Consider the following 128,502-nt stretch of genomic DNA (forward strand, 5'->3'; position numbering starts at 1 on the left):
AGTATAAAAAACTTAATTCAAATAGTTTAGGGGTGGGGGGATAAAAGTTGCTGCAAGTTTTGTTAATTTGACATGGATTTTACATATATCCATATTGGTCAATCAATTTTTCCAAAATTAAGTTTAGAGGGGGAAAGGGGGTGTCATCCAACAAACTATGTGAATTAAGTTTTTTTTTTATCCTGCATTGAACTTTTGATGTCGTCCCTTATCTTTTATGCCCACCTATCAGTCGGAAGGGGAGGTGTTTAGCTTTGGTCATACTTGTGTATTAATACATGTAGAAAATGTAGTGACTTTTTCAGACAAAAACGATGTTATTTGGGGCTTTGTCTGCGGGGACAACAACATATTTATCATGGAGGTCGGATAAGTGTTTAGCAACATTTGAGTCTTTAAAGATTGACGTAGCATGGGCATTGATGGACCCATTCAGTTTCTTAATTCTGATTTGTATTAACGACCTCACTGCCTTAATCCATTCGGATAGAGTGTCTACGTCTTCCTTTTAATAAGTTAGATTTAACAACGTAAGTGACTGGTTTCTGAATATACATGGTGGTTTTTTAACAAATATTGTTAAAGACATTTTTTGGATCAGACATTTTTTATAGGATATTAGACTAGTTGTCAGAATACTCAGTTGTCGTATTAAGCCAGTTGCACTGTAAAAGTCAATATAAACAACTATTTTAGCGTTCATGATGAAGGCAAATCCAGAAAGCGCTTCGGACGCATACCATTTATAAAGTGTTGTTTTTAATCTTTTATATCACGTGCGTCCAAACTTCCTAAAATTGAATGACAAAAATAATAAAAACAAAAGCACTGAGTCAGTGATTTATTTAAAAAAAACCCAGATCAAATGAAGTAGGCAGCATATGCGTTTCTGATTTGTTGATATTAAACTATTGTACCATCAAGTAACACTAGTTCTTAATTTGGCTCCAATGATGAAAAGATACTGACAATAGCCTAAAAAACAAACATATATCAACACTTTCAATAAAAGGATAATCATAATTCGTTTTTTTCCTTCAAGAAATTTAATATTTGTAAATACAAAACATCTAGCATGTCGAGTCGTTCGTTACATTTCGATTTTTCGAATTTGTAAGTAAAGTTTTTGTTTTTATGTTATCATTTTTCTGTTGGTGATGCCATTTTGTCTTTTGTCGATATGTTAAGCTTTCTGACTGAACCATTCAACATTGAATTTGTATTTAAATTCTACTGTTTCAAATATAAAATTTCTAACTGATATGTTTGTTTTTTTTATTTTGACCATTGGATCTACAATTAAGGTCGCTAAAACATATTTCTACGTACCTCAATGCCTACAATGGCTAACAATACCCAAATCGCATCCACAAAAGCATTCACAGAGTCTACAAAACATAACCAAATAAAATTTGAAATTCCTTTAGAGATAATGAACACTGAACTTGAACTAAAGCAAAAAAAAAAAAAACAATGAATGAGAAGACACATTGACAGCAAACTTTTCTGTATTTCGAAAGGTGATTCCAGACTTTTTTGACCATCCGAAATATTTGCCTATTTTCCATACAACAAGGACAACAAGTTCCATAACTGCAAAAATGAATTTTGTCAATTTGTTATCAGTAGCAGAACGTTACAATTTAGGAGCATTTATTAAATGGCTCATATTTAACTGCACGGGATCGACAGTAGGTACAATTTTGTCTATATCGAAATCGACCATCAATGTGTCAAAGCTATCAACATAATAAAATTTAAATATCATTGGTTAAATCGTTGATAAGTTATTGCAATGAAACTGTTGGTAGCCGAAGTCGAGCTTCTGAACGCCCGACGCCACCCTATTGTACGTCTACAATTAAATAACTGGAGATTTTCATTTTGAAATTACATTTAAAAAGTATTGTATGATATCTAATGGCTGTCCTTCCGAGTCACATTAATGTAGATGTAAGTAACTATAGGTCTCTGTACGACTCTCAATAATTGACCACAACTCATATCGTTTAGCCAGCAATATAAGACCCGCACAATGACAATTTTAGAAACAAAAAGTGTTGATTGTAACAATGTTGAATTTTTGATTAAAAAAAATACAAAAAATTCGTCAATGAACTCCGTCAATACAAAACATGCAAAATGGAAAATAAGAATATTAGAAAAAAAAAATACGATTGCTTCTTGGCTTCAATCGTTTCGAAAATTAGAACAAGTACGTACGTTTAGAGGGCGAAATCAGTTGGATATTTTTTATCCAGAGTAATTATATGTCAGTATTTACCCCACTAAGAAATCAACCAATCCCTGTCCTTAATTAGCACCACGTGAATACCATGTATTCCTTATACCCGATTAATGTTTTAGCAATACCCTGACAAAGACCATGTATTTTTTATACCCGGTCACTGTTTTAGCAATTATACCTTGTCAACGATAGAATTATCGTTCTTTGCTCTGAACAGAAAATTTCAAAATGGCGACGAAACGGTTCGCGTCTCTAACAGTAGACGAGATTGAAAAAATGAAAATGCTGATTAATTCTAAAGAAACAATCAAAATTAACCAAAAAGAAGCAAGACTACTTAAAGCATATTTAAAAGCAACATATAAGGACGAAAAGTTTGAGGAATTTGACGGAGGAAAACTAAACGAAGTGTTGGGACACTTTTACATGAACGCACGTAAACAAGCCGGTGAACACTACAAAGCTACATCGTTTGAAAACATCAGACATTCTCTAAACAGACATCTTCATGGGGTTTCTTACAGCCGCAAGATGGATATAATAAAGGACACATAATTTTCTGATGCTAATGAGTGTTTTAAGGCCGCGCTTGCCGAGTTAAAACGGATAGGGAAAGGCAGTGTTGGCCATCATCCAGTTATAAATGAATTAGATCGTAAGAAATTAATTGAATCAATTATAATGATTTCTGACGCGCCAGAAGCTTTCCTGAACAAAGTGCAGTTTGATATCTTTTGCTTTATATTGTTGTAGAAGATCACAGGAAAATATGCATTGAATGACAAAATCTGCATTTGAAGTTTTGAATGATCCAAAGACTTGACTTAAATATGTCGCAAAGTGTGAAAAGGTAATGACAGAGAATCCACATCAGATGTTATGCCCGAGTTCCCTGGATCACCCTATTGTCCTGTCAAATCTTATGAAAAATATATCAGCAAACTTCATCCTTTATGCACTAGTTTATGGCATAGGCCGAAGAAATCATTCAATGATAACGATAGAATTTGGTATTCTAACTCTCGATTTGAGAAAAAAACATTTGCAAAATTCATGACGAAGTTGAGTGAGGGGGCTAAACTTTCACAAATTTACACAAACCATTCCATTCGTGCGACTGGAGCAACAATATTGAAAAAAAGTATGTTTAATCAATCTCAAATAATGGCAGTGACAGGACATAAATCGGTTCAGTCTCTCACTGTTTATCAGAGAATTGACACTGAAGAGAAAATTGAAATGGTTCATGCAATTGGAAAAAGTCTAGCCATCCAAAATTCTGCTGTTCTAGCATTGCTGGCACCTGAAACAGTAAATGAAAGTACAAGTATTGTGCCGATTATAGAAGAATGTGGGGATGGACCTTCAGCTTGTCGTTCAGTCGCCATTTCAGAGTTGCAGGGTTGAAATATTTCTGATCTCTTAGCTGACTTTCAATCAAGTTCATTACAAACTGAGACAATTGCAAATATCTTAAATGTTCAGAATAGATCTTGCCCGCATTTTCCGGATGTACAATTGAACAATTAACTTCAACTTTTTATGACATTTATGATCTTTTTTCTTAACATTCAATGACATGATTTGTCAAAATTTACTGACACTGTGATATTAGTTTTTCATTTTATTGTTATTGTTGAATTGAATTTTTGTTTACACTTATATTTGTAGTATTTAACAAAGACAAAGCCATTCGTCTCTTACATACGCATCATTTGGTGTTTGTCGCCTCAAACTTGCGCATCACTTGGCATTTGTTGTCACAAACATGTGCATCATTTGTTGTTTGTCGTCTTAAACATGTCTATTTATGATTTTTAGGCATTTGTTGTCTCAAACATGTACATCATTTAATGTCATTTCAAACATGTGCATCACTTGGCATGTGTTGTCATAAACATGTGCATTATTTGTTGTTTGTTGTCTATTTCAAGGCATTTGTCGTCTCAACCATGTGCATTACTTGGCAAGTTGTCTCAAACTTGTACATCATTAGGCATTTGGTCTCATTAGGTTTTTGTCCTTTCAAACATGTGGATCGATGGGGTAAAATCGTTACATAGTCATTTACTGACCGGGTACGGAATTTACCGTGGTCAGTAGGTTTGATACCTGGTGAGGCGAAGTCTAATAATACTATCTTCGGTCAACTGAAAGTCATGCAGAATATTTTTATCCGTGAAATTCAATGATTTTGTTTCTATTATCAAAAGAGGGACGAAAGATACCAAAGGGGCAGTCAAACTCATAAATCGAAAATAAACTGACAACGCCATGGCTAAAAAGAAAAGACAAACAGACAAACAATAGTACACATGACACAACATAGAAAACTAAAGAATAAACAACACGAACCCCACCAAAAACTAGGGGTGATCTCAGGTGCTCCGGAAGGGTAAGCAAATCCTGCTCCACATGTGGCACCCGTCATGTTGCTTATGTGATAAAAAATCCGGTATATAGTCTAATTCAGTAGGTCACATTCATGAAAGGGAAGGGGATTGTAGTTACGACGTAAGGAACTTATCCGATATCATTTGTGAAACGGTTATTCCATAACGGTCAACCAAATCGTGATGGCGTCCGTTAAATTTACGAAGGGATGATTTCAACTTCACCATTTGGAACTCTTGGTTTAATAGCTTCCCTGTGAGCAGCAACCCTCTATCAGGAAAATCATAATAGGAAATGCAAGCACGGGAATATCGTATCAATTGGGAGATATATACCCCGTATGCAGGTGCTGCTGGAATGTTGCTACTAATTAGAAATGAAAAGTTCACAATTGGAAAGCTGTAATCATCTCTTTTGTCGTAATGTTTTGTTTTCAACCAACCCTTATTGTCAATTTCTAGATGTAAGTCAAGATATAAGGCCGACTTAACTGTATCTGTAGTATCCTTTATCTCTAGTTCGATTGGATAGATGCGTTCCACATAGTCACCAAATTTTGAATTATTTAGTGAAAGAACATCATCTATATAGCGGAAAGTAGAGTTAAAGGATATCGCTAACTTCTTATCTTTTTCCTGTATGAAGTCAGCCTCATAATAATAAAGAAACAAGTCGGCAAGTAGAGGGGCACAATTTGTTTCCATTGGAATGCCGACAGTCTGTTGAAAAACACGTCCTCCGAACGTAACAAATATGTTGTCAATCAAGAATTCAAGCCAGTGGCGTAGCTTGCATGTATGCTCAGATGCTCAAGCATCCACATCATTTTGACCCAAAAAAATAAATAAAAAAATAGATAAATGTATAATTGCATGTGTTCGTAGCAGAAACACACAGATGTACTATAGTATCTAAACGTAACAATAGTGAGGATATGAGAATAGCGTTCAACTTTTTCCGAAGCGTGGTCTTTCCTTTAGGCTCATGTAGTTTATGGATAAATCACTGAAAAGTGCTCTCGACTTTTTCGTAAAAAGTCTACATCGTAGCGCATCGTCGGCTACGGCAAGCGCAGAAGATGATGATACGCAGATCTGCCAACATGTTTGGTCTGAAATTGAGCCAAGCAGAGCGATGACATAACAACTAATCAATCATATCCTGATATCGTTTCCTGGGACATGAAACACGACTAGTATTTGATAACGGAGTTTGATAATTCCTGGACTTATACATTCCCTTTTCCATCTAGGTACAAATATTAATTATCCGCATTGTTCATATTTTATCTATCAAAGATACAAGTGAAATAACAAAAAACGAACTTTTTTTCTTGATAGAAATAAAAGCTTCAGGCCAAATGAGTGGGATTTCCGTTATAATTTATATTTCAAAGGTATTAATTGGTTAAAAATAATCGATCAGGACTTATTATCGCAAGAGTCAAAAATATTGCTGATGATATAAATATCACAAAAATATGGCAAGAATTGTACGTCCGATATTTCCATGTCCCCTGCAACGCGTTAAGAAAAGTAATCAAAAACCTCATTTGGAGGCTCAAATTCCAACAAAAGGGAGTCAATTCGGATCCTTCGAGAAACATATTTATTGGTGGGTATTTTGAAATTAAACAAAAATCTACCCAGTGTCGGATTGTAGGGGCGTACACATGCATACAGGGAAAATGTAAAAAAAAATATCATTTTCTGCATAAAATGGTCCCAAAATTTGTTCGCCTCCCTCCGCTCGGCGACAGTTTCGCATCCCTCCGCTCGGCGACAGTTTCGCATCCACATCATAAAAACCCTGGCTACGCCACTGCAAGCATCTTGATAATATCAGTTTCAGAGAATTTTTTGTTAGAATCAGAGTGATCCTTTACAAGGAAGATTTATCCCTCCCTAAGGCAAGATATACTTATATCTACGTTGGCCATTCTTTTTTATGAAGCAAATTAAAGCAATACCGATTCTTTCAATTTGTCTTTTATTTTGGAATAAAGAATACTTGTGTAAAGAGTAGAAAGGTCAAATGTTTTAATACTGTTACAAGATGAAAGAGAGTTAGATTGTATGTAGCTAAAAGATCTTTGGAATTTTTAGGTATCCACATCTGATTCACGCCACCTCTAGAATAGGCAGTTTCACAATAACTTTAGAAGCCCGTCTTTGATTGTTGATAGAATAGATGTTAATAATTTAGAAAGAGGTTTCGTGGAGCACTTGGAAGACCCAGCAATATACCGTTGTTTGTAAGGGCACTTATGTAGTTTAGGTATCCAATACAGTGATGGAAGATCCAGTTCTTCATCTTTGGTTGAAATTCCAAAGGAACATGGCACAGACCTATGATTATCCAGGATTTCCTCTTTGGTAAGTGTCGTGCGAGTATATGTTGAGTTTCCAAGTGAATTGCCAATACCTAATTCGTTTATCAAGCAGTTAGTGTGATGAGTTTTACACACAAAAACGATGTTGTTTGGGGCTTTATCTGCGGGGACAACAACATATTTCTTATCGAGGTAGGATAAGTGTTTTGCGACATTTTGGGTCTTTAAAGATTGACGTAGCATGGGCATTGATAGACCCATTCAGTTTCTTAATTTTGATTTGTATCAACGACCTCACTGCCTTAATCCATTCGGAAAGAGTGTCTACGTCTTCCTACTTGCGCTTAGCCCATTGCCTGGAATAATCCTCGACTGAATCCATCAGAATTCTAAAGTTGTATTTCCAATTGATGGATTTAGACTCACGATATTTCGGACCTTTCGATAACTCATTTCGTTATTAACAATGTTGAGGTCACCGATAATAACTTGGCCAGCCAGATTATATGTGAATTGGGAACTAGTACAAGTGCAATCAGGAGGTTTAGACTTGAAGTCGTCAATATCGAGATCCTGCAAAACGTGTTTGTAATTGAAAATTTTGGTTGCAATAGGTTTGGTATAGGTATAAGAAATGATTGGTACAGAAAAAAGTAAAATCACAAAAAAACTTAACTCAGAAGAAAATCTAATCGGAATGCCCATAATCACATGGCAAAATCAAATGACAAAACACATAAGAAACGAATGGACAAGAACTGTCATATTCCTGACTTGGTACAGGCATACTGGTCTTTGAAATAAGAAGATATTTTCGATTAAACTAATTTTATTATCAAGTTTTTCACGTTTTGTTGGTTTGTTTTGTCTGTATAATATTTACAAACGGTATTCGTTTTTGTAAACAAACAAAGTAACGACTCTCCTCCCTCTGTGTGTATACTTTTACAACTTGAATGTACACTTAAACGATAACACGTTCTGCACTGTATTGCAATAAAAGTATGTTTTCTTTAGTTATATAGCGCTTTTAATCGGTGCTCAATTTGGTTGACGTTTCCACATTTGTCTACAAATATAATATATATTACTGCGACAACCTTACTTCCGATGGCATATTTATGTCTGCATTGAAAACTAAAGTATTGGCAATTCGAAGTATACAGAAAACAATACGGACGATCTCAGGTTAAAGGTAAGCAGATTCTGCTGTACTTGTACCATCAATCATATTGTTCATGGTAAGTACACATCGATAATGGTATGGGCTTTGTTCATTTTTGAAGGTCGTACTGTGACCTATTGTTGTTTATTTCTGTGTCATTGGGTCTCTTGTAAAAAGTTGTCTCATTGCAAATCATACCACATATTCTTTTTTACAGGGAAGAAAAACATAAACATAAAGTTGTAATGCTTAAATACTAGTAGTAAAAAAATTCAGTACATAAACTAATACACAATCTTAGTCATGCTAATGTTATAATGCAGATAATAATATTATCAGACATCGTTAGCTTTACACTAAATCCAATGGATGTTGGATTTGTACTGATTGAAATTTTAGCCTTTACTGCATGATTTGTTTCACTAGTTGTCATTGGTTTAGAATTAGCTGTAAGTTACTGCAAGAATGGTTACCTAGTATTATTTGGAATCATCTGTATATAATGTAATGTTTGTTATATAAGAAAATTAGACTTGGTTTCTGTTGTGTAATATGTAACAGGATGTTGATGGCGGTTCCTACAATTCTGTATTTTTTTTAATTTGTCAGGCCATTTGTCTTTATTCTTTATACTTTTTACACATTATTCTCTGTTCTGTAAACTCCAATTCTTTATATCTTAGGACCTCACATTCTCTATTCTTTATGTTTTGCCCTTTATTATTTTTTCTGTAAACTCCAATTCACTCCCTCGTGTTATATCAACAAATAACTCTAGACTAGAGAACTAGTTTTATAAAAATGTTAGTTAAAAGATGATACCAGTGGTCACAAACTATGAGTGGTAAATGACAGAACTTGTAAATAGAAAATTCCAGATCATGTACGGTAAAAAGTTTTTTTTTTAATATAGATTCATTAAAAATATAATTATATTAATCTGATCTGTAATTCTATGTTTCAATTTGACAGAGTGCAGATTCGCATGCCGAGTGATTCATTTATAGAAGGAAACGGTTATCCTGTTGACGATTCCTGTCTAAATTATTTTGGAGTATTCAGATCTCACAAAACAGGTTTACCCTCGCAGCATGTTTGCGCCTGTCCCAAGTCAGAAGCGTCTGGCCCTTGTTAGTCTTGTATGTTTTTCAATTCTGGTTTATTTGAATGTTTAGGATTTAAGTATAACGTAAGTTTTCACTGAACTAGTAAACATTTTAATTTGAGGGTCATCTGAGGTCTTCTCCGGATGTTGGGTATTTCTGCTGCATGTGTAGAAGACATATTAAGTTTAAATTTATTGTAAGTGACCAAGAATGATTTGAAAAATGGCTGTCGTTGATGTATTATTACATAGAGACGACAAATTAGCCAGAGCGGTAAAGCTAGGAAGAAAATTTAAATTTATTAATCGGCTGATATCGAAATGTATATAAATTCAAGTTTCTGATAAATATTTGACAATAGTAGATTCTTCCAAAATCTTTCGTACAAAGAAAGAGACCAAATTAAATATGATATTCTATAACGGTCAACTGCCTTGTGATGTCGTCCGTAAATTCTACCAAGGGATGATTTCAACTTCACCATTTTGGAACTCTTGGTTTAATGGCTTCCTTGTGAGCCACAACCATCTATCTAGAAAATCTTGATTGATAATACAAGCTTGGAAATATCGTATCAATTGGAATATTATAAGTTACATGATGTGTAAGTGACCTATTACGATATATACGGGGTCAATAAACTTCATTATTGGAGAGAGAGAACTCCCCATATGGAATTTACTGACCCCATATATATCGTATTAGGTCAGTAGCCACCGTGTAACGAATTTATCTTACTGACTGTCTTCCCATGTTGTATTTAGACGATTGGCTTATCAATACATTGTTTTAACATGTTTAAGAAACTACTTCCATTTGTCTATACAAAAAGCAAATACCATCAATAACAACTTGTAAGCTTTAAATTTGATTATGAATGTATTTCAATTGTTGATTATGAGTTTCTTCGTCTATTTAAACCGTTCAGATTTCTTTTTTTTAAAGGGAAGTAACCCTTTAATAACCTCAAATGGTTGCTTACCCTATATGGTAACTAACCATGTGTTTTTAGACACCCTTTACCAAATATATAAAGTCACAACGTGTAGTCCGTTCACCGATCATATTCCAATAAATCTATAGGAGGTAAGATAAGTATCAACATATACTCCGTATCTAGGCACTGCTGGAATATTGTTACCTATAAATGGAAATTTTACAATTGGGAAGCTGATATCATTTCTTTTGTAATAAGGATTTGTTTTCAACCAACCCTCAATGTCAATTTCTAGATGTAAGTAAAGATATGAGGTAGATTAACTGTATCTGTTGAATCCATTATCTTTAGTTTGATCGGGTAGATGCGTTCATCTTAGTCACCAATTTTGAATTATTTAGTGAGAGAACATCATCTATATAGCGGAAAGGGAAGTTAAAGGATATTGTTATCTTTTTATCTTTCTTCTTATTCTTTAGAAATTTCTGTATGGAGTCAGCTCCATAATAATAAAAGAACGGGTCGGTAAGAAGAAGGGCACACTTACATGTAGTTCATATGGGAATGTCGACAGTCTGGTGAAAAAAACTTTCTCAAAACATGACAAATGTTGTGTCAATCAAGAAATCAAGCATCTTGATAATGTCAGTTCCAGAGAATTTTTTGTTTGAATCTGAGTGATTCTTTACAAACTAGGATTTATCCCTACTCAAGACAAGATACTTGATTAAACGTTGGCCATTCTTTTTTATGAAACAAAGCAATACCAACTGTTTTGATTTGTCTTTTAGTTTGGAATGGGGAATACGTGCGTAGAGAGTAAAATAGTCAAATGTGTAAATATTATTGCAAGATGAAAGAGTCTTAGAATTATGTACGCTAAAAGATCTTTGGAATTTTAAAGTATCCACATCTGATTGACGCCACCTCTAGAATAGACAGTTACACAATACCTTTGAAGCCCGGCTTTTATTCCTGATAGAATATATGTTAATAATTCAGAAAGAGGTTTAGTAGAGGAATTGGAAGAACCAGCAATATACCGCTGTTTGTAAGGACATTTATGAAGTTTAGGTATCCAATGCAGTAATGAATTCATTTCTTTATCTTTCGTTGAAATTCCACGATTTTCTCTTTGGTAAGTGTCGTGAGAGTATGTTAAGTGTCCAATTGAATTGTCAATACCTTATTCCTTTACCAAGCAGTTTATTAAACTTTTCAGACATGGTGACTTGGATGAAAAGTCTCATTAGCACTCATACCACATCTTACTTATTTGAAATATACCATCGTCTGTCCATATTTTCACAAGCGAAGTACTACCAACTCAACCCAAAATAAAACCTTTATAGGTTGCGCTTCGTAAATACAGCTGATTCTCAAACCTCAACTCTTTTGGGGAGGATATATACTATTCATAGATAACTATTTTTTAACGTACTGGTTCCCAGTTATGATCTCCTTGTTGTATGTCGTAGAGACATGACTTGGTAATGCTACCAGTAAATATGCAGATGCTGTCAGTTAAATCAAAATCTGTGGAAATCCTAAAATTAAGGTAGGGGTAGTCAAACTTTTAATGTACGTTTAAACTCTTAGACGTTCGGGACATATAAACGTTGAAAATATGCCGTACAGCACTCTATTTTATTTTTGAAAAGAAATAGTAGTGCATATGAACTTACTATTCTAGGATATAATTTTTTCAAAACTTAATAGTAAAAGGGGTTCTATTCTAGCCGTTAAAGGATTTCCTATGTGCAATTGCATTGTGGATATATATAAAAATGCAACCTTTACCTTAAGTCTGGTTTATCTCAGTGATTTTATTTTTAAATTAACTCAAATATGAAGTTTTATAAAGCTTTCACAAAGATTGAGAAAATCCTGAACAATAACAATGATGACTCAGCATAAATTCACATTTTACAGTATGCTTAGCTTTTATTAAAGCCCTGAATGCAAAATTAATTCATAATGTATGCATATTTGTAAGTTAAATTGTTACGAAGTGCCTATATTAACTCTTCCCAGTCATTGAAACTCATAGATCCTGCCAGAATATTATTGGTTGAATGTTTTTTCTGTCAAAAACCTAAAAGATAGCCGTAACCCCCAAATGTGCTTTTGGCATGGCATACAGAAAAAATCAAGCTAGAAATACAAAAAAGAAATATCTAAAAAAAAAACTAACAATAGTATTGTACATGTATATTCTAAATATTTATTCAATATTTTATATTGCTAGAAACAGCAAAATAAATAAGAAAATTGAGGCCCAAGGGGTAATATAAAACAGAAAATAATGCCTACCCCTAGGTCATAAAACAAATAATTAAACTTGTAAATGTTATGATTTTTTCATCATTAAAGGTCTTTTGTATAATAAATAATAGCTGTGCTTGGAAGTTATGCAAAAATCAAATGTTGGCAGTCATTTCTATAAAACTTTTAATGCATTCACACATCAGATTTTCATAAATACAACTTTTGCAAATATGGCTTTGTTTAAACACTTATTATTCATAAATAAGCTAATTTATGTTAGATATATGATCAGCGATAATATAGTTGTGACACGATTTCTAACTGACCATTTGAGGCATAAATTGTAAATTTTCATTGAGAAATAGGTATACAGTAAGATGTGGACTGGAGACAGAGACAGGATTGAATACTTTATTCTTGAATGTTGGAATAATTATCTGCTACACATTACATTTATAGTATTCGGACATGCTTTCAATTTGTAATCAGAATAATTTCAAACAGGTTCTAAATATTTCATGTCAGAAAATATGCACAGCTAGCAATAATTAAAGTCTTGCTTTCAAATTCTTTGAAAAATTGTAACAGGGGTTGGGGTACAAAATGTACTGTAGAAGAACAATAAGAGTATATGCAGTGAATTCTTTAAGGCTACAATTCTGATAAATGAGTATTGTTTTGAGATAAAAAGGTGTTTTCGAGATTTTTCTATTTGAATAAATGTGAGTATATGAGCGTGAAAAAGGAGTCGTGCTCAATTTATTATAAAAATCAGGTCAAAAAGATTTATGCCATTCTTAATTGAAAACGGTATAAAATGTTAATGTAAATAAACACATGTGGACATCAACGGATGTAAACACTGGCACGTGCATCTTCGGACATCTGCGCATGGTTGGTAAACAAACATCACGTGATCTCATCTGTCGTCTGCTTCGGTGGTCACACACGCACACTGGTACCCTAATTCGACTGTGCCATAAATCCATTTAACCACGTTGTGCGCCGTTTTGTATACATTAAATAGGTAATATGTTGTGTCCACAATAGAAGAAAACAATAATATACAGGTAATGTAAATTCGGGACACAAAATATCATACGTCTGCAATTTTCTAGTTCCCGTGCAAATCTCCCTGGCCAATACAAAATATACATTGACCGCGAAATCACAATGACCAATCAAATACGTAAAAAGTAAAAACACAAAAATACTGAACTCCGAGGAAAATTCAAAAAGGAAAGTCCAAAATCAAAAGGCAAAATCAAAAGTCAAAACACATCAAACGAATGGATAACAACTGTCATATTCCTGACTTGGTACAGGCATTTTCTAATGTGTATATTGCTGACTTTCCTTTACACCCTTTTAATGACTAGAACTTGCTAAACATTCATATATTGTATATTCAAATATTCTTTATCTAATTCCCCTTCACCTTCTACGGAGTCAACTCCGACTTCTTCGTAATCCTTCTCAAGAGCAGCAAGATCTTCACGGACTTCTGAAAAATATATTTTTATTTTTGTTTATTGTCTTGCGATCAATCACGCCATACGATTTACCACTTCGTCACGATAATGCTTTGAATGCATTTGTACGTTTGGCACAATTTGTGGGCAATATTTATTTACGAAATACTTGTTCTGTAATATTTATATAATTACTTATTAGGGCATGATACAATATATGAACGTTTAGCAAGTTCTAGCCATTAAAAGGGTGTAAAGGAAAGTCAGCAATATACACTTTCGTGTGTAAGTGTTTTGTAAATGCAGCAACTGAAAATATAAACATATTTGTTCATGGTTATGCGTATCCATATACATTTCTAAATATGTTATTCTTGTACGTTTTATGGATTTCAGTTGTCATCAAACCCAAATTGAGAATGAATATGATGTATTGTATATATACATACTGGCAACGCATGCGCCATTGGAAGCCTTGTAATGGGTCGTCTTACATAGACATTTATTAGTACTGTCAGTATCTTGTTTACATTCAGTACTAGCGACTAGACAGTTGTCAGTAGGTCCAGGAGTACAGGTACCTTCTAAGGCAATCTCTGAAATGCAAACAGTTAAAGAAGTGAATAAAAATGACAAAATGCATGTAGCATATTGCATCTCCTCTTCATTGCAGATGTTTCGTCTTTTTTTAATTTTGAAATTACATTGCATTGACCTAGAGCTGTACATTAAGTTCCAAATGGTTATTTTAAAAAGAAGGTTACATACAGGAATTGCCATTTGATTATATAAAAAAGAAGATGTTGTATGATTGCCAATGAGACAATTCTCTGCAAAAGACATTTCAAAATTTTCCAGAATGAACGGTTTGAGTTTAACAGAAACTCTTCAACATAAAATCTTTTTTTTTTAATTGACCTAGTAATATTCAAAAATATAATTGTACAGAAGAAATACTTGTTAGACTTGAATCGACATACAATCAGTGTCCAATATTTGTACCTTCTAATCGACATTCGATGTGACGTGATGTGTTATCAAACCGATATCCGGTTGATCATTCTTCTCTCATTTATTTTTAGTTTATTTTGTTTAAATTAAAAATATCTTTTGGGACTAGCATCAAAGAAAACTAAGAAAAACATACCGTCATTACACTTCATTCCAAAACTTCGCAATACTCCGTATAAATGATACATAGCTGGATAATCAAGATGTTCGACTCAAGTGCTGACTACGATTCTTTCTACGGTACAAGATGCCCTTCAGAAATATTGTTATGATATATATTCAACCAGTGGTGTAAATTGGATGTGAATTCTCACAACTTCTAGAGATTTCTTCTAAATCGTAGATCACAATCTATGAATTTTGAAACTACATTTAGACCTTTGATTTTTACACTACTATTTCTCATGCTCAATTGAAAGATCGAATTCATCATTAGGCTGAACAGAAACCTTACTATAAAAAAGGAGTCGTGGATATAAATGTCTTGTTTTTGGTAACTAACATTCTTATTTTTTTAATAACTACGTCGATTTCCGAGAAAAGTCACTGAAGAGGATATTATGAAAATGCTGGCCTTTTTAAAATATACAATATATTTGCTAGGTTTAGAAGATAAATATTTTGACAGACAGTCGGCATTCCAATAAGTACTAAATAAACTCATCATAGATACCAGTATTAAATTTGTATTTACACCAGACTCGCGTTTCGTCTACAAAAGACTCATCAGTGAAGCTCGAATCCAAAACTGTTAAAAAGCCAAAATGTTCTGACTCCCGATCTACACGACTTCTTTTTACTTGTATTTCTGACACGTATTGTTATCTATGTTATTATTTTAGCCATATTATGTTTACATTGCCATACTTGCGCGTGGTTTGAGTGGCTAAAAAACAAGTTTAAGCCCATCATTTCTGTCTCAGAACGTCTTGTACCAAGTCAGGAAAATGGCAGTTGTTATCAAATAGTTGATTTCAATATATATCGGCGTTAGTTTTTTTGTTGAACTTCAGTGTTTCTGTCCTCTGAAAGGTGACGTGTTTCCCTCAGTTTCAGTTTGTAACCCGTATTTGTTTTCTCTCAATCGATTAATGACTGTTGAACAGTTTAATATACCTTACTGCTGTTTGTATTTGCCTATGTCTAAAACTGCTATAAAAGGGATCTTATGGTTTTCTTATTATCTTTTTAAAAATAAAAAGGACAAATATCAGAAAACGACAGTATAACAAAGTGAAAAGAAATCATTCTATGATCTACATGTACGTTGTCGTGTCCCTTCATATTCATAAATATAAATTAAATGGAGATATACAACAATTAAACAACAAACAAACGACAAAGATAAACAGCAACATACGTCAGCTAATGAACTAGCGGTTCCAACTTTTATTTCGTGCATTTCTTTGTTTTATTAATCACCGAGTGCTAGTGAAAAAGTGTGACGGATGCAAGAATTCCCGTAGCTTTAATATTAAACTCTATTTTAATTAGTTTGAATATTTTTATATCACCGTTCTTGTAATATAATTGAAATAACTTGAAATTGCATTATACAATAAATGAAAGTTTATGGTTTTTTTTTTGTTGGTTTTTTTTTTGGGGGGGGGGGGGGTTTAAATCTTTTCCTTACTAGAGAACTACATAATTTATGCCGGAAATTTTGATTCAAATGAAATATAATATATGGTATTTACATGTATGATTTTCAAAAATGAAACACAAAACTTAACATCGTTATAAAACCCCTGAACGTATTAATACATTGTGCTTTATTTGTTTAACAAAGCCCTAACGCTGAAATTGTACATTTTTTTAATTTTCATTTCATCAACATAAACATTGGATCCTTGGCTTTGATTCCTAGTGTGTGTTGATCAATCAAAAGAAATGATTAACACATTTTTTTACAACAGATTGAACCCATGTTACTATTCAGATACGATTACGTTCTTTTCTGATAAAGTTTTTCTGATATAGTTTATACATACTGGCAGCACATGCGTCGTTGCTGTCTTTGTAATGAGTTGTTTTACACAGACATTTATTAGCATTGTTAGTATCTGCTTTACATTCAGCGCTAGCGTCTAGACATTGGTCAGTTATTCCAGGTGTACAGGTAGCTTGTAATGCAATCTCTGAAATGAAACAAATTAAAACGATGAATAAGAAATGGCAAAAAGAAGATATTACTAAAGACAGCTCGTCTATCTTGAAGATTCCTTGTTTAAGTTTAGCTTATGTTTTATACAGATAATTCCCTAGACCCGATTGTACTATATTTCTTTAAATTGAATAAATATAATTTTTAACTAAGCAAACAAATTCTCTGACAGGGAGCATACATGCAGTGTAAGTGGCTATTTCTTGATTCATAATAAACATAAGTGTTTTTATTTGTTGTTCTTTTTACATATATGGCCATATTCTCAAAACAACAGTTGATTATTCAATAATTCATGAAAATACACATAAAATACTTTGATATCATTGTTTTTTTTGTAGATAATCAAGTTTCTTTTATTTCTATCAACATACTCTTATTCCAATATATAAAAGAAAAAATATAGCTTACTTGCTTTACAAAGATTATCAGTAGTATCAAAGAACTGGCTAACAGGTGTTGTGCACTGACATGTATCTGATGTACATTTCAGGGAATATAAGCAGGTACTGTCACCGATAGCTGTTACGCATACTCCTCCAAATCCGCTCTCTTAAAGTTAAGTTTCATTTCTTTGATTATGAAAAAAATTTAGTTCTGACATTATCGTATAATAATCTTAGTTGCAAATATATCTTTACTTTTCCATCAAATATATCATTAAGTTAGAGCAATGCTTATGAAGCATTAGTTTTCACTTGTTTTTTTTGTTTTTTTTTTTTTTTCATGCGGTTGCTTTGCGTGTCATTTTAAAAGAGACAAATATTGAATAAAAAAAAACGTTTCCGCTACGTTTATTTCACATTCTAAATTCTTACTTTACGTTTAACCAACTGACTGGCATAATTCTCGAGTAAATTCATTGGTATTTTGAAGTTGTAGGTCAAATTGATAGATTTAGGCTCACGTAACTGGCATTTGAATAACATTACGCATACATGTGTTATTTACAATGTTAAGGTCGCCAGTTATAACGTGGCCAGTCGAATTATATTTCTTTTGGGGAACTAGCACATGTGTAATCAGGAAGTTATAAAGACTGCAAGTCGTCAATATTGAGATCCTGAAAGACGTATATGCCAATGACAATTAAAGAATTGATTTGGTATAGGTATGCTAGATACTGTCTGATCCTAAAACATAGAGAAATATCTTCGTGTGAACTTATTTGTGATGAAGGATATTGCCAAAGTTATTCGGTTATTCTGTTTTTTCCTCCTATAATTGATGTGTTTTAATATAAACAAAATTAAATCAAAATTTTCATGGTTATTCAAAGTCAACGACCTTTCCATGGGTTTCATTTTAATCGAACGCATTGGACCCTCGCCTTTTATAGGCGTGGCGTTAATCAGATGTGGATACTTAAAAATGCCAAAGATCTTTTAAAGTACATACAATCTAACTCTCTTTCATCTTGTTATAGTATTAAAACATTTGACTTTTCTACTCTTTACACAAGTATTCCACATTCCAAACTAAAAGACAACTGATATGTTGCAGTTTGACTTTGTGACATATAAGACTTTACGTTAGCAACATTGTTAACTATCCTGTAACTGTGTCGTTTGCCCTTAATGTGACCTTCTAGGTCGTATAGATTGAAACGTAAAGAATGTATGAAGGATTTTTTTTAGTTTCAATATTACACAGTTCAATTTGTTGTACTGAGGTTTCTGCCGGTGTTTATTCCTTTCATTTGTCTCGAATTTGTGTTCAGATAAAGTTGACAAATTGAGTGTACTTATATTTTCTTCTTTCTTCTATGGTTTACTATAAAGGTATATATATGTCATCCCAGACGATAAGCTAACGCCTAGGCATTAAGTATTGCCTGACATGTTCAGGAATTAATCTTATTTCCTGAAATCTGATGATGATTATTCAACCAATTGCAATAAGTTAACTTTGTGTTTTGTGTTTATCTTCCAAATACATGTACATTCAGTGAAATATTCTGATGAATAATTCATTGTATAAATCATATGCCAAATAATAATACTGATATAAGAGATCTTTATATTTTAGTATGTTTTTGTATTCAAAACTCGTATTTCTTTTTAGTTTTTTTTTCTTCAACGATCAAGCCTGATTAGGATATTCGAAGATATAAAATGTTGCCAGTCATATCATCTTTTCATTGGTTTTTTATGTGTTTGCAAATTCTCGTCTTTTCACTTCTTAATCGAGATTATCATCATTAATGCATAAACAAGTTTTTCAAAATCTTTGCTGAATATAAATTTTAATCAGGGGAAAATAAGATCATATACCCAAAATTAAAGTACAATCATGGTAATTGGGTAAATATCAGACTTTCAAAATAAGAAAATATAAGGCAGCTATAGACTATTGAAATCTAAAATGGAATACTATTTTTTTACCATCGGAGGTCCGAAATAAAATTGAGAAAGGAAATGGTGAATATGTCAAAGCGACAACCACCCGACCATAGAGCAAACAACAGCCGAAGGCAACCAATGGGTCTTCAATGTAGCGAGAATTCCCGCACCCGTAGGTGTCCTTCAGCTGGCCCCTAAAATATGCATAATAGTACAGTGATAATGGACGTCATACTAAACTCCGAATTATACACAAGAAACTAAAATTTAAAATCATACAAGACTAACAAAGGCCAGAGGCTCCTGACTTGGGACAGGCGCAAAATTGCGGCGGGGTTAAACATGTTTATGAGATCTCAACCCTCCCCCTATACCTCTAGCCAATGTAGAAAAGTAAAAGAATAACAATACGCACATTAAAATTCAGTTCAAGAGAAGTCCGAGTCTGATGTCAAAAGATGTAACAAAAGAAAATAAATAAAATGACAATAATACATAAATAACAACAGACTACTAGCAGTTAACTGACATGCCAGCTCCAGACCTCAATTAAACTGATTGAAAGATTATGTCTTCATCATATGAATATCAGGTACAATCCCTCCCGTTAGGGGTTTAGTATCATACTATCATAAAATATATGAGAAGAACATAACCCGTGTCATGCCAACAACTGTTTTTTTAGAAATAAATGTGTTTAGTTCCGATGCAAAGACCCTATCAGTGAATCAATGTTAAAGCCAAAATATGCAATCTTTAATGACCTGACCACAGTATCGTAACTATATCCCCTTTTAATAAGTCTATTTAAAGGTTTTGTTAGTTTCTGAGACTAAAGTATAAGAGAATGATGAGGGAAATTTCAATTTTTTTGATATTATAGAGGACTTGTATGGTATGGGTGGGTGGGGATGGTGTAACACGAATAAGGAAATATGAGAAAAGCGGCAAGTTGTCATTTTAGACCGCAGAATTTAACAACATAAAACTGGCTTTGCAAATATCTTCCATGACTCTATTGCACTATTTCTTCCAGATTGTGAAGTTGATTTAATCGTTTTCCAATCAAAGTAAGATGGAAACTATATTTTTATAATCTTTGTTATTTTTTTAATATTTTCAAATTTTAAACTTGTCAATGATAAAAATATGAAAAGTCAAGAGAAAACATTTTCCCGCCAAACTTAAAATGGTTAATATCTCGAAAACAAGCACACGGGCCTTAATATTTTGTTCGCTCCTTTGGTTCCTTTATTAATCACTGATCTATATATAATAATGTTATAAAAAGCTTTTAATGTTGATACTAAGTAGCAAACTTTCTGAAATTCTTTTTATTTACTCTCATTTTCTTTTATGGCATTAATATTATTGCTGAAAGTTATTTGCAGGATTAAAGTTTAAATCCTAGGATTTAAGAGTAATGCCGAACCTTATTTAGGCAATAGACATACTGCATCGGTGTTAGCTTTTTTGGTAGGATTTAAGCTTAATTACTAATGTCACTTATTGTCGCTTTCATATACATTGTATACAAGTAAATATGCAAAAACAAAAGAAACCAGAAAACTATCATTATATAGTTCTATATCATAATTGACATCAGTTATCATTTAATAAGTACTTTAATTTTCTTATATAGAATAATATGATATTTTGTATACATACTGACAGCACAAGCTCCATTGGTGTCTTTGTAATGAGTTGTTTTACACAGACATTTATTAGCATTGTCAGTGTCTGCTTTACATTCAGCGTTAAAGTCTACACATTGATCAGTTGGTCCAGGTGTACATGCAGCTTCTAATACAATCTCTATAATGCGAACAGTCAACACGATAACTTAGGCATGATAAAACTACATATAATAGTTAAACATCTGGCTTTGCGGTCATAAAACTTTCGAGCACGATTTTTGTACTCAGACTCGAGAATCAACCAATCAAAATGCTAGATTTCATGTTTCGAGCATGATTTTTGTGCTCCGAGCACTGAGCAAAGTTTTATGACTTCAACCCCTGGTCTATGTTTAAGATGTGTGTTTTTTTTTTTATATTTTTTCAATGTTTGCATACACTGCAGAATTCTTGGAGCTGTATACGGGCAGTTCTAATCGTTTTTTTTTCTTCAGAAAATACAATAGTGTACCATATGAGAATGATCTCCCTGCCCTTCCAGAGCACCTTAGATCACCCCTAGTTTTTGGTGGGATTCTAGTAGCTTAGGTTTAATTTTCTATGTTTTTATGTGTTTTGAAAATTATTGTTTGTCTGTTTGTCCTTTTTCATTTTTAGCCATTGCGTTGTCAGTGTTTTATATATGAATTTGAATGTCCCTCTGGTATCTTTAGCCCCTCTTTTCTACCTATGTCCGATGCATGCATTTTCAAGACAATTGAAATACAAAACAAAAGTACTACAGATAGTCACATGATGAAAGGGGATATTATCCACGTTTAACGTCGTATGGTCTTATGTGTAAATTATTATGAAATGTTTGAAGTTTCATTGGTTTTCATAAATAATTGTCGTTCAAAGTTTGGTAAGTTTTTTTTTCGGGGAATATGGAATTAAATAATAACTGCCTTTTGATTCTGTAAATAGGAGGTTACACTTAATCAAACAAAAACCGATATTCACTCCGGCCGTTCAAAAGGTTCAGTAGTTAGTTTGTAGCAGTAAACCTCTTAAAGATAATTTCACGTGACTTCGTACTGATTTAAGTATTATATGAGGATGTTTACACGTGACTTCGTTACTGATTTAAGTATCATTAGAGGATGTTTACTTACTCGTTGTGCATACAGTTGCACTAGATTTGTAATAAGTTCCAACACATTTACATGTACCACTGACACATTCTGAGTTGGTCGACGCGCAATCTGTATCTCCGGTAGGACAAGCTTCATCGACATTTGCAGCTAGAATAAATTAATAGCTAATTACGATTTAAGGAATCGTGATTTAGTTTGCTGTCGAATAACTGTTTGTTTCGCTGACGTAAACAGGTTTTACATAAAATAACATAGCGCCAACGAATACATTAACATGCCGCAAGACAGTTGCCACATCTAATAAAAAAAATGTCTCATTTACAATTTACAAAAGCGTGATTCAATTTCGATACTCATTTATTGAATAAAAGAAAGAGTAATGGAAATATTCTAAGTACTCTTATGTTAGTGATTTACAAAATATATAAAAAAAAATGTTAAAGAAGGATATTTTGTTTTTCTATCACTTTTAAGATTAATTTAAACGAAAAGGTTCGACCACTGCTATTATAGTAAAAAATTGTAAGATATGTCATTCTTTAAACATTTAGCAACTTACACTGATACATGTTAACAAAAAAATGTATAGTCATATATGTATTTGTGATGTTACGGTGCAGTTATTATATGCAAATAAACCTTACTATAACTTAGAAATAATTGCAAGAAACTGCATTATCCGAAAAGATATTCTATTCTCCAATTGAACCTTTTTTGCAGTTTTTGCAGTGATTTCTCAATTAAAAGAAGTATAAAAGAGGGACGAAAGATACCAAAGGGACAGTCAAACTCATAAATCTAAAACAAACTGACAACGCCATGGCTAAAAATGAAAAAGACAAACAGAAAAACAATAGTAAACATGACACAACATAGAAAGCTAAAGAATAAACAACACGAACCCCATCAAAAACTAAGGGTGATCTCAGGTGCTCCGGAAGGGTAAGCGGATCCTGCTCCACATGTGGCACCCGTCGTGTTGCTTATGTGATTACAAAATTTTAATTCGGTATATAGTCTAATTCGGTAGGTCACATTCATGAAAGGGAAGGGAAGTGTAGTTACGACGTAAGGAACATATCCGATATCATTTGTGAAACGGTTATTCCATAACGGTCAACCAACTCGTGATGGCGTCCGTAAAATTTACGAAGGGATGATTTCAACTTCACCATTTGAAACTCTTGGTTTAATAGCTTTTTTGTGAGCAGCAACCCTCTATCACGAAAATCATGATAGGAAATGCAAGCACGGGAATATCGTATCAATTGGGAGATATATACCCCGTATGCAGGTGCTGCTGGAATGTTGCTACTTAGAAATGGAAAGTTCACAATTGGAAAGCTGAAATCATCTCTTTTGTCGTAAAGTTTTGTTTCAACCGACCCTCATTGTCAATTTCTAGATGTAAGTCAAGATATGAAGCCGACTTAATTGTACATGTATCTGTAGTATCCTGTATCTCTAGTTCGATGGGATAGATGCGTTCCACATAGTCACCAAATTTTGAATTGTTTAGTGAAAGAACATCATCTATATAGCGGAAAGTAGAGTTAAAGGATATTGCTAACTTCTTATCTTTCTTCCTAAGAAGTTCCTGCATGAAGTCAGCCTCATAATAATAAAGAAACAAGTTGGCAAGTAGAGGGGCACAGTTTGTTCCCATTGGAATGCCGACAGTCTGTTGAAAAACACGTCCTCCGAACGTAACAAATATGTTGTCAATCAAGAAAGGTCAAAGCAAATATATAAAACCATGGCCAACTAAAATGATTCCAATTACGAATATTTGACAGATTTGTATCTTATGCACATCTAAAGTATGTTATTTTGATAGATTGGTGATAGTTTTTGACCTCCATGTTTTAATTGGCCGAAATAAAGCTGTGTCTTGTCATATATTCTTTAATGAACTTTGATTGAAATTTGACATATGATAAAACAATGAACACCAGCACCATACCTGAACATAACTCGACAGTTAAAAGGCTTAGTAGACAAATAACCAACTGTACTGACTTCTTGACCTGAAATTTTAAGACAAAAATCTCAATACGAATAAGCATTTGCAAAGATAATGGTTTCGTGCATGTCAAAAACGGGCACTGTATCATAGTTTTGATTGCGTAATTTGTATTACATCATCTAGTTTCTATAAATATATATATACTGTTATGATGAAGATTAATTTAATTGTTATTCATCTTTTCTTGTATATTTTAATGAAAAGTTGATCTAAGCTTAGGTTATAGTATGGAATTAACATTGTTATCTAAACAACTGTCCTGTAACTTTAGTTCTTAAAAAATGTCAGATTCAAACCTCGTTCATTCTTAAATGATGTATGAAAAATTGAAATTTTTAAAATTTGGAGATGTGTGTTTGAAGTTGTTTTTTTTTAGGGAAATACAGTTTTGTTGGAAACAGATATATAATTGGTTGTATTCCCGATAATTTTTTTTCTAGTTCTTTGTAACGTTTATTGTCTTGAACATCCAAATTTGCTTGTCAGATCTTGATCGTTTGTATTATTCATACTTAATATATAACTATGCCTTTGAAGTTCTTTTTAGTAATTCGTCGGGGTCCACTTAGCCATTTGAATTTCTAATGTTTACTTGAATTTGAACGTATATAACTGTGATGCCTTTTTCAAGACATAACTGTAAAGTTAACACCACATTGTTTTTTTTCCATTGTTCTATATGGAAATTTATGTCTTTGTACATATAGTCATAAGAATGAGAATTAACAGTTATGATTGACAATGTACAGATTCTACATGGCATGGTACATGTAGTTGTAGTTTTGAACCGGGCAACCCTGCATTTTTGAAGAAATTAAGTGAGAAAAAAAACACTTTCTGAACGGTAACAATGAGAATTAACATTTGCATAACCAATTGCACAAAGATAACTCTTATCTTCTGTTATATAACTTTTTTCCAAAGATAACAATATTAATATTATATATAATGCAGATGTTACAGTAATTAATACGAGTAATCCTAACAGAAAAAAATTGCGAAATATCTTCTTTCTTTTTCATTGTTCTGCTTATCTTAATATATTCATGCTCAATGTTATCAGAAAGTTCTAAATATTTGTTGAAATTGTCATATTTTAGCAAATATAAAAATATTAGCCAAATCAAACATTATCTACCTTTCCAACAGTCAGCAGGATTGAAGAACATCAGTTGTTTGACCTATTAGTCAAATGCGTTTTGTTTAAATATACTTTTTCACTTTTTTTGGTCTTTTGGAAAATGCTGTTTGTGCTGTATTTAGACCCTTCTACAACGAAATTTGTTTTACATGCACACGTATAAAAATTGCGGTTTTTATCCAACGCAATCATAGGTTTGAACGAAGTTTTCAATTTAGACTTGTTTATATTTTTTCGTTTGGGCTTGTATCATATTTTCCCTCCGGTTTATATGATCCGTTCATCCTATATTGACTCTTCAAATTCAAGAGTCTATCTAAAATTGAGATTAAATTATATGGCCTTCCAAATACCGTTTAGATCCCTAACATCACTGAAGAGACATGTATTGTCGAAATCCGGATCTGATGTAAAAAAGAGATATTGACACCTTATGTTTGTGGCATAACATCTTGGCCACAAGTTTATATTTTTCTGTTTATTATTAAATTTAAATTGAAATCCATTTTGTTACATCTTGTGATTAATTTTATTTGACAATCGACAATGGCAGTCAGCAGGGTTAAAGAACATCAGTTGTTCGACCTGTTAGTCAAATGCGTTTTGTTTAAATATACTTTTTCACTTTTTTGGTCTTTTGGAAAATGCTGTTTGTGCTGTATTTAGACCCTTCTACAACGAAATTTGTTTTACATGCACACGTATAAAAATTGAAGTTTTTATCCAACGCAATCATAGGTTTGAACGTAGTTTTCAATTTAGACTTGTTTGTATTTTCTCGTTTGGGCTTGTATCATATTTTCCCTCCGGTTTATATGATCCGTTCATCCTATATTGACTCTTCAAATTCAAGAGTCTATCTAAAATTGAGATTAAATTATATGGCCTTCCAAATACCGTTTAGATCCCTAACATCACTGAAGAGACATTTATTGTCGAAATCTGGATCTGGTGTACAAAAGAGATATTGACACCTTATGTTTGTGGCATAACATCTTGGGCACAAGTTTATATTTTTCTGTTTATTATTAAATTTAAATTGAAATCCATTTTGTTACATCTTGTGATCACTTTTATTTGACAATCGCCAATGGCAGTCAGCAGGGTTAAAGAACATCAGTTGTTCGACATGTTAGTCAAATGCGTTTTGTTTAAATATACTTTTTCACTTTTTTGGTCTTTTGGAAAATGTTGTTTGTGCTGTATTTAGACCCTTCTACAACGAAATTTGTTTTACATGCATACGTATAAAAATTGCGGTTTTTATCGAACGCAATCATAGGTTTGAGCGTAGTTTTCAATTTAGACTTGTTTATGTATATATATATATATATATATCAAACGTCTGAATAATAGTCAACGATTTTTCCCATGTGGGAGCTGGATCGTTACAAGTAACGATACATGTACACAATAAAATAAATTATATAAACGCCTAACACGTGTGCATAACAACACCAATGATATAAAAAAGAACTATAAATGTAATTATTTATAAATATTTCGGATAACAGATATCCTTCGTCAGTCAGATTCTGATGTTAAATGAATCATCTTTGAGTCTTCTTAGATTAAACTTTTACTAAATCTTGAAATTTATACAATAAAAAAGGCAAACCGAACATCAGTTAAGACGCTTGCACCATTCTAAAATTTTGTTGAATATGACATAGGTTATATGACTAATTACATCAGAGAGTTCAAATATATGCTTTAAATAAAAATAAAAATGTGCAATGTGAACTAGCACAATTTTAAAGCTTTAACGGTGTCGATATTATGATGTTACAAGAAAGATTGCGTCAATAAGAATTCCAAATAAACAGCAATGAACAGACTAAATTTCTAAATATTTCAGGTTTGACAACTGTAGTGTAGTTACATTAGAGTCTGCGATGTTTAAAACAAACGGCCGTTAAAATATAATTACAAATTTTGACTAAAGTAAAATAGTTGGACGTGGCTTGGTACTTATACATCCCTCAAAAAATTAAGCAATTTAAATTGTTATATTCAACAGATTTATTTTAGAGATGAGTAAGGTAAAGAAATAGAAACGGAGACTGTAATAATAAGTAATATAACCCAGATGTGAAGCACTGCATGGGGTCGAACTACATCTTCTCATTTATCCCATTTGGTGCCAAAGTTGTTAATTTTCTTATCCAAAATCTTTCCAGAGTAAGTCTATCCTCTCTAGACCAAGCAGAGTTGTGGTCAATGATAGTAATGGTCAGTCGATTGAGATCTGCCTTAGTGTGGCCAGGGGATCTCAAATGTCGACTAAGAGGGAGGTCTGGCTTGCATTGGTAGTCGCTATGATGACCGTTCATTCGTTTGTGAAACGGCTGATCTGACTCGCCTACATACTGTTTACCACATTTACACTGTAGGAGATACACAACATTTGAAGTCTTGCAATTAACATTGCAAAATATGGTGTATTCTGTACCAGTGGAGTGACTTTAAAAGTCTGGGTATCCAGTATTTGTTTGCAAGGCAGACATCGTTTGTTTCCACAACCCTTACAAGAGCCCACTGACGAAGAGCCTGCTTGAGAGGATAACTCAGCTTTCACCAGCAAGTCTTTAAGGCTTTTGGGCCTGCGGAAAGCCAGTACAGGTGGCTCGGGAAAGATCTTGGATAGTTGAGGATGTTTTTCGATATCTTTCCAACTTTCGCGGATAAGGTGAGACAAGTTGTCAAATTTTGGATGGTAAGTCAACACAAAAGGCACCCTCCTGTTGACCTTTTTGACTTTATATTGTAAAAGTTCATTTCGGCTGATGTTGCTAGCACGAGAAAAACCTTTATCAATGTCTTTCCTTTTGTAGCTTCGATATTTTAGGTGACCGCGAAGTTCTTGTAGTCGTTTTTTGGCAACATCGTTGGTGGAACAAATCCTTTGTATTCGTATGGCCTGGCTGTAGGGAATGCTCTTGGTGCAATGTTTAGGGTGACAACTTGAAGGAGACAGATATTGATGTTTGTCTGTGGGCTTGCAATACAGATCTGTAAATATGTTTCCATCCCTCACTTGCGTTGTAGTGTCAAGAAATGTGATCTTAGAGTCAGAGATTTCATATGTGAATTTTATTGAAAGATGGGCACCGTTGGCATGTTGAATAAACAAATCTAGTTCTTGTTCAGTATTATCCCACTTCATGTCAATATCGTCAATAAATCGGAACCAAGAGAGGGGTTGATAAAGAAAAGAATTCAGAATTCTCTGTTCTAATTTCCCCATAAAAATATTGGCATAAGGCGGGGCCATCTTTGTTCCCATTGCTGTTCCATTAACTTGGAGAAAGTGTTCACCATTGAATGTGAAGTTATTGCATTTTTATACCAAAGTTAGAAGCTGGATGAGACATTCAGTTGGTGGATGTAAGGTGTTACGAGAGTTTCAGACTTCCCTACAGGCTTCAATACCATCGTCATGGGGGATATTAGTATAGAGGGAGGTAACATCAAGCGAGACAAGGATCGTTTCAGGTGGGAGAGGGTTCAAAGATTCCATTTTTTTAAGATAATGTGTTGTGTCTTGTATATATGATGGTAAATTTTCTACGTGTGGTCGGAGATGAAAGTCAATAAATTCTGATATTTTCTCTGTAGGGTGGTCATTGGCGGAAACAATTGGTCTACCTGGATTATTGACTTTATGTATTTTGGGAAGAAGATAGAAACGCCCCGGCTTTGATTTTTCCGGTTTTAGATATTTAAATGTGGTTTCATCAATATGTCCCTGTTCACACATATTTTTCAGGTTTGTGGTGATCTCTTTGCTAAATTGAGGGGTGGGGTCAGAGTCTAATTTCTTATAGAATCTCTCATCAGAGAGTGGACGTTCCGCCTCTTGAATGTAGTCACATCTGTCCATGACGACAACAGCGCTACCTTTATCTGCTTGTTTAATTATAATGTCGTCTCTGTTTTTAAGTAACCGCACAGCTTCGTTTTCTTCAGAAGATAAATTGTTGCATGTTTGGGAAGTAGCAGTGGACAGATGTGTTACGTCGGATTTAATTTTGTCAATAATGTGTTCTAAAGTAGCACATTTACTGGGTTTAGGAATTCATGAACTTTTTTTCCTGAATCTGGGAATATCGACATCTTCTTGGTCGTCATCTGAGTCGAGATCACTTGTGTCACTATCAGTGTGACTTTTTGTGGTGTCCTTAGAAAAATATTCCTTGATTCTGAGGGATATTGCTAACTTGTCTAGGTCATCTTCCAAAAGTATAGAATCTATTTTGCCCGGCGTGGGACAAAAAATCAGACCTTTTGACAGTACCTTAGTTTCGGTCTCCGACAAAGCTACTGCAGACAAATTGACTACAGTGTTTGTAGAGTTCATACAGCCTTGTTTTTTTCTCCTGAATCGGCGATTCCGGGATTTTTTTCCGGTTATGATGGTACGATTGAGAGTTAAGGTGGTCTGCTCTCTAACAACAGTGTCTAAAAGTACACCGTCTCGTTTAAATTTATTAACTTGTTTTTTGTGTAATTTCCGGGATTCAATGCGCCAGATGTCATGGAGGCGCTCGTTGATGTTGAGCAATTCAGGACCGGAAAGATTTTGGCATGATTTATTGTAAAGATGGTTATAACTAGTTTGTAAATTTAAATGTTTATGAGACGCCTCAGTGTGTAATAGATCCATCAATTTCACGGAACGACTGTGGAGAATATTATTCCATCTATCCATAAATCTGATAGATTTTTCACCGGTGGTAAGGGGTGAGGCTTTCAAAATAAGCCCAATCGGAACGATACCCTGAGATAGATAAGTTTTTAAATTTGATACTTGATGTTCGGTTTTAACTATTTTAAGACTCAAAGCTCTAAGCTTTTAAAAAAAGACATAATTTGCCTGATGGTAATAGTCAACGATTATATATATATATATATATACAACTCGTCTAAACATCAAGCCAACAATGTCAGATCTGTAAATTTGCTTTCGATTAAACTGAAATCGTTTCTGTATCTGTTGTATACCACATGTAGCATATGTCGTCTGTACACTAAATCAATGGTTTTATGTTTTATAAAACTTGAATAACGACAAAATATACAAAAGAGATTTTAACTGATATACATGTATCTATAATTGCATGAGTAATGATGTCATTAGATAAATTAGGTTTTAAATTTGTATAATAGATATAATGTATGGTGCAGTGAATTTTCGTAGTACAAAGTTTTCAAACGAACATAAAGTATAAATTGCTTATGATTATTTTTATTTTTCATAAAAGAAGAGTTTTTTTTTCAATTTATAATCACCGAAAAAAATGTATTAAAAAATGTTTTTATAAATTTTATCAAAATTATAACAAATTAAAATCAAATATGCATCCGACATTGAATAACTTGTAGCCTTGTTACGGTTCGTTTCGTCATATTTTATCTTTGTTTCATTTCTGGGGCACTTTACAGGAACCACAAAGTAAATTTTGTTACTTTTGAGTATAGCTGATAAAGCTTTATTGTCGCTATGAAATCTGAAGCTTTGCAATATATATTTAGAAACATGAATATGAGTTTACTCCAGAAACATTAATGGTCGGGTTGTTGTCTTTTCGACATATTCCTTATTTCAATTTTAAATGACGTACCAATATGATATCATGTTTGTTTTGTACTCCAGTATATTGTATTATTGTATTTCAATGTGTAAACGATTAAAACACATTGTCAACGTGGTGCACCCGACAAGTTTAAAGACGAGCACAATGACACATTGTTTTAAAAGGTTATATGTGCTCGGGAAACACATATTTTTTTTATGGGCTCCATATATAAAGATATTTTGGTGCAAAATTTAGACGAAATTATATAGAAATATATAAAAAGACTGGTCGCATGTCATTGTTATAAAAATAAGGAGTAGTGGTATGATTAAATAAGGAGTAGTGGTATGATTCCCAAAGAGATAACTATCCAACAAAGTTCCAATGAAATGGATACAATCAATTCCTGGAAACTGTACAACCTTCAACAATGAGAAAACCCAAACTAAAACAATCAATGGACATAGCAAAAAATAAACCCAACAAACAAATAACACAGACTAGATGGGTTGAAATTATTTTAGCCACTCTCGAGATCCAAAACGGCAGCACCATTATTATATGTTTTTCTCAATATTACATGGATCTTTTTCTCATATTCATCGAGCTTTAATACATTGTTTTAATAAGTTCAGTTATATGTTTTGAACAATGTCTGTTGTTGTGTAAGTTGTTGTGTGAAACTCTTGTTAGTATGTTTCTATCCTTTTCAATCATGCCATTGGAATTCTCATTTGCTTATGGTTTGTCTTTGGGTTGGACCTCGTAACGACTCTAATACCATCAAACCCTACTTGTGAAAAATATTAATTTCTTGACGGTTTATGTTTACATGTAATGGTTGCAAAGAAACCGGTCTAAATATTCACAATTTCTATCATTAATTGTCAATGAAATATAATACTGAACCTCATCGGTTTAAATTTTATGCGCAGTTTTGTAAGGTGTTGTATATAATTGATCATAGCAAATAAATTTAAAAACAAAATATATTGGTATGAGGAATGATTGGTTGTTTGACAGATACTACAGCATTCAGTGGCAAAAATTACATGCATATTCAGATCGATCAGAATGAAATTGAGAATGGAAATGGGGAATATATGATATAATTAAATACCCAAATTACGTGCTTCTCGAAAAACCATCACCAAGTTCGCTGTAAAGGAGGGGCGAAAGATACCAAAGGGACAATCAAACGCATAGATAGAAAATAAACTGACGTCATGGCTGAAAAAGAAAAAGACAAACAAACAAAAACTGGGGATGATTTCAGGTGCTCTGGAAGGGTAAGCAGAGCCTGCTCCACATGTGGCACCCGTCGTCTTGCTTATGTGATTTTAAATTCGGTAAATATTGTAATTCGGTAGGTCCCATTCGTGAAAGGGAAGGGGATTGTAGTTACGACATCAGGAACATATCAGATATCATCTGTGACACGGTTATTCCATAATATTCAACTAACTCGTGATGGCGTCCGTAAAAGTTACAAAAGGATGATTTCAACTTCACCATTTGGAACTCTTGGTTTAATAGTTTCCTGGTGAGCAGCAACCCTCCATTAAGGAAATCATGATAGAAAAAATACAAGCCCGGGAATATTGTATCAATTGAGAGATATATTCTCGGTTTGCAGGCACTATTGGAATGTTCCTACATAGAAACGGAAAGTTCATAATTGGGAAGTTGAAATCATCTCTTTTATCGTAAAGCGTTGTTTTCAACCGACCCTTATTTTAAGTTTAAAAGAGTAAACTAATGTTACATTAATATTCCATGCTTGACACTGTCGTCATTTGAAAAAGGCGAAAACAAGACATATAAAATTCTCCTACCTAGACAATATTTTTTACAACAATGTGACTATACGTGGCTCTTCAAGATTTAAATATGACACTTAAATTGTGAATGTATGTGCAATCCGCAATCACAAAGGTAATAGATATTTGGTGTTTTAAAATCTACAGGGAACTCTTAAAATTCAGTGAAAACAATGAGACAATATGTATCAGAGCAATCATAGGTCATCGTACGGCCTTTAGCAATGAGGAAAAACACACCCGATACAATCAGCTACATTGTATGTGAAAGGATTTGACTCGAAAATGTGAAACATCTCAAACAAGAAAACGGCCTGCATTGTAATTTAAAACAATCAAATTTACAAAAACGCAAATAAGATAAAACTACGACAACCCCTGAATTGCAGGCTCCGGACTTGTCACAGGTGTATAAAGAATGTTGCGATGTGTGCAAACAACTCTTCCTTTTTTTCTTTTTTGCTGCTGTTATTATTGACATTGTTGTTGTTGTTTAATAGTTGTTGATGAAGTAAACAATTATAGTTTATAATTATTCTAAAACAAAACTGGAAAAAAATGAACTATTGCATTAGTCACAAGCCCCACCCTGAGTCTCGTCGATTATTCTGAAACCGCCATAAAATATTATCCAACATTTTTTCTTAAATTCAAACTCACCATCATGTCAATTTTTAGTAAATAATCCGAATCCTTATAATAACAAACTTAAGTTTACTATTAAAAAAGATACCACAACTAGTATGTCATCAGCGTGTTAATTGTGTGTTAAATGACACATCTTCGTCGAGCAAATCATTGAGACAAAGAGAAGAAAGCTGTTACCCGCTGTTTACAGTTCAAAAAAATCTGTAATGTAATTTCAATCAATTATATTATATCTAGTAAACCAATATCCTTGTAATAGTATTCAAGGATGGTGTATGAATTACGCGAATCTTGCTAATGGGATTTATGCTGAGAATAATTTTTTTAGTGTCACTACCTTTGAAGGAAAAAATAACATGGTGCCCAAGATTTTAGATTCGAACAGAAAACTTAAAAATAAAAGAGTAATAATGTGCAAAGGTATGTCGTTACATTCGTTTAAAAGTGGGTTTGCCCAGTCAGTCGAACTTTTTAGTGACAATAAAAAATATTCTTTTCTTCACTGCAAACTATCATTGAAATTGTTTGACAAATATATTATTTTTCTGCTTGTTTTCCAGCCTGTTAATAAACAACATGGGTTTTTTTCACAGATTTTGAAGATGGATTGTATTTTGTTACAGTCACGATCCGAAACCAGATTTTCCTTTTCTGGGTTTTTTTTCAACATTTAATATTTTATTTCACTACTGGTTGTGAACAATGTCCCTGAGCACTACAACAATGACGCTAAGGTTCCTCCCTGTGTTGTTAATTGTCAATGAAACCAGGAGATTTGATTAAAATATATCTTATGTTTATATCTTGTGTTAGTTGCATTTTACCTAGTATTCATACCAGCACACAATACATATAATGCAATATCATATATTATTCAGTGATCCTATATATAAACAATCGTATAAGATTTTACAGGATGCGATGACAATGTTTCACCGCGGCTATAAATTTTTTTATGATATTTTTTCGATAAACCAATTGAAAAGCTCTGACAAATATATTATCAATATTGAAACTAAATGATTCATTCAACGTTTATTCATTTGTTCAATACTAAATTAAATGTGGACACATTCTTATCATCCATTATACTTATATTTTAAACAGTACAGTAGATTTGGTTGACGTAGATACGGAAACATTTAAATCTTACAGGACAAGGGATTCGACAGTTATACAATTATTTTTCTCTACTCCTATAATCAACATATATTTAAACTTATTACATATATATAATTCGTCTTTAGATTGCTTTATTTGCAATTGATAATTGAAAAAAATTTAAAAACATTGGGATATCAGTTACTTTCATACACATATATTTAAAAGTCAGAATCTATTACAGATAACACGACCATGGGAACACTAAAAAGTATATAATGGTCTGGTGTAAGCACGAATTTATATGTAATTTATAATAAACATTATAGAAGTGTCAAGTAATGATACCTATGGGAAAGCATCAATAATGAACGCCCTATGAATGCTCTTTTATTTATTTACTATAAGGCCATGGGACGAGTACTATAGGTGATTGCTTAAAGGTTTGAATTTCAATAGACGATGGTCATTATGGCTGTCCTTTGCTTTTAGTACTGCGGGAAATTTGCATTGCATATATAAATAGTATACTCGTTCTCCATTTGGTTTGAAAATCGGCTACATATTATTTGGTTTTTGAAGTGATTGGAAGTACCCAACACATAATGGTGAGTTAAGGTCTTTGCGAAGAATATGTTTTTTGTGTGCATGTTGGAATTGAACACTAAATAGTAATGTATCATTCCTGATATTTCATAAATTTGCTTTATGTTTTATTCATTAGACACAAGAAAATTATTTGGTCAATTCTACATTTATTATTAAATAGATAAAGATAATTAAAACATATTAAAGTAAATTTTATTAAGGCATTGAAGTTGGCCTTTGTTTTCCGTTGATTTTTTTTTATATAAATGAGGCCGTTAGTTTTCTCGTTTGAATTGTTTTACATTGTCATACCGGGGCTTTTTATAGCTGACTATGCGGTATGGGCTTTGCTCACTGTTGAGGGCCGTAAGGTGGCCTATACTTGTTAATGTCTGTGTCATTTTGGTCTCTTGTGGACAGTTGTCTCATTGGCAATCATACCACATATTATTTTGTTTAGTATGTTTTATTTATTTGAAAATTCGCCACTACATTTGCAACCTAAAGATACACACACAAATATAGAATTATATCATTCACAAATATTTCAACTAATTAAAAGCGATTTTCTGTCATTTAAACTGAAGTTTACTATGAAATATGAACAATAGATGGTGTATTGCTATTATTTCGTTGATATATATACCACTTATATCATTTGATTCGTATTTATTCTTGTTTATTTTAGACCTAAAGGTATGAAAGGGGAAAAACAGTTCCATCACATATTTTATCTGAGTGAATTCTCAAAATGAAGATAACACTTTATAAATTCCGTGCGTACAAAGAGCTTGCATGAGTCAAGTTAACATTCACCAAGAACGCTCGGACCAAACATTTAAAGGCCAAGATTGCACAAAAACAAATAATCTTTAGAAGCTATACGACAACACAAAGAATAATCAAACTGCATCTAAGGTCAAAGTTGCTTGAGGAAGTTAGAACCTTAGTTTCTTAATTATTTTTTAATCTATAGCTATCAATAGGAAATAATTATTTAAATCCATAACTAAGTGAAAAAGCATTATATACTTAAGTAATAGATAATAAAATGTTAATACATTAAATATTTCAGAAACGACTGTCAGTACTTTCGATTTTCTGTTTTATGAGCTTCGTAGACCTCATTTTTAGTACAAGTACAGGTAAGAAAGACAAGTGTCTGTCATTGTCTTTATTGTGCACTTCATGTGACTAACAAAACAGTAGCATAAAGAAACTGCCAACTTGCAAGTAAATAATACACTGTTACTTTTGCATAGGGACTGTTTCTGTACTAAAATTCTGTATTACTGGAAATTTACTTTTAATATTCAGTACCATTTTGTTACATGTACTTTAGAATTATTGTAATATTTATGTACCTGTATTTTACAGCACTCGATTTGTACTTGAAATTTAAGTACTACAGATTTTTTGTTACACCGTTACATTTTCAGCATTTTGAAAGTTTGATTTTCAAACATGGAATATTGCAATTCTATGCCAAAATTTTTAAGTAAAAATCAAGTACTGTAAAAATACAGGTACCTTATAAATGTTATAACAATTGTTAAGGTAAGAAATAGAACTAAGTATTAAAGGTAAATTTCCAATACCACAGATTTTGAGTACAAAATAGTACCTATGCAAATGTAGCAGTGAAGGAGAGATTCAAATGGTTTGAAAAAGAAAACCCCAAGGGATAACAGAACAACACAAAATGGCATGTATCTTCAAATATTCAAATATTCATATACATGTTGTAACTTACATAAACTGAGCTTTTGTTCCTGTATGCTATTACAATGCGCTTTGTCGTCGACTTATGTGTATGTGCTTGGATATCAATTCGGTATCTTTCGCCTTCCGTTAAAAACACATCTTCTAATTTCCGATGTCTCACAATGAATTTCAATATTGAAAAATACAGGCCATTACAAAAGTTTCTGTCCTGACAAGAACGTATTATTGCTATAGCATGTGACTTGATAATACAAACCATAGGTGCTCTATAGCTGAGTGGCAAGTTGATAGTAAACCTGTCCTTTCAGAGTAAAAATATGGCATAATAGCATTCATATGGTGTAAAAATAACTGATATGAATTATAAAAGCGGGGATGTTATAGTAACGAAGCGGAGAGACATTGGGTGGCTGGAACATGATCTTGTCATCAAGCACCTATACTACGTTTTTCTTTTATAAGTGCTAAATAAAAATTTATCAGTACTGAGTTATCTGTAATTACTTCAATAGATACTACACCTGAACTTCATGAATTATATGTTTAAACATAACAAGGTTAGGTCGTCTCTTGTGAAGCTTAATTAAGACACAATTATTAACATATATTGTATCTAGAAAGAGGTTAGCTCGCCCCTTAAAAGCTAACATGTATCATGAATAAATTAACATACAATTTATCTAAAACAAGGTGAGCTCGTCCTTTGTGAGGCTCCACTCATATGAATTAACAGACATTTAATACAGAACAAGATTCAGATTAGCCCGTTCATTGTGAAGCTTATAACATATTTAGTAACATACGTTTATCTAGAACAAGTTTATATCGTCTCTTGTAAAGCTTATCACATGTTAAATTTTAATTCAAAACAATGGTAGCTGGTCCAATCTTCCTCTTCTTCTAAATATGTTTTTTCCAATTATGGAACACCTCCTCAAAGGATATTATCCAAGTGGGGAGTTAATTTAATCTTAATTTTCCACAAATATCTACAAACATTTAGATTCACTGTACGCAGATAAAATCTAAATAAAAATAAGGACTGACTCTTAATTATTATATATTTATTAACAAAAAACAAGGTGTTGTCCTTTGTGAAGCTTTCCATATATTTCTCATCATAGAAAAAAGGTAAGCTCGTCCCTTGTGAGACTTAAGACATTTAAATGTCTGTGAATATGAATTAACAGACATTTAAACTTATTTTACACACAATTGATCAATAACAAATTCATCACGTCCCTTAGATAGCCGGCCGCATATCTATTAACAAATATTTAATCTTTAACAAGTTCATTTCGTCCCTGATAATCATGATAATATTATTCTTTTTTATTTGATAAAATTGAGAATGGAAATTGGGAGTGTGTCAAAGACACAAAAACCCGACCAAATAGCAGAAACCAGCCGAAGACCGCCAATGGGTCTTCAATGTAATGAAAAAATCACGCACCCGGAGGCGTGCTCATTTCAGCTGGCTCCTAAACAAAAATGTATACTAGTTAAGGGATAATGGACGTCATACTAAACTCCGATATACATATAAAAGAGGCTAAACTTTGTAATCATATAAAACTAACAAAAGCCAGAGGCTCCTGACTTGGGACAGACGCAAAAATGCGGCGGGGTTAAACAGTTTTTTTGAGATCTGAAACATATACGTGATCTAGAACAATTAAGGACAGGCCGTCCCTTATAATGTTAAGCATACATCTGTTACAGAACCAGAATATTTCGGCCCTTGCAAAGAAGACCGTCCTTGTTATCTTGAGAATACAGAATGCATTCAAGAACATTGTCAATGTTTACAAACACATTATCAAGAAGGTGATAACAAGTGCATTCCAAGTAAGTTTTGTTAAATCTCTTAAGTTGCCAGTGAATGATTTTTATCAAATTTGGTGAAATCATTATGCATAAATAATTATCTAAAAGTATAAATAATACTCCCATATTTATTTAAAGCAAAAAGAGGGAGGGTTAGGGGGGGAGAGGGGGTTACGGTCTTCAACTAAAACAACAAGCATTTGCAATACTGCCAAAAAAAAGAATTGCTTAAAAATAGTAAACGAATACATCTTTCAGATTTGCAAAAATTACTTATGATTTTTAATAGCGAAAATGTTTTGCATTTTTGCAAATCAAATTTGTAACTATGTAAATTGCTTTGATAACAAAGTAAATTAAATAACATTGGCAATGTTATTAAAATATAAATGATAACGAAATCAGCGTTCTTTATTTTGATTAGATTGTAAAATTAGATAACTACTCATTGAACTGTTTTCTCGCCAATCGGTCTGGGACATCAATGCATTACCTCTAAACTGGAATGTCATAATATCTCAATAACTTTAATTGAATTCTAGAATAATGACAATTACTTATTATCGAGACTATTATTTTTTTGTAGATTTATTTACATGACTTTTTGTGATATCGCATGTAAACGTTCAGTTTTTCTACTTTCTTTGGCTGAAAGTATTTCGTTCGTGGCAATATTCCGTTTCAAGAAGTTGTGTCAGCGATAACGTATTACGTATTTTTTGGATACCTGTATAGACGTAAAGATGCGATTACGCATTTAGAAAACTATTATATTTCATATTAAGTATTTGTTTCAATTTTCCTAAATATAAAGTTAAATGAAATAGAATACCCTGCATTTATTATGCTATGCAAAATATATGATCAAAATGCAGAAAGACCCCTTACTAAATTATTGAAAATTATCATATTTTGTATCGACAATAATATCTTGGTGTAAATCAGATACTCATCATTCCCGTATTGAAATCTCCAACGGATACCCCTGCTCTGAGACAACATAATGCAGTGACATACATGCGCACTGTACGGATATTGAATGTTAATTAACTCATCATAGATATCAGGACTAAATTTTTCTATATACGCTAGACGCGCGTTTCGTCTACAAATGACCCATCAGTGAAGCTCGAATCCCAAGAAGTTAAAAAGTAAATGTAAGCCTGGATTTTTTTAAGATACCCACAATGAAAATTTATATATTGCAGGTAAGTTTATGCTGACTTTTAAATCTTTAAAAAAACATCAATATATATTGAAAAATTTCAATAATCATTGATGAAAGACTTAAGCAACAAAAAATGCAGGTGAGCGATTCAGGCTCTTGAATGCCTCTTGTTTACATCAAATCCTGTCGAATACATTTGTTTTATTTTTTAAAGAAAAAGCAAATGGTGCCGAGTGTACGGAATCTTATCAATGTACCGACACTCAAGCTGAATGTGTTAATCATTTATGTACATGTAAAGATGGCTTATTTGAGGACACCAACAACGCAAATACATGTAAAGAGAGTATGTATAACTTGCATTTAAATTAAGATCTTAGTATTGTATATGTCTGTCTTATTCCATCAAACAGTTAACCGATTCTGATTCATCGAAATTAATGACTTTCAACTTCGAAAACGGTCTGTCCTAAGTGATAGGGTGCCCTGAGTTAAATTGTCTACATCCGGGTGTTCAATTTAAAGTCTTTTGCATCATTGACAAATAAACGTATATATCGATATTTGTCTTTTCGACTCTTTATTTTCTTTACATTGTGTTTTCTGTTCGTGTTTGTTTGATAATTTTGATTTGTTACTTAGCATTTTCTATATTTTATTATAATAATTTTGTAAAGAAATTTTCGGCTCATTCTATTCAAACGTAGAAATCTAAAAACCATGCTCTAAAATCATTGTTTTTAGTTTAACTTAACTCTATCAGTATTATGCGACTAGTGTCGTGTATAGTTTACTGCTACGACTTAACTTTGTATTCTAAACAGGAGAGATGACCGTTCGGTTTGTTCTTAACCATTCCAGGAATAACACAGAGACTATCTGTTGTATAGAGCACCGCCACTTCCCCACTACTACCACAACGATAACTACTACTTCAACTGCTTTAAATACTATTTGTACTGTAATCATGAACATATCATTGAATAAAAATTAATACTTATTTCTATATTATTTGTAGAATACGAATTAGGGAGTACCTGTTCCAGAGAAATTTTAGACCAATGCGCTGATGCTAATGCTGAGTGCAGGGTAAACGCATTTGATACCTACACATGCCTCTGTAAAACAACACACTACAATAAAGGGAATAAATGTGTGCCAAGTAAGTATAATGCAAATAAAGAGTAGGTACTAGTATAGGGGTTACGTCCTCGTATCATCAGGTTAGTACTATGACATTGATTCAAGTACCTGCGATCGGGTATTCTTTGACACATCTTTTGCTCTTTGTGGGGGACATTCTTGTAATATATTACACCTATATACTGATATATGTAATTTCAATGGATGATTACTACAGTCTCAAATTTACTCACCTGTTTTCAAAAATAATATATGATATACTTACTGCATTGCAAACTATAAGACATACCCTCTCTTTAACATGGGAATATAAAGCTTAAAACACTCGTGGAAATCTCATTGATGTCTGTCCTATCATTTACTTCATTAACTACGTAATTTTCCGATCTCTTATTATTACGTGATCATTGTTATGTTTATTAAAGGAATAGTGGAGAATGGAGAATGCGAACATGGAGGTAATGAAAAGCAGTGTTTAGACAAAATGGTTTGTAAAAAGGTGGATGGAGTATACAAATGCCAGTATGCCAATGGTAATGATTTTAATTAGTAAATTATAAATTTATCAATAAAATATGTATGAATTATCATAAACAAATGTAGTAAAAGCTGATTTACAAACATTGGTATTATATTGATCATTTTTTTTTTATAAGATTCTGATATCGGGGAACCTTAATTTGTAACGAACATCAAAGGAAGTATATTAAGATACACTGATTGGCGGGGGTTTATTCTACATGCAGTTGACACTTGAATGTTGAACAGTTAGTCTTAATCAAATAAAAAGTTTAAACATTTAAATGACCAAGCAATTTAGAACTCTATACTTAATCTGGCTAAGATTGAGCACGCAAGAGGAAGAAAACACATACTGTTTTGAAAAAGTGCCATTTTTAACCACTTTGTTTTACAGAATTTAATTTTAAGTTTTTTTAATACATATTTACTAGGCAACAAGCACAAACTTATGGAAAATAATTACGCAGCTCACTATGTAAACTTAGTTTATTTTAATCATTAACTGTAAAAGTTCGCCCCTTCACAAATACACACACACAAACAAATACATATACATGTACATGATTTTCTGGTAAACAACCAGTTTTGATCTGAAACGATTATGTTGATCTAAAAAGTTTAAAATAATAAAATAAACACTCACTTATCAAATCATGACACTTTACGATTGATTTTAAGACTTATCTCCTGATATTAATTCAGTACTGTTTAGGTAATTCCCTTACAGTAAATTCAGATTGTTCGGAGTGTTTTTGGTTTTGTTTCATCTTTACATAATGACAACATACTCATGATAAATGAATTATTTGAACAGGTGCGAAACAGTAATATATTCTTTTAAAGACGAAACGCGTGTCTTTTAAATTTCAGTTCTGGTATATATATATATGATTTGTTTATACAACCACGGGATCGATCCAACTGCTGGTGGAGTTTTCATTCCCCGAGGGTATCACAAGCCCATTAGTCAGAACTTCTGTACAGCTTTTGTTTCATGTAACCATGTATTCTTTTTAAAATTAAATTGACAAATTGGTGCTACAAAAAATGCATTTTACATATTTTTAAACGATTCTTGACAATTATCATGGCATTGTTTGGAATTTTCAGAGAGTGCATTAGGAAGTAGTTGTACTGCAAGTACCATAAGCGATGGGTCGATTGACCAATGTATGGTTCATGACGCTGAATGTAGAGAAGATATTGACGGTATCATTAAATGTCTATGTAAAACAACGTACTATCAGAGCTCAAATGACGATTGTATTCCCAGTATGTAACTTTTTGTAAATGGTATAATATAATCAAGTACAGTTTTGTGTAACAAGTGTTTACATTTCTTATTGACTTGCTCAAATGTGATCGTGGCATCTGTCTTCCTTATACAATCGTAAACAAAATACTCAATACAAAAAATCCAAATTCACATGAACACATTTTGTTGATACAGTATCAGGTGTAGTTAAATTGAAGAGTAAGACGTTCTACTTTATTCACTTAATATATTACTCATGACAATGTTTAACATGGAAATGAGAACAAGATTCCTCATACAACATATGGAACTTATCAACTGTGAAAATTAATTGATAAAAAGGATACACAAAATTCATACAAAACATATTGGTACCTTTTTAAAGCGAATGCCATAGGTGGGTGGCCCAGACTACTTTATTTTTTAGAATATACGCGAAACGATCTTTAATTTTAATTTTCACTTTTATTAATTTTTTAACAGTGCGCATGGCTTATTTTAGACAACTTTGAACGCAACCATCCCTCGAGTAAACACAGTCAAAAGATAAATTTGTCTCAATACAACAGTAACTGTTAACTAGAGTTTAAACAAAACGATGTTGTGTATATTATTTTGTAGGAAAAGGTATAAATGAAATATGCATACAAAATGGTAGTAACCTTCAATGTGTGGAGGGTACATATTGTAAAATGGTGGACAACGTGTATAAATGCCAGGAAGAAATTGGTAAATATATATTCAGTTGAATGTTAAAATAGAATCATTATATATGGATAAACTTTTGTAAACAAATGTGTTATATTTGAATCCGGAATATATTAAGATATATCAATGAAAGATATTATTTTCAGCTTATAGATATAGGAAGAGACAATACCATGAAATGTATTATTCCGCGGAATTTAAAGTCAAAACTATATTTAAATTATGAATTTAAAAGATTAAACAACGATTATAAACAAAAAATATGAAAGTTCAGCAACCAACTCAAGTACACTATTAAATAATATTCATTCTATTCTTTTAAAATTTTCTTTTAAAGTCATATGAAACGAGTTTCTGGTTATCAAAATTTTATGTAAAAAAATTGAAGCAATGCATGCATGTATACTTAGTAACGATGTTTTGTAGTTAATGGTTGGTTTCCATACCATTTGGTTGATGAATTTCCATTTTGAATATCCTCGGTGTTCGATATGTTTTTGGTATTTTACTTTTTACACTACGTTTTTATTATGTAAAGCTGTAATTCAAGACGGAGATACTGTAATTATAAACGGAGAAAGTGTGTATTCACATAATTATGTTTCGTTTTTATCATTACATTTAAGTATGTCAGAGGTAGAAAACTCTTACTGATTTGAAAAAGTGACATTTTATAATCACTATGTTTAACAGAATTTAATTTTTTTTTTTCAATACATATATATTAGGCAACAAGCACAAACTTATGGAAAATAGTTAACCAGCTCAATATGTAAATTTAGTTAATTTTGATTATCAACTGTCTAAGTGGGCATCCTACACAAATACACACACACAAACAAACACATATACGTGATTCACTAGTAAACCACCAGTTTTGATCCGAAACGGTCATTTTGATCTGAACAGCTTTTCAACACTTAAACACTCAATTATCAAAACCTCCTCCTTTAAGACTGATTTTTAAACGTATCGACTGTTATTGATTCAGTACTGTTTAGAAAATTCGCTTGCAGTCACTTCAGATTGTTCATAGTGTTTTTGGTTTTATTTCATCTTTACACAATAACAAAATGCTCATAGAACAGAATTATTTGACGAGATGCAAAACAGTACTAAATTGACTGTAAAAGAAATGTCTTGGTTGTTATAAAGTATATCTAAGACGTACAACTAACTAAAGATGAGCCGATATATCGGTTTGGTTAATCATAACGCTACGTTTTTTAATTATATACAGCTGTAACAGAAGATGGACATAATGAAATAACAACCGTATAAACTTTTTTCTTCTTCACATAATCATGTTTGCAATTTATTATTACATCAACAAATTTATGCTTCACAAAGTGCATTTTTAATGTTTTCAAACGCTTCTTGACAGTCCTCATGACCATGTTTATTATTTCAAGAGAATGCATTAGGAAGTAGTTGTACAGCAAATACCACAAACGATGGGTTTAATGATCAATGTACGGTTCCTGACGCTGAATGTAGAGAAGATGTTGACGATATCACTAAATGTCTATGCAAAAAAACGCATTACCAGAGCTCAAATGGCGATTGTATTCCCAGTATGTAACTTTTTGAAAATGGTATACTAGTAATATAATCAAATACATTTTTGTGTAACAAGAGTTAACATTTCTAATTGACTTGCTCACAGGTGGTCGGGACATCTTTCACTCTAATACTACCGTAAAAATAATACTCAATCAAAAAGTGAATTCAAATCCACATGAATACATTTTGATATCAGGTGTATTTGAAGGGTAAGAAGTTCTACTTCATTCACGTAATGTATTACTCATGACAATGTTGAACATGGAAATGAGAACAAGATTCTTCATACAACATATGGAACTTATCAACTGTGAAAATAAATTGATAATAAGAATCCAGAATTATACAAAAAATATCAGTTCCTTTTTTAAACGAATGCCATAAGTAGTCCTGACACTGAATACCCTTTTTTTAGAATATACGCGAAACGATCTCCAAGTTAAATAACATTTTCCTGGAATAAATAGTTTGCTTATATGTTAGTTGCATTCGACTTATTGGACTTTAACTAATGGTTTTGAAAATAAACATCAAGAAACTCAGTTTTTATAATTTTTATTTTCATTCCTTTTTGAACAAAGATATATTTGCCTCAATACAACAGTTTCTTGTTATTTTAACTAGAGTTGAAAAAAAATGATGTATTGTATATTTGTTTTAGGAAAAGGTATAAATGAACTATGCATAAAAAATGGTAGTAACCTGCAATGTTCGGAGGGAACCTATTGTAAAATGGTGGACAACGTGTATAAATGCCTGGGAGAAATGGGTAAATATTTGTACAGTTGAATGGTTAAAATAGAATCATTATATGAGTATACTTTAGTATACTTTAGTACACAAATGAATTGAATCTGAATCTGAAGTATATTAATGAAAAGTATCATCGACTTATGAACACAGGGAAATACAATACCCTAACATTTATTAATTCGCAAGATTAATTTATGATATTGAAAATAGAAATGGTAAATGTGTCAAAGGGACAACAACTTTACCCAAATCAAAAACAACAGCCGAAGGCCACCAATGGATTTTAAATGCAGCGAAAAACTCACGCACCCGGAGTCGTGCTTCAGATGGCCCCTTAACAAAAATGAATGCTAGTTCAGTGATAATGACTGTTATTCATTAACAAGACTATAAACAAAAAAGATGGACATTCAACAACCAACGCACATACGCTATTAAAAAAAAAATGCATTATATATTTTTTTAGGAAACATTTACTGGTTTCTTTTCACGTCATATGAAACAAATTTCTGGTAATTAAATTGTTAAGTTAAAAAAATCGTAATTTATGCTTGTATACTTATTTAGCGATAAAAGGTCACCGTGGTCCGAATTTTTAGCCTAGTTAAATGTAGGCTTACACGCCAATTGGTTAGTGACTTTCCGGTTTGAATATGCCCGGAGATTTGATTTTTTCGATTTTCGCTTAAAAAAAAGTCCAATATTTCAAGCAGAAGGATCTAATGATTATTAAAGCCCAATATGAATAATACTCATAAACTTCTTTGATAAAGGGCATATCGTATTGCATAGGGTGATTCGGTGTTTTAATTTGTTAATATCATTTTTAGATATTGTCTCAATAGAGAGACAAAAAGTGACTCACAAGTGACGTTGTATTATTCGTGTTAACGTTTAAAAAGTAAAATCTTATGGAATTGAAACATTTCTAAAGCATGGTATAATGTATATACTAAAAATCATAATATTTAAAATAATATATTGTCCTAATTTTATATCATACATTGTGATACAGAAACTTACACTGGAAATACGTTTACAAGCACAACGGAATTCAGTGATCCAAATACTAACTGCATCGAAAACATTTGTCAATGTAAACCTGGCTTCTTTAAAGACACAGACACAAGCATATGTCAACCTAGTAAGTGCAATTTGTCTTTATCTAAACTTACAACAACGTGCAAAAATTCGTCGTTCTAAAATGACAATCAATACCCTTTGCAGATTGTTTTGAATGAATGTGTATCGAAAAAAAGGAAACATATTTTTCAAAATGTCGGACTAGTGTAGTTACTTGTATCGTCCCTATACATTTGGTACATCCTACCTTCTCTCGCATTTGGTACATGTTATCTTCCCTCGACGTTGGGTACATGTTATCTTCCCTTGACGTTTGGCACATTTTAACTTCTCTCGAAGTTAGTTACATTTCATTTTCCCATGACGTTTGGTACATTTAATATCCTCTCCAAGTTAGTTACATTTTGTCTTCGCTTTACCTTTGTTGCTTTTCGTCTTCTATGGACGTCTGGTACATTTAATCTTCCCTCGACGTTTGGTGCATTTCGTCATCTCTGGACGTTTCGTACATGTTATCTTCCCTCGAAGTTTGATACATTTCTTGTTCTCTTGACATTTGGTACATTTTATCTTCCCTTGCTATTTGTTGCATTTCGTCTTCTCTGGACGTTTCGTACATTTTATCTTCCATCGACGTTTGGTACATTTTATCTTTTCTAGATGCTAGGTACATTTCAACTTCTCTAGACATTTTGTACATTTTATCTTCTCTCTCTAGACGGTTGGTACATTTGATCTTCTTTAGACGTTAACGGTTAGGCAGATTTTATTTTCTCTAGATGTTTGGTACTTTTCATCTTTTAATGACGTTTGGTACATTGTATCTTCTCTAGAAGTTTGGTGCATTTCATCTTCTCTTGATTGTTTGAACTTTTTAAATTCTCCCTTGCCGTGGTCATCTTAATCTTACATATTTCTTTATTAAATTCCTTACTCTAAATAAGACAAAACTGTAATACAGTTTGGTTGCTGTCTTGAAAACAATGTTAGTTAACATAATAATCTAAGTTTTTGTTACAATATTAATACTGACATTTTCAACAAATTGCCGAACACATCTATATATATGTAAACGAACATAAACTGTATAATATGTTAATATATAATCTATATTCATATTATTGTCAGCATCTTCGATGAACTGACAGCTCAACTATTCTTTGCATAGTACAAAGGAATTTCACCCCGTAAACCACCAAAGGATTTCACGTGAATACATTTATATATTAACCACATAAATTAAAACCAAAATAACACTTCTAAAATCTGCTCTATCAAGTTTTAAAAAATATAAATAATATATAGTCTATTTTAAACACATAGGAAATTCCTTACTCAAAGGAACGAAAATATATTAATATTCCCTGGACTTTCGGTACACTTTACTCCAAACATCCAACTCCTACGGCTTATTGTATTCTTTTTTTATTTCCTAAATATCTAATTTAGATATTTGTATTTTAACGTTACAAAAATATGTTAAATTTTACACCTGTTTCATATAAAACATTGGATACTCACCACGTTAAGGCATCCTAATGAATGAACAATTATTTAGTAATCCGTCCATTTTAACCGTTAAAAATACTGAAAGTTGACACAAGTTGTATTCAAAATTAAATTCAAATAAGCAATTACGATGATGTTTTCCTAATTAACCGACCGTGCGATGGCTGAAAAGCCTGTCAAGGTCACTAAAGACTTCCAGTAGTAGATGTATCCCTTATTCTAGAAATTGGACTAGAGACTAGCTGTCCTCCAAAATCTACTGACCAATGTGCTGACGATAACGCAGAATGTGACAAGGATGATTCAGGTGTTTTCAAATGTGGATGCAAAATAACACATTATAACAGCAACAACCAATGCTTACCCAGTATGTATAGTAATAGGATATACACTGGAATTTTAAAGTTTAATTATAATGTTATACTAGTGTTTTCGTCTTGGTAGACTTTTATTTTGCAATTTTTAGTTTAACTTGCTCTTCAACTGATTGTGTAAAATTGGTCAACGTTAAATATTCACACAACTTGTAATACATCTTCTTCATATGCTTACTCAAAGTGAAAAATCTAATCAGGGGTTACTAAAATGTATCTCAGGCTCGTAAAACGTAAAAAAAACTGTTGTGAGGAATATGATATTCATGTCACACTTTTTGTTTTTCTATGGTATATATTCACAGTATTCGTAGGATGAAGTCGGTTATACATTGTCATTTGTATACTGATATTTGTTGTTCGTTGCTTAACAACAGAGTCGAAAGATACCAGGGAGACAATTAAACTCATAAGTCGAAAACAAAATGACAACACAATTGTTAACAAAAGATAATCCGACAAACAACAGTACACACACAAAACCAAACATCAAAAACTAAACTCTGAGCAACACGAACCCCAAACAAAGTATGAGGGTGATAAAATATCAAAGACAGTTTTAAAAATATATGCAGCCTCCAAAGTGTACTTAACGAAGAAATTGTTTATTTTATAATTCTATAATTACAATGCTATCTGGTATTAAATATTAAAGCAGTATAAATGTTTCAAACTTGTTCAGGGAAGACCGAAAACGAAGAGTGTGATAAAAGTGGACATGAACTTCAATGCTTCGATAATGCATCATGTGATCTTGTCAACAATGTATACAAATGTATGTGTGATGATGGTGTAGACTTTAACGGCGAATGTAAGATTATTTTCATTTAATTTTAAAGTTCACAAACATAAGCCCGAACGATAAAAACAATACTACACATTAGACGTAATGCTTAAGAAACTTTCAGAATCAATGTATTGCTATTTTGGAAAAATTCAAGTGAATGAAATCAGATTATATTTACTAGAATGTCATGCTCGTGTTTTATTTCATTATTACATCTTGAACGTCAATTTTGAGTACAATACACCTTTAGCCTATATATATACATATATAAATATGTAGTAGTAGAAAAATGTGGAATAAATGTTTTCACATCGAATAGGATTCTAAAGTAAATAGTTCTTCGACTCTGAAGAGACAAATGCTCTATACATCATTGGTTTCAGTACAAACAGAGTTTTTTTGAAATTTGAATGCAGAGAAACAGAGACCAATTAATAGTTTAAATTGTTTACAAATGACAATATTTTTTTTCCTTTCCAGGTAATGGAGCAAACGAAATGTTACCAAGCCTTCTGTGTATGATCCTAACTATACTCGTCCTGTTACGTTGCAAAGTTATGATGTAGATGTATATGGACTTGAATAACAGTGTTTTTTTCTTTGAACTCTGTCTTTCTGAATTTTCTCAAATTTTTTTTTATTATGATTGTATGTATCACACGCTCAGCCATTGTCACTTTAATGTGTTTACAAGAATATCCAACTGAGGCAAACTTTATCAGTAAGTGACGAAACGTACTTGTATTCGCTTGAGTGTATCAAGTAAATATAATTTCAGAAATAAAGTGCATTGCGCGCTTAGATTTGTATCATTTTTTTATACATGTACAATACTATTCAACTGTTTTAATACAATATCGGTTTCATTATAATTAACTTTTTATAGTGATTGAGATTTTAACACAATGTTGGTTGCTGTATCGCTTTTTTGACATTTTTACTTATTGTGTCTGTCTGTTTGTTTTGTTCATGCATCGTTTTCAATGTAATGGAATTTGATGCGACGGTCATACATGTGAGTTGTTTTGCTAGCTATAAAATCAGCTGAGGTTTAATTTAAAATATTCTACATAAGAAAATGTCTGTACCAATTCAGGAATATGAAATTGCTATCAATTCGTATGATGTATTCGAGCTTTTGATTTTGCCACTTGATTAGTGACTTTTCGTTTCAAATTTGACTCGGGGTTTAGTATTTTTGTGATTTAATTTTTTTTAAATTTTTCGTCTATGTCCAAGACAAGTAAAGTCAAAAGTTTCTCACAGTTTGATCGGCTGCGTTTGTTTTTATGTGCCTTCATATGAAAGTTCCCCCTTTGACCTCAGGGTTAAAATAATTGACTTTTTAACATGTTTGAATCAGTATTATTTGTAAAGTTGCCATTACCTATTTATCTACAAAACTGTTATTATTTATTTGCTTATACGATGCCGGAGTAGCAGCTGTAAGCTCTTGAATATTGTATGTGTTGGATAATGTTTACTCCATTAATGGGTGTAGTTTGGTGTTGTTAGGTTTAACAAAATTAACGGTACCAATTTTCTTGCACCAGATGCGCATTTCGTCTCTTCAGTGATGCTCGTGGCCAAAATATTTGAAATCTAAAGCTTATATAAAAGATGAAGAGCTATAATCTAAAAGGTCCAAAAAGTATAGCCAAATCCGTGAAAGGAATCAGAGCTTTGCATGAGGGAGATACATTCCTTAATTTATAATAATTTCTATCATTTTGTAACAGCAAATTTAATAACACAAAAAAATCCGTATTTTCATGCCAGTGCCGAATTTTAAAATTGAAATCGTCTCTTTTGTCACACTACTTTAGTACGTATAACACCGCTATAGTTTGATCCATGTAATCAGTAATCAAAGCCTGACTTTTACAAAGTCATTGTAAAACTACAGATTCGAGATGTGGCGTGAATCAGATGTGGATACTAAAAAAATCCAAAAAATCTATTACAGTGAATACATTCTAAGACTCTTTCATCTTGCAATAGTATTAAACATTTGACTTTTCTACACTTGACACAAGTATTCCCTATTTCCCTATTTCAAACTAAAGGACAAATTTTGAAAGATTTTGTCCTGCTTTATTTCATCAATAGAAGTGGCCACTTAGAGAAAAGTATCTTGTCTTAAAGGGGGATAAATCCTACTTGTTAAAATCACTCTGATTCCAACAAAACGTTCTCTTGAAATGGACATTATGAAGATACTTGATTTCGGTATTTTTATCATTTGAAAGACGTGTTTAAACAAACATTTGGTACTTCCAGAGGAACAAACTGTGCCCCTCGTCTTGTAGACTTGTTCCTTAATTCATATGAGACTGGACTCCTACAGGAACTTCATAAAAAGAAAGAAAAAAGTAAAATCACAAAAATACTTAACTCCGAGGAAAATTCAAAACGGAAAGTCCTCTAATCAAAAAGAAAAATTAAATCTCAAACACAACAAAGGTATGGATAACAAAGGCGGAACGAAAGATACCAGAGGGACTGTCAAACTCATAAATAGAAAACAAACTGACAACGCCATGGCTAAAAATGAAAAAAGACAAACAGACAAACAAAAACTAGGGGTGCTCTCAGATGCTCCGGAAGGTTAAGCAGATAGTGCGCCACATGTGGCTACCCTCGTGTTAACGTTGCTCATGTTATTACACATCCGGTAAAGATTCTAATTTGATAGGTCACTTTCATGAAACTGTTATATTCCTGACTTGGTACAGGCATGTTCTTATATAGAAAATAGTAGGTACGACCTGGTTTTAAAAAAGTTGAATAGACGTTATCATTTTTTGTTAACTTTACTTTCTACTTTATACATATAAATACTGTCAAATAATTCAAATTCAGTGACTACTAATATGTTGAAAGCATCTATCCAATCAAACTTGAGATACATGATACAATAGATATAGGTCAGGTCTGCCTCATATCTTGATTTACTTGTAGATAATGACAGCTTGGGTCCGTTGGAAAAAAATATTTACGACAAAAATGATAATTGCAGTTTCTTTCCCAGTTGATATCTTTTCATTTCTATGTATTCTAACATTCAAGCATTGCCAACATACGGAGTATATTTTTCCTAGTTGAAACGATTCTCTATGGCTTCTATTTCCTATCATGATTTCCTAAATAAAGGTGTGATGCTCACAAGGAAGCTATTTAGCCAAGAGTTCCAAGTGGTAAAGTTAAATTCATCCCTTTGTAAGTTTTAAGGTCGCCATCATGAGTTGGTTAAACGTTATGGAATATCCGTTTCACAGCTTAAAACGGATACATACTATTTTTTTCAATGTAATCCCCATCCTTTTCCTGAATGTGACCTACCAAATAAGACTTACAACCAGATGTGTACTAAAATGATAAGCACGGTGGTTATCACATGTGCAGCAGGATCTGCCGATCATTCTTGTGCACCTGAGATTACCCCAAGATTTTGTTGGGGTTCCTATTGCACAGTGTTTAGTTTTCTTAGTTGTTTTTGTGAACTATTAATTGCCTGTCTGTTTTTCCCCTTTTTAACAATTGCGTTGTCAGTTTATTTTCGACATCAATGTTTTAATAAAATTATCTAACTCCTCTCATTTGCATTTTTTTTTTTTAATATTCCACTGAAGAGGTTTCCTGTCCAAATGGAATGATTTTTTTTTTATTAAAAGCGTCTGCAGTTTTTTCTGATTTCTTTTTGTTATCATATATATATGATTATAATTTCTATAGAAATCGCTATTAAAGGACAGATATAATTCCCAGCACAAAACAAAACATGGTTATAAGAGAAACAAAAAGGATTTCTCAGTAATGACATGTTATAAAAATATTTCATGATAACCATAAAATAATGACATGTCATAAAAATATTTCATAATAACCATAAAACAAAAATGAATACGTTTGTGAGTATATCATTGAAAATATCATCATAATCAGACAGAATTAGCTTTTGACAATATTTTTAACAAACGTTTACATGTATTTGTAAGAAATAATAATACAGGAAATTTTGATATTCGAAACTATTTTGAACTTAGACTTGTTTTGCTCGGTTCATACATGTAACAAGCCCTACATCTCATCTTGTTGAATTCATACAGAATGATACCAGCCCTCTAACAGTATGAGTTTCTCGTGCCCTGTATGGGACTTCGCGTAACGTCAAATTCAATAAGTAACCAATAAGTACATAAACAAGACCTTAGTAAAAAAAAATTATTATAGTGTGTGATAACATTGTGTGAGGGAATTCGACGTTTGATGTACCACTGTTCACTCCAGTGCAATTTATGACAATACCACTGCATCAATCAGAATTATTTTTTTTGCAGTGTTTTAAGAAATGATTTTGCTTTGTTGTCGCGTATTATTTGTGAAACATTCAATGTTTTAAAAAGGCGAATTTTCTTTATAAAGTCAATGATTATGTTGACTTTTGAAGGCCAAACTTTCTACAGCCTTAAATACGCTAATGAAAGATCCAAAAACTATACCAATACATAACGACATGTTTATGAAATTATAACAAATCTATTGGTTAACAAATTTTTACTCGTTATTGCAAAATAATGAACTTAATATATCTGACATTTTCTCCCTACCCAGTTTACCCCTATACATTTTTATGATGTGGACTGGTCATTGTTATTGAATCGTAGGCAATTTGATTGGATTAAGTTGTTATTTGTTTACCTTCAAACTTGTTTATGCTTTTCATACATGACAATTGATTAATTAGAACGTGCATGAATGTGTACGGTAACTAAAATGACCTTCAAACTGGACACTGGACGAGTCAATATTATGTTTTATCAATGAAAGTTAAGGTATGAAAGGTAAGAATTGCCACTTATTCGATTTTCACAAAATTTTCGTAATATACAGTTGAAAGGTTAGTTTTAAAAGCCTATTGTGAAGAGTAAAGAGAAAGTTTACAAATAATACGTTTTGTTCCATTAAACAAGTCATTTTCGTAAGAGAAATACCGAAATATATTTTACGCACGACTACGGCAGGTAAAATTATTATTTATCATAATAAAAAAAAGCATTTTTCAGTCTCATTGGAATATGTTGATTACAATTAATCCCAAACTTAAGAAGTAAGTAACTAAAGTCAAAATATGTCCGATCTGCCTATTTCTGCACATCAAAAGTCAATACGATCGTCTTAAAGTCAATTTCGTCTACCTCACAAAATCTTGTTAGGCACTATAGTATGAGCCTGATAAAAAAACAAACAAGAATGTTTTACTTACCTCCCTTTGCATACTAATTTATCTTATGATCAGTATTACTTAGGAATAAAAAGTTGTTACTATGGATTATAATATTTTTTAACGAGTCTAACGGAATCCATCAATGAAGCATGAAGTCTACCTACCTACCTGCCTAAGTCTAAATAAGTGTTTCCAAACGCTGGAGATAAGTTTGCTCCTCTGTATTTTGTTCTGTTTCATCACCACTACATGTAACTACACGTGTGCTTTTACCGGTGTTATAGGTGTATTCAGTGTCAAAGTTATATATCATTGGGTGTTCTTTCCAATGCTTGTCAAGACGATTTCCCAAACTCTTTACATCACTGCAGTCACTATGATATCTGGTAAGCTGTTCTACACTGCCACTATTCTGTTAGTAAAGTAGTATTTACTTTTGTCTAGAATGCTTCTGTTTTTTTATCAATTTCATCGAATTACCTCTTGTTGTCGAGCTTTTGTTACGAGTGAATTGACCTTCGGTTGCTTTCGAGTCATATATCCCTGTTGTTATCTTGTATGTTGCTATACTTAAAACATGTATTTTACACGATGTGACTACGTGCCTTATTAACAGTAAATATGAGAAAAAAAATGTGGTATGATTGCTAATGAGACAACTCTCCACAAGAAACCAAATAACACAGAAAACAGCTTTAGGTCTCCGGACGGTCTTTAAAAATGAACAAAGCCAGTATCGCATAGTCAGTTATCAATGGCCCTGAAATCACAAATGTAAAACAATTCAAACGATAAAACAAGCGACCTAATTGATGTACAAAAATATGAACGAAAAACAAATATGTAACACAGCAACAACCACTGAAATACAGGCGGCTGACTTTCAGGTACATGCATAACGAATGTGATGGGGTAAACCATGTTAGAGGCATCTCAACCCTCCTCTTACCTGGGACAGTGGTGTAACAGTACAACATTGTCGCCTATTTGTTATTTTGATAATGCAAATGTTGAAATTAAAATGCAAATGCTTTAACATGTTAATTATGCAAATATTAAACATGTTACCTGTTTGTTACATGTATGCAAATATTAAAAGTAAATGAACCATGATGTACAAGGTTAAACAATTTCCATGGAAATGAGATGTGCCAATGCTGATTTAACTGCATACCAAATACATGTAACATTGCCTTTTGATAAACAAACATAAACACAAACTTAAACTTTTAAACTATTTAAAGTTTTAAAAACAATGAACTATGATGACGGGATGGGGTTATCTAATGGGAATGGGAATGAATCTTGCAAATGCCAAAACAGTTGCATACCAAATATCATTGGTTTATTTTGATTTGACATAATGACAAACTATTACACGCTAACTAGGCAAAAGTTGCAAAGTTAGTCTATGACTGAGGGGATGAGGCCAAACATTTTCCATGGAAAAGATATTCTATTGCTTACACAACTGCACACCAAAAACAAGTAAAATCATAAAAATACTGAATTGTTATCGACCTACCACGAACTTTTCCCCTTAAACTAATACATGAAAACTAAGAAAAAAGTCAATTGACTATCATGTCTGAGGGGCGGGGCAAAACAATCTTCAAGAAATAGAGATATGCCAACTCTCATTCAAATGCATATAAACTATCATTGACTTACCACTAGTGGTTCTCTATAAACAGACTGTACTGATTGTCAAGAGGGACGAAAGATACTAGAGGGACAGTCAAGCTCATAAATCGAAATAAAGTGACAACGCCATGGCTAAAAATGAAAAAAGATAAACAGAAAAACAATAGTACATATGACACAACATATAAAACTAAAGAATAAGCAACACGAACCCCAACAAAAACAAGGGGTGATCTCAGGTGCTCCGGAAGGGTAAGCAGATCCTGATTCACATGTGGCACCCGTCGTGTTGCTTATGTGATAACAAATCCGGTAAATAGTCTAATTCGGTAGGTCACATTCATGAAAGGGAAGGGGATTGTACTTACGATGAAACGGTTATTCCATAACGGTCAACCCACTCGTGATGGCGTCCGTAAAATTTCGAAGAGATAATTTTAACTTCACCATTTGGAACTCTTGGTTTAATAGCTTCCTTATTAGCAGCAACCCTCTATCAAGAAAATCATAATAGGAAAAGCAAGCACAGGAATATCGTATCAATTGGGAGACATATACCCGGTATGCAGGTGCTGCTGGAATGTTGTTACTTAGAAATGGAAAGTTCACAATTGGAAAGCTGAACTCATCTCTTTTGTCGTAAAGTTTTGTTTTCAACCGACCCTCATTGTCAATTTCTAGATGTAAGTCAAAAAAAGAGGGACGAAAGATACCAAAGGGACAGTCAAACTCGTAAATCTAAAACAAACTGACAACACCATGGCTAAAAATGAAAAAGACAAACAAACCACAGCACACATGACACAACATAGAAAACTAAAGAATAAACAACACGAACCCCACCAAAAAAACTAGGGGTGATCGCAGGTGCTCAGGAAGGGTAAGCAGATCCTGCTCCACATGCGGCACCCGTCATGTTGTTTATGTGATAACAAATCCGGTAAATAGTCTAATTCCGTAGGTCACATTCATGAAGGGGAAGGGGATTGTAGTTACGACGTAAGGAACATGTCCTATTTCACTTGTGAAACGGTAATTCCATAACGGTCAACCAACTCGTGATGACGTCCGTAAAAAATTTACGAAGGGATGATTTCAACTTCACCATTTAGAACGTTTGGTTTAATAGCTTCCTTGTGAGCAGCAATCCTCTATCAAGAAAATCATGATAGGAAATGAAAGCATGGGAATATCGTATCAATTGGGAGATATATACCCCGTATGCAGGTGCTGCTGGAATGTTGCTACTTAGAAATGGAAAGTTCACAATTGGAAAGCTGAAATCATTTCTTTTGTCGTAAAAGTTTTGTTTTCAACCGACCCTCATTGTCAATTTCTAGATGTAAGTCAAGATATGAGGCCGACTTAACTGTATCTGTAGTATCCTTTATCTCTAGCTTGATTGGATGGATGCGTTCCACAAAGTCACCAAATTGTGAATTATTTAGTGAAAGAACATCATCTATATAGCGAAAAGTAGAGTTAAAGGATATTGCTAACTTCTTATCTTTCTTCCTAAGAAGTTCCTGCATGAAGTCAGCCTCATAATAATAAAGAAACAAGTCGGTAAGTAGAGGGGCACAGTTTGTTCCCATTGGAATGCCGACACTCTGTTGAAAAACACGTCCTCCGAACGTAACAAATATGTTTTCAATCAAGCATCTTGAGAATATCAGTTTCAGAAAAAAATTTGTTCGAATCAGAGTGATCCTTTACAAAGAAGGATTTATCTCTCCCTAAGACAAGATACTTGTATCTACGTTGGCCATTCTTTTTTACGAAGCAAAGCAATATCGACTCTTTCAATTTTTCTTTTAGTTTTGAATGTGAAATACTAGTGTAAAGAGTAGAAAAGTCAAATGTTTTAATACTGTTACAACATGAAAGAGAGTTAGATTGTATGTACTCTAAAAGATCTTTGGAATTTTCAAGTATCCACATCTGATTCACGCCCCCTCTAGAATAGGCAGTTTCACAATAACTTTGAAGCCCGTCTTTGATTGCTGACAAAATAGATGTTAATAATTACGAAAGAGGTTTCTTGGAGCACTTAGAAGACCCAGCAATATACCGTTGTTTGTAAGGACACTTATGTAGTTTAGGTATCCAATACAGTGATGGCAAATCCAGTTCTTCGTCTTTGATTGAAATTCCAAAGGAACACAGAACAGACCTATGATTATCCAGGATTTCCTCTTTGGTAAGTGTCGTGAGGGTATATGTTGAGTTTCCAAGTGAATTGCCAATACCTGAGGCAGACTTAACTGTATCTGTGGTATCCTTTATCTTTAGTTCGATGGGATATATAGATGCGTTCCACATAGTCACCAAATTTTGATTTATTTAGTGAAAGAACATCATCTATATAGCGGAAAGTAGAGTTGAAGGATATCACTAACTTCTTATCTTTCTTCTTAAGAAGTTCTTGTATGAAGTCAGCCTCATAATAATAAAGAAACAAGTCGTCAAGTAGAGGGGCACAATTTAGTCATAGATGCATGATTTTTTTCAATAGTTGTTATAGGCATCGAACTAACAGTTTATTTCTGTGTTATTTTGGTCTCTTGTGGAGAGTTTTCTCATTGGCAATCATACCACATCTTCTATTGTATAGTTATTACCATCTAATGCATGTAAACTCAGCCAAGCTTAGAAGTCAATAGATCATGACTGAAAGGGGATGGCCTATGATTCTCAATGGTAACGAGCAGTGTCAATGATAACACAACTAAATATATACATGTGTATACTTACTATCTAGCTATAGATTAGACCGTTGGTTTTCTCGTTTGAATGGGTTTACACTAGTAATGTTGGGGCCCTTTATAGCTTGTTGTTCGGTGTGAGCCAAGGCTCCGTGTTGAAGGCCGTACATTGACCTATAATGGTTTATTTTTTTTAAATTGTTATTTGGATGGAGAGTTATCTCATTGGCACTCACACCACATCTTCCTATATCTAATTAATATCAATGAGGTACATGTACCACTAATATATTGTTGACACTGCCACCGACGACGGAAACAGCATACCCATGTCTCCCTTTTGACATCATCAAGGTGAGACAAAATAAAATTAATTATTTCTACATGTCATCGAACAAAATTGGTAGGTTAAATCTAGCAATCGGTTGTTTAAATCTAGCATGGTAATTTAAAACATAAATTGTCTAGTCTTAAACTTGATCGAATGTTAAAGTCGACCGCTAAGATGACAAGAACATTAATGCGGGGTTCACACATTGCCGATTATTTCTCCCGTTTGAGATCAGACAGCGATACGACATGAAAAGTGAAAAAGTCGGATTAGTATCCTCAATTATCTGAAATGTCCTATTATTGTCTGAACGCAGTCGTTTTAGTTCGTTACAGATTCCTACTGGTCGGGAAGGGTCTGAATAGTTCGGCAAAGCACCCCGACAGTTAGGTGCGTCCCGTAACATTCGGGGAAACTCAGCCGATTTTGTCTAGTCGGATTACAATCGTGCCTATGTCGTGACAGATTCTGCTGTATCGGATCGAATTCCTAACAATGTTCTGTGTATTCGGGACGGTGTCCTGTGGAACGGGAATGATCTGGAGAAGTCCCGACAATAACAGAATACAATACGTCTGAGACTAGACAAAGCCGTTTGCAATGCGATAGAGCAGACCGTGATAGGATTACGTTCCGACAGTACCTGATCATCCCGATTATGCCGACAGTTTTCGAACGGATAACTTCCGTCAGCGTCGGTTCACTGTCTTGTCACTATCTGATCTCTGTCGGATTACATTCGGTAGAATCGGGACACAGTCGTGACAGACTCGGTCGAATTTTACCTGGCGAAAGATACAAATCGAATTTCCATCCACGATTCACAGGATCTTGATCAGACTTTTGACAAATTTTAATCGGGAATGGTCCTGTCAAGGACGGCAGTAAAAATCGTGAATGTGTGACCCCAGCTTAACAGAGTAAAACTGTTCTCGTCCATTTTTCTAGGACTGTTTTGTGAACAAACCATATAAACTGGGTACAAAAGAAAAAATATTTAGACCGATTAGGTGCACATGTCTGCCACACATATATGGAGCAGCAATTGATATAGCATCATTTCAAGATAAAAAATCAATATTATAAAGTTTCCCTCTACTACAAATAATTGATTTTCACCAATATATTTTCTTTTTTTATATACAAATGTGATAAAATTGAAATATTACGACTCTTAAAAATTAATTATTAACCAAGCTTTGACAAATTACAGTCATAAATAAGCTGCAATTTATGTTGTATATCACGGAAACATGGAGAAAATCCCGTGAAATCTTAATTTCTCAGGCGACTCATCAATATTGTCTCATTAAGATTCAGTTACGTAATATGCAAAACGACAGGATAATAAAGTTACGTAAAATAAATTGTATCTCATACGACTTGAAATTCTCTTTGCAACATTATAATTACTTTTTCTTTAATTTAGATAAAACGAGAACGAGGTTAATTCCGATGAGTAATGAAGAAATTCACCATAAGTTAGTTGTATGCAAATGTATATTTTACTACAACGACATTACATTTACTTGATTGTTTTCTTTTGTCTTCATCACCCATGTGGTCACTGATACATATACTGTCATCAACAAAATGAAAGCAAAAGCCAGACGTTTGAACATATAACATTAGCTGAAATGAACTTCAACATGCTTTGGCCGACTTATCAATACGCTCGTATTTTGAATCACCAAGAAGGTTTCTGACATATCACGATTCAAAAAGTGTTATCAATTACAGTCTGATATGAGTTGAATTCAGTAAACTGTCAACCCTTTCGGACAACTGAAGGAATACATATAAACGAACAAGTTTAAGAGCAGGGCGTTTGTATTCATTCCACTCATGCGCAAATGTATGCAGCCAATTTAAACAACCATGAATTCGAATTAGACGAATAACTATTCATTTTTTTCTAAGAAACTAGCCACAGTATTAGACATATATGAATTCGAACTTCTTGACAAGAACACATTCGAAAAAAAGTCAACTTTGACAAACAAACAATTTTAATGTGCGTATTGTTATGCGTTTACTTTTCTACATTGGCTAGAGGTATAGGGGGAGGGATCTCATAAACATGTTTAACCCGGCCGCCGCAATTTTGCGCCTGTCCCAAGTCCCAAGTCAGGAGCCTCTGGCTTTGATAGTCTAGTCTTGTATTATTTTTAATTTCAGTTTCTTGTGTATAATTCGGAGTTGAGTATGACGTCCATTATCACTGAACTAGTAAACATATTTTTTTAAGGGACCAGCTGAAGGACGCCTCCGGGTGCGGGAGTTTCTCGCTACATTGAAGACCCATTGGTGGCCTTCGGCTGTTGTCTGCTCTATGGTCGGGTTGTTGTCGCTTTGACAGATTCCCATTTCCTTTCTCAATTTTATTTTAATCATAGATGCCCATGCACGAGGATTTCTGTAATCAACCGAATACAAATAGGAGTATTTGAGAAATTTGGGGAATCGACCAGAGAAATGACAGCTATAAAACTTCTGAATTGTTAGAAAAAACTTATCAATTGAGCGACGATCAATATCTAACAATTGCAAACGACTTCAGGTAATCACCCAGAGGGACGATATTTGTGGTTATCATACGGGCAATACAACTATTGTCACCTTTGGTGTTAGAATTCGTTGGATTGGAAAATTTACAATTGTCCAGGTCTTTCGGTCGTCATTCAGAAACATGCTTCTGCAAAAATGTCGAACGATTATCTGTATGAATAAACGACTTGATTATCTTGAAAATGATTCATTGTTGTTTCCTGAACGTCCAGTGACAAATACTTCATGCATATCCAGAACGAGAACAAATTGATACAAACCAAAACAGGAAGGCGAGTCATCCAAAATGAAGCATTGGTTATTTGGACTACTATAAATCAGGGAATGTTTGAAATGGGAACCAATTTTTCTTTTGAAAATTAAGTTTGGACAATATATAATTATTGAAGGATTGATCATGTGATTGAATATAATATGTATTGAGATATATAAACAATATTTTTATCACATTGTTGTGGAAGTTTGTGAATATGTTCTTGTCTATAACTTAGACATAAAGTAACAGGTTCAATGGACCGGTAAGCAGTTCATGTAGAAAACATATCAAATACCAAAAAGGCGCTAAATGAATGAAAATACTAACATATTAAATGACGAAGATAAAATACCAGGGCTAAAATTATATAAAGGACAACCGATATTATATTCAGTTTAAATTAAATAATAAAAAACGAGGTAAAGTACATTCACTGAGCTAAATTTATAGCCTTGTAACATAATAACAACATACCGGAAGTGCGTATGTTTGCGTGGCTATATATTTGTTCCGTCCAACAAAATGCTCATAGCTGTTTGAAAATCTATTATTTCTAAGATGATCTATCAGTTATGTTATTCAATTTATGGATAACTCAGTTTGTGGACCATTAAATTATCTGAAACAAGTGTCATTCACACCGTTGTAACGAATGTTATGAGTTATGAGATGGAAATTAATATGAGAGATATCGTGTTTGTTCATACTTTTCATATCTATTTTACTTTTTAATAATACTATAATTAGAGTCAACATCTATTTGTCAATTATTTATGCGAGTTATCAATTCTCATACACATGTATCCAATTTTGAAACAAAGTAATAATTTTTTTACATTGAATATTTTGTGTGGAAATTCTGTCTATTTTTTACCATTCCAATGTGCTTTCTGTGGGGTTTTTCCTATATAAATTATGTTTTATTTTTGACGATTCCCATATCTTATATGGTTTAGTTTGTATGGAAAGTTCTAATTCTGTATATCTTTGGCATTGCACGAGATCGCAGTGGCGTAGCTAGGTAATTTTTACGTGTACGCCCGAACCTTGTTGAGGGGCCTGAAGGCCCAAGCGTATCCAGGCCAAAGAACCTGTTGGTAGTAGATTAGCGGGGGAGAAGCCTCCGGAAGTTTATGCGTTATCGAGAATGACATATTACCATACCTGTCAATGAAAACTCATCAATAACAACATTCTTTAGATTAAAAATTGTTTCTTTTTGATGTTTTATCTATTTATTGTGTTTATTTAGAGTTTAATGACGGCCATTGGCTTATACCAGTTACTTTCAAATATGATGAAAGCCTTAGGGGGACGTGGGGTAAAGCACTCAATCAACGAAAACACATTTTCATGTGCAAATGTCGTAAATGAGTTGTTCAGGTGAAATATTAAAATTTGTAAAGGGTTCTCTATGGAACCCTGGTTCTCGCCTGGGATTTCTCCAAGCGAAAAATAATTTATCAGTCCATTACAGGATTCAAACAAATCAAATATTTTCATTAGATATTTTGTCTTGGTCAGGAATATTAATTTCTGCACAAGTTTCATGACAAACTACGGAGGTTTATAAATTTATCATTTTAATCTCAGACTGTAAATGCAAAATGAAATTCCTTTTATCTATAAATTACGGGAAAACTCATCATATATAATTTCGTCATTATACTCTGGATACTCTATTGACAATCAACAGTTTTTGTCCAGCTACCGTAAAATTTTACGAAGGTTTGACAATTAAAGTTATTAATATCTTAAAACTTTAACAACATACTGAACCTAAATGTACATAGTTATAATATTGGCACCGCTGGCGAAATTTAGGATCGAAATGTCTCGCTTTTGCGACATAAATGGCAATGGCTCGACAAAAAATGAAAACCGCTTATCGAATCTTAGCACATAATGAATTGCTTTAAAAAAAGAAAAGGAAAGTGAGTATAGAATTCACGGTATATTAAGACTTTGACAGAAAATGAACAAAAATATCATATGATAAAAATGTTTGTCTCTTTTATTCGCAATTACAAGCCATTGAAGAAAGACATAGAAGGTTGATGTACTATTATCTAATTCTTTTAATTTTATTGAGATGATTTTGTTTTTTGCCAAATTCAAGTGTACGCCCGGGCGTTTTGACGTAAACGTAGCTACGCACATGGATCGAATGTCTTTTTATCTTTACTCATTGCGTGTAATACAAAATACCAGGTAGGATTTATAACCAGAAGGAAAAAACACGACGTAAAGTCAAACAACGAAAAGACAAAAGTTCACAAAAGGTAGAGACCACGGTGTTTAATCAGCAAACGGTAGAGACCATGGTGTTTAATCAGCAAACGGTAGAGACCATGGTGTTTAATCAGCAAACGGTAGAGACAACGGTGTTTAATCAGCAAACGGTAGAGACAACGGTGTTTAATCAGCAAACGGTAGAGACCACGGTGTTTAATCAGCACACGGTAGAGACCACGGTGTTAAATCAGCACACTTCCGTTAAGTATATCATGTATAGCCTCTACTGGAATGATTTTGTGTATGGTAAAATTTGTTCAAAAACTAGTATCAATGGTAACTATCCTTTATGTCAGGTTCAATAAAATAACTGCTATCAATAACAGGCACCAAACTTATTTAGTGAAATTAAGGACAAGTTATCATTTGTATAACGATTCTAAAGGATATTCTTAACGTTAAGGCTCATTCGCATTTTTGTTGTGAAAAACGTTTGATTTATATACGATCTCATATTAATAAATATACAAGTCGGGAAGACAAAGTGCACATTTCTTGCACATCGGAATTCAGACTGTATTTTGAAACGTCAACCAAACTTAACAAATCTGTTGTCAAGATTGCCTGAGGTTTTCATTGAACGAACAGCAGCAGATATTTGACAAGAAAGACCAAATAGATAGGTTCGATGCATTAGAATAAAATACTTTGGCGTATATTTCCTTTGCCAAACCGTTCTTGGATACGGTATTTAGTGTTGTTTTTCTCGAGGAAACCTGTTTAAGTATTTAAGAAACAAAATTAAAGTACATGTATAACCAGTTTCGGGTTCAAACTCTGTCGAAACAAGCTTAAAAGATGAAATAGATGTTTATCAAACAAATACGCCCTTAGTATTTGTATTTTTAGGATATTTTGACGGTCGTTTTTGATATTCATTCATTCAATTCTTATTTTGGGATGATTTAAATGAAATTAACAATCTATTGATATGTAGCTATATACATATGTATAATACTAGTACTGCATTGTGTTGTTACATGGACATGTCGGTATTTGTCTTAGTGACGTACTTTCTACATCTGTTATTATCCATATTTACAATAAACATATTGTTATAAACAAATAAGGGATTTTTTTCTCCATTTCCTGTGGTAATATTGTTTATGTTCGTGTTGTATATAAATTGATGGTGATTTTTATGTACGTTATGGATGTAAGCGGCAATAAAAGATCGATTCATGGTGATTCAGATTGTATGCATCAACTTGACTACAGTTTATAAGAACATCAGCGATATTTGAATAATGATAAAGATAGACTATTAGACTAAATCTGTCATTTAAAAACATATTTATCCCGACTGACGTGTTTGCAGATTGCTTTTGCAAGTCTTAAGAAACCAATCTAGTGCACTTAATAATTCTTATAAATCGAATGTTTTCTGAATGTTGTAAACATTGAATGCGTCTTACGTTTTGAGTGATAGCTGTTATTTAATTATTTATCAACTCAAACTCAAAACTAATCGCAGCTTTGCTAAAATTAACTTATTAACTTAAATTCTTCGAGTTTACTTCAGTTTTCACGGCGTATGAATGAAATGATGCTTATTGATTGATTGTTAATTGCTTAACGTCCAGTGACATATATTTCATGCATGTTCAGGACGAGAAATGATGTTTAAATTCTTTTCTTAAATATAATTTCCTAATGCAGACAGAATAAAGAATCGTCTTGAATAACAAGTCTTGTGAAATACATACAACTTTGAATCTGATGATATTTTCCTAAAATTACTAGATGAAAGCATAACAAAATATTACCGACATAAATCCAATATAATCAACTTACCATGGTGTTAAATACTTTGACCCTGCACGTACATATACAAATGAAGAAAAACATTTGTCTTGTCAGAAATCGTATATAAGATAAAACGATGGAAGAAAAATTCTATATATAGATATAAGAAGATGTGGTATGAGTGCCAACTGAGACAACTTTTCGTTAAAGTCACTTTTTGTAAAAGTAAATCATGAAACATGTCAAAATCAGTCTTCAACACGGAGCCTTGACTCCCACCGAACAGCAAGCTACATGAATAAAGGGTCCTACAAAGGACTAGTGTAAACCCATTCAAACGGAATGATTGTTAAGACATATCAACAAATCTTACCTATAAAACGTTCTATTTCAAGTTTTTTTTTATTATAAAATGTAAAATAGGCATTTAGCACTGAAGCCTTCATTGATAAAAAAAATATGATGCAATGTTAAATGGAGAAATTGGAAGGAAAAGTTTTACTGTATTAAAGCTAGCAAACACACTACACATCATTTCTCATTTTCGAATTTTACTTTATCGGTCCAGAAACGACGCTGAAGACCTTGATAATAACACATTTGGTATACCGTAACATGCTCTGAATCAAAAATAAAGGAACCCCAAATTTAAAAAAAATAGAAACTTAATGCTGTCAGACGTCTGCCAGGAATGAATTCAATTCGCATACAATAACATTTGAGGTGAAACATATGTAGTTATTATGATGACATAAAACTGTTTATCCTGACATGTTCCATAGTTGTTACCCTCTTTTAAAATGTTACGTAATATTGAACGAACAATATGACATGCTCCAGAAGTTATTGTTTGCATCAATTTGTTAAGAAAAACAATAAGTATATGTATCAGATAAATTGTCTCCAAACGGCAATCTGAAAGCGACCAAAACACCACGTTCAGCAATAAAGATATCTATATATCATATTGCGGTAATGAACTAGAGGCTATAAAATATGACAATCTTTCAATTATTCCAAAGTGTATCCGTTATTAATCAATTCGTTCAGACGACGAAATATCTGCAAAAACATTTTCTTCTAGATACAAAAACAATGACATAAAGATGCAAAGATCATCGCTGAAGGTTAAAGCCATCTATACGACATGGACTTTGATTATTGTCGAAGGCCCGTACACTGACCTATAGGTGTTAATGTTCGTGTCATTTGGTTGCTTGTGGAGAGTTGTCTCATTGGCAAACATACCACATCTTCTTATTTAAATAATCATGCATTGTTTCTATCAATGTATATTCGTCCTTGAGTTTGCATGGAAGACGTTCATAAAATTTAATTCCCTTTTTTATGATTTTAACTGTCGAATTTTATACATAATCTTTGAGGTTATCCGAATATTCTACCTTTTTGGCGATATTGATTTTTTTTAACGTTATATAGTAAAACTGTCAAGGTATGTGTTATTTTTGTAGGGTTTATAAACCTTGATTCCTGATGGGGCCGAATCTTCAATAGGGGGAACGTAAGCAAAAGAACAAAAGACGGCACTTGCAATTAAAATGTATGTTTTACTATTCTGCAAGAGAGTCAAGTGTCTAGTGCCAAATAACAAGTCATTTGGAACAAGTCATTACGGTAATCTAGGCATTCAGATAACTTCGGGTGCTCAATGAAATTGTGAATCACGTACAACCTTTTGTGAATATAATTGTTTTTCATCAAAGCTTTTTTTAGTTATTCTTAAAGGAAAAAATACATGGTGGAACTGCTTTTGTCAGAATTCAGTTTTTAGCTTATTGTAAAGAAAATCATGTTTCAAATAAATATATTTATTTACATTTAAACATTTTTAACAGTAACAATTTGTTTTTACAATTTTGATTAAACAATAACAACTATGATTTTAGTGTACCTGTTATCACATGATCATGATGGTCACGTGATATCGCCGTTTCCAAACTATCGATAGGACTATCCTCACTAGATCTGAATCTAATAGTTAACAAAGCGTTCGAACCTCTTTTTGTGAGTTGTCGTTTACAACAAAGCTTTAGGAATGCCTTTCTAAACCCGGTACTCATAAAACAGTAGCACACCGGGTTCACAACAGAGTTCGACAAACCAAGGACTTGAAGCACCGGGTAAATATACGTTGTTACAAAGCCTGTGGAACTCATGTCGCTTAGATTGGTGTCAATCCAAATATTCACAATGTAATATGGCAACCAGCAAATACAAAATATACTAACTACAGCAATCAACATCTTAACTGTCCGACGTCTTTGACGTAGAATCCGTTCTGCTTGATAGCTATGTCCCCGTGATGTTTCTATAAAAACTTTCCCTTCATCTCCCCATAATGTCATTCCTATTCTTGTATAGGCTAACACCATAACAAAAAGTGGAATACAAAACAACAAAACAAATATAAATACATTGTAGAATTGTTTATATTGTAATCGTATCCATCCTTCGGAACACGAACGCTTCTTAAAAGATAAAAAATCTGTAACCTGTACATGGTTCACCACTAGTAAAGGAACAAAAGCCGAAAATGAAAGTACCCACACTGATACTAACATTAAGTAGATTTTTCTCTTTGAAAATATTATTTTTGCTTTGAGTGGACGATGAATAGCAAAGTATCTGTTTATACCAATGAATAAAAGGCTTAGAGCACTTACTGCCACCGCGGACCCTTGCAGGAAAGGTGCAAGTTTACACATAACAGTGCCGAAGATATACTCTTTATAAACATATTCTCCAAGAGTAATAGGAATGCATATTAGAGCTACAAGTAAATCTCCTACGGTTAAATTCACAAGGAAAACATTGGTTAAAGTCCGCATATGTTTGTACTGTGCAACAACAGCAATTACAAAAATATTTCCTGTTATTCCGAGTATAAAAGCAATTGAATAAAGCACTGCCAAGGATATTGTCATGGGACTCCATGTTCCAGTGTCTTTTCCTTTATTTCCAAAAAGTTCGGGAAACTCTTTTAAAATATCCTCGTAATCAAAATCTGCAGAAAATTGAAATTCTGAAATATTTGATCCTATATAGTCAAATAATTGTTGCGTTATATTTTTGACCGGAAGCATCGATACGTTCATCGTGTCCGCTGTCTTCACTATTATAGTTGTGAAATCTTCACTTCAATCGATAGTCATTCCTCTGCTGTTGGTGATTGCTCTGAAAAATATATTCATTGCAGAGGTTGATAACGACAAGCTATAATCCTTAAATTAAACCACGTAATTGAAAGTGTCTTCGTCATTATGATTTTTTTCTTTGATTTGAAAAAAATATATACTTTTGATTACATTTTATGATTCATAACAACTAAGACTTTCAAGAAATCAGTGCAAATCATACCTAATTGAGACAAAAATGACAAGTATAACACGCCCGCATTTAGAAGATGAGAAAACATATGATTACACAATTTCTTTTCGATAAAATGTTACATATCTGGTCAGGTACATGCTCTTATAAACTTGAAACAAGTCAACTTATGAACACAACGTGCATTTGTCCGCATGTTAACCCTTGAACTATACACCTTTGATGTTAACTCAATTTTATCTTGTTAACCACAATCTATAAATACAGTCTTACTTTGAAGAAGTATGTATTATTCATTGTTAATTAATTAGCGACTAATTCAATGTATTTATTGGGTAGAATTTGATTATCCGAACATTCGATTTATATTTGATTGATGTATAGAAGCTGACATTTTAAAAGCAAATGAAATGCGCGGCAATATAGTCTTAGGTATACTCCACCATTTCATTTACAATTTAAAAGCATATAATTACTTTTAACGTTTTGTCTGCGTCATTATTGTTTTTCAAATATTATTATAAAAGACTATGTTTCAGTATCAATCGTACATGTGAATATTGTTTCTTTACTTTCCTATTTATGTGATTTTGATGAACCAAACTCGAAGTTTTATCGCATATGCCCAACAAAAACCATGAAGACATTACACCACTAAACACTTGGTCTATACCTCTTTGTTTTGACCACTTGGTTTATACCTCTTTGTTTTGACCACTTGGTTTATACCTCTTTGTTTTGACCACTTGGTTTATACCTCTTTGTTTTGACCACTTGGTTTATACCTCTTTGTTTTGGCCACTTGGTTTATACCTCTTTGTTTTGACCACTTGGTTTATATCTCTTTGTTTTGACCACTTGGTTTATACCTCTTTGTTTTGACCACTTGGTTTATACCTCTTTGTTTTGACCACTTGGTTTATACCTCTTTGTTTTGGCCACTTGGTTTATACATCTTTGTTTTGACTACTTGGTTTATAACTCTTTGTTTTGACCACTTGGTTTATACCTCTTTGTTTTGGCCACTTGGTTTATACATCTTTGTTTTGACTACTTGGTTTATACATCTTTGTTTTGAACACGTGGTTTATACCTCTTTGTTTTGACCACTTGGTTTATACCTCTTTGTTTTGACCACTTGGTTTATACCTCTTTGTTTTGACCACTTGGTTTATACCTCTTTGTTTTGACCACTTGGTTTATACCTCTTTGTTTTGAACACGTGGTTTATATCTCTTTGTTTTGACCACTTGGTGTATACCTCTTTGTTTTGACCACTTGGTTTATACCTCTTTGTTTTGACCACTTGGTTTATACCTCTTTGTTTTGAACACGTGGTTTATACCTCTTTGTTTTGACCACTTGGTTTATACCTCTTTGTTTTGAACACGTGGTTTATATCTCTTTGTTTTGACCACTTGGTTTATACCTCTTTGTTTTGACCACTTGGTTTATACCTCTTTGTTTTGACCACTTGGTTTATACCTCTTTGTTTTGGCCACTTGGTTTATACCTCTTAGTTTTGACCACTTGGTTTATATCTCTTTGTTTTGACCACTTGGTTTATACCTCTTTGTTTTGACCACTTGGTTTATACCTCTTTGTTTTGGCCACTTGGTTTATACCTCTTTGTTTTGACCACTTGGTTTATACCTCTTTGTTTTAACCACTTGGTTTATACCTCTTTGTTTTGGCCACTTGGTTTATACCTCTTTGTTTTGACTACTTGGTTTATACATCTTTGTTTTGAACACGTGGTTTATATCTCTTTGTTTTGACCACTTGGTTTATACCTCTTTGTTTTGGCCACTTGGTTTATACATCTTTGTTTTGACTACTTGGTTTATATCTTTTTGTTTTGACCACTTGGTTTTGACTTCTATGTTTTGACCACTTGGTTTATACCTCTTTGTTTTGACCAGTTGGTTTATTCCTCTTTGTTTTGACCACTTGGTTTATACCTCTTTGTTTTGACCATTTGGTGTATACCTCTTTGTTTTGACCACTTGGTTTATACCTCTTTGTTTTGACCACTTGGTTTATACATCTTTGTTTTGAACACTTGGTTTATACCTCTTAGTTTTGACCACTTGGTTTATACATCTTTGTTTTGACCACTTGGTTTATACCTCTTTGTTTTGACCATTTGGTTTATACCTCTTTGTTTTGACCACTTGGTTTATACATCTTTGTTTTGACCACTTGGTTTATACCTCTTTGTTTTGACCACTTGGTTTATACATCTTTGTTTTGATCAATTGGTTTATGCCTCTTTGTTTTGACCACTTGGTTTAAAACCTCTTTGTTTTGATCAATTGGTTTATACCTCTTTGTTTTGACCACTTGGTTTATACATCTTTGTTTTGACCACTTGGTTTATACCTCTTTGTTTTGACCACTTGGTTTATACATCTTTGTTTTGATCAATTGGTTTATGCCTCTTTGTTTTGACCACTTGGTTTAAAACCTCTTTGTTTTGATCAATTGGTTTATACCTCCTTGTTTTAATCAATTGGTTTATACCTCTTTTTTTTCCACTTGTTTTATGCACCTTTGTTTTGACCACTTGGTTTATACCTTTTTTTTCCACTTGTTTTATGCACCTTTGTTTTGACCACTTGGTTTATACCTTTTTTTTACCAGTTGGTTTATACCTCTTTGTTTTGACCACTTGGTTTATACATCTTTGTTGGTTTATACATCTTGTCCAATCGTTTTTTATGTGCTTTGTCATTTGATTTTGCCGTGTGATTAGGGACATTCCGATTTGATTTTCCTCTGAGTTAAGTAGTTTTGTGATTTTACTTTTTTTTATATACCTTTTTCTTTTGACCACTAAGTCTATACCTCTTGGTTTAAAAGTATGGAATCAATGCGCATATTTGTTTATACGTCAACTACTGTCGCTATACATTGTAATCACATCACTTAAAAAGTATTTTAACCCTTGCCCTTTATAATTGCCACTTTGTTAACTATCCATCGAAATTCAAATGATGTGGATGTAAACAATTAAAGGTTACTGCACCCTCATTTTTTGTGTTTGGTTTATCCAAAAACAGCATCAATTTAGTACGAATAAAAACAATATTAAAAAATCCTAATGCGGTTTTAAATTGATAACCTTCAAAAATTAGCGTATTCAAAGGATCAATGAGTTTTCAGGGATCGAATCACCTTATGTCAATTGAAAAAAATATTCTTGACATCAAATAATGATAGCTGATAGCAAACAATATCTAATAATAACGAGTTATCAAACAAAACAAAAAAGGCCGTTTCCTGTGTCAAACATTAACATCAGGTATATTGAAGCTAGTTGTATGCTCTATAAGATCTGCAAACAAAAAATATGTATTGGAAGATGTTGGTGTTCTTTGTAGTATTGTAGAAATCAGAAATCTCCGTTGACAAAGATGGGAATTATTCATTAGTGACATTTGTAAGTCATCTTTGACCTTCATTTTCTTTGTATAGAGTACCCAATTAAAATGTAACGATTTCGTAAAACCAGGAAACCAGGCCAAACCAATTAATGCATGTTTGTATCGGTTGCTTTTCAGTTTGATACGAGGAATGTTGGTAAATAGATACAATATAACAAGCCAAACCATGTGAGAATTATAGCTGACACACGTTATAAACATGTATAGATAATTTATGGTCTTGAAAACGAGAGGGAGCTTCACATCTTCAATCTCACAAGTTTATGAATTCCTCGGACTATTTTGTTTTAGTAACATTTCAATGCCCTTTAAGTTATCATATACAAAACATTTAAGATAACAAATAAACTTGTCAAAAGTTTTGATTCCTGAGGTAGAAAAATACCGGACTCCAAAGAAAATTCAAAACGGAAAGTCTGTAATCAAATGCCAAAATCAAAAGCTCAAACACATCAAACGAAATCAATGATTAACAACTGTCATATTCCTGACTAAGTACAGGCATTATATTATGTAGAAAATGGTGGACTTTTATATTCTAATAATACGTTTTGTCATTGTATCGATTATTACAGTACAACAGTAAAGAATTTTAATTGATTCAATGTTCGCGGGTCAAATTTAGTCTATTTTCTATTTCTTCAATCATCCCGAATGGCATTGTTAATAAATTCGTTATGACTATTCACCTGGCAATATCAGAAACAGATTATTTTATATAAATTCCACTGATAAAGTAAACATTTCCTTCCAATAATGAGCAGAGGTAACACAAAGAGAAATGGGATTGTATGTATCAATTCTGTCTATTTATACTACTAAAATAACAAGGTCCCTATTTGTTAGCCGGTATGACGTAAAACGATGAATCAATTTCTGATTCATATATAACTTATATAGGACAATGGTTTTGATCTAAAAATTACACCACTCCAAACTATTAACTATATATAAAAATTACTGATAATTGATAAGATCCGAGTTGAGCCAAATACCGATACAAAAATATAGTATATGACACCCGTACATGTAGTTACCGGTTGTAGCAAGAATAAGAAAACCAGGACGAGTTCAAAAATAGGAATTTTAAAAGCAAAGAAACCTGTGCACCTTATAAACCTCTATAAACAGTTTAAAAGTATAAAACAGCCATGGAAACACCTTCTTAGTTACATAATTGGTGAAAAAAAGCTAGTTTCTTTTTGTATTTGATAGTAAGATTTAGTTACCTAACTTGAAACAGGTTGAATGATCAAAATGATTTGAGGAATATAGTAAAATTATCTGTTTTAATTTTGAAAATTGAAATCTGATATGTAGCGATTACAGCTCTTTTCAGGGCATGTAATTGTACCCTGAAACCCGACTTTGTTTAAAGACCAGGTAGACATCTCTGAAATGATTAGTCTTGTTTATCTATATGAAGTTAGCTTGTACAATGGAAGGCATTGAACAGGCTTATTGGTATACACATGACAGGATTTCAGATTAAGATTTGGCAATTTTTTTTATTAACTGTTTTATATATATTTAAAATTTTGCTTTTTTGTTTCTTTATAAACTTTAAGAATTCGGATTTCGAGTATCTGTTTAAACCTTACCACCATGAAGTGGTACTTAGCCCTCCAATTGTCAAGTCATACAGAACAGTAAATTTTTCACTTAGCCTTGGCCATAATTTCTTATCTTACATACCTAAGTAAGAAAATTTAGCGAGCCATTAGGGAGTTACTCAAACTGACAGGACCAAAAATTAAGGTAGCACAATACAAAGATTGTTTTACTTCCAATCACTAACCTTTAAAATGCTGTAACTTTCTTATGTATGCATAGAAAATAATAAAAGAGGTATATATAGATAGATAAAAGATTACTCTTTTAAATGGTTGCAATATTTTTATTATGCAATCATTATGTAATCAATTATTATGTAATTAGTGGCAAAATCTGGGTACGTTCACTTGAATGAATTTAGCTCTATCATCTCTTTAACTTTACAGAAAATTTTAACGGAATCTTAATCAACACATCATGGGCTTCAAAAGGGTGTCTCAGATTGTCTCTATGGTGTTCCATTCTCTCATAAATCTCTAATTAGTGTAGACATCCTAACCACATAAAAGAAGACAATGTTCAATTAGGTGTAAAATTTGTTCTATTCATTCTATCTGAAATCTGAGACACCCTTTTGTAGATAATGGCCATAGGAATAACATATAATAAAATCATCCCTCTAGGGATACCTATGCAGAAGCTAATTTCATTTGAAAGTGGAAATTTGGTGAAAAATATTTTAGACACAGTTAACATTATAATTGGTTACATAATTGTTGCATAATACTAACATTGCATTTATTTGAAAGAGTAATCTGTTATCTATCCAAAACTTCAACTTTTATAAATTTTCAAGCATTATTAAGAAAGTTACAGCATTATAAAACTTGGGAGTTGGAGTTATAAAATCTTTGTATTGTGCTACCTTAAGCAAACATTTGGTAAATGGTTCAAATTTGCTTAATTAATTCTTGTTTGATTAACGCCAATATGAATATTCAAGTCGAGAACTGAATATAAAAACTATAATATGTATATTGAAGGTTGTGTAAAGTGGCTTAGTTCAGAATTAAAATCATCTTTGGAAAAATAAAAATTAGTTTAAGACTTGTAACCGATGGACATTAAAAAGTTGGTGGTAGAATTAATACATGTAAAGAGGATGCAAACATCTTCCTTCTCGGGAAATTTAATTTACTACCCTGTTTCGAAATCGAGTTGATTATAATACTCTGTTCCCCAGTCAATGCTGGATGGTTTCAAATCCGATAATCAATAAAAGAGGGACGACATACCAGAACAGTCAAACTCAAGCGAAAAAAAACTGACAACGCCATGGCTAAAATTGAAAAAGACAAACAGATAAAAAAAAAAAGGCAACAGTAGTATACCGCTGTTTGAAATTCATAAATCGATAGAGAAAAAACAAATCTGGGTTACACAATAAAACTGAGGGAAACGTATCAAATATAAGAGAACTACGACACAACAGAAACACAACATTAAAATGTAACAGACACAGAAACGAACTATAATATAACAATGGCCATTTTCCTGACTTGGTACAGGGCATTTTAAGATAAAAATGGTGGATTGAACCTGGTTTTGTGGCAAACCTCTAGCTTTAATGGCAATGTTAATTATAACATTAAAATGACAACACAACATGACAAGACTACAATACAAATACATGGGAGAAAAATAAACAACAGTACACATGACACAACATATAAAAATAAAGATTAAGGAACACGAACCCCAAGCAAAACTTGGGTTGATCTCAGGTGCTCCGGAAGGGTAAGCAGTTCCTGCTCCACATGTGGCACCCGTCGTGTTGCTCATGTTATAACAAATCCGGTAAATTCGGTAGGTCATATGCATGAAAGGGAAGGGGATTGTAGTTACGACTATAAGGAAAATATCCGATATCATCTGTGAAACGGTTATTCCATAACGTTCAACCAACTCGTGATGGCGTCAGTAAAATTTACGAAGGGATGATTTCAACTTCACCTTTTGGAACTCTTAATTTAATAACTCCCTTGTGAGCAGCAACCCTCTGTCAAGAAAATCATGATAGGAAATACAAGCATGGCAATATCGTATCAATTAGGATATATATACCCCGTAATGAGGTGCTGCTGGAATGTTGCTACTAAGAAATGGAAAGTTCACAATTGGAAAGCTGAAATCACCTCTTTTGTCGTAAAATTTTGTTTTCAACCGACCCGCATTGTCTAGATGTAAGTCAAGATTTGAGGCTGTCTTAGCTGTATCTGTTGAATCCATTATATCTAGTTCGATTGGATAGATGCGTTCAACATAGTCACCAAGTTTTGAATTATTTAGTTAGAGAACATCATCTATATAGCGGAAAGAATAGTTAAAGGATATTGCTAACTTCTTATCCGTCTTCATTAGAAGTTCCTTTATGAAGTCAGCCTAATATTAATAAAAAAAAAACAAGTCGGCAAGAAGAGGGGCACAATTAATTCCCCTTGGAATGCCGACAGTCTGTTGAAAAACACATCCTCCGATCGTAACAAATATGTTGCCAATCAACTTGATAAGGTCAGATTCAGATATTTTTTTTTTAATCAGAGTGATCAATTACAAAGTAGTATGCATCCCTCCCTAAGACAAGATACTTGTATCTACGTTGCCCATTCTTTTTTAATGAAACAAAGCAATACTATCTCTTTCAATTTTTCTTTTAGTTTGGAATGTGGAATACTTGTGTAAAGTGTAGAAAAGTCAAATGTTTTAAGACTATTGCAAGATGAAAGAGAATTAGATTGTATGTACTCTAAAAGAAACAGTTGTACGAACGTCTATCGGAAACATTGAGAAATGTGATAGGTAAATAGTACTAGTAAATAAATGTATAATTCTAGATTTCAAAATATTCTCTGAACTTAATTTAATTACATAATTTCAACTACACACTGTGTATAGGGGTTTCATTGTAATACCGATTTGCTATGAGTCCAGCTACTTTTAAAAAGAAAGTTCCCTATCCAAGGTCATGTTATGCCGATCCTTTCCAACTTGTTAACATTTTAATAATACCCAGGCTTCAGGCTATCTTTTAACTGAGTAAACGTTGTCTGATAACTTCTATTAGATTAACTTTATTTTTCTTTGATAACAACTCTGAAGTTTCCAACGGGGTTTTGTGTTTCAATGCCATTATAGAATCTCTCTTATAGTCTGGCTTCAGTAATTAAGCTATCATTAGCTTATTTCTCAACCCATGTAAGATTTCATACCGAACTTTATTCATTCATAACAAAAAATTGCGTGGTATTACGTTGATATTAATTGAATTTTGTGGTTTTTATAAGTCAAGATCGGATTGAAGATATTTTATGAATGAAATAGAACTCTTATTTATTGTATACTCAGCACAATTAAAAATGCTTGCTCTGAAGGTTTTATATTATTTTGTCTTTTTTAATAAAGCATTACTTTTGTCACTGACAGAATATTTATATATTCAAAAAGGTGTTGATTATACTTGCCCTTAATCATGTTTTGGTGTTCTTGGTTTTTTATATGATACCAATAAAACTTTTCCCGATTTTTTTATGGGTGGCATTATGATTTTACATGAAACACTCATGTTTCATAATTTTTGTTTTTGATAGCGTTCAGATTTCACATGACACTACACGATTTGTTCGTTGGTTATTTCATTAGAGGTTACAATAAACCATTATATTTTATAGGCGCAGCTATTTTATGAAGATAACATGCTATTCAATATTTAGAGTATAGCTAATCCTGATTGGTTGATGTGTGCGCCCGTTATTATCAGAGACTTCAATATTCTATTCCACAGTTTTATTCGCCAAATAATGCTTTTTAATGAACAATCTTTGCACAAATTTCGCAATTTTGCATTACTTGCAAAATAAAGGAATAGCACGAAGATCCATACTTTTATTTTATATCAAAAATAAAACATGTATTTGGGAGAACTCTACATTGCCGCTTACTTTAAGAAAATTTTCCCTGGGGAAATATAGAAGTGACCCACCTTAAACGAATGGGAAGAACACATTTAACACACTGTAATAACAAGGTAAGAAATGCACAAAATATTCTCTGAATAAAAATCGCCACTAGCTTCATTTTTGTCAAACCAATGAGAAAAGAATTCGTAATTTATCTAAATTCACTTTTTTCATCTCTTTTTTTCTCTCGGGATTAATCTGTTATCAACCTCTTGTGAAGTGTTGCGCATTGCTCTTAAAGTTCCGACAATCGTATTATGATGTGACAAAATGTTATTAAGACTTATGTATGTACTCTTATCTGAGAATTCCATTTTGTAGTAAAGCAGCTTATACGTTTGCACCTGCTGTAAACTGTAAGCATTAGGAAAGAAGATGTTGTCTTCCATTCGAGTTACCATGTTCAAGTGCATAAGGTTTTTAACATAATCAGTTATGTAGAATCGCTAAGTGTTAACCAGTCGAGATGAGTTTTCTTTTTTATTCGAAATAGATAAATACAAAATACCCGTTTATATATTTGAATATATAGAGCGAACTTCCAAATCTATTTTCACGAAGTTTTTCTTCTATCTATTCACCGTTCATTTGAATGTGTTCAAGAACAAATGTATTTCTAAGCAATAGATATTTCAGAAGCAATGTTTCTTAATGATAAACGTCTTATTTCCTTAGAGCGTTTTCCGTTCATTAATTTACACATCTGTTTTGGCTTGATAAGTGATTGAATAAACTATGTATATATAAACGGATATTATTTAAAAGCAAAACGTCGGAAACAGAACAGAGCAATCACCCAACATCTTTTTACCTTATTACATAACAAATTTTTACAGACCGTTACGTCATACATCACGTCAACCGTCTGCAAATGTTCTTGCAGCTGACATTTTTAGAGAAATCCACATGCATGTATTTATTTGAAAAGGAAACAGTTACGCCAACTTGATTTTTTAAAGTTCAATGTCAATCTTTGACACCAATTCATTGACGACATATATTGAGTAACGGCGTTTATATGTTACATGTGGTCATTTTTTAAAGAGAGGTAACGGTCCTATAGGATATGTCTTTAAGTTGATTCCATCCCTTAGAATACAATCAATTTGGTTTATTTAATTTTCAAGAAATATTGACAAACTTTTTATACTTTAATTTGTTCCATTGACAAAAATAAATGAAAATTTGAACCATGCACTTGTCGCAAACATTATGTATCAGTTTGTCAAACACTTTTTTGATCATTGAGAAGCTTCATATTTCGAAAACATTATCACGTGATTAAAACTTTCAGCTGGTGTTTACACAGTTATCTTCTTCTAGTGTTATGTACCACCTCAATGTAAACATAATTAGCTTGATTAGATACTCTTTGACAAGATAAACTCACCAGATATACCCAGATTTTGTACGACAGACACTCGTTTTGACTACAAAAGACTTATCTGTAATGCTCGAAGTGTGTTACGATATTTCTTCAATCGGGACAGTTAAATTTTAATAATTAAAGCGCGAGGCTTGCTTAGTTTTTTAATAAATAAAACTAAACTGTTGAAAGTGGAAAAATAACGTAAAACACGAATTATGGCCTCGGAATCAATTGATTCTGATCCTTCCTTTTCAAAGATTTATATTTTTTAAATGTGACGTCATCAGGCATGAGACATGGTCGCCTTTTGTCATGACGCCAAAAGTTTAGAAGAAACCAAGAAAATTTTACGTCATAATTGAATTTCGACCAATATTTTGCCGATAACAGATATTTCACTAGTGTGGGAAAATATTTTTTTCACACCGATCAAGAAATGTGAATAAAGCAAAAACAATTAAGAATCTATAATAATCATTCGGTATATCTACATAACCAAAAATAACTTAGCACAAGAATAGAATACAGAAATCAATTTATCTTCGGATATCAGTTTACTTAAGTCATTAAAATCGATTGTCCGATGGAAAGCGAGTAATTTTGTTCCTCTTTTAAATCATGAAAATCTTTATATATCTACTATAGACATTATGCAGGCAAACAAAAAAAAAATCTTATTTGTTCAATATATATAAACTAACTAGACGAAAGGCTGTTAGAAGATGATAATGTTTAAAATATAAAAAATAAGGAACATTTTTTTAATTTCTTGTTACAAAACTTTGAATCTTTCGAAAAACTGAGAGTTATCTTATCCCAGGAATAGATTACCTTAGCCGTATTTGGTACTACTTTTTGGAATTTTGGGTCTTCAATGCTCTTCAACTTTGTAATTGTTTGGCGTTATAACTTTTTTGATCTGAGCGTCACTGATGAGTCTTATGTAGACGAAACGCGCGTCTGGCGTACTAAATTTCAATCCTTGTACCTTTGATAACTATTTACTGATATAATAATCTCATATAATAAGGGATTGGCGTGAATTAAAAAAGAGTGAGACATGATGCATCAAAAGAGGTAAGCGTCTGCTGCTTTTACTGCAATACCCGCAATGCAAATATACACAAAATGTAACAATCGGGAATTGAATACATCGATTTATGACTTTTTAACAGCGGTATGCTACTATTGCCTTTATTTATACAATTTGTCAATTACAGATTAGAAGCCATGTCTGGTATTTAACTTTCTATAACTGCAATGAATTGCATAACAAACTTATTGCATGCGGTCAACCAATTCTTGTTAACCAGTTCAATTAAGAGTAAATGTGCCCGAGGAAGAGTTAACCATTTGTCTTAAAATTGTTTTTAACGTGGCAGACGGCGAAAACAATTGTACTATATATGTTGTGTACTTCATAATATCATCATAATAGGACCTTACAATTCCAGAGAATATTTTATCAAATGCGAGAACAAAACCCATCTAATTAGGTGTGTCATTTTTGTATACGCGAAATGTTTAATTGACAGAGTTTTTTTTATGTTTTAGCTATATAAAAAAGAAAATTTTCTAATCTATCATTGCCAATGAGACAACTCTCTGTAAGAGACTAAATAAATCAACTATAGATAATCGTAAGGCCTTCAACAATGTGCAAAGCCCATATCGCATAGTCAACTATAAAAGGCTACGATATGACAGAGGATTGTTACACATCCATATGATTACATATACAATATAAGTTGTAGAAACGCACCAACTACCATTACAAAAAACAAGCTATTGCTCTACAAAGCAGTTTTACATTTAATGTTTATGTTGATCAATTCGTGACAATGCAATCGTAATAATTCCTACGGTAAATGTCTAATTGAATATATCTAAGGTTGTGTGGCCTTTCGTTGATCTCGATCTTCTATTTAGTAAAGCTTCGTTAGTCATCTCCGAGTGACAATCACAGTATACAGTTAAACAGAATGATGACAGCTAAACGGCCTTGAGAGTAAGATTTCTGCTTTGTTGTTGCTTTCCGAGAGAATGGTAAAGAGACAAGTTATTTTATAAGATATACCATATTTATGATTGACTTTGCTGTGATTCTAGGTATCTCATCTCGAGTTCCAAAAATAACAAGTATAGGGAGGTCATCATATATGAAAGTAAAGCCTATAAGTAGTAATCACGAAAATACTGAACTCCGAGGAAAGTTCAAAACTGAAATTCCCTAATCAAATGGCTAAATAATCTCATATAATAAGGGATTGGCGTGAACTAAAAAAGAGTGAGAAATGGTGCATCAAAAGAGTTAAGCGTCTGTTAATGTTACTGCAATATCCGCAATGCAAATATGCACAAAATGTAACAATCGGGAATTGAATACATCGATTTATGACTTTTTAACAGCGGTATACTACTATTGCCTTTATTTATACAATTTGTCAATTACAGATTAGAAGCCATGTCTGGTATTTAACTTTCTATAACTGCGATGAATTGCATAACAAACTTATTGCATGTGGTCAACCAATTCTTGTTAACCAGTTCAATTAAGAGTAAATGTGACCGAAGAAGAGTTATCCATTTGTCCTAAAATTGTTTTAACAAGGCAGATTGCGAAAACAATTGTACTATTTATGTTGTGTACTTCATAATAGCATCATAATAGGACCTTACAATTCCACAGAATATTTTATCAAATACGAGAACAAAATCCATCTAATTAGGTGTGTCATTTGTGTATACGCGAAATGTTTAATTGACAGAGTTTTTTTAGGATGTTTTAGCTATATAAAAAAGAAGATTTTCTAATCTATCATTGCCAATGAGACAACTCTCTGTAAGAGACTAAATAAATCAACTATAGATAATCGTAAGGCCTTTCACAATGTGCAAAGCCCATATCGCATAGTCAACTATAAAAGTCTACGATATGACAGAAGATTGTTACACATCCATATGATTACATATACAATATAAGTTGTAGAAACGCACCAACTACCATTACAAAAAACAAGCTATTGCTCTACAAAGCAGTTTTACATTTAATTTTTATGTTGATCAATTCGTGACAATGCAATCGTAATCATTCCTACGGTAAATGTCAAATTGAATATATTTAAGGTTGTGTGGCCTTTCGTTGATCTCGATCTTCTATTTAGTAAAGCTTCGTTAGTCATCTCCGAGTGACAATCACAGTATACAGTTAAACAGAATGATGACAGCTAAACGGCCTTGAGAGTAAGATTTCTGCTTTGTTGTTGCTTTCCGAGAGAATGGTAAAGAGACAAGTTATTTATAAGATAAACCATATTGATGATTGACTTTGCTGTGATTCTAGGTATCTCATCTCGAGTTCCAAAAATAACAAGTATAGTGAGGTCATCATATATGAAAGTAAAGCCTATAAGTAGTAATCACAAAAATACTGAACTCCGAGGAAAGTTAAAAAACGGAAATTCCCTAATCAAATGGCTAAATCAAAAGCTCAAACACATCAAACGAATAGATAACATTACGGAGACCACCATGTTCGTTTGTTTAATTTATTTCTCTCTTTGCTGTTTTAATTTCTGTATGTTTTTCATAATTTGTGGATAACGCTGTACCATTTGGCTATAAACATATTATTGCTATTTAAATAGTCTATTTTGGATTCTGCAAAGCATTGTTTACTATGAAAACAAATAAAGTCAGATGTTATCATAGTACACACGTATCCAAATGGATATTTTGGTGTCTATTTAATGGTGATGTATTATGGACACGATACTGTTTAAACATTTTGTTGAAACCACTGTTTGTACAACTAGCTGAAACTGCGGATTGTCAAAAAGGAGAACAATAATTTGAATTCGGTCCATTTTGTTGGAATATTACCAACTTGATTGCTGTACACATGGTAAAAAGAGGTTTTTTTTCTGTTTCTGTTTCTTAATTGTGAGATTGAGAAACAATTAACAACATCATATATTAGATTTGTTTGGTTTAGATTTCCGCGGAGTTCAGTATATATACGATGTATGTTTTTATCAATCTATTAAGTTTAAGCATGACTTTTTAGCGAAAGAAAGGCAGTGATAAAACGTGAGGAACGTGACAACGATTCAGAAATTCAGATTTGGCGGCTGCTACTTTGTTCAAGAAACATCTTATTAGTATAAGCAAACAAAACTATATAATTTTGTAAGGTGATATGATTCAAAACAAAAACTAATACATATTGAAATTCATTCAAATATCAAATTGAAAGAAAGAAATATTTTTACAAAATCAAAACACAAACAAGCCTTTCAGAGGAGGAAAAGTGCCTCAAACATAAATGGGACCGATAACATATTGTATAGTGATAGACACAATGTACTTACTAATTAGGTTTATTGACAAAGCCCCTATAAAGACAAACATAAAAAGGAAAAGAACCACAATTGACAATTATAACTTTTCCTATTGATAAAATCTGTTGACCTATAAAACACGACTTATTTTATTCATAGAACAATATAAAATTAGAGGAAACTAGACGAAAAATGAGAGAATCAGTTATCTATTTAAACAAGATATTTCGAGAAGTTTTCTTGATACCTTTAATTGATACGAAAACTATACCCTGAAAACATCAGATAAACAGATAAACTTCAAGTTGTTTTTTTTTTTGGCGCAGTTTAAATTAATGTTTTAGTCTGAAATTCATTGAGAAGGTTTTAATAATTATATTTGCGAGAATTTCACAGTTTTCTTGACGTCACCACTGTAACATTTTCTAAAAGAAACGATTCATTCACCCTATAAATACAGTTATAATTTAATTTCAGGTTATTGACAAGTCTATCATATAAAAACCTATTTTTTTAAAATACAAAGGATGATACCAGCAAAAGAAAGTCAGTGATGTCTGCCGAAATTATCACAATCTACAAATTTACGTCACATGCAGTTTAAAATAAATTAAAGCCTTTCTAAAGATTATATATCACTTTGAAAAAAGGCATATATAACCTCGCTGAACTATACATTCTGCGAAAATAGTTTGTATAGTTGCATTAAGAAAAACTAAATCTTATAAGACTGCATATCAGCACCATTCTGTCTGTGGTCTAATTGAGGCTCTTGGCATGTGCATTTTATTCACATGATATACTCTAATTGCAATTGCAGTTTAGTTAATTTAGAAGCATTTTATAATTTATTTGATATTAATTAAAGTTCAAAAAATTCCCATTGATGTGTCAGAGGCTTAAGGTACCAATAAGAAACTTCAAGTCTGCAAATTGTAAAGAATTTTAACATAATTTTTGAGAATGACTGAACTTTTTTTTATATTTGGAGGACATTTGCATATGTTATCTAATAGTCGACTTAAACAACAAACAATTTCAAAAACCTTGAGGCAAACAATAATAGCCAGCAAAACATTTGGATAAATTTCAACAAAACTGTTGAATCAATGCAAGCTGCAAAAAGACATCACGAACAGAATTTTACGTTCAATCGCTGCATTTCCAACAATTTCTATCCGTATGTATTTAAATCTTGAACTTTGTGTATTCCATATTGATATTACGAAATAACTTTTATCGTGATGTCTAAATTCTTAAATCAAGCTGACCAAATATATTAGAAAAGGTGGAAACCAATCAAGGTAGCGTTAAATAAGGAAGTTGTTGAGAAACAGATACCATACAAAATATAATAACAAGTCAAGATAACAAATAGAAATATCAGTCATTAACCTTATCTAATATAGATAAAATATGGTTTATGTACGGCAACACAAAATTTAGGCATCAAAAGTTAACAAGAGAATAACAATAAATCGGGTTAATCGTCAACATGGCTGTAATCAGCATACAATTATTCTGGTACGCAACAAATGTAATTGTGTCTGGGATTTTTTAAAGGTTTCTGGTACTTTCCATTTTTTCTCACTTTTCATAGGGAAGACTATCTAAGATAAGATCATTATTTAGGGAAATTTTAATGAATCAACTTGATATCATTGATCTATTAATTTTCAGAAGTCATCAATAATCAAGGGTTGCTTCAACAGTGGAATTATGCTTTAAAACTTACTTGGATCAATGAGCTTTATTCTTTTAATTTTCCTTAGTACGGGTCTGACTCTCTCGGGAAAGTTTGTCTTTTTTTTCTTGAATTTTGTTACTTTTTTTTTTAAATGGCTCTAAAAATATTGCAATGCTGATTATTTCGAATTGAATCGTCTAAGAAAAGAAACTTGGCTGATTTTCATTTACAATGACAGGTCAATAACTAAACCAATCCGTAAGGTTTAATCTGTATGATACATTTGAAAAGAATGAAAGAACACTTTTGCTTTTTGTCAATTTCCATCAACGTCTAGCCAATTAGTCTGGAAGGAACACTTATTTTTCATTGAATATATCTACTCTCATATCGGTGTTATGATAAGCAAGCTTTACATGTTATTAGCGCTTCTACTTAATATTTCACCTTCGTATTAATGTCACGAGTCGGTACATAATCTTGTCAAAGCAATCTTTTTTAACGCAGCAAACCGGATGTACGGCATCGTACAGTGTAATTTACCCTTATTAATCCTCTTTTGTTGTCGAATCACTTATTACGTTCAGACATCCCAGCGTTGGGTCTTAATTAGTCGACTTCACAAAATTATATGTCATGGTGTATAGAATTATTATACCTGATCATTTTTCTAAAGTTACACAAACAAGTAAGGACAAACGATATTCTAACTCATAAATCATAAACAAATTGACAATGCAGTGTCAAAATTACAAAAAGTACAAAAGTACAAAAACAAAAACTCGATTCTTCAAATATGAAATATAAGAAGATGTGGTATGACTTCCAACGAAACAACCCTCAACTTCAGAGACCAAATGAGTTAGAGTTGGCAATTGTAAGTCAACGTTAACATTTCTGTATTGTCTTAAATCATGTTGCAAAGGGACACCTTTTCGTGCTTATGAAAAGTCTACATAACCTTTAACAATGATAAAGTACAATGTATTGTAATAAAATAAATGAAAGACGACATTTATTATCAAATTATACGTAAAGTTTTGTTAAAACTGACTTTCTGACAGAAACTGTTCCAGTTGCGTCTCAAATAATAATGATGTTCGTCGGACAAATGCTATAAAAAGTCCTCTTAGAAATATTACCAATTATCTTAACAGTATCTAATGTAATATATACTTTAGTAAATTGCCTACAACCTTTCAGACACTGCATCTGGTCATTGCTTAAAATAATACTTGTATTTCATTTTCTGTCATAAAACAGATTTCCTTGAAATGATTAATGATACTATATTGATCAGAACGTTTGATTGGGAAAAAAGATATCCAAATAATGCATAAATACTGTATAAAATCAATCTAATTAATCATAAAAACAAATCTGATTTCATATTCCTTCTGTAAAATATTAATACTGCCAGTTTTATATAGAAAGTTATGAAATCAGTCATTGACGTTGTTGTTTGGTGAGATATCAGAAATTGTTCCTAAACAATGAGACATGACATGCAATAGCAGTTTGTCTACCAATAAAATACTTGCCAATGGAGATTAAATGGTATGTTTCTTTAAACATCACAGACTGTGCGCAGCTAATATGACCTCTGACGATTAAAGTTTATAAAATCTATTTCCATTAAAAGTACAAAGAGAACGAACTTAGTTAACCTAACGCAGACAATTCACTATCAGCTTATGTATTATCATTACATTTTGCTATATCATATCTACGTTACTTGTATCAATGTATTTAATAGAACAGTCCAGAAGTTGTCTGATATTAAGCCTTATAACTATGAAAAAGATTAGTATAAGTTGTTTTTTGCAGTTTGTGACTACATATTTTATCAAATATTAATAAACACAAGAAGGTCAGCTGGTCAATATTTTTAATTTCATGATTGACCACAGTTGATATATAATATATTATGATATTTTGTTTGTTTGACAGCAAAGAAAATCAGTTTTTCCTTTTCAACTTATAAATGTCAAAATCAAGGTGAAATGTATGGACCATCCTTAGGCATAGTTTTTTCTTCTTTTTTTCAGGACGATATTTTTAGTTATTAAGTGCGGGGTAACTAACATGCATGTATTTTGTTATTATGTATTGCGTATGTGCTATGGCTTGGGCGATCTCTCCATTAATTTTAATGACGTTCTAAATTACACATATTACCAGGTGTGTACTTAAATGTGCCCGGTTTTTTTTTTTTGGAAGACTACCGTTTCTATGTCTTTAGTTTTATATGCTGTGTTTTATTTACTATTAGTCATCCGGCAGTTATCAGGGTTGTTCCAAATTTTACACCTGGGTTGAATATCGTATAATCTGAGGCGAAGCTTACTAACATAAATTATTTATGATTTGTTGCTTGCTGTGGCCTCTTTTGTTTGTAATCTATTGCTTACTACATTGCTTTTAGTTGTTGCTTACTGGTCTGATGATGTTTTTTTAGTTATGGCTTGCTGACCTGATTAGCCTTTTTTATGTTATTCTTGCTGTTTTATATTGTTTGAAATTTACTGCTTACTGGTCCACATTGGTTGATATAGATTACTTATTAATATTATTTGCTTGCTGTTCTATATTGATTGTGATTTATTTCTTGCAGACCTTACTCATTTGATATTCATTCTGTGATGGTCTATATATTTGTTATGACTGCCTCATAAATGACATTCTCTATGGAAGTTCAACGTCTAAAGACACATTTGAACTTAAGTAAGGACATTTTTAGCAATACTATTAAAAAGTTGATTTTCTAACCTGTTTGTATTTATTTGACTGTTATTGGTTTTGTAAGGGCTATTTTGTAGAAACAGTTAATTTTTATTTATTCACGGTGTACTTTTAGTTCCACGCATACCAATATTGCTATCAGCTTTCAAAAATGTGACATTTACGAGCAGATATATATTGACTTTACTTATAACATGGAAATCTAAATTTCATGAGGCGTCTTGCCAATTATTGTCACGTTGCACAATTATGGTTATAGGCTAGGGTTGCACTCACAATTAAATCAATATGACAGAACTATAAATAACCTTCATACAAGCTTGAGGTTTAACTTGCTATCAAACCGGTTTAGACCCACTATTTTCTTCTTGAAATGATTGAATTAAGTCAATAACACGATATAGCGGTAGTCCTTTCGTTCAGTATGTTGAATAATCGCACATTGTTGTCTTTTTCGAGGTTTTATGACTTCCCCTATTCGATTTACCTTAACCTTAAGAGTCGTATTTTTGTTAAAGGTTTTGTATACACTATCGGGGAAGACACTTTTTGTAATGTCAAGTTTAAATTAAATCTTGTGTACTTTTTCCTTATATTGCGGAAAAAGAAATTTTCCTCAAAACACGTTTCTCGTAAAAATGCGAAATAAGTCTTTACACTTAGGTTAAGACAAACTGTTGAGTGAAATATGAGTAGTCATTTAAAATAAGAATAAAATAATATTTTGAATTAAGAGAACGACTTACCTGATATTTATCATTACTAGCAACCATATACCAAAGGCAGCATAAATCATTTCTTTTGCATTTTATGAACTTTGAAGTATTTTCTTTTAACTGTAACAGGACAAGTTTTTTAAGTGACAGTTGCATCTGATGCAAATACAAAATTTCAATCCTGGTATCTACGATGAGTTCATTTATTGAAAGGCATCAGATATTGAATAAAGAAAAGCAAAGGATCCTTATTTTTTGGACGAACGAATATTGGCCGCATAAAAACGTACCCAGGGACGCTACTAGAACTTTAAATTGTTTAACACTATTTAAAATTTAACAAAATAATTATTGCAAATGAATCATCGGAATTGTAAGTTAATATAGCATAACTTACCTCGTTTCTTTATTCCTTTGGTTATCTGTTGAATCAGAAAGCATATGTCATATATATATATCTTTTTTTAAATCAATGATTATGTAGTTCTTTTCGCCATCAATACCACACAACACGATATCAGTACATGACACCTGAAATTAATTTATAAATATAATAATATATATGCATGATTCCAAAATGGATGCCTAATTTGGTTGATTAATAAAAAGAAAACTATTTAAGTGTCTACTGTAGATTTCCAAATATTTTCAATATGGGTAGCTTAGCTAAAACAATAGATAAAAGAAAATTAGTATGCGACTGTCATAATGGAGGGTTTAGATAGCTATCAAACCAGGTTTATTCCACCCTTTTCCACATGAGGATATGTCTGTAATATATATAATATTCAAGTTTTCAAGTATATGCTATTTTTGTTACAATTTTTGTAACCTGATGTCTTATATGTCTAAATACATATCCAAGTTCGATATAAAAGGAACGTTAAATCCAATACCCTACGTAAACGTAGGGAGAATGCAACGGTCTTTGCAATTTTAAGAATCGTTTGAACGACAGCTTCTCTGTCCCTATTAAAATTTACATATTCTAGTGACGTTCAAGCCCACTCACTTTTGTTCTATCCCGTCCGTACAAATTTGTAGTACTTATAATTCGAATTGTTTGTTTATTTCAACTCATCTTGAATACTTTTGTACTATTTGTATTCAAAGAACAATATAAAGGAATAAGTCGGCCCTACATTAAAATTTGGAAATGTGTTATAAATACCAATGAGACAACTATCCGCTAGCTTGGTACCGTTAATTTTATTTCAGTTGTAGAGGATATAAGATATAAGAGAAACTAATCTTATAGTCAGTTATAAATGGTCTCTACATGAAAAAGTTGACAAATTTCAAACGAGAGAATCGACAAACCACATATTATATACATGAATCAGTGACATTCACTGAATAACGTATACACGTTCCAGACTTGAAACATATAAATAATGCAAGGGGGTTAAACTTGTTAAAGTGCTCACTCTGTCCTCTTACATGATACAGTGGTGAAGCAGCATAACATGTTTATAAACTTAGCTTTAATCTTTAGATTAAACCGCATCACAACTAACCTAAATACGAAATCAACGATACAAGAGTACATGAACTCGCCTTACTTTCAATTCGTTCAAATCCAATTATAACTAATACCTAAGGAATATTCTTCAAGACTAAAGTATTAGTTAGTACTCATTCAACAGATATTGTTAAAGTAAGTCATAATCAATGTGAGAATTGCATGACCTTGTACAATGCAACAATTTAAGAAAATAGGATGGAGGATTATTAATACTAATAACTTCACGTTTAGCAATATATAAACCTTTATATGTTGTGAATGTGAAATTCATCAATTGCTTATCCTTTTTTGTTTTATAATAATACAGCGGCTAATAAATATATTGGCTTGATGTGAGAATTTTCATAACTTTGTGTTGAAAGCCTCACTGTGAGAAGAAAACAGCAACTGAACACGTTTAGTCATTTGCTTTCTTGGGTGTTTTTTGTTTTGCATTTTCTGATTTTGTGTCATTAATAGATATACCATATCCTCTGTTTTTTCTGATATATATATAAATTCTTCACCGACTTACGTGGACAATCAGTTGTGTAATTTATCCAAAGGAACTATTCCTTAAGATAAATGGTATATAAATCAAATCGGTATCCCTAATGGGAAAGTTCTCACTAATTGCTGAACAATAAATTCGTGATGACATTCATTGTATAGTAAATCTAAAGTAAATCACCATGGTTAACCTTGCTTTAACGTCAGCCTATTCATCAATTCTCAAATCAATGTGAAGCTGAACAATATTCAAATAATCATGTTTAATTGCATCGTTTTTTTTATTGCTAGATCGCCTTTACGAAAACACATAACAAAGTACGTTTAACTGATGTTCTTCACAGACCTCCATAAAACGGACGTTCAGCAAACACGCACGAAATTCATTTGTATACCACAACACCTTTTACGGACGAAAAGCATTATTTTGTTTAATTGAAGTAAATAAGGTATTTTATTAATTATATAAAAGAGCGGCAAAAGATACTAAAAGGGAATTAAAGCAAAAAACAACAGATAAACAATAGTATACACCAATAACAAAAACTAGGAGTTAGCTCGTGTGCTCTGGAAGAGAATCAATTATATTTGGAATGTAAAAACCTCGTCGGATGTTTGATATACATTTGAAAGTTGTTAAAGGTGTTGATTTTACCTGCTATAGGTAACCGCTCGGCCTCGAACCATAAGAAAAGCCCATTCCGCATGGTCAGCTACAGAGGGCCCCGAAACGACGAATGTAAAACCATCCAAACGAGAAAACTAACATCCTAATCAATGTACAAAACAATTCACGAAAAACAAATACATTGTATGTAACAAAGCAGAAGTTTACAATGATCTTCATAATTCCTTTAAATAAATTTATTCTGAAATGTAATTGTATACATCAGAGTTTTATTGTAATCAATCAAACCATCACTCTGTATGTATTTATATGCATATATGTTCTATATACATTTGTTGCTTATATCAACATTGCATACGTTTATGCTTCAATAAGACTGTTCATGACGACCATACACTTAATCTGTTTGACGAGTTTGGTTCATTTTTGGGGGGATGATGTTTTGTTTTTATTTATTAGTTGAAATTAGCTTTGCACCAATATTTTTAAATGCAAGTGCTGTTATGCCATTACCTTGTATCTTTGTTTTCTTTTATGCAAGTGTTGTTTTTTCCGATCAAAGGAGTCAAACCTTTTCCGTCTGACATTTACAGTTTGCATTTATAGTTTTATTCTTACACCGCTTTAAAAAAAACTGAAATAGTGAGGGGAACACTGACAAACATGTTGAACCCCACGATATTGTTTAGTATTCTGTCTCAAGTCAGGATACTGGAATTGTTTGCCATTGCATATATTTTAATGTCGTTTATTATTGTTATAGATCGGCATGTTGCTGTTCTATTTTAAAGTGATTTAAACTGTCTCATGCCAGGGTCAGTCATGTATGGATTTTGCTCATTGTCATACAGACCCCTATATTTTCTTACATCCTTCTCGTTTGCACTTTGTAGGTCAGTTGTCACATTTTGATTAAATCACACTTTTTTTCAAAATATGCAACAGTGGAATAATGCTAGCTTTGGCTTCCAGCATCACTTAAGAGACATTGATTGTCGAAATGCGCATGTGGTGCTGAAAAATTGGTACCGTTTATTAAGTGATACATCGATTTAATCTGTTCTTAATACCATTTATGCATGTTTTACTTGTGTTCATGACGTGTAAAACATACATATTATATTATAACATACGAAGTTTATTCATAGTAATAAACATTCGTTTGATGTACGTTTTAGTTGTTTGTTTTCTCTTAATCGATTTAAGATTTTTGAACAGCGGTATACAACTGCTGCCATGATATTTTACGTACATAAATTGTAGCTATTTTGATTAAGATCTACTACAACGGTTAAAGAAGGAGAGCTAAATAATTTCTTTTTTAAACATTATTATGTGTGATTTTGATCATGAATTTCAATAAATTCGTTTGTAATTTCTGGGTTTTTTTTAAAAACATTTTATGTTTATTTGTTTGTAAATAAACAATGTGAATTGACCATCAATATTCAGAGACGAATTCATATATTCACATGACAACTGAAATGTGAAGGTGTCGTCCTAATAGCGATCAGTGTTTACTTGAAACCAAGAATCTTGAACAGTTTGAAGTCGCAGGACAATGTGTGCCCTTTATTCAAAATTTATGTGTTAAATACAAAGTATGGACAGAATATTTGACTTACATTTTCAAGATTGTTGTGAGCGTTTCTCATGATGTTTAGTCAATAAAAATACCCTTATTAATATAAAATAGAAGATGTGGTATGATTGCCAATGAGACAACTATCCACAAAAGACCAAAATGACACAGACATTAACAACTATAGGTCACCGTACGGCCTTCCACAAAGAGCAAAGCCCATACCGCATAGTCAGCTATAAAAGGCCCCGATAAGACAATGTAAAACAATTCAAATTAGTCTTTGTTAAATTTGCACTTTTCAAAAAAATGTGCAGAATTTATCTTTGTTTCAAATAAAGAAATACTTGGCATGAGTAAAGTTTTATCCTGTCCAGTATTATAGAAAAAATTTCACATAACATTTCATTACATATAAGAAAATAACCATCATTGGAAGTTAACCAATCAAATTTCTCCCCTTATTCTATCTGTGTACAAGGTTTAGTCACCATGTAACCTCAAGATAACAAAATATTCTATAGAAATCCCAAATAAAAAATAATGGTGTTTTGTAATACCCAAGACATATGTTTATGACACAGAAATTGTTTTACTGCAATAAAATTTAGGATTAATAACCTACAACTGTCAAATTTAAGGGAATATTTTTTTCGACCTACTTTCGTATACAACCGGATGTGACGTACCATGATTTAGTGGTATTATACCTCAAACGAGAAAACTAACGGCCTTGTTTATGTAAAAAAAAATGAACGAAAAACAAATGTGTAACACATAAACAAACGACAACCACTGAATTACAGGCTCCTTACTTGGGACAGGCACATACATAAAAAAAGTGGTAATGAGTAAGATATGAGTTACGTTTTCATATTTTACTATAGAAATAATGAAAGTAAAAAGTTTAGAAAATGTTTAGCAACACGAGGATGCCACATGTGGAGCAGAATCTGCTTTTTCCCGGAGCACCTGATATAACCCCCAGTTTTTGTTGGAGTTTGTGTTACTCAGTCATAAGTTTTCTTTGTTCTGTTTTTTGTTCTGTTTTTTGTGTTTTTGTTTGTCTTTTTTTTCGCCATGGAGTTGTCAGCTTATTTTCTACATTTGAATTTGAATGTCCCTTTGGTATCTCTTGCCACTCTTTTAGTCTGACCTATTCACGACCCGGCTATATATGTTTCGTTAAAAATATTTTGGAAAGTTTCGGTATGCACGAAAAATATTGAATTGCATAATTTGTTATCTATTGATAACCGACAATTTTTAATGAGAATATTAGAGTTCCAATTATACTTAAAAATACAAAACTTCTATACAATAAGGACTGATGAAATAATACATTGTAAGCTGGGTGTTCTTTAAGCTCACACCTGCCAGTAATGCTTCTTGTCCAGAAATAGAAGACATATGACCATTAGTTGACCACTACTGTGACTCTAAAACATTAACAAACTTTCACAACATCTGCTTTACATATTAGATTTGTTCTTGTTTGGCTTTTTCCCACTTACTAATGGAGATAACAGCTGGTCAAAGAGTTATTTGTCATTTATTTTCTACACGGACTTAATAAACTAGACTAATGTAGTTCAGACAATTATATATGAGTGGGAAATTGAGGTCACGATTAAACTGAGTAGATTATTATCAGTAAAGAATTTAATCAAGCATTTATTTTTTTGCAAATGAAATATCTATTTATTTATAAACAAAATAAATTGCGGAAATACTATGTAAATTCAATAACATGTGATATTTAACAAAATAAAACAAGTCCAAGATGCCATAATCGATAACAAATGATCCTCAAATTGCACTGAAACCACTTTCAGCAACAGTCTTCATATTTGATTGTCATGTCTGTTTATATTGTTTATATCAAATAACGAGAGTCTAAGAAAGATGATGTGAATAAGTTTATCATAATCTTTTATTCAAGTAAATGTAGTAACTAATATAACTGATGCCTAATTTTTGTCATGTCACTTTTAATAAGATAAAACTTTTGGGTTGCAGAGCTGTTATTAAAATTCGTAACCATTTTCTTTGGTCAAATGTTGTGACAACAATTGCATGTTTTGTACGACATCAAATACTTGGTACAAAATAGATTGAATACAACAGTGTAAAACATTTATGATCTGATTTCTATGGTTTGATTTTTGGAATTTTACAACAGGAAAACAAGGGATGTAAACTCTACATATCTAAATTGTATACCATGTAAATTTGCAACAAACATGAATCAGAAGTAGGTTATATAAGTATCGATTATGAAGCCTGTAGTTTTTCATTAAAGGGGAAATATCCAATATGCTTACATAAAAGTAATTTAGTCAGGAATTTCATTGATTTCACTTCACAAAGTTCATAAAGTTCACAATCAATGTATGGAATACAAAAGCAAACGGAAGGAAAAAAAAGACAAACAACAATAATTGCAATATAATCAATAAAACACTGAATCGGATGTCTTTCTTTTATGGTCTAGCAATATTTTGTCTGTACAGATTTTTATTCAAGATGGACGATGACCCTGCCTTCAATTTGTTTGATTCATTTACATGTTTTTGCCGTATTCTTAAATTTTCTCGAGATTTGATGAAAAAAAAAGAACTTCAATTGTACCACCACGAGTCCCATAACAGATGTGCTTCCATAAAACTAAGATATGCTGACAATACTCCTATCAAGGGCACCGGATTCTATGTCCTCTTTTCAAGTGAACGTGACAACATACTTATGCTTCCGTTACAGCCAATAAATCGTTTATCTGAGGCATGGGGCTTAATTACTGCCGGATAGGAGATGTCAATGTGAATACTATTCTTTAGTCGAGTGAATAATTGGGGTTTTGAATAAAATGATATGTTGTTTTAACATCAGTAAGACACGAATTTATCAACAAAAGCATAAAATAAAAGCATAAACACAGTTTGCTTATGGTTTTGAAGACCGATAAATGATTCCGTTTTTTTCGATTCGAAATATAAGAAAGTAGGACAAGCAAGGAACTGAAGTATAAAACATTATCAAGCTTGAGTACGTAATATTTTAATATTTTACTTTAATAAGCTAATCAAACGATATTGGAACTTTCACAAACAAACCATCTGCCACGCAAATACTTATGGATAATAATAGTTCATAAACATTGATTAAAGTGCATATTTTTATATTTACCTGACCGACTAAGAATTCCTTTTTATAACTTACTATTTCTCCTGAGGAGCTGCTTTAAATTTGTTATTTGTTCGTTAATCAGATCATGAGGATTTTGTAGCCGACCAGCTATACATTACACTGAAGAAGGCGTTCATCACTAATAACACTACTTTTGAGGACTTATTTGCAACATATTGTGACAACATACGTAAAAAAGTCAGTTTAACAAAAACTGTCTGTAATGTAAAATGTTAATCAATTTTACACAAAGGGAGAACTTTTTCGTTTGTCTGACTGAATTTCTAATTTTACCTTTAATATAAAATATATTGGTGTGTTAATAAATATAAGGTAGTACAATACAAAGATTTATTTCACTCCCAATCAGACAACTTTAAACTGATGTAATTCATTTCATCCTTCTTTAAATTTTATAAATAAGGTACCAAAAGAAAGAAGAAAGATTAATCTTTCAAATTGTGATAATTTCATTATGAAATAATTATTACATAATCAATTGTTATGTAATTAGTTCATATATTTTGATGTCCACACTTGAATGAATTTAGCGTCTTTGTTCTTCATAGCATCCCAAAATATTTTATAGATTCTTGTACAACACAGCTTGAACTCCGAAACCATGTCTCAGATTTCCAAGAACATCAATAGAACAAATTTTATACCCAATTGAATTTAGTGATCTCATATGAATTGATGTTGCAAACTTCATTGAAGATTTATGAGAGAATGAAATACAATAGGACAAATCTGAGACATCGTTTTGGAGGTCAAACTGTGTTGTGCAAGAATCTATCAAATATTTTGGGATGCTATGAATAAGAAAGAAGCTAAATTCATTCAAGTATCACATCACAATATAGCAACTAATTACATAACCAATAATTATGTAATAATTATGTCATAATGAAATTATCACAATTTGAAAGATTAATCATTCTTCTTTCCTTTGGTACCTCATTTATAAAATTGAAAGAAGGATGATTGGAATTACATCAGTTTAAAGATGTCTGATTGGGGATGAAAAATCTTTGTATTGTGCTACCTTAAGGTAAGCATGGTTCATAAAATGATATACCAAGGCATTTAACGATTAAATATTTACTTGTAGATTCGAAGTTCGGTATTTTTGTGATTTTACCTTTAATTATTCAATAAAAATAAAACAGTTTTTATAAGAGTTGTTTCATTTTATTACACACAGTTGTACAGTGACAAATTGATGCACTTTAAGATTCAATGGGTTTATCTACCTCATACCATATTTTGGTCTTGTTTTGAATATAGCTGTTATAGATATCCTTCAATTCAAGACTGTCGTAATACTTATATGGTACATATTTTTCAAACTTGTGATCATATATCAAGGAAGAGGGGACTTTTTTTACACCTATTTAAACATAGGTACATCTTAACTTATATTTAAGCCCACAACACTTGCTTCAAACAGGTGAGACCATTACAAAATCTATTGTAATTCACGGACACATTCAATCAAAATATATTTAAGTTATGAGCGTTAGTCGCAAACATGTTTTTAAATAGCTGAACGCTGGATGATCTCATTGTGGTTTTTTTATCAGTTCAACAAAAAATATGATAAATGTTGATTTACAACTGACTTTTTTACAAACATTTTGTTATACAGAGAATATATGCAATTTAAAAACGCATTCTCCAAATCCAGGTATTAACAAACATCACAGTCCTTAATCACATGCACACCTTCAATATATTTACAAACAGCCAGCAAAGTGAAAATTTACTAGCACTCAAACTATAGGACTTTTCGGAAACGCTACGCACCTCCTTTGCAAATAAATACAATAAAAACGATGCCACAAATACAAATTTTAACTCTCTCCTAAAAGAGCAAATATTAATAAAATGCAAACCCTTGACCACCTACACACCTTCAGTATATGTTTAATTCTAACATTACGTCCTTCAAACGCTTTGAGAACCCATCCGTGGTAATATATGAATATATTGATAGGGCTGTTCCGATCGTACACCAAAGTCATATGCTTTTTCATGAATTAAGTACCCGACGTCATAGAACAATGACATAAGAATATAAGCTTTTTTTCGGAACAATACACGCTTGTGAAACCGAATATCTATCATAACTACACGGAAACGTTAACAAACGATGCTAAAATGTTGTATCAGCCATTTTTTTTTTATACATATAAGACATATAAGTAAATTATCATTTTAAGTCATCCAAAACTATCTATATGCGTCATTGTAAATAGTTTAAGCATGTCAATAATTCAGCTTGCTCCGTTTTTTCATACGCCAATTTAATAGTGCGTTTATCCATGGAAACGGAAAATACTTGCCTCCACCTAGAGCGCTTCGATCCAAAAGAATTGCCGTATTTGTCCTATTAGAATCGAAATAATTCATGGGGTCTTGAATTTATCGCGATTTTACCACGGGTTGTCCCTTTATGCCGATATTTTACCCCTCGCTATCGCTGAGGGTAAAATATTTGTCATAAAGGTCCAACCCGTTGTAAAATCACGATATATTCAAGCCCCCATGAATCATTTCTTAAGTAGACAACAAATTTCCTAGCATTCAAACTATAAAAGTACAGACGGAATGGCATTAAACAATATGTCTCCAACTTTATGTTGCGGGGGCATTACAATGAATAATTATCAGAAAGTAAAACCGAAATAAACATTTTTCTTTGTTGTTTTTTGTATTGGCATTTACACCAATTTATTCATTTCCGATATAAACTTAGCCATGACAAAAGGATTTTAGGCTTAGTAAAATAATGAATAATTCAAGCATATTATATTGAATCAAATGAACTTTATACTTACTATTTTAGCGATTACATGCCATAAATACAAAATGTTTTGTTTAAACCACGACTTTATCTCAATGCATATTATAATTGATTTTGTCACATATAATTAGGTTTGTTGTTCTTGTTAAAAATATAAAATAAGCGATGCATGCAAGTTATTTACTATGTTGATTAAGCAACCAATTAGCTGTGTTATCAACTTTCCATATTGACAGATCAAGGACGTAATATTTTGTTCTAAATTTGACCTTGTCAGCAATCGAGAACATATAAATCACATGCGTGTATTAAAGTGATGATACATTTCAGAGAAAACTGTCAAAATTGCTATATTATCGCCACATGCGCCAATAGCCAAAAAAGCCACATTTTCAAATTTTGGTTTATTGGTAAATAAAGGTAAATATCATACCTCAGTATGTTTTTCTATATAAAAAATAATGAAATAGTTGTGCTATTTCATTCCACAGACTATTTGCCAGTCAACATTTTCAAAGACTATTACCCTGGTTTACAGTTTCATAATCATCTTTCCCGTACTTTTTCATGCTTATTTTTCATTGAAAAATAATGATGTCATTGACTATTTTGCTTGGCAACGTCAAACTCTAATATTGTAAACGGTTTAATCTGTAGGTGTCGATTGTAATTTCACTTACAAGAAGCAATTATAAAAGAGAGAAAATCTTCGCGCGCATATTTAAAGATCTAAAATATAGTACCTTATTCATAATATGGGTTCGGTCGTCGTATTCTAAAAGTGAATTTGCGTTTGGTGTTGTTTAGCTTAAATTTGTCATATGCAAGGAAAATTTAACACAAGTATTTCTAGTCTTGATTCCAATTAATGAAATATTTAGAAAGACAAGAAAAACTATTAAAAAACGTATAGTTCATCTTGTGCATGTTAAGTTATGTGACATTTTTCTTTTCTTTCAGATGAAATATGTACACTTTTAGAAAATTAGTTGATTTGGTATATGAAAACACTGAATGACTATGTTGTTCAGTATAATAAAACACCTAATGACTGGTTGTGCGGGTAATAGCAAGTTTGTTGTCCCTTTGCATACCAACTATTGCTATCGGCTTTGCCTCGAGCAATAGTTGGTATCTCTGAGACAACAAACTTGCTATTACCCGCACACCCAGTCAATAGGTGTATACTATAGTCAATCGGTAACGCGAAAACAAATGCGGGTTGTGTCAGTTGTGGGGGCATTACAATGATTAAGAAAGTTATTTTTTATTGTTTTTTTGCATTGACATTTACACCAACTTATTCATTTCCTATACAAACTCAGCATGACAAAAAGGATTTTCAGCTCAGTGAAATAATTAATAACTTTACACATACCATGTTAACGATAACTCGCCAGAAATATAACTATTTTAACCCTGACCATATCTCAATGCATATTATAATTGATATCAGTCACTTTCGGAATTATATTTTCTTCTTGTTGTTAAAAATTGTTGATATAACACAAGCGATGCATGAAAGTTCTGTGTTGATAAAAACAAAAAAATTTCATTTGTTATAAACTTTTAATTTTGACAGATGAAAGACGTAAGATTTTGTTCTAAATTTGACCTTGTCAGTAATCGACATAGAACATATAAATCACTTATTCAAATCATTATACATTTTAGGGAAGACTGTCCAAAATTACCATATTGTTGATAGTCTTCAAATCAACTTATAACAAGTGAGATTGAATGCTGCACAGACTTCAGAGCAAAATGATGATAACTACACACAATTTGCCTTATTATCATATTTTACTGTCTACATGAAGTCAAAAGTAGTAGACCGCTGTTCAATACTCATCAATCAATAAAGCGAAAACAGCTTCGGGTTACTAACTTAAACCGAGGGAAACATATCAAATATACCTTTTTGGGGGTAGGGCTATGTATTTTATCTGATTTTGCCTAACACTCTAATTTAGATAAACACTAAATGTAAATTTCTTTCTATGTCATTTAAAGAAATTTCAACAAGTTTGATACACCTAAAAGCAGTGTTGATAGAGGACGTAGTCATTCAGACATTACCTCTACATATTTAAACCTGGTTCTCCCTTACCCAATGTAAAAGTAGTTATAGAATCATGATCACAAGTTTGTTTAACGCCTTAACGCCTAAACGGGAGTAGGCTTCGACATAGGAATCATCTGAGAAAATTAACAAAAGTCATAGATTATTACTGATAGGACACATTTGTATTGGACGAGAAAACACATGATTTTGTAAAAAAAATATTCTACCTGATTAAAAAAGTTTGTCCATATTCTGCTTCATATGAATAGCATGATAGAATGACCGAACATTTACATTATAGTTAACTTTAAAATCAGGTTAAATCCACTGTGTTCTACGTCAGAAAATGCCTGTACCAAGTCGGGAATATGACAGTTGTTATCCATTCGTTTAATGTGTTTGCTATTTGATTAGGGACTTTTCGTTTCGAATTTTTCATTTGTTAATTTTTGTTATTTTACATTGTTTATGTACCAATTGTACGAAAGCCGAGAAGGATCATTCAAAATTCAAAATTCAAAATTCAAAACTCAAAATTCATAATTCATAATTCAAAACATAAAGAATTCCGATTCCGGTTCCCGCCGTTTCTTTCTCACGTGGTCTCTGTGCCTCGACTTACCTCGGTGAAGGATGGCTGCTGGTTAAGATGTTATATATATAGTGTTTATTATAATGTTTAGAAATGTATACTAATTTATTAATTGAAGTAATGAATAATAATTAGAAAAAGGCTAAAGAAAATTAGCTAACAATTTTGTTGCAATTACACCAAAAAAATATAGGATGAATAGGACTCTTTGAAAAACGGTATTGAAATATTTATGTTTTGTAAATATTTACCTCTTACTCATTTGCTTTATAACTGTTTATTTGTGTACATAGAAAATTAATGACGCAAGGCTTATTTGACAAATGGCTAGTTTTATTATCTGCAGTTAAAGTTGAACTGTCAGATTAATTAAGACAAGTAACGATGTTTTGGGGTGTAGGGTAATAAAATTAGTTATGCCTATTTGTTTTGTCTAAAGAGAAAGTAATTAAACTCTATGATAAAGGTCAGTTGGTCAAGATACTAGAAGCTGTAGTACTGTCACGACTGTAAGAATTTTCCTTGATTGTTTTAATCAGTATAGATATAGTGCGGTGACAGAAGTGTAAAAAGTCGTCTAGATCGCGAGTTTAATCTCCCCAAATAACACACGGCTAAAAATGGTCTTAACTTAAAGACCAATATGTCTTCTTTAGTTTTTGCCCTGTCGTCAGAATTTTGTACAGTCACATTTTTCTAAAAAGTCGTTTTAAATGACTGGTAGTATATTGAAAAAAATGTGTATGTTTGCTTATATCAATTCAAATAGTTTTTCCTGAAGCTATTCTTATATGTCAAAATATTCTATTCGGTATTTTATTTCCTTCTAATCAATAAAATTTGCGAAGTTTAGACTCAAACTTTAGTTTCTTCTTCATAGTATTAATAGAAAATATCCAATAATATTCTAAGCATACAGTATTTAATAAAACTAATAAGTGATAAAAATTTCGGAACCAAAATATGAAAAAAACCTGAAGAAATCAATGGAAAAAGAATTTCAACACGGAACTCAATCACTTGCCTTCCGTCACATTTTGTGTATTAGTCAATAATTTGCTCTCAAATGATATATGCAATTACTACCTTTTTCGCTATTATATACGCATATTTTCAATTGAAGTGCACTGATATATGCCACATAATTTGTTTGTATGTGTTTATATTCTATGTTTTTTCGTTATAAAACATCAAATATATTTTGTCAGAAAAGTCTTATTGTAAAATCAAAATAATTGACGGATAGTTTCAGTAAATATTCCGCGATATGCCAAGTCCTTTGCAACTTGCTCAATTAAGTTCAAAGAAAAGACAAAAGTCTTTACATTTTATGTCGATTGAAATTTTGAGTCAATTTACCAGTTTAGGGAAGTCGATTTGTGTATCTGCATTGCATAAAAGATTGGATGAGGTGAACATCAAGATGTTTCATGCCATTCTGTTAATTTGAAGAACTCCGTGCAGGCAGTTTATCATCGTTCATACTACAAAACTTAAACAAGTAAACATATGTGTTCCCCCTTTTAGAAGCTTCTAATCTGATATTTAATGACGACATACAATTATCTGACTGTTAATTGTCCCTCAGTTTCGGGTATTTGTACACGTTCTAGAATGCAGTCGTTTAACTGGAGCGCTTGTATAATGTCCATAATAAAGACCTCACTAAATTTGTATCAAATGCACTTAACAATGTCTATTGTACCTGTTTCATTTCACATAATATCTTTCTTTTCTTCTGTAGGATAGCAAGTTGTTTAAATATAAGCCTGTTGAGAATAAATTGCATGCAAGTTTTTCCCTAAAAATGCAAAAATATTTGTATCAGACCATACTGTTTGTAAGAAAAGTTAATTGCAAGTGTCTTTTTGTGCTCAGATTTGTTGTATCATGTCACATGAGTATAGAAATGATAAAAAAGACACAAATTTTTATTTCTTGTAGCCTCAATATGCATTTTTTAATGTAAATATGTGGCACGGCCTAAATTGACCCTAAATTTTTTCCAGTCTTACTTGGCCTAAGACCCTTTTCAACTAATATGATATGTTATTTGTAACTTTTCTATTAATTTAAAGTACTTTCAATACATATGTAAGGATTATTTATAGCCAAAAAGCTTCACAAATTTAAAATTGCTGGAAAATATTACATCTTCATGTAAGGCCCCCCTTCATTGAAAAACCTCAATTTTTAGGTGCAGTCTCATATAAATTTGACTTTTGAATAATTATGCCAAGTCTGATAAATCAAATGAGTACTCTATTGCTTTTAGTACATGATAAGTTATATATTAAGGCATTTAAATAGTATTTTTATTGCAATATTTTAATTTTTAAAGCCCCAAATGTTGATAGTTGAAATTTTTCAATTTTAACGTCAAAATTTTACACGCAAAGATGAGTATAGAACTTAACTTAATGTCTATAACATACATCCTGTTGTCATGAAACTGTGTAAGCAGTGTTATAATTCATTAAGCTTTGGTCATACCAAATTTTTTTAAGATTTGTCAACTCTTTCTACCCTATTAGGTCCGAGACCACCATTGTCGTCCCTTGATTTTCGTTGTTCACAAATATAGTCCCTAGTGTTGATAGTGGGTTACTTGCCATTAATTTTTATACCCCTTCCAAATTTATTTCTCAATGTTTAATGCCTCAAATTGCAAGTAGGGGGATGAAATTACACTGTAAAAAAATTTGGGTCCAGAATTTTAAAGGAAAATAGTGATTTGGTCCAGCTGAAAAAGGTTTAAAATTAGCACTTCGGAAGCTGTCAAAAGATTTTAAGACGCCCTAAACATACAATTGTCCATATTTTGAGTTAGAGCCGATGAAGTTTTCTATAATTTTGATATAATTTTTCCCAAAAGTTGTACAACACACTGTAAAAGTTTCTTTGAGAAAGCGCAGGTGGGATTTTTTTATTTTCATTTATGTTCTAAAAGAAATGCACTACGAAATAACGACATAGCTAAAGATGTCGTAATAACGACATGTTATGTCGAAATTACGACATAAAATATTTTTTTTGAATGACCCTTATCGGCTTCCGTATGAACATAACTTAGAAAAGGGAAACAAAAAATTCGGCTATTTTTGTCATTTCTAAAGGGACATAACGATAGAACGGAAAAATTGACACAACCCAGATTAATTTTTTCTGTGTTTTGTGGTGCAAAGCATTGTATATAAGTTTTATATACTATTGGTTGGGGAAAACTAGAGTTATACAGTGTACGGACTGTCGGGCGATGAGACGGACAAGGGTAACACTTAATTTTCTCCTCTATAGTGGCGGGGGCTCGAAAATAAGACATTTTATTCATTGTACGTTTTATACTGAATATGTTCTCAACCGACCAATACCGATTATTTCTGCGACCAATACTATTATACAATCATGTCGATCTGGTCTAGTCAGGATCGTGTTGAGATCGAGTATTGTTCATTTATAAAAAAGACGATGTGGTATGATTGATAATAAGACAACTGTCCACAAGAGACCAAATTAACACATAATTTAAGAACTATAGATCACCGTACGGCCTTCAACAATGATCAAAGCCAATACCGCATAGTCAGATATAAAAGGCCCCGATATGACAATGTAAAACAATTTAAACGAGAAAACGAACGGCCTTATTTATATAAAAAAAAAATGAACGAAAAACAAATATGTAACACATAAACAAACGACATCCACTGAATTACAGGCTTCTGACTTGGGACAGGCACATACATGAATAATGTGGCGGGGTGAAACATGTTAGCGGTATCCCAACCCTCCCCCTAACCTGGGTCAGTTGTATAATAGTACAACATAAGAACGAACTATAACAATCAGTTGAAAAAGGCTTAACTCATCAGATGGACAAAAGTTCAAGTGGACGTGGCCGGGTACTTAGTCGAGAAAGTCGAGTAAAGATCATGTAAGGATCGTAAATTGGTCGGAATCATCGAAAATATATTGAACTAGAGGTTGGATTCCATGATCAGTCGCGAAGAAGTCGTGAAGGAGTCGTTAAAGGTCGAGTTTGAGTCTTTTACGGTCTGGTAGCAGTCGGGTAGAAATTCCAAATGCAAACAGTCCCGATCAAAAAATTGGTTACGCTTGATCGTGGAAATTTGAGTAATCGGGTATAGAATTGATCTGATCAGCAGTGTGAATCTAGCTTTAATCTAATTTATATTGCGGTCGTGTCAGTCTATTTTGTGTAAATATTTGGTCATCAGCTTTTGCTCTGAAGCTTTCAAGATGTTAATAAAAAGTGTTAAAGAACAAATTAAAAGTGTTTTTGTTTATTAAAGTTATTGCCCTTGTACAGTGGAGATCACTTCTAACCTCTCATTAGAACTCTCAGAATAATCTGTCATAGAACTGTTCTAGACTGTCCTAAAACATATCTACCTAGAACAGTTCAACCCTAGAACTGTTCTAAGTAGAACTGCCAGGATCAGTTCTAGGGTAGAACTATCTAAAACTGTTCTAGGTAGAACTGCATGTAAATCAGGTCTAGTCGTAGAACTGTCAGCAGAAATTACCAAATCAGTTCTAACCGTAGAACTGTCAGCAGAACTGTCATAAACTGTTCTAGCCGTAGAACTGACCAAACCTGTCAGGATTGTAGAACAGTTCTAAATGACGTCACTGCAGTTAGGACATCTCACTGGTCACCATTCAGTGTTATAACTATCGTTGATAAAGCCACACGCAAAATATATTATATTCTTTTGACTTATCTATAGTTAAGACAAAGAGTTCTTAAAATTTTTCTATGAATAGAACTGACTAAATCAATTCTAGCAGTAGCACTGACCAAATCAGTTCTAATCGTAGAACTGTTTTAGTCGTAGAACTGTTCTAGTCGTAGAACTGTTCTAGTCGTAGAACTGTTCTAGTGTAAAACTGTCTAAAAGGGCGTCAGGATGACAGTTCTACATACCGGAAACACGTGTTATGATTTCGCAATATTTATTTTTGAGTTTTGAATTTTGAATTTTAAATTTTGAATTTTGAATTCTGAATTTTGAATTCTGAATTTTGAATTCTGAATTTTGAATTCTGAATTTTGAATTTTGAATGATCCTTCTCGGCTTTCGTACAATTGAATATATACCTATCGACTTATCAAAATATTCTTTTAATTAATCGTAGTACTTCAACATATTGATATTGATTGATGTGATGAAATCAATGTGGTTATAACATGTATAAACTAAGAAATTGTGATTTATTTTCTGCCATTGGTATTAAGGTTTATTTATTATTATACAAATTTTATAATTCAAATCGTACAATCTAATGTTATCATATTTAATACAATATAGCTATCATATCTGATAAATTGATTGAAATTGTGATATTGAATATAAACTCGAAAAAACTAATACGTATACTTTGTATAAAATTAAGAACATCAGTAAAATGGAATTGGTAATAAGTATAAAAATAAAATCCGAGGAAAATTCTAAACGGAAACTCTCTTATCGAATGTCAAAATCAAAAGCTCAAACACATCAAACGACTGTATAACAACTGCTACTATAAAAGATCTCCTCATTTGACGGACGATATTCTGACGTTGTTTTAAAGAATGCAAGTAATCATTCCTGAATCACAGACTTCTTAAAAATTAATTAATAAAGACATCTGAAGGATGTTCGTAATTATTCTATATTAGTATTTAATCTAGTGGTAATGTGCACTTGACACACAATCATCATGGGAGAAAAATAGTTTGTGATGAACACGTTATCTTAAACTTAACCCGAATAATTTAGTCGTTATAGTCCGCTGCTCTACGAAGGCTACATTCATGCCTGAACGTCTTCCTCGATAAAGACCGTCAACCGGAAAATTCGCACCGCTATGCAATATGGGAATTTTTATTGAAGTTGGCAGCTAAAGAAGGGGAGTTCCGGATGTTAATTGATGTTAAATGATGTAAACTGATGTTAGTTAATGTAAATTTAGTATTATCGAATTTGTCTTAATTGAACACACGTGTTTAGTAAAACAATTAAAAGTCAGTTGCGCAACTCATTATCCTGATCGCCGCCGATTGGTTCTCTCTCACAAATAGCAGGCGACGCGGCCGATTATCATAAGGAGTTCAAGCCCTCGTGTGGGAGAAAATCGGACATGGAAAGGGCTTGAATTATGAGACTTTGGTGGTATATCTCTATTGTAGGATTGTATGATATAATTGTCTGAGAATATGACCAGATGGTACGTCAATTCTTCAATAAATCAAGGTGTACTCAGTGCAGTATACGAACAGACAGTAATCAATGAAATGAATATATAAGTCAATCCTACAATACAACACACAAACAAACGAACTTTAACGTAGATTCAAAATTGGAAGTCCGTTAAAACTGAAAAAATCAAACATTATCCTAACCAACGACACGAATGAAAGACTTGGTACAGACATTTTATTGAGAAATTTTAACTGAACCAAGATGTTATTTATAACGTACCTCGTGTACAAGTTATACTGTGATATCTTTTTCTTTTAACTTCTTTAAAGAGTTCATAGTATTATAGACCAAGTAACATAATCACAGCCCTTTTTAATCGAAATGATTTCCAAAATCTACATTTTATAAAAACTTGCTAAAATTGATGTTTCGATCCCTGTCTCATTCATAACATTATATGTACAATAATGTTCGTACATGTCGACTGTAGTTTGTATAATATGATATGTTTTTCCGCGCAATAATTTGTCGTAGACAAACGAATAGTCAAACTCACTGATAGGGTCTTTGCATCGGAACTAAACACATTTATTTCTAAAAAAAACAGTTGTTGGCATGACACGGGTTATGTTCTTCTCATATATTTTATGATAGTATGATACTAAACCCCTAACGGGAGGGATTGTACCTGATATTCATATGATGAAGACATAATCTTTCAATCAGTTTAATTGAGGTCTGGAGCTGGCATGTCAGTTAACTGCTAGTAGTCTGTTGTTATTTATGTATTATTGTCATTTTATTTATTTTCTTTTGTTACATCTTTTGACATCAGACTCGGACTTCTCTTGAACTGAATTTTAATGTGCGTATTGTTATTGTTTTACTTTTCTACATTGGCTAGAGGTATAGGGGGAGGGTTGAGATCTCATAAACATGTTTAACCCCGCCGCAATTTTGCGCCTGTCCCAAGTCAGGAGCCTCTGGCCTTTGTTAGTCTTGTATGATTTTAAATTTTAGTTTCTTGTGTATAATTCGGAGTTTAGTATGACGTCCATTATCACTGTACTATTATGCATATTTTAGGGGCCAGCTGAAGGACACCTACGGGTGCGGGAATTCTCGCTACATTGAAGACCCATTGGTTGCCTTCGGCTGTTGTTTGCTCTATGGTCGGGTGGTTGTCGCTTTGACATATTCACCATTTCCTTTCTCAATTTTAACATTTAATTGTGATATGTTCATTAATGCTTCCCTAAGTACAAACGTATTCCCAATAGCAAATGTGTCCTAACGATTCAAGACGACGACTAGAACTGTAAGATAATGAAGAAGGATTGAAACAAAATCTGACAGAAAGCTTTAAAAGATAACAATGTTCCTCATTCTTATAAAAGTTATTACCAACAAATTACCTTTTGAATATCATTCCAGGACCCCAAAATGAGCCCGACACATGGGTTGAGAGATAGCACCGAGGCCAATATTGAAAAAGAAATTTATCAATGTTGGTTTATTAAACAACCGATGTACTGACACACCCAGGACGATAACCCCATATAAGACTAACAACAGTACGTCAAATATGATCATGTGTGGTATAATTATATGGGTAGTTTACTTCCGCTCATTATAGTAATGCCAAATGTATCATAACATTGCTCACTATAAAATATATATATTCTTATTTTTGATTGCAAAGTTAATCCGAAATCGCATAAAACTGCTACACAATGATGACAAAAGAAAAACAAATTAGTACCTATTAAATCAAATTATATATGATATATCTAATGAGGATTTTTGTAGAAAAATACAGTTTCTGTTAATGCACAATTACAAGCAATAAGATCAACGAGGGCTTAATTTTGTATTTAATTTAACTAACAGCCTAAGTCGTTTAATACAATCCTTACAGGAGAGATTGTTCAAATTAAGTATCATTTGATGTAAATCATTTATAAATTGAAAATTCGTAATAAGAAGGTTCCATTTGAAATCCTGCCAGTATGGAATCACTGACTACTGGGATAGTAAAAATAATTACAATGTTCAGTCATCTAGAACTGTAAGCCTACCTTTTTCATTATATCTCTCTCTTAGTAACTTAAAAAAAACTTAAATGAATGACACTATCGGTCTCTTACCATTAGAAATATCCATATATTACAGTTAGATATAAAATGACCGTGCATATAGATGTAAAACAACTAAGAACAAGAAAACCAACTTTTACCATTGAATAACCGGGATTATGTCCCAAGTCAGACACACTTAACATGAGTCGGAGATAAACAAAATGCAAGCATTCTATGTCCCTTAGCCTGTTTAGTTTCATGTTATAGTTTTTATATGTTTTTTTTAATACCTAAAGACATACTTACCTATTGTAATGATTAATTAAAAGGTAAAATCACAAAAGTACTGAACTTAGAGGAAAATCAATTCGGAAAGTCCATAATCACATGGCAAAATCAAATAACAAAACGCATCAAAAACGAATGAACAAGAACCGTCATATTCCTGACTTGGTGCAGGCATTTTCAAATGTAGAAAATGGTGGATTAAACCTGGTTTTATAGCGCTAACCCTCTCACTTTGATGACAGTCTCATCAATTTCCGTTATATTTACATTGATGCGTTAACGAAACAGACACAATAAATAAAATAGTCAGAATATGGGTACATCAGTCATCATCGTATAACAATTTTAAAAGGATCAATTTAACAGATCACTAAAACATCTATCTACAAACACATTCATTGATTTGTGTGTCTGACGATTTTTCCAATATTTCAAAATAAATAAATGTCATAGTACTAGTATTCCAATATGTCCAGTAAAGAACATGTTTTCAACTAATTATATATAATCACTGATTTGACACTAAAACACTAAAATTAACGAAAGTAAATCAAATTACCATATAGAATGCAAAGCACGAATTGATTATCAAACACATTTATCTACATGTATAAGTCGAGTGCAATGTATTGTTTCTGCAAACGTCGGAGTTTTTAAATGATGTGTTTTGTTTAGTTTAATTCATCAAAGTTGAAATTCCATGCATTGCAAAATTTCAGAGTGATTTAAGAAATTGTTATCATTGTAGTTTTCAAACATAAGAAACACTTTTTAGATAAACCAATTATCTGGTTATCGGTATCTTTAAAGTTGAAATAGGAAAAAATTGGTAAATGTTTATGTAAATATTTACGTTTAAACATCATAAATCTACACTTAACCTTTCCCAAAACTGCTGAGATGTTTCAAATTGAGAAGATAAAACTTGTTTTAAAAAAACGACAGACTTTTAATTTCGAATGTTGAATTCATGCATGAAGCTAATACAACAGTATTATTACATAATATAGACGTTTTGTACGATTCCGCAATGCAAATTTTCCTGGTCATTTAAAACGTTATTTTCTAATCAAATAAACGCTGTTTCCGTCATTACATTATAGCACTGCATAAATATGTTAATTATTCCTTGAATTCCGGTTAAAAGAATATGATATGTTGTTTCTAAAATATTAAAACAAATAATGTTTGTCATTTGTTTATGTGGTCCAAAAGTGTTTATCTTTTATCGTTTTATATATAGAGAAAATAGACTGTGGTTTTTCTGCTTGTTTTGTTTAATACTAGTAATTTTGGGGCACTTTATAGTTCGCTGTTTGGTATAAGCCAAGGCTCTGACTGTTGAATGCCATACTTTTACATATAATTGAAGACGAAACTCGCGTCTGGCTTACTACATTATAATATTGGTACCTTTGATAACTGTTTAACTGCAACACCTGTGGATTATCCTGAAAACCGCTATAACAGAGAAAAAGGGACATTGCACACATAATAAGATCTATATTATATGTATTAAGATCAATCATAAAACTTTTAAGTAGACATTAAACAATGAAATTTTTTTCATTTTATTTTTAAAATTGTTGAGTATATTTATAAAATTATAACAGATAGATCAAAACAGCATTATAAGATATACAACAATGGTAGAAGATCGAAGTCTTCAGTCGACACCTTATAAAAATATTTTTAATATGGTGACCGTTTTTTTTCGATTTTATTTTGCCTGTGATCTCGAAAACTACACATGTACATATATGAACACTTCCGATTGCGTAAAATTTCAAGAATACCTATATAGCTATAAGTCAAAATGGCTAAAATTGGTAGGTGACTCAATTTAAAGTTATTGTCCATCCAATATGATTTTTACATTTTTTTCCCTGTATATTTGCATATCATTTTGAAAACTATACTAGATAAAAAAAAAAAATTCAAGCAAGACAAGACCTACAAAACAATTATGATGATCAGTTCATTCTTCGACGCCTTATTAAATAGGTTGCTTTCAAATGATCTCTGAAAAAATAGTATTAGCCTCTATTCGATTTTTATGTATATTATATTCGACACTTTTCTAATAGTTATGTTCAAAAAAGTTTATAAAACCATTTATGCGTATAAGTTTAAAATGACACAAAACACATATTTGCATGTTTTATCTGCCTTCTATTTTGACAGAACAACAACGAGCGGTTGTCAAAACTTTCAATAATTAAGTCATATATTTTAAATCATTATTTGTACTTTTTTCATTGTACTACTGAATTTTATTAACCAACTAAGTGCATTATTGACAAAAGTGACTGTTTATTAAAAATTACATATTTTCTGTAATGGCCCTGTTTTTCTGTAATAGCCCTGTTTTTTTCTGTAATGGCCCTGTTTTTCTGTAATGGACCTGTTTTTTTCTGTAATGGCCCTGTTTTTCTGTAATGGCCCTGTTTTTTCTGTAATGGCCCTGTTTTTCTGTAATGGCCCTGTATTAATGCCCAGTTTGTCTGTATTAAGCCCTGCTTGGGTTTTTGATAAAGTTAATGAAACTAAGTTGTAAAGAGTATAATACCTTTTTGTATTTTATTTAATTTAGTAACCAGCAACCAACATTAAAGAACCATATAAAGGGATCATTGTTCATCCTGTTTTTTAACACATATCTCTTTCAACTTAATATCTTGGATATTTGGTATATTCAAAGCTTTATAATGGTGAAGTACAAATTATTTTGTTCAAACTAAACTGTCTTTAAAAGAGTAAGACAGTACATCAAGTTAGCAGCAACACATACACTTTTGTTCAGTTGGTTAACAAATGTATTAAGAAATGAGTGTTTTTAAATGGCCCTGTTATATGTCCTCGTTCAGTAATAATGGCCTCGGATGTCTGTAATAGCCCTCGGCGTTGCCATGGGCCATTACAGACTTCCTCGACCATTATTACAGACCTTGGACATATAACAGGGCCATTATAAAAACACCCATTCATTAATACCATAATTATAATTTTGTTTCAGACCAGGACATGGTATTAGTAGATGTGATTATTATTATAATAAAAGCATTGACATATAGAAATGTTTCAGAACTTACTAACTCAAAGTGTACATTCTCATTTTACCGAATTTTAAAATAACATAACTACTACTATCCGATGTGATGGAAGTTATAAATTTGAATTGGGATATAGCACACAAATTCAGGAAACAAATACGTGTACTACGTACTCAATTAGGAATATCAGTAAAATAGAATAAAATAAACTATGAAAATGGCTCTCAATAACCGGAAACAGTTCTGATTTTGTTTAAAACAAGCCATTATTCATTCTTGATTCCGATACTCCTCAGTATCAATCAATAAAGAGATCTGAAGGATTTTTCTAATTATTCTATATTGGTATTTAATCTAGTGATAATGAGCACTTGACACACAATCATCATGTTAAAACATTTTATGTGTGGGACAAGTTGTCTTGAATTATATTCCTTATGTTTCATGGGTGATACATCTGTACTGTATATGTGAATATTATGACACAGTGTACCCAGTATGAGTAGATGGCTAGATACTAACCATAGTAACAAATATATAAAGCAATCCAACAATACAAAGGGTGTACTTATTGCTGTCTGTTAGATGAACAAAGGTAACCAGAGAAATCAAAATATACGTTCATAATGAGATAAAGCTTTATAACAAAAATACCGACTCAAAATTTGAAGTCAATAAAAATTGAAAAATCAAACGTTTTCAACCAACGGAATGAATGAGAAATAGCAGTCGCAGTTGTGACTTCGAATATACATTTTCCGAAGATATGAAAAAGCTGAACAAAGTTTTCAATTAACCAGTTTAGTGCATAATACATGCACTACCTCTTTATTATCTAAGCAAAACTGATCCATTACAAACTAATAGGTCATTAATACAGGGCCATTATGAATAAACAGGCCTTTTTATAAAAAAAAAACCAAGGCCATATGGAGTAGATAGGCCATCATGAAAATAAACACGACCATCTTAAATAGTGAGGGCTATTAAGGACTTTTAGTTTTTTTCAATTCAAATACAATTCTAGGGTAACAAAACACTTAGAAATTGAGAGTTCCCAGGAATCATGGCTCAGTAGTTCAACTTACACAATACATTCCTAGATGTTAATCAATGTACTTAATTTTAAGTTTTAAAATCCAAGCTAATATTTTGTATTCTGTATGCAATAAAATGCTTTGAACAAGACAGCATTAAAACTTTTGTTACATTTACATGTCATTTTATTTAATAACTCTAAAGGTTTCTTTTTAATGTAGCATTTGGTTTAATTACATGTATACACATTTTAAAAACTGATTTTGCTTGGTTAAATATTACACATTGACGGTTTGGTTGATAAAAGTGTACAAAATGGTTGTTTTCAAATTAAACCTGTTAGTTTGTCCTTGGTCAGTTTTAATTCTTCGGACCATTGCAGGCAGCCTTGATCATTATAACAGATCTTCAACATATAACAGGGTTATTATGAAACCACCCATTAATTAATATTATATTATATTGTTCATAGGATTATAGACTATGTGACATAATCACAGTCGTTTTTAAAACTGGAAAGGATTTTCAAAATCGTCATTTAATAAACACCTGCTAAAAGTTTAGTTTTGGTTAGTGTGTCATCAAAAGTATCTTGCGTCACAATGTAATGCATTTCAAACTTGTTCATTGTCGAAGGCCACGCAATAAATGTTTACCCCTTTCTCGTTATGTTGTTTGATTGCAATCATGCTACATAAAAACGAAGAAACGATCTCTCATAGAGTCAAGAAACTCAGATAGGTTCTACAAATTAAATAAATGAATGACGGGAAAATTGTTTCAGTACAGTGCGACTGGTATTTGAATAATTGGATAAGTAATTATGGAAATAATGTTTCGTAAAACTAAAAATCTGTTGGATCGAACACCTTTCTATACTCACAATAGTGTCAAACCTTAATTGTGAAATGTTCATTTGTGCTCCATTAAGTCTTACTTTATTCACACCCATAAACAAATTTTAAATTAATATTTAGTATGACTAGAACTCTTAGATAACGAAATAGTAAAGGCAGTATTAAACAGGAGTACATAACATCGATGGTTATAAGATGCTATTCATTTTTAAGATTTATTAGAATTTATTTTTTTACTTATTCATGATGACAGTCGCATGAAACGGTTTCATCATCATAACAAAAGTTGTATTAAGAACACATACTTTATATTATGTTCAATGAGGTTCAATGCAGGAATATGACATTTCTAACGTTGTACATTTGACTTCATCGCACACAACCAAGTCTACAATTTAAATTTATTGTTTGCAACAAACTTAATCGTGCTATGTCATCTTTCACGAAAAATTGTTCTAATATAGTTTTATTTCAGTCAAACAATGTGAAAATTGAGTATTCGCCATAAAACGTATAATAATCAAATACTGCTTGTAACCAATCACTTACTGATAAATTGAAATAATAAGGGTTTCATGCGTTTTAATGATCTATCTTTTAAATATAACCCATGAAATGAATGTTTAGAACACTAAAAGATGCGTTTTTGAGTTTCATTTCGTACCAAACTAATAACAGATATTATTTGTTTGTATAAATCATAGGGTGATATTTGTTTGCATAAATCATACCCCGAGGGTATCACCAGCCCAGTAGTCAACACTTCATTGTTGACATGAATATCAATAATGTAGTCATTTTTACAAATTTCCTGTGTACTTTGAATTTTTCGAAAACTAAGGATTTTCTTATCCCAGGCATAGATTACCTTAGCCGTATTTGGCACAACTTTTTGGAATTTTGGATCCTCAATGCTCTTCAACTTTTTACTTGTTTGGCTTAATAAATATTTTAATATGAGCGTCACTGATGAGTCTTATGTAGACGAAACGCGCGTCTGGCGTACTAAATTATAATCCTGGTACCTTTGATAACTAATTATTTCTCAATTAAACACGAGGCTCTCACCTGGTAAACAATGCCTTATTAACTAAATTAATAAATTAATGTTTGTTGTAAATTAAACAGAGTAACAAAGGCCCTGTACTATCCTGGAAATACCTTTTAAAGCCTCTTAGGAACCTCTGGAAAGAAATGGGCATGAGTTCGTCCTACACGTGATTAAGATACAGTCTAGGTCAATCTGATGATTCACAATACAATTAATATTGCTATTAACAGTTTATCTGTATCTATAATGATATTCAAGATGATAAACACTGCAAAATTTCTTTAAAATCATCAATTCAGGGGCATTATACCTGAAAAACCAGTTACCAAACTCGGCTGAAAATTTCAGGACCGGTAGACCTTGACCTAATAAATACTTTAACTTCTTGTCTTATTTGCTGTAAATGCTGGAGTTTTTGAGATATAAGCCAAAAAATGCATTTAACCCTGTGTTTTATTTTTAGCCATGACGGCCATGTTTTTTTTTGACGAAATAGAAAATAAAACACAAACTTTATTTTATACACCCTACTGATCATTCAGTTGAAGTTTGGTTGAATTTGGTTGAGTAGTTTTAGAGGAGAAGATTTTTTTAAAGTTAGCAAATATGATGAACAAATTGTGAAAAATTGTCATTAAAGGACAATAACCCCTTAAGGGGTCAATTGACAATTTTGGTCATATTCACTTATTTGTAGATCTTACTTTGTTGATCATTTTTGCTGTTTACAGTTTATCTTTATCTATAATAATATTCAAGGTAATGACCAAAAACTACAAAATTTCCTTAAAATTACCAATTAAGTGGCAGCAACCCAACAATGGGTTGTTTGATTCATCTGAAAATTTTAGGACTGATTGATCTTGACCTAATGCACATTTTTATCCCTGTCAGATTTACTCTAAATGCTTTCGTTTTTGAGATATAAGCCAAAAACTGCATTTGACCCCTATGTTCTATTTTTAGCAATGGCGACCATGTTTGTTGATAGATCAAAACTTCGGATAAAACTTATAAACTAGATACCCTAAGGAATATTCAGTTAAAGTTTAGAAGTATTTGGCCTAGAAGTTTCAGAGAAGAAGATTCTTGAAATAGTTTACGACGACAGACAACGACAGACGACGACAGACGACGGACGACGACGAACGCCAAGTGATGGCATAAGCTCACGTTCGGGCCACGTGAGCTAAAAAAGTATGAAAGGTTGAGTTGCCATTTGTTTTTCGCCCAAAACATAATACAGAGAATACTGATAATATTAAAATATTTTTATGACATAATTCCAGTTAAACACCAACTAAAAAATGTTTATAAAAAAAGTCAAATATAATATATCTGCCTACGTTTGAAAATAATAGTCAGTTTGTTATTTTAAAGCCGGATTTTTCTACTTCACAAATTTCTCTAAGGTACATGTTATACCATAATTAACTTTCCTTATACGTACGCGTTTGTGTTCCTTTGGCAAAAATACGGGTTCACGGCATGACCATACATATACTTGTGTATGAATCTAGTGCTTAAATAGTTTTATTCCAGCGATGCCTCTGTATCGTTCATGCATTTAAACGTTATCAATATTTATCAAATTCTCAGCCAAGAACATTGGAAATATTTAGTGAAAAGTCTCTACGTATACTGACAAATCATTAGACTAAAATCAAATTACACATATAAAAGAAAACTTTTATATTTGCGTAAATGTATTTAAAATAATACTTATTTAATACACACTCTTAAATCGTAGATCATGATAAAGTTTGATTTCCAGAGACAAGTGTTTATACCAGGTTAAGTTGTGTGCGTGTTGTTATATATATGCGGACTAATGTTTGTCCTTTGCTATTTGCAATGATGTTTTCTTGTTACTTTATAAAAGTGACAAGACGTGCACACTTTATACAGGTACTCTTTTGGACGTACTTCGCTTGTTAGTAGGACAGTTGCTAGTACTGATTTGATCTTTAATGACAATAAACATTTGAGAACAAAAATAAAAGTTATTAGATCATGAGGGAGTCTTAGCTTATATCAGTAGTTCTGTATTTGTAACACACTTTAAAACGCGCGTCTGGCGTATTAAATTATAATCCTGGTACCTTTGATAACTATCAATTGAGGCATAGTGTGCCACTGTACTATGAATATTAATAACTGTCGTGGCAGCCAGCATTTATATATATATCGTGTGGTCGTGTGGTCTAGCGGGACGGCTGCAGTGCAGGCGATTTAGTGTCACGATATCACAGTAGCATGGGTTCGAATCCCGGCGAGGGAAGAACCAACAATTTGCGAAAGCAAATTTACAGATCTAACATTGTTGGGTTGATGTTTAGACGAGTTGTATATACATTATGTACACAGCCATGTATCACCATCATTGGTGGCGATCCGATGGATACATCTGTTGTAGAGTTGTCACTGACTCAGACGTACTTATAAATATAATTATTTTCTGTGACTGTATATTACATTAATTTGTAGGATCCTTTACTATAGATAATTTAGCTGATCTGTAACAATAACATCTTCATGCCTTATATATCATGTTCTGTAGTACGCCACTAGATTAAAACTGACGAGGAAAGGTAACACACGGCCAGCGAAAGCTATTTTTGAGAGCCCAGGTGGTCGTGTGGTCTAGCGGGACGGGTGCAGTGCAGGCGATTTGGTGTCACGATATCACAGTAGCATGGGTTCGAATCCCGGCGAGGGAAGAACCAAAAATTTGCGAAAGCAAATTCACAGATCTAACATTGTTGGGTTGATGTTTAGACGAGTTATGTTTATATATATATATGTCCAATTATTTATAAACGTTTTCTATGGACATGGTCTCAACTATTTCAACAATTAAAAAACAATTCTTGCAAAACAGAAAACTTTATGAACCTAGACACATTATTGTCATAATTGAAGTCCTAGCAAATAGGAAAGTCTTTAAACTGTTAGACACTATCAAACATCGAAAAAGGAAAAATGCAATTTCTAAATGTCTTTACAAAAATTGTACCTAGAGTTATATAATATCAGTTTAAAAAACACTTCATGTACTTAAGAATAATGAATTATTCAGTATATATGTTTTCCAAATTCACCTTAGTTCATTCAATCTGAATACCAATTTAGCATGGCTGAAAGGGTTCTCAACTTGGTAACATAATGAATAATTTAAGCAGTATTATACTGATTAAAATGAATTTTGCATTAACCATGTTTATGATTATATACCATAGATACTAAATTCTTTACAAAATGAAAAGTATATATTTTCTATATTGTTATGCATATTTTGATTGATATTTCGCACTTTTATTGTTTTGTTCAAAATTGTTTTTATAACATAAGCAATACATGGATGTATTGTGTTGTTAATAACAAATATTTTGCATGTTTTATATAAACTATTTTCTATATTGTCAGATCAACAATGTAAGATTTAGTTCTAAATTTCACCATATCAGTAATTGATATAGAACACTCTGAAGTCACAGATATAGTTAAATGTACCATGCATTTCCCAGTGACTGTTCGAAATGACATACATGTACTGTCACAAACGTCTTTTAACTCATATGATAGCAAAAGGGAAACAAAAATAGTAAACAAAACAAATAACGCCAAATAAGTGTTATTTTGACATGTTCTTATTTGTTAAATATCCTGGCTGCTTTTATCTAATTTAAATAAAGTAATTAAAAAAAAAACAGATTACATTGCCATTTACAATTTAGAGTTTTGTACATGTTAATATTGCATCACAACCAATTGTTGAGTTATGTAATACCTCATTATTGTTTATCCCTTAAATAATGTTGATGTGTTTCCATATGTGTTCGTTTGTGACCCGGGTTTGTTTTCACTTTATCGATTTATGACTATTGGACAGCGGTATACTACTTTTATTTAATCTTTTTTTTTAACATAATTCTTTATCAAAAGTTTTAGATTAATGATCACATTTTTGTTCAACTCTAAATACCAATATGCTCTTTTGTAAGTTACAAACTTAAACAAAGACAAAATCACATTGAATAAAGCAGGTTGCACAACTCATAAATGTAAACTCTACAGTAGGAAAACAAGATCCATCACTTCAAAAACGACCATTGTGTTGATGAATCCATTTGTGACATAGATGCACGTATAAAGCCTAATGATCTGTATATAGTATTTATTTGTCCTAAAATAGCCATAATTTTATTTAGGATAATCACACATGAAAATTCTAAACATATTTTGCTTTATATGAAATGATCGCCACATCTGCTCATTAGTTATTAGTATGTAAAAATTTGATAAACGCTGAATTTTAAAACAATGCTCATAACTTACTCCAGTTTGAACACAAAGTTTCTTATTAGTCCAACATTTTTATAAGTCCTTTGCTTTCGTTTTCATTGTACTAACTAATGGGATCGGTGTGTGATTTGTTATTAGCAAAACACATGACACTGATATATTTGATTATTATTATTATTATTATTATTATTAGGTCTTTCCACTTTTCTGTGGAAAGACCTATTGTTTTTCTTCTGATTGTTTTTTTTTTCTTCCGCCAAATTTTGTTCTTGCGATAAACATTTGTTTCGCAATATGTCGCTTAGATATTTGGTATATGATATCGAACAGGTTATGCGCTTTTGAAATTTACCCTGCGTAACCGAATACTTTTCTTTGTAGGAGTTATCTCCCCAAACACTGTTTTCCTTGTGATCACAACTCCTTCGCAACCGTAAAAGATTACGACAAATTTATTTTATAAAATTGCTCGTTATATCCTTCGAATGATTTGTCCAATTTCGACCGAAGCAATATGAACGCTCCATATGAGAGTTATTTCCCTTTTTGTATTTGAAATTTTGAAATGTATTTTAAACTGGAACACCATAAGTGATAGAGACCTAGGATCTTTTGATTTGAGGTCCTTGGTCCAAAAAAATGAAAATTTGGTCAAGGTCAAAGGTCAAGGTCATATTCTAATTTTTGAATTTGTCTTATTTTCACTCATTTTCATTAACCTTATAAGATATCAACAAATTATTTTGTATAAATTGTTAGTTGCGACATGTGGTAACTAAATAATTTTAGTTGAAAGGGTGCGTAAACAATAAATGGGAGTTTTAGCCCCTATCATATCTAGAATTATGTGTAAAGTGATATAACTTATTAACCATACATATTAGAGACCTAGGGTATTTTGATTTGAGCTCCTCAGTTTGTGACCCTGAAATTGAGGTCAAGGTCATAGGTCAATATGACGTTCTAGATTTTGACCTTTGCTTTTAATTCATATATATACATCATAAAGCCATTTGAACTGACATTTTAGACTGATTTTTAATATTTCAATATCAAAATAGATATTAACTGGTGGAGAGACCTTCAATTGTTCTCTTAGCAATTGGTTTTTAATTATTATTATTATTATTATTATTATTATTATTATTATTATTATTATTATTATTATTATTATTATTATTATTATTATTATTATTATTATTATTATTATTATTATTATTATTATTATTATTATTGTTATTATTATTATTAGTTTTATCATTGCATTATTGAATCATGTAAATCGAAAATTTAATACTGCAAAAGTTAACATTCCAATCTTATTGAATTTTAAACACAATATTACTATGTGTGCGATGAAAGTTATAACTGCTTACAGTAAAACAGTTTTACTAACTAAAAATTTCTCTCAATTACCCGAAAAAATTATGACTTTGTCTTAACAAATTTGATTATTCACTCCTAGTTCCAAGAATGTCCAAAATTAATTAATATAGACATCTGAAGTATTTATTTAATTATTCTATATTGGTATTTAATCTAGTGGTAATGAACACTTGACACACACTCTCAAAATGTTGGAAAGCTTTTGTGTGGGACAAGTTGTCTTAATTATATTCTTAACGAGAAGTAATTGTAACAGGATGCTGTTACGAAGTCTCCCAAAACAAAGATCCCATAACTCGCCATTCATATGGTTCCATATTCATTTGATTTGATTTTTTGTCCCATACAAGACAAAAAATATGGCTTAGGGGTGGGGATATCCACCATTTACAAGTATTCAAACAGGAGGGGGTGGTGTTGACCCCCAAGGACTTTACCTACATTTCATTTGATTTGCTTTATTGTCCCCTACAAGAATATTTATGGTTTAGGGGTGGGGATCTGGACCGTTTACAAGTGTTCAAATAAGAGGGGGTGGGGTGACCCCCTCGGAACTTCCTTTTTATTTCATTTCATTTTTTTTATTGTCCCCTGTAAGAATATATATGGTTTAGGGGTGGGGATCTGATTCGTTTACAAGATAATAGCACATTCTCAAATTGAACGGGGTGGGGGTGACCCCCAGAAACTTCCCTTTAATTTCATTTGATTAGTTTTATTGTCCCATACAAGAATATATATGGTTTAGGGGTGGGGATGTTGACCGTTTACAAGTTTTCAAACAAGAGGGGGTGGGGTAACCCCCTGGGACTTCCCTTTTATTTCACTTCATTTGTTAACTGTCCCCTACAAGAATATATGTGGCTTAGGGGTGGGAATCTGGACCATTTACAAGATAGTAGCACATTTTCAAATTGAATGGGGTGGGGATGACCCCTGGGGACTTCCTTTTAATTTTCTTTGATTTGTTTTATCGTCCTATTCAAGAATATATTTGGTTTCGGGGTGGGAATCTGGACTATTTACAAGATAATAGCACATTCTCAAATTGAACGGGTGGGGATGACCCCGGGGACTTTCCTTTAATTTCATTTGATTTGTTTTATCGTCCCAGTCAAGAATATATATGGTTTAGGGGTGGGGATCTTGATCGTTTACAAGATAAAAGCATATTCTCAAATTGAAGGGGATGGGAATGACCCCTCCCCCCCCCGGGAATCCTCCTATATTTCATGTGGTTTGTTTTATTGTCCTATAATCATTTCTGAAGACTGCATGTATCTATCACTTACAATTTTCAAGTTATATTCATTTGAAAATTTTAGAAAATAAAATCCCATAGGGTTCTATAGTTAACCCCTCCATTCTTTTTGCCCCTCAAAATACCCCTTAATGACCCCAATACACAAACGAAAGATTGATGGCTCACCTAGACTTATTAGGCTAACATTCTATGAAACCCTAAGTTCATCTGACCAGCGGTTTTGGAGAAATGCTGCGGACAAGTTCATTTTTGAAGTGGCAGAAGAAAAAGAAGAAAAAGAAAAAGAAGAATAATAAAAATAAAAATAAGAAGAACTGAGCAAAAACAATAAGTCTCCAAACTTTGTTTGGAAGACTTAATTAGTTAAAGGTGTTATATCTCTGCTGTAGGGTTGTATGTTATAATTATAGGGTATTGTCAGTGGTGTCTAGAAAGATGACGAGATAGTTACCATGAAAACAAAAAGTATAAAGATTTTGGCTTATAATAAGCTTTTTGTAGAACTAAAAATTTATTGAAAATTTCAAACATCGTTTCTAATCTTGACTACCAAATAGTGTCAAAACATAACAACTGTTTGTAACATCAAATCAAATAACACATATTTCATTAACGTAATAATAAGGAAGAACTTAATATCAACCTACAAAATTATATTGATAAAAGATAAAATCGCTTATTCAATTAACCTATCGGATACTAACCTTGTCTATTTGTGTCGTATAGGTGTAATCCTCTTGTCTGTAAGAGTGCAATCAGTTCTTTATTTTTTTTTTAAATTCTAATTTAAAAAGAAAAACACAAACCGAAAGGATGGTGCAGGTCGTTTTATGAACTTTTATAAGAAACCGGAAACGTGTGTGGGCTATTAGAATTAGTTTAATTTTTTTTTTGTGAAACAGCAGTTTTTTAAATAATTGACTGACACACAGAAAACCTTAATATCACGAAATCTAGTTGTTATACCCTCCCGCCACCGAAATCTTTTGGGAATAAAGTAATCACCATGTTTTACTGTGTGTCTGTCTGTCCCACTTTGTTCTCCCACTTTGTGTCTGGTGCATAACTATTGTATCGTAAAAACCTAATAACTAAACTTAAATTGCAATTGTATAATGAGCTCTGGATGTGTCAAATAGCAAAGTCTTGTCGATCAAATCTTTACTTTAACCTTTGACCACTATGACAGAAAAACTTATCCAATTTTTTTCCAGTTCATACGTTTTGTACTATAAAAAAAGGTAAATCAAACTTGGTATTGGATTGCATAATGAGCCAAGAGGTTTGTCGTATACGAAAGTCACTATGGCCGTTGACGTTATAAACGTTAACCTCGTCTGATTTGTGTCCTGCTTATGATTTTTATCGTATATCTTATGTTGACTAACATGGTAAACTGATACATAATTAACAATTAACAATTAACATAAGGTCACACATGTAGGATGAGTCTCGTGTATATTAATGCATAAGAATTTTAATATTTTCAACTAAAACTTTATAAAAATAAATTCCATTTTTAAACAGATGAGTATATCATTTATTTAGAAAGATCCACATATTAGGATAGCTTGAATCATACCAAATTAGAAACATATACCAACAGCAAATACTCACGATCAGAGTAACATTTGCATGATTGATTACAAACTTTAATTAAAGTTTTAACCGGATTATTATCCTTTGGAATTTATGTTATAAAAGATAAAGCGTGAACAACTTTGGGGATACTACCAATCTTCAACAAGCAGTATATTTAACAAATGTGTCAAAGCCAATTCCAACAAACAAATAAGTAAACCATATTTTTACAGACTAAACATTTAATCAGTATACATCCAATGACGATGTTTTTAGAACTATAACAATCCTGAATGATCACCAGAAGAAGTTGTGTATGATTGACTGTCCCTCTGGTATTTTTCGTCCCTCCTTTAGTTAGTTTTGATAAAAGTGGTATTAGCATTTTGTAGGTCATTCATCATTTTATTATTCATTTTTTTTTCGGAATGTTCAAACATAACAATATGTTCAATTTTAGATAAAAGATGAGTTTATTTCCATGCTATCTCGTCTTGGGAAATTAGGAAAACTTGTGATCGCTCAAATTTATATTATATCGAAGTAATACAAATTTGACAATAAAGCTATGTTTTTATTAAAACTATCACAGGAATATTGCAGATTTAGGATTGGGTATTTATATTTTGCTGTGGAAGGCCTTATTGCAATTGTATTTAAGAAAGAGTGTGCTTATTAAAATAATATAAAGACACACTTACCTATTCGAATGTAACGTTAGTGTCACGTTTCAAATTATTCCTATATGTTTTAATAAATAAAACATCATTCAACACATTATATGAACCCTTTGACAATTATATTATCGAAAGTAATTAACTGTATCGTATAGAAAGCACGAATTAATTATCGAACAAGTTCAACTATAAGTCAAATGCATGATTTCGTTCCTGCCTGTCCGCCAAAGATTGTGACGTCGGATTTTAACTGATGCATTTTGTTAATATTATATTTCATCAAAATTTGCAATTCCATACACTGCAAGTTTTCAAAGTGACTTAAGTAATTATAGCACTCATTGTAGTTTCAAAGATAAGATACACTTTAAACTAAATCATATGGTATCTCTGAAGATGAATCAGATTAAACGTTAAATGTTTATGAAATATTACGTTAGAATATGATAAAATCTAAACACTTAACCTTAACTAATGGGATGTTTCAAATAGAAAAGATAAAACTGATCTAAAATACTGCAGATAGTTAACGCACTAAAAATTATTGCAATCACATGCGTGATATGTAGCAAATGTGTTATTCATGTTACTAGAAACTTCAGTTTTAATTCTAGTACAGTTATGTCATTTTATATGTGCCTGTCTCAAGTCAACAGCATGTAATTCAGTGGTTGTCGTTTGTTGGTGTGTATCATATTAAGCATTCGTTTATTGTTTTGTACAAACAATGTATGTCGCGTTTGCATTGTTTTACATAAGTCATTTTGGTTCCTTTATAGCTGACAATGCTCGTTGCTCGAAGGTCGAATAATTGTTAAATGCTGTGTCATTTGGTCATCTTTGGAGAGTTGTCTAATTGCCAATTATACCATATCTTCTTCGTTAATAAGAATTATGCCTCCAGATTCTGCATGAGGTCAGTGTATGACATTTGGAGAGTTTGATGTATAGGTAAAACATCAGATTAATTTATATAGACATTCAAAACAATGTATGCCAACATTTATTTCCTTATAAATATTCAACATCTATGACTGCATGTGGTCCATGTGATGAAGCAATACAAAACAAATGAAAAGAAATAGGACTCATATTTCATTGTTATAGCATTACGTGTCATTATACGAATTCATTTGAATTTTTCTTGTAATATCTTTCATAGCATTGAACGTTTGAAGTTTGAATCAGTTCCGTGCCTCTTTACAATTTGCTAACAATTGACTACGCCAGTTGGAACATCTTATAGCACAGATTTATCAAGGATAGACCAAACAGATTGTAATGACAAAACAGAAAAGACATAATGATATCAACACTGAAATTAAAGACAAACAATACTTTAGTTTCGAGATCAATCGATTTCCTGTGTCGATTTCATTTAACACACAAAAGTCATGCGATAACAACAGAAACCTTTGCATTGTTTAGATCGACATCATCTGAACAAGAACATCACCACATGGGCGATATCACCTTACAAAAACTTTCATGGTGTTACATAAGAAAAACACTCAACAGTGAATCCCTTACCCTACAAATTCACAAGATGTATTTGAATTATTCACAAGGTTAAGATACAAACAGGTGCGTCTTTCGGATGTTACAAAAGATATGCCTATTTTGAGTGATAATTATTGTATTTGTCCTAATATTTTTTAAACAGGATTGATCACGTATCATTATTTTTATATCAACACTCCTTATTATCAATATGATTAAAACCCGATCTCGTATCGCTCCTGTTTTCTGATATATCTTGTGGGTTCCCACGCGACATATAAGAAAACAACATTGAAGCGAGATCGGTTTTTAATTAGATTGGACCATTGCATGTATTAGTAGATGTTTATCGGAATGGAAAATGCATCCCTCCAAACCGAAGCTAGAAATAGACAAATAAGGCGAGTAATAAATGTTGAATACACACTTGAAATGCTTTTTTGTCTGAAATACATATAGATAAGACGATAGCAGTGTCAATGGGACAAATCTCAATCCAAATCACAATGAATCATGATATCTTTTACACAAACGAACACAAAGATCTTATGTCTCTTATAGTACACTAACATTGAGAAGTTTTGCATGGGAAATTGTAAAACCAAAAACGACAGATCGATTCCCTTACAATCCCAACAGGATACTATAGGTCCTGTGAAAATGCGTAGATTTTTTTTATCTTCAGATGTTGTCAATTGTTTAACTTGTTATGGTCATATTCAGCTGACCTAAGTTTTATAGTCATTACATTTAATTGCTCGTCATTACTGTGATGAAGTCTCCCAGGAGACGTAGACACATTTTCTTTATTACTTACGTT

At 32.2% G+C, this 128,502-nt stretch overlaps 4 protein-coding genes across 5 annotated transcripts; 2 read left to right on the forward strand and 2 right to left on the reverse strand.

Annotated features, from left to right (window-relative positions):
- Nucleotides 1-12,096: 12,096 nt before the first annotated feature.
- On the reverse strand, nucleotides 12,097-33,568 carry LOC139524647 (slit homolog 1 protein-like). Of its 2 annotated transcripts, none has more exons than XM_071319603.1 (8): nucleotides 33,439-33,568; nucleotides 24,176-24,239; nucleotides 22,231-22,359; nucleotides 21,108-21,254; nucleotides 17,509-17,649; nucleotides 16,925-17,071; nucleotides 14,372-14,518; nucleotides 12,097-12,336 (listed from the first exon to the last, which is right to left on the reverse strand). In XM_071319603.1, the coding sequence occupies exons 1-8, from the start codon at nucleotides 33,442-33,444 to the stop codon at nucleotides 12,332-12,334; spliced, it is 786 nt and encodes a 261-aa protein (XP_071175704.1). In that variant the 5' UTR covers nucleotides 33,445-33,568; the 3' UTR covers nucleotides 12,097-12,331. The 2 variants fall into 2 exon arrangements, with proteins under 2 accessions (XP_071175704.1, XP_071175703.1); XM_071319602.1 differs by lacking the exon at nucleotides 12,097-12,336 and adding an exon at nucleotides 13,182-13,954.
- Nucleotides 33,569-33,836: 268 nt separating this feature from the next.
- Nucleotides 33,837-42,780, forward strand: LOC139525276 (25 kDa ookinete surface antigen-like). The gene is made up of 5 exons (XM_071320477.1): nucleotides 33,837-33,846; nucleotides 40,050-40,181; nucleotides 40,854-40,997; nucleotides 41,404-41,511; nucleotides 42,611-42,780. Exons 1-5 carry the CDS (start codon nucleotides 33,837-33,839, stop codon nucleotides 42,778-42,780), a joined length of 564 nt encoding a protein of 187 aa, XP_071176578.1.
- Nucleotides 42,781-45,791: 3,011 nt separating this feature from the next.
- On the forward strand, nucleotides 45,792-50,236 carry LOC139525277 (teneurin-1-like). Its single transcript, XM_071320478.1, has 5 exons — nucleotides 45,792-45,795; nucleotides 46,795-46,923; nucleotides 48,595-48,738; nucleotides 49,428-49,556; nucleotides 50,013-50,236. Exons 1-5 carry the CDS (start codon nucleotides 45,792-45,794, stop codon nucleotides 50,096-50,098), a joined length of 492 nt encoding a protein of 163 aa, XP_071176579.1. The 3' UTR covers nucleotides 50,099-50,236.
- Nucleotides 50,237-68,117: 17,881 nt separating this feature from the next.
- On the reverse strand, nucleotides 68,118-99,814 carry LOC139524648 (QRFP-like peptide receptor). Its single transcript, XM_071319605.1, has 4 exons — nucleotides 99,773-99,814; nucleotides 89,920-90,053; nucleotides 89,553-89,642; nucleotides 68,118-69,499 (listed from the first exon to the last, which is right to left on the reverse strand). Exon 4 carries the CDS (start codon nucleotides 69,418-69,420, stop codon nucleotides 68,200-68,202), a length of 1,221 nt encoding a protein of 406 aa, XP_071175706.1. The 5' UTR covers nucleotides 69,421-69,499; nucleotides 89,553-89,642; nucleotides 89,920-90,053; nucleotides 99,773-99,814; the 3' UTR covers nucleotides 68,118-68,199.
- Between the last annotated feature and the right edge of the window lie 28,688 nt (nucleotides 99,815-128,502).

The sequence above is a fragment of the Mytilus edulis genome, chromosome 5 (genome assembly GCF_963676685.1).
Source record: "Mytilus edulis chromosome 5, xbMytEdul2.2, whole genome shotgun sequence".
NCBI classification, from domain to species: Eukaryota; Metazoa; Mollusca; class Bivalvia; order Mytilida; family Mytilidae; genus Mytilus; species Mytilus edulis.

Bases quoted from the DNA above. Each gene is read 5' to 3' on its own strand.
- LOC139524647 (XM_071319602.1), bottom strand. The intron at 17,650-21,107 runs GTATGTATACAA...CTTAACTTTAAG, and splicing joins CAATGGAGCTTGTGCTGTCA to AGAGCGGATTTGGAGGAGTA. The intron at 14,519-16,924 runs GTATGTATAAAC...TTTGCATTTCAG, and splicing joins CAACGACGCATGTGCTGCCA to AGATTGCCTTAGAAGGTACC.
- LOC139525276 (XM_071320477.1), top strand. The intron at 40,182-40,853 runs GTATGTATAACT...TATTATTTGTAG, and splicing joins CGCAAATACATGTAAAGAGA to AATACGAATTAGGGAGTACC. The intron at 40,998-41,403 runs GTAAGTATAATG...TGTTTATTAAAG, and splicing joins AGGGAATAAATGTGTGCCAA to GAATAGTGGAGAATGGAGAA.
- LOC139525277 (XM_071320478.1), top strand. The intron at 46,924-48,594 runs GTAAGTGCAATT...CCCTTATTCTAG, and splicing joins CACAAGCATATGTCAACCTA to AAATTGGACTAGAGACTAGC. The intron at 48,739-49,427 runs GTATGTATAGTA...AAACTTGTTCAG, and splicing joins CAACAACCAATGCTTACCCA to GGAAGACCGAAAACGAAGAG.
- LOC139524648 (XM_071319605.1), bottom strand. From the start codon at position 69,420: ATGAACGTATCGATGCTTCCGGTCAAAAATATAACGCAACAATTATTT.